Source organism: Zonotrichia leucophrys, chromosome 8 (assembly GCF_028769735.1).
Source record: "Zonotrichia leucophrys gambelii isolate GWCS_2022_RI chromosome 8, RI_Zleu_2.0, whole genome shotgun sequence".
In the NCBI taxonomy this organism is placed as follows: Eukaryota; Metazoa; Chordata; class Aves; order Passeriformes; family Passerellidae; genus Zonotrichia; species Zonotrichia leucophrys.
In genome coordinates this window covers 28,754,754-28,876,649 of record NC_088178.1, presented here as the reverse complement: position 1 = coordinate 28,876,649, position 121,896 = coordinate 28,754,754, and the positions used below count along the sequence as shown (strand labels likewise).

The 121,896-nt window shown below is 47.0% G+C and overlaps 6 protein-coding genes across 8 annotated transcripts; 2 read left to right on the top strand and 4 right to left on the bottom strand.

Moving 5' to 3' along the window:
• Positions 1–1,566: 1,566 nt before the first annotated feature.
• On the bottom strand, positions 1,567–26,548 carry PGM1 (phosphoglucomutase 1). The gene is made up of 11 exons (XM_064720423.1): positions 26,252–26,548; positions 13,042–13,204; positions 11,804–11,950; positions 10,721–10,846; positions 10,029–10,219; positions 9,116–9,270; positions 8,440–8,555; positions 5,251–5,386; positions 3,658–3,841; positions 2,623–2,757; positions 1,567–1,794 (listed from the first exon to the last, which is right to left on the bottom strand). Exons 1-11 carry the CDS (start codon positions 26,495–26,497, stop codon positions 1,705–1,707), a joined length of 1,689 nt encoding a protein of 562 aa, XP_064576493.1. The 5' UTR covers positions 26,498–26,548; the 3' UTR covers positions 1,567–1,704.
• A 1,747-nt stretch (positions 26,549–28,295) lies between these two features.
• On the bottom strand, positions 28,296–48,011 carry EFCAB7 (EF-hand calcium binding domain 7). Its single transcript, XM_064720424.1, has 14 exons — positions 47,880–48,011; positions 45,571–45,740; positions 43,257–43,468; positions 42,829–42,915; positions 42,196–42,361; positions 40,950–41,077; positions 37,865–38,006; positions 37,264–37,373; positions 36,507–36,664; positions 36,180–36,313; positions 34,631–34,779; positions 32,709–32,918; positions 29,897–30,004; positions 28,296–28,888 (listed from the first exon to the last, which is right to left on the bottom strand). The coding sequence occupies exons 2-14, from the start codon at positions 45,737–45,739 to the stop codon at positions 28,814–28,816; spliced, it is 1,848 nt and encodes a 615-aa protein (XP_064576494.1). The 5' UTR covers position 45,740; positions 47,880–48,011; the 3' UTR covers positions 28,296–28,813.
• ITGB3BP (integrin subunit beta 3 binding protein) lies at positions 48,010–69,835 on the top strand. 2 transcript variants are annotated; one of them, XM_064720425.1, is made up of 9 exons: positions 48,010–48,097; positions 52,224–52,266; positions 54,928–55,042; positions 59,595–59,664; positions 60,393–60,471; positions 61,197–61,290; positions 62,389–62,448; positions 68,518–68,638; positions 69,002–69,835. In XM_064720425.1, the coding sequence occupies exons 1-8, from the start codon at positions 48,093–48,095 to the stop codon at positions 68,625–68,627; spliced, it is 576 nt and encodes a 191-aa protein (XP_064576495.1). In that variant the 5' UTR covers positions 48,010–48,092; the 3' UTR covers positions 68,628–68,638; positions 69,002–69,835. The 2 variants fall into 2 exon arrangements, with proteins under 2 accessions (XP_064576495.1, XP_064576497.1); XM_064720427.1 differs by having other exon boundaries at positions 48,021–48,097; positions 59,592–59,664; positions 69,002–69,139.
• Positions 69,836–72,103: 2,268 nt separating this feature from the next.
• ALG6 (ALG6 alpha-1,3-glucosyltransferase) lies at positions 72,104–94,577 on the bottom strand. Of its 2 annotated transcripts, none has more exons than XM_064720046.1 (15): positions 94,456–94,577; positions 90,484–90,578; positions 87,574–87,658; positions 85,618–85,707; positions 84,709–84,797; positions 82,017–82,099; positions 81,347–81,411; positions 79,215–79,400; positions 78,394–78,529; positions 75,993–76,078; positions 75,544–75,628; positions 74,486–74,556; positions 74,157–74,225; positions 73,059–73,257; positions 72,104–72,908 (listed from the first exon to the last, which is right to left on the bottom strand). In XM_064720046.1, exons 2-15 carry the CDS (start codon positions 90,563–90,565, stop codon positions 72,714–72,716), a joined length of 1,521 nt encoding a protein of 506 aa, XP_064576116.1. In that variant the 5' UTR covers positions 90,566–90,578; positions 94,456–94,577; the 3' UTR covers positions 72,104–72,713. The 2 variants fall into 2 exon arrangements, with proteins under 2 accessions (XP_064576116.1, XP_064576117.1); XM_064720047.1 differs by having other exon boundaries at positions 94,544–94,573.
• A 7,412-nt stretch (positions 94,578–101,989) lies between these two features.
• FOXD3 (forkhead box D3) lies at positions 101,990–103,702 on the bottom strand. The gene has a single exon (XM_064719855.1). The coding sequence runs from the start codon at positions 103,672–103,674 to the stop codon at positions 102,466–102,468; it is 1,209 nt and encodes a 402-aa protein (XP_064575925.1). The 5' UTR covers positions 103,675–103,702; the 3' UTR covers positions 101,990–102,465.
• A 4,622-nt stretch (positions 103,703–108,324) lies between these two features.
• On the top strand, positions 108,325–109,461 carry LOC135450754 (platelet glycoprotein Ib alpha chain-like). Its single transcript, XM_064719169.1, has 3 exons — positions 108,325–108,868; positions 108,924–109,052; positions 109,430–109,461. Exons 1-3 carry the CDS (start codon positions 108,325–108,327, stop codon positions 109,459–109,461), a joined length of 705 nt encoding a protein of 234 aa, XP_064575239.1.
• Positions 109,462–121,896: the final 12,435 nt, after the last annotated feature.

Below are 121,896 nucleotides of genomic sequence, written 5' to 3'. Positions count from 1 at the left end.
AGTCTGAGTGTTCCCCAGCACTGCAAATCCCACCACTAAACCACCTCCCCAAGTGCCACATCCACCTGGCTTTGGAACCCCTCCAGGGATGGGCACTCACCACAGCCTGGGCAGCTGTGCCAGGGCTGGAGAGCCCTTTTGGCGAGGAAATTTTCCCAAATCTCCCACCTAAACCTCCCACAGTGCAGCTCCCTCTTGCTGAGTGGCAGGAATCAGAGAGGAACCAATCCCCGCCTGGTTCCAGATCCTGGCAGGGAGCTGTAGGAACATTTCCCATGGCACAAAGCTCCAAACCCCATCACCCTGGGACACAAGGGCTGCACAGGCACAAATTGTCACAGGGGAACAGTCTGGGCTCTACTTTGCAGCTCCTGCAGGTGTGGTGGGAAGGAGCAGCTGGAGGAACTGAGCCCAGATAAAGCCATGAGAGCACAAAAGGAAACTTTGCCTCTCATTCTGAAGGTGCTGAAAGAAGCTGGGAGCCCCAGGAGAGGAGAGCTGTGTGTCACCAGCCAGCTGTTAGCACCAGGATGGGCAGAGAGCAGCTTTTAGCACAGTGTGACTGGAAAACACTCCCAGTTCCATTAGGAGGAAGCCAGGACTGACCTGCTTTAACAAGAGGCCAACCATAAACTCTGGGGTCACTTGTTCACACAATGCTTGAAAGGCAAATTAGAGCAGCCAGATTGTTTTCCCCCACTAATCTCAGCTTCCTGCTTTAGTGCTCTGCAGCCAGCCAGGGAAACCTGTGGGACAATCCTGCCAAGGACTGGGCAGCATGGTGTGGAAAGCACAGCTCTCCCAGCCTCAGGCCCTTCCTGGGTCCTGTCTTGGCTTTTGAACTCTTTGCATCTGGTTTTTGAGGGTTTTTATCCACCCCACAGCAGAGCAGCTCCCCCAGAGAAATGTCAGAGACCCCTCACCTGTGCACAGGTGAGATAAGAAGCCTTTTGTCAGCACATCCAGACTCCCTTGGAAGTGGTGCTGGCAGGCTGGGATGAGGGTGGGATGTTCCACATTCCTGGGGAACAGAGCTGCTCCCTTCTGCCCAGGGACCAGCCCAGGTTTCAGCCCCGGGCAGGAGGTGAGATGGGACACAGGGACTGCAGGATTTGGGTGGCAAAGGCAAGCAAACCAAGAGGGGACAGGACCTAAACCCGTCCCACTAATGTGAGTACTGCCAGGAAAAGGGCAGGAAGGTGCAGCTGCACAGCCCCAACATCAAACCAAGCTCCAGCTGTCTCCCAAGTGACCCTCTCTGTGCCCTTGGGTAAGATATTGCACATTAATGCCTGCAAATCTGATTATTCCAAGGCTCTTACTGTCCCCATTCAACAAACAAGCTCATCCAAACTGGGATAAAGTATTTCTGCTCCTTTCCCAGGAAAGTTTCCAAGATAGCAAAAAAAGCCTGTGAATTACTGAAGAATTTGGTGTCTCTGTTATTTCTATTTGTTTAAGGAAAAGCCAGGAGCCCACGTGCTGCCCCAAAAGTTGTGTAAGGAGCAGCACACCCAACGTCCAGCAGCGCTGGGGACAAAGAGAGGCAGCAAAGGGGACAAGGGGTGCTGAGGGCTGGGGTTTATTGGCTATCCTTAGCAGCAAAACAGTGTTCTTAAATACAGGGATGAAATCAATATTCCTCTTTTAGTGCCAATCTGCCGGGGAGGGGCTGGGCTGCCTCCCCCAGTGCTCGCTGCAGCTCTAGGTGATGACGGTGGGCCCCGAGCGGCCGGTCCTCTCGTGGAGCTGGGAAAGTTTCAGTGCAATGGAAATGAGGGGTGCCAGCATCACCTGCAGGGAGCAAAGAGAGGCCTCAGAACTGCAGAGCTGCACACACAACGGTGCAGCCTTCCCACAGTGCATCCCTCAGCACCCAGGCCAGGCTGGGACACCCCAAAGCTCAGCTCTCCCGACCAGAGGCTGCTTTGGGCATGGGGGATTTTCAGTCTTTCTGTCAATTATGGCACAGTGAGTTAGGCACAAAGAACCCACAGAGTGTTCACTGGGGAGTACAGAATCAGAGACTATCCTGAGTTGGAAGGATCTCCAAGGATCATGGAGTCCAGCTGCTGGCCCTGCACAGACACCCCAACAATCCCACCCTGTCCCTGGGAGCGTTGTCCAAACACTCCTGGAGCTCTGGGGCTGTGCCCATTCCCTGGGAGCCTGGGCAGTGCCCAGCCATCTTCTGGGTGAAAATCCCTTCCCTGATATCCAGGCTAAACCTAAATACGAGAGGAGGATTCTTTTCCTGCAGTGCCCACAAGAGCTCATCAGCATTTGTAAATGATGTTGCAAAACATTTACTGAACTCAGTGCAGAACAGGGCATCTCACCTTAGGCACAGCTGCATCCTGTGACCCACTGTTTTTTTTTAAAGCAGCACAGGGGTAGCACAGACAGGAAAACTGTGCTGTGGCAGAGGCAGCTGTGAGGGATTCTCAGGAATACTTGCTCCACACTGAGCTTTTTAAAATAATCCTATTGATACTGGCACAAAAGATACAAACCTCTGACTCTCAAAATTCCTGTCATCTCCACAGATCTCCAAGCAAAGCAGGGCTAAGAAAGGGCTGACTCAGGCAGGCAGCAGTGGCAGGAGTGAGGTGCAGCACCCACCTGTGGGTCTTGGTTGATTTTCTGAGCATCCTTCTCGTAGCTGTCGATGTAGAGGCGCACGGTGGCCCCCGCGCTGCCGGTGCCGCTCAGCCGGAAGATGATGCGGGAGCCGTCGGAGAAGATGAGCCTCAGACCCTGCCCGGGACACAGAGGGAGGGAAGCTCTCAGCCCTGGGACCATGGGTGGCCAAGGGGTGTTCCATGATCCCCACGGTGCCTCAGGTTTGGCTTTTATATGTTTCAGATTCTGAGCTGCTTCAGTGTGCAATTCTGAGATTTGTGTTAGGGGGTGCTGAGCTCTGTGCACAGAGCAGGGAGACAAAACAATTCCTGCTCCAGCTGGGCACCAAGGACAAATGATCCAAATCTCAGCCCAGAGCACAAACAACAACAGAACCAAGAGAGAAAAACAAAGATGGGACTTAATAACCTAAAGCTGGAATTGGACAATGAACTGCAAGGTGCAAATGGAGCAGAACTGATCCCAGGGACAGAGCCCGTGCCCACTTGTGCATTTTGAGACCATTTTGGTTCATCTTGAGTGCAGCCCTGGCTGGGCTCTTGGGGTTTATTGGCTATCCTTAGCAGCAAAACAGTGTTCTTAAATACAGGGATAAAATCAATATTCCTCTTTTAGTGAATATTTGCCAGGGGAAGGGGCTGGGCTGCCCCAGTGCTCACTGCAGCACGGGCTGGCTCTATGTGATGATGGTGGGCCCGGAGCAGCTGGTGTATCCATTTGTCCTTTTAACAAATCCCTGCTTTATTCTTTAACTCTGCCTAGCCTCTGTTCTAGGTCAGCCTTCACAAGCATCACCCAGCATGGCTGTGCCACACCTGCACCATCCCTCCTCCTCAGGGAGCCACAGAAAGCTCCTGTGCTCCCCTCTCCCCACTCCCAGAGGGATTAATGCCCATCCTAACCCACACTGCAGAACCTGACACAAGAGCCAGGTGCCAGGCACAGCATTCCCAGGCACTGCTCTGGCAAAGGACATGGAGAAAACAGTCCCAGTTCAGGCCAGGCTGTGCCCACCTGGTTCCTGGAGACGCTGCCATCCACGGGGTCGTTGTACTCGAAGTTGTCAGCTTTCTCCACCGTGTACACCTTGTCCCCACTCGACAGCTGCTTCCCCACGAAGGAGCGCTCGAACATCACCGCCTCCAAATCCTTCATCATTTTGTTGGCAGCATCTGCATCCACCTCCTCGTAGTCGTACCTGCACCAGCACCACACGCAGGGATTAGGGAGGGAGGATGCAATGAGTTGGGATGGTGTGGGATGCCCTTCTCGAGCTCTGGGGGTGTTCTCTGCTCCCATCCAAGCACCAGAACACATTGCCCAGAGAAGCTGTCCCTGGATCCCTGGCAGTGTCCAAGGCAAGGTTGGACTGGGCTTGGAGCAACATGGGATAGTGGAAAGTGTCCCTGGCCATGGCACTGGATGGGCTTTAAGGTCCCTCCCCACCCAGCCCAGTGTGGGATTCTATGGAAAGAGAGGAGGATCCATGTGCAGCACTACACCATAACCACACAGATCCTTGGGATGCAGCACAGCATTTCACAGGCATTTGGTGCCAGGAGATGAAAGCACAAAGTGCTGTCTCACACTGAGTATCACAGACCGAGGGCCAGGGCCAAGATCCAACTGCCTGCCAAGAATTTCCTGCAGTTGTGCCCCCAGCACCCCACCAGCTCCCTCGTGGTTACTGTGAACACCCTCAGTGCATCCCCCCAGCAAACTGCAGCTGTGACTGCAGCAGGAAATCATCCAGTGCCAGCTTTGATGTCCCTGCCCGGGCAGAGAGGCAGCAGAGAGTGCCTGGAGCCCACTCCAGGATCCCAGAGTCTGTGTTCCCACTGGCAGTGGGATTTGTGCTGCTCTGTTTGCTACCTGCCCTGCACTCAGCCTGCACTGCACACATACCTCAGTGCTAAAAGGCTGTCTCTTTATCCTAGACTTTGGCATTTTCCCCCAGGTTTCCATGCCTCAGATGTGTGCTGGCTTTTTGGTGAGTTGGGGGAAAAAAGAAAATAAAAAAGGAGAGACAAGTTCTTTCACTTGGCAATTTGAGACGGAATTTTCATGTAGATCTTCCAAGCTGAAAGATTTCTGCCTAATGCTTTCACAGTGTTCCCACCTCTGCTTGTGTGCAGGCTGGTTCTCATTCCTTCCCTTGCCATCTCCCATGTCTACTGCAGCTTTAATTTGAGTATCTGGGGGCTGGAGAGGAACTCAACCAGGTAAATAACAGCCATGGGGCAGGTAAATAAATGGGGCTGGGCATGCATTCTGTGAGACACTGCTGTCACTGAAGATATCACAAATTAACTTGTGACGTGGGGTCTCAAGAATATTGATACCATGGCAAAAATGACTCTTGGAGGAAAAATCTCAATTAAAAGAAAAAAAAAAGTGCTTTGCATTTATGAAATGTCCAGACTTTGGTAGCAGGTTTACATCTGGAGTAACAATCCAAAGCTGGACACCACAAAGGGTTATGGTGAATGCCAAGTGTTTGGGGAGTGGAACGACACAGGAACAGCCTGATGGTGACACAGCTGTGCCACCAGGGCTCTGCTCTGCCACAGGGCAGGGAATGGGAGGTGTCAGGAGCACGCTGCCCACCTGGTGAAGAAGTTCCTGCCATACTTCTGCCAGTGGTCCTTCATGATGTCCTCCACGCTCTGCTTGCGGGCGGCCAGGATGGAGAGCCAGGCCAGCACTGCCCACAGCCCGTCCTTCTCTCGGATGTGGTCGGAGCCTGGGGGAGCCACAGCACAGACACAACTCCCAATTCCCACTCCTCACACCACAGCCCCACCTCGTCTCCTCTCCCCATCCCTCTGCACAGCTCACAAATGGGAATATTTCCAGAGCTCCAGCCCTGCTGGGTCATTTAAATGGGTCTGAATCTCATCTGCTCCAGCTCTGGCCCAAGTAAAACACTCAGCATCTTTTAACACACACACTCATTGTTCACACATCCTTAACTCTGTTCCAAGGAAGTAACAGGGAATGCACAGTAAAAAAAAGGCATCAAATAAAAAACAAAAGGCAAATGCAAAGGAGCAGCTTGGGAGGGAGAGCATCAACAAGAACATCAACTCCTCAGCAGCTGTTGTGTCCTGCCTGCCAAGGAGCACCCTGGGGTCATCTCCTGGCCCAGCACCAAGGGAACATCAGCCCTCCTGAGGAACCAAACCCCAACAACCCCAGAATCAGCCCAGAACAGGGTGAGGAGCAGCAGCAGGGCAAGGACAGGCTCCATCCACCTGCAGAGAGCAGGAGAGCCTCCAGCCTGCTCTCACTGGGGGCTGCAAAAGCCCCTCTCTTGGCTAAAGGAGGATTCACAGAGTGGATCAGGTTGGAAGGGACCTGTGGGGCACCTGGTCCAACCTCCCTGCTCCAGCAGGGCCATCCCTGAGCCCAGGTTGCAGCCAGATTTTTGATGTCTCCAGTGAGGGAGGCTCCACACCTCTCTGGGTGATCTGTCCCACACAGTGAGGAAGTTCCTCCTCGTGTTCAGGTGTAATTTGCTGCCTCAGTTTGTCTCTGTGGATTCCCCCAAAGCTGGCACTGCAAGGAGAGCAGGAAGCAGCCAGAGGCAGCCCAGCCTTGCCCTGGGAGCGCAGTGGGATCACACAGCACTGATCCCTTGGGAAACCTGAGAGGGGCTGGACCTTACACAGCCCCCAGATGAAATGGGATCAGATGGCCCAGAGCACACCCAGCCCACACTCGGTGCCTCTGGCAAGCCAGCTCCACCCTGTGCCCCACAGATGCAAAGTTTCCTCCTTCCCACACTGGAAAACCTCCAAACAGGTATTAAAGAAATGCCAGGAGCACTGCAGAGCTGCCATGGCACCCTCTGAAGGAGTGCCAGAGTGGGAATGCTCTGGGAAAGGGCTGGGGCAGGGCAGGGGTTACGTGGTGCACAAATCCCACTGTTGTGGCCATAAATTATCCCCACGGTCCCTCAGGGTGGAGAGAGCTGGGCAGAGGTGATGCAGAGGAATGCTAAATAAACACCAGTCCCATGTGATGTATCAACTTATAGCTGGAATAAAATACCCAGGGAAGCAAGCAGGAATTCTGTCATGTTGCATTACTCTAATTGCTGCTGCACTCCAGTCCCACTGCCCCACAGTTTGTTTCAATTTTTACTGGGTCTTTGGGCTGCTCTTTCACCTCTCTCCCTTTCAGCACTCCCATTCAGTCCAGCTCCAAACAACTCCTCATTAACTTCCTATCAACCAACCCTCCTCACCCCTTTCCCCTCCTTTCTCCTTCCTGACTGCATTTGCCACATGGGCAAACCCTTTTGCATTTTAGGGGAGTCCAACTCTCCTGGGCCCTTTCCCAATCTGTTCCCCCAAACTCCTTCAGCTCCCACCACCTGGATGTGCTGCTGCCTGGCCAAAATCCCAAACCTCTCTCAGACTGGAATCCCTTTGATTTGGGAGGCAGTCCCTTAGGGATGGACAGAAACTGAGCTTGTTGCTCTTACAAAGGTGGAAACAGTTTTGGGGAGCTGCTCATTTGAGATCATCTCCTATCAGCAGCTCCAGGAATTTGGTTTCATTTACCTCCTGAAGCACCAGTGCCCTCTCATTAGCCAAGGTCCAGGATATAAACTCAGCACATGCTGAAATCACTCAGGGCAAAGCTCCAGAATCTTTCTTTACTCATTAGTTACTTCAAGATTTCCTTACAGAGATACCAGGTTCTCTGAAATTCACCTTTTCTTCCAACCCACAGCCAAATCCCAGCCCCACATATCAGAGTAAGATCTGACTGTAAAAATATTGTCCCTGGAGACTGCTCAGCCCCCCAGAGCTGTGATTCCATTCCCTCAGCCCCAGGAAAGCTGGGCTAATCCTCTCCTGTCAAGCTGTGCATCCCAGCCCACAAAACACTGCACTCCAGGAATTTGGGGGTTTAAGGCACCCACACACAAGCTAGAAGGTTTTTCTGGGGTGATGGTATGGAAACACACAAGGTTTGAGTTGAGAAATTCCCTCAGGACCTTGTGCCCTGCATATCCCACCAGAGAACAGGAGAAACAACATCTCAGGGAGAGTTCAGAGCAGATAAAACACACTCAGCCTTTGTGCAGATTCAGGGAAGGTCCCATTTCCACAGGCAGGACACAAAAGCACAGGGGAGATGCCAGGGAGGGCTCAGGGCATGCAGAGACCTCCTGGGAATATCCAGAGCAGCACCCTGCTCTGACCTGGAGCAAATCCTGCCCCCATCCACCCCCCTGCACACCCCCAGGAAACTCCCTGTGATGTTCACTTGGTTTCTCAGTGACTCAATAACTCACTTCGACTGTTCAAAGGCGAGTGTTAATTTAAACTTTATAAATCATACCTTGTTTTCAGAACAGGAAAATGAGGGCCCTATTAAGCTCAGAGATTTAATAGTGACCTGAAACCTTCCCTAATAAAACTCCGTGCTCCAAACCGTATTTCTTTCCAGAAATGAAAACATTGAGAAGGTTTTCCTGGCCACCAAGAGTTGAAAAATACATTTAGCATTGCATTGAGTCCCCACAGACTCAGTGACCAGGCTGCTAAAGAGGCCCCCAAACCTCCACCTCCATGTGCCTTCCTGGAGGAGAAGGAGCTCCAACCTCACAAATCCTTTAGCATTGTGTTCATCTCCACACCAATTCCTCCAAGCCTTTTTTATATTTTAATATTTCACAGGTATGAACAACTGCAGATGAAAGATAAATCCCAAGCTCTAAAGAATAAACAATTAAGAGGAGGAACACCACCATCATGGGTGATACTGGGAATGCTGACTTACCAGTCCCAAAGCTTTCCTCTCCACACAGAGACAGTTTGTTGGCATCCATCAAGTTCCCAAAGAACTTCCAGCCCGTTGGAGTCTCATACAAAGCAATCTTTGTGGCCTGGGCCACCCTGCCAAGGTAAGAAGGCCAAGTCACATCCCTGGAGTCTCAGAGCTCCCAGGGGAAATGGGATCAGCAGCTCTGCTGGGGTGCCACTGAGGGCAGGGGATGCCACAGCTTTGGAACAATCCCTGTATTTAGAACAATCCCAGTGTGATATCTGGGAGATGGGTGGGATGTGCATTTACAGAACAGACACAAACACACAGCTCTTCACAGCGATTTTAGGTTGCAGATCTCAAAGCATTTCACCAAGAAAGCATCACTATCAAATTTAAGGAACAGAAGGGTTGGCAGAGTCATTTATTTGGGCTCAGCCCAGAGCTCAGCCCAGCTCTGCCACGTCCCCAGGTAGGGCTTAACCCATCAAACCTCACTGCTGCCCTGGCACTGCTGCACTCCTGACCAGAGCAAAAACACAGGACAGGTCAGGGTGGAACCCCAGGAAAGGGGCACACCATGCCCTGGCAGGGCTCCCTGCCCACAGAGGGGTTTTACCTGTCCAGGGCCCCGCTGGTGGGCACACCATGCCCTGGCAGGGCTCCCTGCCCACAGAGGGGTTGCTGTTACCTGTCCAGGGCCCCGCTGGTGGGCATGCTGCGGGCCAGGCCGCGCACCCCGGTCTGCTGGAAGTAGGGGATGCTGAAGATGTTGGCGGCGATGACGGCCACCGAGTCGGAGGGGTTGACAAAGAAGCCGTGCTTGCCCAAAATCATGTTCCTGTCCTGGGGGAGACAGCACAGGCACAGCTCAGCTCCCTCTGCCCTGCCCATAAACCCAGCTCCCTCTGCCCTGCCCATCAACCCAGCAGTCCCCAGAGATTTTCTGAAATAACCACCGAGCTTTGAAGAAGTTACACAGTGTTGGAGATTTTTTCAGGGATGGCCTAGAAGGCAGCTGTGAGGAGCAGGTTCTCACAGCCTGTTTCTGTGAACAGCAGAGGTTCTCAGGTTATTTTTAATTACAAGTAAAGGTGACAAACATGAAGGCCTTGAGAGCCTTGCACATCAGAGTTCTCAGGCAGCTTTCTCATAACAAGTGGATGTTCTATCTTTGGCTGTTTTGGGAAAGCAAGAATAATTTTGAGAACCCAAATCTTGGTATTGGAAACATAAGGAGGGGTTGGTGTGTTATCTCTGACCTATTGTGAGCTCAGATTTCGCAATATGCATGAAGTGAGTTAACACTGTTATAAAAGGTGATTGATTGATTAATAAAGTGGAGTCGATGGCTGACCAATGCAAGGTGGGTCGTCTCCCTCCATCTTCAATAACACAGCAGCACCTCCACGGTGTTTCACCTTCCTGCTGATTTTTCACAGGTTTAAAGTCATTTAAATGCAGTTTGGGATTATTGATACAGTATCCAGCTATTTCTGTGGTGGTTCACTTCAGTCATGATTAGAAAGAGGCAGAGGAAAGGTGCTCCTCAGCCCCCAGAGGTGGTTAGAGGGAAGGAAGGGGAACTCTGAGCACTCCTTTACCCCATCTCCATCAAAGGCAGCTCCAAAGTCGTACTCCCCTGTCTTCATGGTCTGCACCAGGTCAGCAGCGTAGGTCAGGTTGGGGTCAGGGTGGTGGCCCCCAAAGTCCTCCAGGGGGGTGCAGTTCACAGCTGAATTTGCTGGGGCTCCCAGCTCCTCACACAGGATCTTCTTCACGTAAGGGCCCACAACTGTCTCAGCAAAACAGAGAGGGAAGAGCTGGCTCAGCCCCCAGGCAGCTCTGCACCACCCACCTCAGGCTGCTCAGGTTGGGTCACCTTGGGTGCTTTGTGGTTTTGGAGCTCACATCAAAATCCATCCCAGGCCAGGCTGGACAGGGCCTGGGGCAGCCTGGGACAGTGGAAGGTGTCCCTGCCCATGGCAGGGGTGGAACTGGATGAGCTTTAAGGTCCCCTCCCAGCCCAAACCATTTCAGAATTGCATAAAACATTTCACAGAATGCTAGAATGCTTTGGGTTGGAAAGGACCTTAAAGACCAGCTCATCCCATCCCCAAAACATAACACTTGACAAGAGAAAATAACACAAGACATAAAAAGTTTGCTCCCAAAAAGAAAAATCCAGTGGGCTACAAACCAAACCCCAAACCTGCCATATAAATTCCTGAATGGAGTAGGTGACAAATCCCCAAGGACCCCTGACCCCACAGTGCCCCAATCCCAGCCCTTTTACCCCCGTGCATGGCATCGATGCGAATCTTGAGCTGGTTCTTCCCTGAGAGCAGCTCCTTCAAGGCACTGAAGTCAAAGATGTTCCTCAGCATGCTGGCATAGGCTTCCACAGAGTCCACAATTTCCACTGGGAACGAGAAGCAGACAGGGATCAACCCTCACAGCCTGGAATTGTGACAGCCAAGCTCTGCTGAGGGCTGAGGGCCCAGCCCAGAACAAAGCCCTTGAACATCCCAGAATAGGGACAGCAATAATGGGGCTAAATGAGCAATTTAATTACAGGCTCTCACTGCTAATCAGGTCACAAGTGGACCTACAAAATCAAACTCTGTTCCCATTTAAGATTCCCTGGACTTCTTTCAAGAGGGATCAGTCCCACTTCACTTAAATTTAAAAATATGTATATAAAATGTAAAATATGTATATAAATATGTATATAAAATCAGATCTTTAATTTCCACCAAAGTCAATGGGAAGTGTGAACTGCATCATTCAAAAAGTTGTATCTTTGCAGCCAACATAAAAACAAAATACAGCATAAAAATCCCACTATAAAGAAATGGAGACTGAGAGAAATACCAACTTTTATCATCTTTTAACTTTGTTAATTACAAGCACCAGGAGATGGTAAAAAAATATTTGCAGTATTTTTAAGTCTTTTTAAAATTTATTTTCATATTTTAGTGTTGACTGAGAAAAGTCACATGTGAAATGTAACAGCTTTCCCACTCACAGTGACAACTTTTATATGTGAAACCATGAAAAAAATCAGTTGAAAGATTAAAGTCTGCAATTTTTAATTAGGAAAATGCACTGTAACTGCATTTTTCTGTTTTCAAGTACATGTCTGCCTTGCAGAAAAAACAGCCTTTGATTTTAGGGAAGTTTGATGGATCAAGGTTTTGCTACTGAAGTAGAAAAACTTCTGTAGGACAGAAAATTATATCAATCAAAATCAATCAATAAATAAATGCCAGGAGGAATGTCCTCACATGATTATGCAACAGGTGAGAAGGAGAGGTCAGAATGGCCACAGAAACACCCCAGTTCCTCACCCTTGCCAAGAGCAAGAACATTTGTTTACCTGTAAATGGCTTAAATTTGTTCTCCAAGTCAAACTGCTGCTTCCCAATGGTGCCCAAGTCCACCTGCAGGTCTGGGCAGATTGCATATTCCTCGATTTTCTTGCTGATTTGGAAAATTTTATCTGTGATGGCTTCAGGAGCAGGACCTGCAAAATGAAATGGGCAAAGGGAAGATGTTAAAGAATCCAACTGCAAGAGGAGTGAATTTGAGGAATGCAGCAAGGACCTGGGCTGGGAATGGAGAGGAACACCGGGGAATGAGGGGAGCAGAGCATCACTGGCTCCATTAGGGAAAGCACTGCTCAGGGCACTGATTCCTGGGATGTGAACAGAAATGTGGATTCTCGGGTGGTGTGGGAAATGGATTTGTAGGGAATTCTCAAAGCCTGGCAGAAGGCTCACACAGTGTGCATCTATATGCAAACCTTGAGACAAGAAATGCCATGGAGATGGCAAATGACTTCGAATTGCTGAGAGAGAAATTAAACTGGAAACAAATTTCAAAGGGTGGCCTTGCAAATAAGACTAGGTACTTTAGAGAAATTGAACTATGAAAGATGCATTGTAGTAGGACCCATGAAGAGTAATTTTGGATGATTGGCTTTAAGGCATTTACAGCATGGTGTGACAAAAGCTGATAGGCCAAGAGATACTTATAGAGTATTGTAATTAGGGAATAGTTTGCTTCTGATTGTGATGGTGTGAATTATAACATCTGTATTATCTCACCCTTCCCATGAGACTGAAAATGGAATAAAAGTTTTTAACAGCTCTCAGTTACCCCACGTGTGGGCCAGACAAGGGTTTAATTGTGGAAGGGGCTAGCAGCGGGCCTGTTAGCTAAAGGAGCGAGAAGTAAGAAGAAGAAGAAGCTGATAAGGAGCTTTCTCCAAGGCCGTAACCAAGGAGATCGAGAGAAGGAAGATAAGAGCATTCTGCAGCTGGATGAAGCGTTTTTAGAAAGTTAGGTGGAGTCAGAGTAACTTTTCACCAATGGCATGATATTGAATTATTGTGGCCAATAGCTAAGGTAGAAGAAGGGTAAACAATTGCAAAGTGTATAAAAGATCAGCCATTTTCATTAATAAACTGTTGCCAAGTGTTACCAACTGAGACTGCTTGTGGTCTCTGCTTTATGTCGTGACCGCCTCGACTGCGACATTTAATCACACAGAGGGACACGAGAAATGAGCAATAACAGCAGCAGCGAGCAGCGGGCAGCAGGGACAGGCCTGACCTCCGTTGGCAATGTTGAACTTGATGCCGAAGTCGCCGCTGGGCCCGCCGGGGTTGTGGCTGGCCGTGAGGATGATGCCCCCGATGGCCTTGATCTTGCGGATGAGGCAGGACACGGCCGGCGTGGACAGGATCCCGTGCTGGCCGATCACCAGGCGCCCGATCTGCGGGAGGAGCACACGCAGCTGCAGGGACAGCCCAGCCCACGCTGCTGCTGCTGCTGGGGCTGCAGCTCTGTGGCACTGGGAGACACGGGCACTGCCCCAGGCATCCAGAGCAGCAGGGCAAAGAATGAGGAACAACTCTTATCATCAATAGCAGAATCTCTTTTCTGTTGCTACCTTTGTATACCTCGGTGCAGACATGTGAAAGGACCTTCCCATCTCACCTCTGTCAAATGCTCTGGATAATATCTTTGCCTTCTCACTCCGGGAGCCTCTTTCCTTCTTAGCAATTAACTGCCCATTTGACTTTTTAATATTTATTTCAGAGTTGCTGTCATCAACCAGTGTATAAGTACTTGGATAATTTATTGAGTCAATTTTCTTCTCTGCCTTTCCATTTCTTGGCTTCATTACAGTCGAAGTCTACACATCTCTGAACTCACACCTTTGAACTTCAATGAGCAGACCTGCCATCATTTCCTCCTGCTGCACCTGCTGCTGTGAACACGTGGAATGTGTTCTGGAGATCTGGTTACCAATTAATTAACCAATGGTGATGGTGTTTTAACTAATGGACCAATCAAGTCCATGCGGAATGTGTTCTGGAGATCCGGTTACCAATTAATTAACCAATGGTGATGGTGTTTTAATTAAAGGACCAATCAAGTCCATGAGGAATGTGTTCTGGAGATCCGGTTACCAATTAATTAACCAATGGTGATGGTGTTTTAACTAATGGACCAATCAAGTCCATGAGGAATGTGTTCTGGAGATTTGTTTACCAATTAATTAACCAATGGTGATGGTGTTTTAACTAATGGACCAATCAAGTCCATGAGGAATGTGTTATGGAGATTTGTTTACCAATTAATTAACCAATGGTGATGGTGTTTTAATTAAAGGACCAATCAAGTCCATGAGGAATGTGTTCTGGAGATTTGTTTACCAATTAATTAACCAATGGTGATGGTGTTTTAATTAAAGGACCAATCAAGTCCATGAGGAATGTGTTATGGAGATCCGGTTACCAATTAATTAACCAATGGTGATGGTGTTTTAACTAATGGACCAATCAAGTCCATGTGGAATGTGTTATGGAGATTTGTTTACCAATTAATTAACCAATGGTGATGGTATTTTCATTAAAGGACCAATCAAGTCCACGTGTAGCAAAACAGGGTATAAAGAAGCAGTGGGTTTCATAACAAAGAAAATTAATCAGCCTTCTGCTCATTTACATAACTTATTGCCCAGTTCTGGCCCGTTGCACTAACGGTGTTGGAGGTTTGCACAAACAGGATGGGACTGCTGGGACACATTCCTTGAGCTTTATGAGCATCAGCCTCATTGCATGGTTGAGACAATTGAAAGATGCAGCAGCTCATGTCCTGCCAGCAGTCCTACCAAAGATTTCTTTGGTAATAGAGCATTTTGAAAACTTTCTAGTCAACAGCACGTTGTTAAAGCTTACAGATAATTGTTCTAGCCAATCACTTAAAGCACACATTCACCTGCTTCACACAATGTTTGTTTTTATGTTTTCTATTAACAACCCACAATACTCCAATATTAAGCTTAAAACCTTCTACTGTCTTACTAAGCATATTTTTTTGAAGTCTTAAGGTCTATCTTAACCGAGCCTAAAACTCAAAATATCATTTCATGGCCTTGCTTGCTGTACTATTGTAACTTTTCTACTTTCAGCTAGTTCTCTGCTCTTTCTGTTTCTGAGGCCTGCTTTCACAGCTCTCTGAAAGTCTTCTCACCTTCACTATTTCCCACTCAGCCCAGACTCTGCCAACAGGTAAAGCACAGCCCTGCTCCTGCCCAAGCTCCCCATGGTGCATCCGACCCCGCTCTGTTGGAGCAGTTTCCTCCATGAATGCTGCACGTGGATGCACTGATGGGCTGGCATTAAACACCACAAAAACAGCATTCCCTCTGGCTGTGGTCTTGAAATCTGCCTTCAAAACACACAGTGGGGCAGAGAGAAGCCAAAAGAACACAAAACTTGAACATCCTGGGAGCAGCTGCAGATTATTCCTCCTTCCCATAAATCCAGGGATACCTCTGAGGTTGGATCCAGAGCAATGTGCTGAGCAGTGCAGCACCTTCAGAGTCCAGGCAATGAACCAGGAGGTGCAGAATTCCCTGGAAGAACACGCTCCTTCCCACAGCCCCAGAGGAGGTGACAGGATTTAAAACCACACCAGACCCCTGTGCACCAGCTGAGAGGGTCAGACCCAGAACAGGCTGGGGAAAGAGGAGGGATTTCATTCAATCCCAAGCCGGAGCAGGAATCAAGAGCAGCATTCCCAGGCTGTGGTGGGTGCTGAGCCAAGGGCAGGGATGGCTGTGATTCCTGACCCCTGGCACTGCCAGGTGCTAAGCCCCAGCCTCGCTGCCCATCAGTTATTGCACGGTCCAGCTGTCACAGCCCAGCTGCTGGCAGAGCTGCACCTCCAGAAAATAACAGCAGAAATGGGAAAAAAGCACTTTACAAACCCAAAGTGAGGGCCTTGCCCACAGCAGCTCACACTGGGGCCCTGGCTGTGCCCACACACTGATCACACATTTACTGCACCTCACGTTTCATTTGAAGCAGGGTTTGCTTTGCCCCATTCTCAGACAAGTCCTGTGCTTTATTCCAGCCTCCAAACCTTGCTCCTTCAGTTTCCCTGAGAACTCACAGGACCTCCAGAAGCTCCTCTCCAAAACTTCCCCTCCTGCTCCCCAGTTTTCCTGTGAGGGTCCCATTCTGCAGCACCCTGTGCATCAGTGCCCCAGGAACGCTGCAGAGGAAGGGGAAATAAGGGATTTTCCCTGCCAAAGCAGGCAGCAGCTGCAGGAGAGCTGGGTGAACACATCAAATCCCCTGTCCTTGCCTTCCCTGCACACCTGAAGTGCAGCTTTTCCCCACAGCAAGGAAGGAAGGGAAGAAACAGAAACACTTGTCTCCATGTGAGCTGCTCTGACATTTGGGTCCTCCGTGGCTTCCAGAGGTTTTCAGCTGCCATTCCCCACCCAGCCAATGCTGAATCCTTTGGGGAAGTTTGCTCAGTGTAACAATGTGCTGAACGATTCACACTTCATCCTTTTTGAGTCTGGGGAATTTCTTATGAGGAGAATCTCAGGCTGTAATGATGGACAAACACCTTTCATGGATTTCTCAAAACAGACCCACTTTGTGCAGCAAGTTTGGATTATAGCACTTCCAAACCACCCAGGAAACAACTCCATCCTGGTTTTACTGAGAGCCCCATGAGGATGCACACAGGGACCTCCTGCACACTGGGAACAGCTTTTCCAGGCCATGGAAGCCCCAGAGTGTCCCCAGCCCACCCTTGCAGCCCTTTCTGTGCAGGAGATGCAGCCCAAGGCACCAATCCACACCCTGAGCACAGCACTGACAGCATGAGCCAGACTGAGGAGAAAAATCCATGGAAAACACCCAAATCATGCCCTAAATCCCATTTAGGCAGGCCTGGGCCCAGTGCTGGAGAGCAAAGTCTGAGCTGGTGGAGATGAGCCTGATCTCCCCTCACCAGCAGGTCTGTCCTGGGGTCAGGCACTCCAAGCCTGGCTCTGTGCACATTTCCAGCTCTTCTGCTCTGCCCATGCACTGATTTCAAAGGAAGACATTCATCTGAAATGCCTGAAGATTTTTTTTTTCCCCCACAAGATTTTAAAGATAAATGAATAAAATTCTCTCATCCTATTTTCCCCTTCACTGTTGATTACACTGTCCTTGTCAGGTTTTTTGTCAAACAAACTCCTAAAATCCAGGTCCCTTTGCACAAAGTTTGCTCTGCAGAGCCTTTTCTTCTTAAAAAGCAGAAGGAAACAAAGACAAAAGCTCATTGCATGAACCATGATCTACCACAAACACACAAGCCTCTTGCTCTGCTTCCAAAACACAGAATTCCAGCACAACTGAGCTCCCTATAAAGGCTGTCACTCACTTGCTGACTCTCATATCAACTTTCAAAGGCTCCCTAAGCATTTATCCCACAGCCACAACTTACACCTGGTGAGAAAGGCAGAACATGGCTGTTTCTTCTCCTTTGCCACTCTCATGGCTCTCCCTGTTAGTCCATTTCTGAACAGTATCAGGGGTTCATATTCTTGTGCAAAGACTGAAAAACCCACAGGTGCCAACAGCTTGGGGCACGTCAAAGCACAAAGCAAGGACACACAAACCCCAGCAGAATTTATTTTCCTTTCTCCACATGTATTCTGTGCCCAACTGCAACACTTAGAGTGAAAAACCAGCAATTTCTGTACTCCCCAGCTGATCAGCCATTTTGGGGAAATTCAATCTCCCAGTGCCTAATTTCTGCTGGATTTCTGCATTTCTCAGCCACACCCCACAGGAATTCAGCCGTTTAACATTTACCAACCCCGTTGGCAGCAGCCATTTGGACAATCAGTTCCACTGCAGACTTATTGAGGTACCTCCCATCGCCTCCAACCACCAGAGAGGCTCCTTGGCGATCCCTTAGGTCTATGGAAAAAAAGATACTCTGGATGAAATTCTGCAAATAGTTCAGCTTGGATTCAAAGAAGAAGGTCTTCTTCCTCAGGCCGCTGGTTCCCGGTTTCTGGTCGCCGTAGGGAGAGGTCGGCACCGTCACCACAGGCAGGGGAGCGTCTTCCATGGCCCTTTGTCACACGGGTGGCATTTAAAAAGCCAAATATGGCAAAATTAACCCCCAACCTTGACACAGCAATGGCCCACCTATGAGGCAGGAGTTCGGGGGAGCCGTTGGGCCCCCAAAAATAGCTCCCTGCACCTTCTGTAACCGAAGCCGCGTCCTCGCACTTGCGGCGGGGGATCAATGTCAGGAGGAGGCACAATTCCACACCGCTCTCCCTCACGGTAAAGGATTCTCTCTGTCACCTCCTGGTGGCCACAGGCGTTGCTCCCGGCCATGCCATGGAGCCCAGCAGTGCCGATCCGTGCGGATCTGCCCGGGGCAGGGAGCTGGGAGCAGCCCAGCCCCGCTAGGATGTGTTTGCCCGGTTCCACAGGGCAGGGCTGCACGCTGGGGCTCTGGAGGCAAACTTCCAGCAGGATCCTGCTGCAGCTATTTTGCAAAGTCTGGTGAGTTAAAGGTCACTCTTAAAATGGAAGGGAACAGATCTGTTACCTCCCGTTCGCTCATGCGACTCCTGCCCTGACAAACCTGACTTCCCACGGCTCCAGAAGCACAGGGAGAATTCCCAGCAGGAACAGCTGGGCAGCCTTGGGCTGCAAAGCCTCAGCTGAGCACCCCCAGCGGGTCTCACCCACATTAAAACCACAAAAACTATCAAATGTTTGGGAAAACTGCATCCCATAACGCTGCTCTTTGTGGGACAGCCTCGACACAAACAGAAGAGACTCAGATCCCAAGAAACTGCTGTGAAACCTCATCTTCCCAAGCATGGGGAAGGGAAATGAAGGAAGGGAAGGTGGTGGAATCCCCATCCCTGTCAGTGTCCAAGGCCAGGGCTCGGAGCACCCTGGGATAATGGAAGGTGTCCCTGCCCAGGGCAGGGGGAATAGGATGGGCTTCAGGGTCCCTTCCCACCCAAACCATTCCATGATTCTAAAATCAGCCTTTCCTCCAAGCCTCTTTAACAAAACTCAGAGTCCTCTGCCTGGGCTGCTGGAAACCATTTATAGATATCACTGGGGCAATTAAAGAACTGACACTTGGCAATGATTCTGTTTGTCCCACCATTACAGGCAGCAAAAAGGAGATGTGTACACACAGCTGAATTGTGACAGGTCTGAAGGTGCTCAGGGACTCTCCTGTGGTGCTGATTCTGCCATTGCTGCAATAATTGATCTATTTCCTTCCAAAGAAGGTCACAGAACCATAAAGTTTGGAAAAGCCCTCTGAGATAATCCAGATAATCCCAACCCTGCCAAGGCCACCCTGACCATGTCCCCAATCCTGGTTTATCCATCAGCACATTGAAATGGAGCTGGAGAATTTGTGTGACCACACCTTTTACCCCAGCAGTGAGGCTGCCTGGGATACACAGCACAACTGCTTTGTGTTCCATCCACCCACACCATTCCAGCATCCTGCAGCTCTCCTTATTCCCATGCAAAGGGCCAGGTTTCCCTCTAGTGGCACAGAACCCAAAATCCAGCTCCCAAAATCGCCCCTGGCAGGAAAAGGCCTAAGCAAGCTCTTTGCCTTCTGGCTGCCCTGGGAAATGCCGTGGCATTAAGTGACAGGAAGAGGGCACAGGACACCCAGCAGCTCCTGTGACTGCACACGGGATGTGCTTGGGTTTACTGGCAGGGAAAAGCCCAGGGAGGGTGGGAATTGTGTGAAATTCAGTGCATGTGGAGCAGACAGAGGAATCAAACTAAATTAAGGGCAGGAGTGTCATTCATGGCATGTTTATGTTCATAAAGTGAAGCACATTCTAGTATATGAAATATTAAAATAATATAATAAGTAATATATAATAAGTATATTATATATTATTATAATATAATATAAATATTATATTATTCTATAAACTAATAATAACAAATAATAACAAATAATAACTAATATTAACTATTAATAAAAATATATTATATAAAATTATTATAAATATTATATATTATATATAAAAATTATATATTATATATTATATATTATATATTATATTATTATTATATTATATTATATTATATAAATATAAATATTATATTATTATATAAATATTATATATTATTAATATAGATATAACATTAAATAAAAATTTAAAATAAAAATTTTAAATCATCCATAAAAGGTACAGGCACAAGGACAGCCACACTCCTGGGGTGCTCCCTGGCTCCCAGGGCTTTCCTGTAACATCTGTTTGGGACAAACTCAATCACCAGTCACTGCCTAAGCAGAACTGCTCAGGGCTTGGGGATCACACAGCTGCCAGAGGACTCAGAGGTGCAAAATGTCACCCAAGGTGGGTGCTGAGCACCTTTGCACTGGGCAGGGACTGGGGAAATGTCCTTTGCTCTGTGATTGGGTGAGTGCTCATTGCAAACCCCTCAGGTGATCTGCTCCCTCCCCACAGCTGGACCAAGGACACCCAGGTCTCCTCCTGGAAGCTGACCTGACTGTTCTTGGAATGTTTTTCTCCAGGTAAGCCCTGCCAGTGCTTAATTAGCCTTGCAGCTGGAAGTGCTTCCCTACAATCTGCTGGTACAGCAAACAAAGAGAGCATAATCCATTTCCTGGCAGCTCCTCACTAAAAAATCCTCTGGCTCTGAGTGTCCTCGCTGGTCCAGCAAACAGCCCCAGTGTTTGCCCTAACAGCTTTTCCCTGTGCTCCTGTTTCCTGCATCTCTGATTCCCCATGGAATAAGGGGGGAGGCTGCTGAGGGAATCTCCCTCTCTCCACAGCCAGCCTGGCACAGACAGGGATATTTCCTAACCCAGCTCTCCTTTTACCGTCCTGCACTTCACACACACAACAACAGAGTTAAAACTATTCATTAACTGCTGAATTTAATGATAGAAAGACAAACAAGACTGTTCTGAGAGGGCTTAAATTCATTAAGCTTTGCTTTGCCTTGATTCCATGGTCCCTACCCATCCCCTCTCCCTGAGGGAGCTGTGCCATCTCTTTTGGGAGATGGAGCCTTCTTCACCTGGAGTCTTCCTCAAGCCTGAGACCAGGGCTAGGGTTAGAGCCAGACTCTGCCAGCTCCTCACTCTGACACAAACCCAGCCTTCCTCCAAGCTACAATTTTATATTTAGGCATTCAAGCAAGAAAAATAATTGTGGGGGGAACCCACCATGGAAAGGTCAAACTGAACAGTAATTCCCTGTTTCCAAAACCTGCTACACCCTTGGGTCAGCCCTCTCCAAGGTCCAGGGTGCCCTCTCCTCCTCTTTTCCTTTCCTCTCCCAGGTTTTTGTCCCCATTCAGGGGACAGATAAAGCCAATGTCCCCTCTGTGGGGCTGTGTTTAGCTGCAAGCTCCCTTTTCCAGCTTTGCAGGAATTTTTGACAGCAAGCAGCTGGTGACAGGCATCTCCTTCTGCTCCTTTTCAGTGCTCAGTCAAGACACCCAGCCTGAAATCCCGGGCAGCAAATGGAGTAAAACCACTTTCCACTTCATCTGTGACTCCCCTTCAAGGCAGAATCCCGTTCCCTTTGCTCCTGCCCTCAGGAAAGCTCCAGTGCTGGTGCTGTCCCTGCACATCGGCCATAAGAGGGTGCCAAGAGCCCTGGAAATCCCTCCTGAGCAGCTGCCAAAATCTGGCACTTTCTGCCCAGGATGCCTCTGGTGCAGGCAGCCACTGCTGGGAGTGACATTTGGTAATGCCAGGACAAATGGAGCCCCCAAAAGATTAATATATTGCAAGTGTGTTATTGGTCATACAAGGAGAGCTGCTCCCACTGCAAAATTCTTTGTTTCTATTAGGAATTAATTTAAAATCCGAGTTTGGAAGTTGTTGTAGGGATTCCAGAGGGCAAAAAAGGATATTTGGCACCATCTCAAGAGCACAAGTGTACTCACATATGAATCACTCCAGAAAGAAGAGACTGTTCTGTTCCCACAACAGCTGAAAAGAAAAGGGCTGGGAATGAATCCCCATCTCCAGGTTTGTCCCACTGGCAGGGGCTGAACTTTCCTTTCCAGGGAAGCACTCACCAGGCACCAGGATTGTGAAACTTTCTGTTCAATGGTCACACCACCTCCCAGCACACCCAAATCTGCATTTTATCTCTGCTGTCCTGCCCTGCACCAGGGAAAAGGGGAGGATCCCAGCAGGATTCCCTCAGTCCTGCTGAGACAGAGCCCCTGGCCCTGGGTGCTCTTGGAAATCTGCACCTGAACCCAAAATACATTTTCCACTATCCCAGGTGGCTCCATGCTCGGTCCAGCCTGGCCTTGGACACTTCCAGGGATGCAGGGGCAGCAACAGCTTCCATGGAAATCCTGTTCCAGGGCCTCAGCACCCTCACAGGGAGCAATTTCTTCCCTACAGAATGCCCTCAGCCAGTCCTGATGCAATCTCCCACACCCAGACCAGATCCTCTCTGAGGGCAGGTGCTCCTGGTGAGGCTTTATTTCCTAATTTTCACTTAAACTTATTTTAAAACCAAGAAGTGATTTTTTCTGGATAACTGGATGATTCTGCCAACTGTGTTTGTCCTCTACCCATCACATCTGCTGTTTATTTTGTTACTCTGCACCTTGTACTATGAATATGCACTGTAAGTGTGCATGTTACACTTTTATTACTTCAGAATTCCAGGAACTTCTTACTGATCTATCTCTTTATTTCTAAAATACATTTCAGCTCCTCATCTGAAGCATGAATCAATATTTTTGGCCAGCTCAGGGTCATGACAGGATGCATTTCTCAATGCTGGTGAGCTCAAATTTGGAATAAGCCCTGGACAGCAGCTCTGCAGCCCAGCTCCTGTCCCAGCCTTTGCCCTGACAAGGGGAAGGCATTTCTGCCCTGCCAGCCCAGCCCCAGCTCAGGTGTCTGCTCAAGAACGTTGTCCCAGGAGATTACAGCTAAATCCCTGGTAGGATGAATTGCAGCTCTGCCTGCTGGATTTGCTGAGATTAACTGCAAAGCACCTTAGCTCTTTGCTCTGAGCTGGAGTTCCATGAGTGCAGAGTTTAAAATTCCAAAGGGCCACTGAAACTGGACAACCTGACCACTTAATCACCTTCCACTCTAAACTGACATAAGCCAATTAACTTTACAGGCCAAAGGAGTCTAGGCTGGTGTAAAAAGAGGCTGTGAGGGCTGCTGTCTTCTAAAATCCACATCATCTGCAGCCAGGAAATAGCCACAAGTGGTATTTATTTCCTCACATCTCAATTTCCCCTTCTGCCTCTGAGAAAAACAGAAACATGAGAGAGTCAGAAATTGAGGTTTTTCCTAGAGGCCTGGAGGATCCAGCATCACCACATCTCACCCTGGCTGCTTTTTGGAAGAACTTTCTTTATGAGCACTTTATTTTGATGGTTTGAATCCCAGAAGCTTTTCCTCAAAGGGAAGATCTCAGTGGGAGCTGGTCTGGGAGCTGTGGCAGAACAGCACAAATTAAAAGGGAGCTACCAAAGAGAGAGTGATAAATAAATGCAACAGGTTTGAGCACTTGGTTTCTCTGGGTAACTGAGGGGAGAGCAAGGTTAAAGCAGCCAAGGCAGGAACCCAAACTTCCTGGGGGAGAGAGCAGCATTTCTAATAAAATCCCTGTTTGTCCTGCAGCTATAAAACAAAAGCAGGCACTGTTTAACATGCAAGGCACAGCCTGGCACTCCAAACACCTTTCCAGCAACGTGCCTGAGAGTGGCAGCTTTGAAAAAGTGCTGGAAAAAGTGCTGGTTAGGAAACTCTGGAAAAGTGTTCAGTTAGGAAGGAACCAAGGGCACAGCAAATTCGGGGAGGTGACAATGTCACTGCAGCAGCCTGGTGCTGGTTCTATCATCACACCTGGATTTACAGTTTCTGACATGAAATTATTGCACAGCCACAATTCTGCTGATCAGTGATGCTCCAGCAGGACCTGGAAAGATCTGATTTGTGGAATTTAAGAGTGAGACTCACCATGTGGGAATAATACCAAGGAAAGCTGGCACACAGGCCAAAACAAAACTGGCAGGCTTCACTGGATGCAAGCTGGGAATGGCAAACAATTTCAGTTTGCTCACAGAAATGCAAACTTTAAAATAAGATAAACACCCCTTAATCTCATAACTACAAACTGAGTAGTTGCAACTTAAAAATAAATACTTAGTTCCATATTAACCATTCCAGGTGGAGACAAAATTCAAGCTAATTTTAGCATCCTTTCCTTTTATGCTGTAAAACTAAAGATCACTGGTTGTGGTCCTCATGTCTGTCCTGTGCCTGGAGAGCACCACTCAACCAGATCTTAACACCACAGGATTTTAAAGCATTCATCAACCACCTCTTCATCCTCAGGACCAGAAATGCACTTTTCCAGCAGTTTTCTGAGTATTACTCAGCTTTTCTCAGCATGAGGCTGCTGAGTTTCCCCCCAGACCTGGCTGCTGGAACCAGGAGATGTTTGAGCCCCAGCGCCTGGACAAACCCACAGCTGCAGGAAGAAGTTTCCATGTGCTGGTTCCTGTTCTGCAGGGCACTTTCTTACCATGAATGAAGTTGTCCATCCTTCTCTTTGAAGGGCAGGGAACTTCCAGTCACTTCATATTTACTATGAAGAAAGAGGATTTTAAAAGACTTACTGAACTACACTGTGGTAACCACCAGGGAACTGATATTTGCAATTACAGAGAAACCCCACTAACCAAACATCCCTCAAGCACTCCAAAATACATCAAAGTTTATTTCAAACCAGTGCTTTGCATTTGCTAAAGAAACCCTCTGGTTTTAGTCACATCATTTCTTGGGACCAGAGAGTTTTGCTGCTCTTGAGTTTGGCAATGCAGTTCCTGCACTGCCTTATTTAAGGCCAGAGATGCTAAAATATAGCAAATATCTGTATTCAAGTTTCCAGTGGCTCTGCCCTGTGTACCTCTGGTTACTTATCCAGGCTTTACCTGCAGCTCATTTATCAGCCCACATATTCTTCCACACGTTTCCTTCCCCCACCTCCCATTTTTCCTGCCTTTCCCCAAACATTTTCTGCCTTTAGAGCCAATTCTGTGCCAGCACTCGGATGAAATGCTCCAAGGCAAATTCCTGCCGGCAAGGGCAGCCCTTGGGAGCCGCTGCTGCAGCTCTGGCAGCGAGCTCAGCTCTGCTCCTACGTGAGGGACTGCACGGTCCAGGGGAGGATCCGAGACATTCCCGGCCCTCCAGAACGCCTCATCAGCCCCCAGCACAGCTCCAGCCCCGGCCTCTGCTGCTGGGATGGAGCTGAAGTGTAAATGATGGAGGGGTCGGTGCCTGGAATGCTGCCACAGCCCACCAGGCCCCGGTGAACATCCAAAAACTGCACACACTCAACAGCTCATCCCAGGGAATGAGTTCCCCACTCTGCCTATTCAGTGATCCACAGGGATCCTGTCTGTGTGGGCACTCGGGCAGGAATGCTGAATATTCCAACTCCCACCCCTCCCAGAACAGATAAATAGAGCAGTGCCTGCTGTTTTGCCACCAGGGAAGGCTGCTCTATCCATCACTTCCAGAGGTGCACACAGCATCAAGAGATGCTGGGCTATGGAATCAGAGCTGAGCAGCTGCCACACACCACAAAAGACAAATTTCCACATGGCCCTCAGAAGGCAGCAATCACAAATTATTACTTTTTTTTTTCCTAAGAAGTCAGATATTTAGAGGCATCAGGGCACCGGGGAATTTGAACTAGGTAACTCTGAGGTTCTACCCGAAGCACCAGCCCTGTACCCTCAGCCCCTCTCTGCTTTGTGATCCGTGAGGAAGAATGTTTGCTGCTGGTGCTGGTGTCCCAGGAGAAGGGGATAGTTTTCCTTAGGAAAAGAGTAAATGTGGGGGAAAGCCTCCCTTTGCAACCTTGATTTCAGCACATCTCTCCCCATCAGTACCACACTCCCTGCTGGGGTTCCCTTGGGCTGGATGAACCCAGGGAGGAATCCCCCAGCAGCCAGACGCATTCCAGAGCAGTGGAAGGGAACGCTGCCCCCTCCCAACGCCTCACAGCCGGTTTGCGTTTTAGCTGGAAACCCCAACCACAGAAGAAGGAGGAATTAGAGCAAAGTCGTGTTTGCTCCACACCTCCGCCCTGGCCAATGTCCACTCTCTCCCGCAGGCAGGCAGAGGCTGCCGGGGGAGTTTTCCTGCCCGGACAGCGGGCTGTCCCCGCCAGTCCCCTCAGCCCATCCATCTGTCACTCACCGCGTTACTTCCACGCCGCGGACACGCCGAGCGCCAGCGATTTCCGCCGGCTGCGGGCGGGGAGCGCACCCGGTGCTTACCCCGGTGTGCGGAGGGACCTCACACCGAGAGGTGCCCTACACCGAGAGCTCCCTCCCGCTCCGTGCTTACCCCGGTGTACGGAGGGACCTCACACCGAGAGGTGCCCTACACCGAGAGCTCCCTCCCGCTCCGTGCTTACCCCGTTGGCGGCAGCGATGCGCACGATGAGCTGGATGGCGTCTCTCATGTAGAAGCGGCCGTCGCCTCCCACCACGAGCGTGGCGTCCTGGCGCTCGGCGGGCGGCACGGTGGCCAGAATGCTCTGGATGAAGTTCTCGGTGTAGTTGGCATTGCTCTGGAACACCGTCACCCGCTTGCGCAGCCCGCTGGTGCCCGGCTTCTGGTCGCCGTAGGGCTTGGTCTGCACGGTCACGATCCGCACCATGGCCGGCGCCGGCGGAGTTCCGGGAGCCGCGGGGGAACCGCGGCCGCCCCGGCCCCGCGACCGCCCCTTAAAGGCACCGCCCGCGCTCCCGCCCCGGGTGACAGAGAACGTGCGCTGGCCTGGCACAGCCCCGGTGCTCTGCGCGATCCGAGCCACGGAATCGTGGAATGGTTTAGGTTTAGGAAAGGGCTTTAAGGTTTTCAAGTCCAGCCGTTCCTCAGCAGTCCTCAGACACTTCAAGCCATGTCCCAAGCGCCACATCCACATGGGTTTTAAATCCCTGCAGGGATGGGGAGTCCACCACTGCCCTGCGCAGCTGTGCCAGGATCAGACATTTTCCATCAAGAATTTTTCCTTGAGATCCAATCTAAACCTCCCCTAGAAGCCCTTTTTCCTCATGCGGTCCCCTGGGAGCAGAGCCTGTCCCCTCCTGTCAGGAGCTGTGCAGAACCACAAGGTGCCCCTGAGCCTCCTTTGCTCCAGGTGAGCCCCCAGCTGTCCCAGAGCCTGCCTGTGCCTGTGGCCACCAGCACGATGTCCCCACCGGCCTCACACACAGGCCCTGGCTCAAGTGAGCACCCCAGAGAAGCAGGAGCCCCCCAGAGCTCCAGAAGCACGGAAGGTCACCGTTAACAAAGCCTTGAAGAAGCTCAATTTTGTTATAGCTCTAGTTCTCAAAAGAAATGCAACATTCCAGAAATTGAAATTACCTGATACAAAGATATTTGCTCCTAAATGTCTCCTCTCAAAGAAAATAAGCGGGTACCTGTGTTCAACCTTAAAAAGAGAAGCTGGATTTTTTTTCTGTCTTGGTGGTTGCTGGATTTGAATCAAACTGAAAACACCTCCTGAAAGTCTCCATGGCAGTTTCTAAGTCCTCACTTTAAAAACTGGATAATGAAACCCTTCCTGGCAGCAGGAGGATCAGACAATCAATGAGGTGCCCTGTGCAGTGCTGTGCCATGTTTTTTACCTGCAGCCAACCCAACTCTTTCCACGTGCAGTCATTTCTCAGCTAAGCCCTTCTTTCAGCTTTAACCATTCCTTTCCTAAAATGCAGAGAGAGTTGCATGTGAATTCCTGCCACATCTAAAAAGGCTGATTTTACAAACAAAAGAAATGTAAATCATGGACTGCTCACTTTGTGGTGTCTGTTCCACATAGTATCTCAATTTCCCAGCTCCTTTTTAGACAAGGAAATTTCTGCTTTACCCACATTTTGCCTGAGGCTGCTTTTGCAGAGCTCAGTCAGAGCTAAAAATCACCGAGCATTTTTGGGGCCCTCAACTTCTTTTAGACAGTTCTGCAAATGGAAATGATACCTGTGGTACTTGCTAAGGAAAAACCACAGAAAACTCAGAGCTCACCAGGAATCCTGTCTGTGTACATCAGAGCCCAGCTCTCATTTTGTCACTGACATTTACTTGCCCAGTGTAAGATTACAGCAGAGTAACAGCAGAGAGCAGCACTTGGGGCAGATAAAAATAACTCTGCACCACTGCTTGCTGCCCTCACACATGAGGTCACACACATTTAATGGCTATTTTAAACTCAAACACTTTTTAAGCATCCAGAGGCCAGGGTCATCTTTTTTTTCACATTAAAGATATTTAGAGGAACCAGGAAAATATAATGAAATATAATACTGAATGTTTTTAGTACCTCAAGGATGGCTTTCATTGCTGTTGCAGCCCAAACTTGGTGCACTTCAGTCTTCTTATTTCAGCTGCCCTGGGAATAATTAATTGCTGTTAACAGTCAAGAGCCCAAGACAAACCTTCATTTTTCTCAAATGATGTTATTTCCTTATTGCATATGGAAAGGCAGATTTTATTTTATATAAAAGAGTATAAAACCAGGCAGAAATTACAGAACAAGGGTAAGATAAGGATTATCAGCAAATGACCAAAAAAAAGGGAAAGAAACAAATCCTTTATCAAGTGACAAAATACCATGAGCTTCATCCCTTTATACTTTCACATCAAAATCACAGGAATGTTTAATTAGGAACCCATTCAACAAAGTTTTTTTTTCCCTCAGTGAAGCAGTTCCAGCCTGTGAGGGAATTACAATCCATGGTATGGAAAAGAAGGGCACATTTAGGGAAACAATCTTTCATAAAGCACAATTATATCACAACTGGCAGCTGGATTACTGAACAGCACTAATTTTTATTGTGCCTCAGTGTTTTCATGCCAAAATCATCAAGAAATCTAAATGTATGCCAGCTTTTTGAGAAGGACAGGACCATAAATTGTGTGAAAGCTGCCCAAAGCTAATCCTGGCTGAGTGTGGCTGCTGCCAGCCCTGGCAGGTTTAGCACACAAGGGAGTGCACACAGCTGTAAATCCACTCTTCCTGCTCATTCAGGGCCATCACGTGCTGAGAGACCTGGCACAAGAGAAAGCAGAGGTGAAAGGGAATTCTCTTTATTAAAAAACTGTTACCCAATGTGCTGTGGAAGCAAAATGTCCAGTACTTGTGTCACTAAATAATGAATATTCAGCATCTACACTGACAGATATTCAAAAATTACTCTTGAACTTCACAGCAAAATATCCATAAGGACTGAGCCTACAGTTTATACTGAATGAAGCCTAAATTCAAATTTAAAACCACCTTACAGGATGTGGCAGTGGGTATCCAAAGTGTCAGCAGCAATTTAAATAGGGCCCAGCCTTGCCATGTGATGGGAGTGCTCTGTTTACTACAGGCTTGAATAATCCACCCTGGAAAGCTGGGAAATGTAAAAGAGCTTGGATGCCTCTGCTTTTAAACAAAGAAACTTTCAGAAAAAGAAAACCAGGGGGTTATTCATAAATAATTAAAAAACATCATCTGCATTTGTCATGCATCACATTCCTTCAGGACTCTCATTTGGAATTGTCACTAAAGCCTGCCCAGCTCTGCAGCAGAGTTCAGCAATCTCAAATTGTCTCATGGTTAACATGATCCCTAAATCAAGTTTAACAAAAGTGAACCACCAGCAAAGCACAGTCTGCACAAGGACTGTAATATATTTATTTCTCATTCTGATTAGTGCATGCCTGGTCTGTTCTCACAGGCATCAATACATGGGATTAAAATTGCAAAGTGAAAAAAAAATAAAATACAGCCTTAGAAAAAGAGTATTAAAAATATTAGTGAATGTATAGAATGGACAAGTGAAACATGCCCATGTATGAAAAAGTGGATTATTGATTTTTATATAAAATTGCATAGGAAAACAGAGATACATTAAATACACAATCAGCTTTGAAATAATAAAAAGTGCATCTGATCTGGTCAGAAGATGCCACTGTCCACATGCTCATTATCATGATAAAAGCCCTACAAAAGGAAAATATAAAGATGTCACCTGATTTTCTCTAAAGTTAGCTAAGCAATAAAAAGCCTTACCATCATGGATTTTGGAGCCACTTCCACAGCAAAAACTGTCAGCCCCCTGTTGTTCAGGCAGTTCTTACTCTGCTCATTGTTGACATGAATTATCACTTTATTTTCTGACTGCAGGTGAAAAAACATGAAGGAACCATTAAGACTTTCCTGGTTAAGTGTCTGTTCTTGGGGTAACAACTGCACACTCCTTGGACTTCTGTGACCTTGCTGTTTTAGGCATAGAAATGCTCAATGGATACTCTGAAGAGTAACAGATAAAATCAACAGTAAATAAACACTCTTTGAAGAGTAACAGACTCTCTTTGAGGAGTAACAATTTCAAATGTCCTTTAGCACCACAGTGTCAAAAGCAAGTTAAGATTCATTGAAACAACACAAGGACTTGTAAAGTTACAATCTGGCCTTGTTGTACCTTCCCAGCCTGTCCAGATCCCCCCGTGGAGCCTCCCCAGCTTTCCCACCCAGCTTGGTGAGATCCACAAACCAACCCAAGAGGGATAAACAGAGTGGGCAGAGCTCTGAGAGCATCAAGCTGTCTCAGTGCAGCCCTGATCTCCTTCTCTGACATATCCCCAAACACAAAAATAACTCTGGAATATCCACCCTAAAGGGCGAAGTGCAAAGCCAAATCCAGAGTTCCAGGAGCCTCAGCATCCAGTCCTAATATTAGTCCCTCCAAGCCACCCCCTTTAAATGTCTGGGCATTTAAAAATACACTTCTTGCTGTGATCCTTTAAGATTTAAAGCATCTGAAGTTTAACATCTTGCTGTGCTGTGTTTATTTACTCACAGTTCCTGGTAGAAAGGAAACGGATTCACTGTGATCTATGGAAAAAGGTTTAAAATCTCATCAACTGCTTCTACTTGGATTTGCAGCTTTCAGCTTGAATTACTAATAAAGCAAACCTGGAGGAATAATCAGGTGAGAACTCATCCATAACACACTCCTAAAAATCACTGCTCTTTGACTTTCTTATGGACACTGAGAATAGACAGCAGTGTAAATGCTGTGAGCTTTGCTCTTGCTCTAATTGCATTTCCTGCTGTAGTGTTTGTTTCCTCATGTGAGGATGATACTGTGCCAAAATATTGAAAATTTGGGGTGTGAACACAAAAAATACTCAGTTTCTATATGGTAGTTAGGACATAATCTGCCCCTTGCAGGAGCACTGCCCCAGGCTCTTCTGAAGCCACAAGGAGACATCAGGCAGAGTTTTTTTAATCAAACAGACACCAAAACCTGATTTTAGGAACAGCCACTCTCAACTATGACGCAAGGAAGGAGGAGGAACAACAGCAGGCATGAACACAGGGTACACTGTGGGAGGATGTTGTAGTGTGTTGTTAAGTTTCTTGTGTTATTCCCCCAATTTATGTATTGTTCTCCCCTATTATGTGTAAAATGGTTTCGTTCCCCCAGTTTTTCCCGCCAGTGCTACCCTGTCAGCTAAGTTGCCATAGTAACCGCTATTCATAGTTGCCGATATGTAATTGCTCCTCCCCTGGTTTCCCTTATCAGTGAAAGTTGTTTCCTCCCTGGGTCCAGTCAATCACCCCCTTTCTCCTCCCAGGTTTCGAGAACCTTCTCCTCTCTGGAGATGGTGGCTGGCTGGGGTCCCAGGACACCTCCTTTACCTTTTGATTATTGGTCTCCATGGAGTGTCAGTTCTGTGAAGTTCATCCCCTCACCTTTCCCGATTGGTTCCGCCTGTACCCACCCCCCTCCTTTATAATCCTGTTTCACCCCCTATGGAAAAACTTTTCCCGGTTGGTTTCCCCGCGTTTGGATCCCGCAACACCTTCAATAAACCGATGTTTAACCCCCGGGAAATGGTCAGCTCCGTTCCTCCCCTATACCAGCGGTGTGAGCCAGTCCGCAGCCAGCACAGCCCGAGGCCATCAGACGCCGAAGGGCGCTGGCCAGGAATTGCAGAGGGGTGTGGGATCTCAGGATCTGAGTCCTGAGATGCCGGGCCACGGAGACCACCCTTGGGGGGCCCGGGAGTCCTGGAATGTTCCAGAAGTGTCTGGTGGCAGGACTTTGACCCTACACAGGAGACGACAAGGATGAGGGCTTCACCGGGGTGAATGGTGAAGGGATTAGCTAATTAGAGGGTAAGACACAGGGTTTAGGATTTCTGTACAGGGGGGTTTAGAGAAGTAAGATGGAGGAATTGGGGTGTGTCCTGTCCTTCTTCTTCTTCTTCTTCTCCTCCATCTTCTTTGGTGATGGTGGCACTTTTGGATTGGTTATTACTGAGAGTGCACCCAGCAATGAGAATAAATGGTATTGGGGAAAAATGATAAATATTGTACACGTAACAATGGGTATAAAGATACGTGGCTGCCCTGGAGGGCAGACAGTGTGCTCATGGCTGACTGCTGAGCAGAGCTCTGTCGGGCTGAAAGAAAATCTTTTAGATAAACAATTAATAAACATAAAAACCGAAAGAAGAACTGAAGCCTCTTCTCGTCCTTTGATACACGGCCTGCCCCAAGGCCACCTCGGGCCTTTCCAGGCCCCTCAAACAGCCGAGATAAACCGGACAGATTTCCCCGTGTTTGGATCCCACAACACCTTCAATAAACCGATGTTTAACCCCCGGGAAATGGTCAGCTCCGTTCCTCCCCTATACCAGCGGTGTGAGCCAGTCCGCAGCCAGCACAGCCCGAGGCCCTCAGACGCCGGAAGGGCGCTGGCCAGGAATTGCAGAGGGGCGTCGGCCTTTCACCCTCAGCCAGCCAGACTCTAAACTTCAGGCCACATATGCCCCCCTCCTGTCCCAGCCTTTGCAGGAGTGGCAGGCCATACCTTGTTCTCAATCACAGAGGTGATCCTGCTGCCTGAGCTGCAGGTGTGGATGAAGATGCTCCCAGAGGCACCCAGCCCTTGGGCCTCTCCTGTGGTGAGCACAGAGCTGCAGAGAGCCCTGCTGAGCTGGGCACCCCCTGCCTCCAGGGCAATGGCTCTCATTCTGGGCTTGCACCTCTCTGCACAGACATCAACCACAAAGGGGCAGGCCTGCAGTGAAGAACAGGAGTTTTAGCACCACCCCAGCTGGAGTTTTCCCCTCAGATTTTCACCCACAGCTCCTAAGTATTTTCATATTTGAGCTAGAATGAGCCAGATACAAATATTTCCCTGAGTATTCAGTATTATAAACTGTGAGCTGTGGCAATCTTTTACACCAAAGGAAAGCCCAGGACAAGGGGCCTTTTTCATTTCCAGTTCAAAACAGCAAACCCTTCCTTGGACAGCAAAATGTCCAGGAATTGAGATGAAAGCTGAATGTATTCCAGTGTCTGAAATAAACCCATCACACTGCTGCTGTTTGTGCCACCCCACACAGATTCAACACCTCTGCAGTGTTGCACTGAGCACTCTGGGAGTATCTTGGATTTTACTCCTGGTGTAACAACCAGGGGTTTGTATTTTCTTAGATTCACTCCCAGCACCTCAATTCCCTTCCAAAGGCTGTTGGAATCCACCAGGATTTCTCAAGTTCTGCCTCAGTGCTCCCAAAATATCAACCTGAAATTATTTGAAATCAAGGAATTAAAGAGTTAAGTGAGAGACACGAGTAAACAGCTGGAGATTTTTAGATTAATTACAGAATCATTTGGGAGCTGAGCTGTCCTTTGGCAAGCAAAGGCTGGAGCCACAACCCACAGCTGGAACAAGGCACAAAACACCTTCCTGAAATTCCAACTGGAGAAGAACATCCCCAAAATGCTCTTTTTTGGAGGAGGGCTCTCTCTTGTGGCTGAAATGCAGAAAAACAGCCTTGCACGGGCTCTGCCAACCACAAGTCAGAGGAAAAGGAGCTCATCCTTAAATCCCTCAGCACCATCCCAAAATTTTCACTGAGAGATAACTGATACCTCTCATACTGACTATTTTTAGGTCTTGTTATATTTTATATACTGACTACATTGACCTGTTTAACTTAAATAATATTATCAGACCGTGATCCTAAAAATCTGCTTTTCCTGGGAATTAAATGATTTAATTATCTGTATATTTAATGCTTTAATATTTCATAATTTTTTCTCTTCATAAAAGAGATCCTCTTTCTTTAGAAAGAATTACTGACATCAGGAATATGAAATATGTATTTCAGAATATAAAAACAAATAAATACTTTTTAAAAACAAATAATTTTCTGTAAGAGCACAGAAACATCAGAGAAATAATCCCTGGTCCTGCAAAGTAAACAATGTGTGATCCAAACCCTAAAATTTTAACGAAGCATTAAAATTTTGGGTTGAACCTCTTCAGACATTGTTGTGAAAGGCAAGAATAACAGAAATAGTTATGTCTGGAATCTAGGAGTTCTGAATCATGGGGGGAAAATCTAGCTTTATCCACTTCTATTGTGGTTTGGGCCACAAAATTGACTTTATAAAGGAGAAAAAGTCCTGGTTTTTTCTAAATGTGCTGACAGGTCACAGTTTACCACCTTTATCTTCCTATCACTCCCCATCAACAGAGAGCATGGATTATTTTAACAGATACAATCAAAAATCCCTTCCTCTATAACTTCATAAAATCCTGGCTTTTTCCTAAAGCAAAAGCAAATTTCTTTTTTCAAAAGATGCAAATGCCATTCTCAGAATCAGAACAGTGACAGCCCTGGATGGTGGCAGTGGGTCCCTCCCTCCTGCTGTCAGTTTGTGGCAGGCACAAAGATTGCAGAAATTAAATATCCAGGGATTTTTGCTCTTCTCTCCTACCTCTGTCATTTCTAAGGCTCTGTTGTAACCCAGGGACAACAAAGTGACCCAAAGGTCCCAGGGATCCCCATCCCGGTCGTTGGCTTCCATGAGATTCAAATCCAGAAATCCTTGTCTTGTTAGCTCATTCTTCTTCATCTCAAAATTTTCTGGTTCAAAGGAATAAAAGCAGCACTTAAAAATCTGTTCTGTCTGCAAACAGCTTCAAACACCTTCATCCTTCCAAAGGCAGGATCCCCCTCCTGTTAATGAAGTTGAAAAATGGAGCCAACTCAGAGCCTCAGGTCTCCAAGGTTATTTGGGAAAGAATATCCTTCAGCAGGCATGTGCTGTTTGCAGGGCTCCCCTTGGATTTGGGATAATGCCTACAAACATTGGATAACCCCAAAAAAGGGAGATTTCAAAACAAAAATAATTTATATTGATTTTTTTTCCTGAAAGTTTGAGCTTTGCAGAATGGGGTATTTCAGGAATGGGAAATGAAAGGCAGCTGGAGCCAGCACCTTGAATGCTTCAGGTCCTTGATACAGAAATGATTTACTTAGTTCCTAAAAAGCAATAAAATTCCAGTAATCCTAACACCCCTCTCTGGGGAGAATATCATAGATCCACCACTGTCATGTCAGCAAACACATAATTGAAATGTCCTCATGTCAGGGACTTTTAAAAATGGTTTTCTCATCTCCATAACAATGCTAAATCTTTACTATATATTATTAAAAAGGGATTACAATTTAATAAATCTATCCAAGGGTACAGATGCTGTAATAAATGGCTTGAACTTTGGTGTCAGGATTGATGATATTTGTGTGAACCCTTCCTCTGATTGAAACATCCCCAGCTCCTCCTCCTTCCCCTCTTATTTATTCCCACATTTCCACCCCTCCTACTTGTACCACCCTGACAAAGCCATCGAGGGTGGGAAAGCACATCCAAGCATCAATTCAGCCCTAGAAATGTGTTTTTGTAGGAGTTCTCCATCAGTTAGGAAAAATTCTGATACCTCAGAGTGGTTTGGGAAGACATCATTAATAGGGCTTGCCAGATTTAAAATATTTTGGCCAATGTGCCACAGCTTCCAAAGGAATTATGTTAAACATGACATGGAATTATAAAAGGAGACACTGGCAACCCACAAAAACTCTGGATGCCAATTTGTAGCATCAGATCCACACTAATTAAATGTCCCTAATTAAATGTCCCTCTCCACACTTTGTGAGATAAAAAGAGCAGCACCAGCCCAATCTGCAAAAGGAGATGGATTAAACAAATACCTGTGGCAGTTTCCTTCCCCACAGGATCCAGCATTACAAACCCTGCAGGTTTTGGCAGCTACAAACAATTAGGAAGGGGAAGAAGTTTCTCAGCAGAAGGTCAGTGGCACACAGAGCAGAATGAAGCAAAGCAAAGACAGGAGACTGGAAAAAAAGAAAAAGAAAGGAGGAAGAGAAAAATATCTCCACACGTTCTTGGAATAGGTACAGAATATCCAGTCCTATCCAGCTTGGAAGTTAATTGAGAGCTTTAATTAGCACAGAAATGAACTTACCCTTGCACACAGCCCAGGCTTCCTGGTCACACTTCTCCCCACTTGTCCTGAGCTCAAAGAAGTTGTACTCCTCCAGGCTCAGGAGGCCATTCCCATCCAGATCAATGGTTTCAAACACATCCAACAAAGCAGCTCTGAGGGGTGAGAAAAGGCCAAACTATTTCCAAAGGCTTCCACTTCCCTTTACTGTCTCATAGCACTGCCAAGAACTGTCCAGTCTGTTGGAGATTATTCTGTACAAAAAATACTCCAGGAAAATCCAGATTTAAAAAGCCACATTTTAGCTGCAAGGAGATTTTTATTCCCACGTTTAGGAATAAAACTCACCGGAATTCTTTGGTGAGAGCCAGCTCTCCATCTTCATCCCTCCACACCAGTTTGGCTTCTCCAGAAATTTGGGTTTTTCCTTTCCTCAGCCTGCAGCCAGTTGTGAAAGGGAGCAGCCAATAAACCCCAGCTCCAAGCTCTCCTCTCCAGCCAAACATCTGCTCTTAAAGGAAAACAGAAAAGTTTGTAAGAAATTCTCAAATTATACCTCTGTTGTTGCCAGTAATATTCATACAAAATTCATTACTTGGAAATTTGAAAACCCTGGGAATGCTGGGTTGTCTCCTTAAAAAAATTGGCTGTGTGATACCACTTAAAAGGTTAAAAAATAGTGAATCTCTTAGAATAAAAGTTAGAAAAACACAGAGATGAGGATCAAGGGGAAAATAAATTCATGCTCTCTTATTTCTCCCCCAGGAGAAGAATATTCTGTACACTATGAAGTTCAAATGGCAAGGAGAAAGAAAATTTCCTTGAATTTAAACAAATTTTGCCTTGGAAATGTTGTGTTTGAAGGTGCAGAAATACAACTGAGTTTTTACAGAGTAGCTGTAAATATGGATAAATATGAATATAAAATGATTGGATGGATTTGTTAATTAGGTTTATTCTGCTCCATAAATGTAATGTACATGTAAATGTACCCAGCAACTCAGCAATTCTGGGTACAGCTGGAATTTCCTTCCAAACTTAAGGAATTCACACACACACACACAAAAATAACAATTAAAATAGGAATACACCAAAAATCTCTAACCTCTTTGTTCTGGAGTTCAGTAAAGCTCACAAGCTGTAAATTCTCTTGGGTTTCATTTTCCTTCAGAATAAACAAAGCTGTATCCACTGACAACCAAGGACAAGGTTTTCCTAAAAAGAAAAATATCCCAAAAATGCATAATAATAATAATAATAATGGCCCTAAATTGGTTTTCTTTGCATCTCAAAATAGATATTCCCATGGTATTTATTGATCCCTGTGATGAAAAATGGGAAAAAATTCTATTCTATACTACTGGGATTTTTGTACTATTTAGGCCAAGCAGATAAATTGTTCCAAGCCTTGGCTTACAGATAATTAATAAAAATAAATACAGAATTATTGATAAAATAATTCTATCATTAAGGGTGAACAATATCAAGGAATAGTTACACACCCCACAAATGAATTTTAAAAAAGCCAGCCCAGGTGACTTTAAAACAATTTTGAGGTTTAAAGGCTCCTGTTTTATGGGATTAAAAAGGGAATATTATACTTGGGGGAAAAAATAATTCCAGTGTAGCAACTGGATGGAGCCCTGTGGTAAATCTTAGAGAGAAGTGGTGGCTTGGAGAAGAAAATGAAATCTAAACCCACTGACCTTGTGCCTGGGGAATCCTGAAAGGTTTGATGGTGACACAAAGGGCAGAGCTCTGGGGTAAGTGCAGCCTGTACTTGTGACTGATGATTTCCCCATTCTCCTCCAGGTAGAAGCAGCCTCTGGATTGTGCACATTGCCATTCCTGCAAACCAAGCAAATATTCAGGGTTTTCTTCATTTTGGATGAAGATTAAAGTGCTTTCTCTGAAATGTTAACTGATTGGATTATTGAGTAAACCCTGCATAAAGCATGGCATGAGATACAGCATCAATATACTTTTATTAAAGAAAATAATCCCCAATAGTCCTTTTGTAGAGAAATTTTGCTTCACTTGTGACAATGCCTGAAAAGCACAGAGATTACCCAATGCTCCTATAGCTAAAAAATTCCATTGGAATTGCCATGAGGATTCTGCTGATTATACTTGCAAACAGCTGACACATGGAGCAATTTAAATACCAACATTATACACTTTGCAACTCCCTTTCTGCTGTTCTTTGGAGGTTTAGAATTTTTTTAAAAAAATTAAGGTTTTTTTTTTTTTTCAAGAAGTTCTAAAAGACTTTCAGAGTAAATTGGCTGTGGAAATGACAAAGATTAATTAAAAATAAAGTGGGGTGGCCAAGCCCTGTCCAAGTCCCTTCCCTCTCCTATAATTTCCCAAAATCTTTTCATTGTGGGCACAACCTGCAGGAGAAGTTTTTAGGGATAATCCTTAAGTCAGAGATCAACCCCTGGCCAAACTTATGGAGCAAAATAAATCTAATTAACAAATCCATCCAATAATTTTATACTCCTCTTTATCCATGGAACAGGATTTGTAGTGACAGGACAAGGAAAATGAGGACAAATCATAAAAAATAATTAGGAAAAAAGTGGTCAGAGACAAAATATTCCTGGGATTTAATAGTGAGGGTTGAATATGCAGCAACAGGTGGGGTTGTGTCAGTCAAAAAGTGGAAAATGGGAGCTGGGATCAACATAAATCAGTGACAGAATTCCAGCATGGATTTCAGCCTCTTGGACCATTTCCACTGCTATTCCTAAACTGCTTATTTTAATATATAAATAAATATATTAAATAAAATATAAATAAATAAATAAATAAATTTAAAATCACTTCATGACTCCTGACTTCATCTAAAAGGAAATTTTTTAAATGGATTTTTTGTCTTCAAACTCAACACATCTGAAATAAGTGGTTGTTTGCTCCAAGTTTGATACCTGCCAAAACTGTTGGACAAAACCTTTATACTTTCCTTTTAGGAAATCAAATCCTGTTACTGTGGTGTGGTGCCAGAAATCCTAAATTATCAAATTCCAAACAGGTAAGAGCAGGAAACTAAAAGAGGATTTTCTGTTTGGATTTTCCTCTGTTACTTCAAAGCAGAACAAAAGTTGTTAAATAAAGGCTGAAGTGGGAAATGTTTGTGTTAGAAATGTTAGACAGCACCTGCTGCTGGTCACTGCTACTGACATTTCAATTAATATTGAATATTCACACATTGATGCACAATTTCTAATAAAAAGCAATGATTGAGAAGAATTTTCTAAGGGTTTTTAGTTTTAGGCATTTCACCATGTTCTGACTTTCACTGTTTTCCTCTGTCAGAAATGTAAACTTGGTGTTGCTCCTGTGGGCAATATTTTCTTCTTTATACAGAAAGCCATGTGAACAGCAAAAATATAAAATAAAATTCTTGGATATAAGACAAATAAAAAGAATTTTGGGAGGTGGATTTGCATTCACACCAAAAATAAAACCCCTGGGTATTTATTCATTGATGCTGGCAGAGCTTGCATTGTGCAAAATGAAGTTAAAAAAAATAAGTTATTAATAGGAAATATTTAATTTATACTATATTGACTATATATAATTATATTAATATTATTAAGACATGATTTTATTAATTGGAAATATTTAATTAATAGGAAATAAAACTCTCCATGTTTATTGATTGATTTCAGGTTTTGGGTGATGCCAAGCAATACTAATCAATATCTTTTTTTTAGTCAGTTTTTACTGGCTTGCAGAAAGAAAAATAATTCAATCCTGGGGAAGTGTGTGCTGGTTTTATACACCCCAAATCATGTTTGAACAAGGTGAGATTGCAGGTTAAATTGCATGGAGGTCCAGAGTGCACAGAAGCCCTGGGAGATGATGTTTGGAAATTTGAATACAGAGCAAATGTCAGTGAACAGCAATGGGGAAGATGGAAAGGACTTCAGAGTTCAATAACAAACCCAGAGTTGTGATTTGAAACAAAAATGCAGCTCCTGAGGCCAATCAGTTCAGTTTGCCAGCAGCAGTTACACTCTGTGGCCAGAGCCATTTTTTCCCTTTCATACAGGAATCTCCAGGTGCTCATTTTTAATGGATCCCAGCAGTTCCCAGTTCATGTTTCCTATTTCTACAGCTATTATTTTCTGTTGAAAGAAAACTAGTAAAGGTTCAGTCAAGAAAGGGAAAACAAAGGGAAAGAGATCAATATTAACACTCTACAAATATTGACTTAGCAAAGTGACTTTGTTGTCTCTCTCCCCCAGGAATTTGTATTGAATGAGTGATTTATTGAAAAGAAAATACTGATAGAACATATTAGTCTAACTAAAAATCAATATTTTCAGGTTATAGCATCTATTTACCAAGCAATGCCCAAGAAACTAAATATGCTCACAGATTTGTTATTTATTTCCAATTACCTTTCATGCAAAGGTTTATGATACACAATCTTTCAGACTACTTAAGCATTTAAAGTTCTCACCAACCTAATAAATTATTCAATTTTAAATTTCTCAAGAAGTCATTAACTGTTTTCTCCAACAGTGGTTTCATTTATAAAAACACATTTTGTTCTATTAAACCTTCACACCTGAAAAATTATTTCCAATAACTTGTTGCCAGCAAAACCAACAGTATATAAAAATGTTCATAATAATATCAAGAAATCTCTCAGTAGTTTATAGCTGCCCCTGACAAACTGTTAATAAAACATAAGCCACCATTTTTCTCTGATTTTTTAGCTTCTTTAAAATGCAACAACACAGGTGCCTGGAGGAAAACACCATCATTCCAGTGTGATACCTTCATTGTGTCAGGCTCAATAATCAGCTTTGTGTCCCTGCTGCTGCTGGCAGCCACAGTGACAGTGGTGGAGCTGGAAGCTTTGCTGCTTTGAGCTGATGAAGGTCTTGAAGGAGCTCTGCTGTCACCTAGAAACAAAAATATTTAATTACAGTTACATTATTTCAACCCTCTCCCAGTGCTTTTTATCATAAATTTTGCATTTAAAAGCACAAAGAAAAGTGGATTACAAAGCTTCATCAGAAAACTTCCCCTCATCACTGTTGTGTCATTTTTGCACCTCTTGGATTTGAAGCAGCACAAAATACATCCCAAAATTTCCATACTTGGTGCCTCTGCAGCCCATTCCCTGTGGAGCTTCTCCAGTTTGGGAAGGTTCTGAAGTATTCCAAGGACATTAAACTGTCCACAACTTATTAATTGTGCTTGAAAACAACCTGAATAATTGAAACAAACACGCAGCTTACTGAGAAATGTTTAGGGTTTAATCCTTGTCTAGGAGGGAAATAATTTGCCTCTATTGCAACACCTGAATATTCATTTTCTCTCTTCCCTCTGGATGGTGAAAATCAACAGAATCCACCCTTAGGGATTTGTGAGTTTCACAGATGCAGCCATTTGAGTATATTTTACTGACACATTGATGTGATTGCTGTTGGAGATTTTTTCAGGGATGGCCTAGAAGGCAGCTGTGAGGAGCAGGTTCTCACAGCCTGCTTCTGTGAACAGCAGAGGTTCTCAGGTTATTTTTAATTACAGGTAAAAGTGGCAAACATGAAGGCCTTGAGAGCCTTGCACATCAGAGTTCTCAGGCAGCTTTCTCATAACAAGTGGATGTTCTATCTTTGGCTGTTTTGGGAAAGCAAGAATAATTTTGAGAACCCAAATCTTGGTATTGGAAACATAAGGAGGGTTGGTGTGTTATCTCTTGGACGCATATTGGTGAAGCTAAAAGTATTGATTGCAATATGCATGAAGTGAATTAACACTGCTATAAAAAGTGCCTGATTGATGAATAAATTAATAAATTGGAGTCGATGGCTGACCAATGCAAGGTGGGTCGTCTCCCTTCCAACTTCAATAGATTGCCACAGTAGAAATTATTTTCATCCATAAAATCTTCAGTAATCTGAGAAAAGCTAAACAAAAACTCAACTGCTCAAAATTCAAAACTGCTCAACACTCAACTGAGCCAGAGCTTCACCTCCAACAGAAAGAAAACATAAAATATCAGAACTATAAACACCTTTAGGCAGTTTGTGAGGTTTTTTGGGGGATGGCAGTGTGACCCCCTCAGGGACAGTCCCAGTTTGGTTCCCCAGGTGCTGCTGCCTCAGCAGAGGGTTGGATTCCAGCCTGGCCCTGGCAGCTTTGCAGCACCACTCCCTGGTGCTCAGGTACAGCTCACAGAACTGCAGAGAGGAAAAAGAATATTTCACTCACCAAGCTGCATTTCCCAAAAGGCTTTAAGGAGTAAAATGTAGCATTAGCTAGGAAAGCACAGCTCAGCGGATGGAATGCATTTCCTCTTCAAGCCCAACATAATTTTAATTTTCATTAATCAGGACAACCACTCAGGTATCACAGTAAAATGCAGCTATGCTTCAGGGAGGTCCAAATACTGAACAAAAATTGTGACTTTCAACTCTTCCTTTATACATATTGGAAGACTGAATTTTACACAGGATTCTTACCAGCTTTCCCCCTATGAAACCATATTTTTGTATGGTTTCATTTGTATGGTTTCATTCATTACAATATTTATGTACCAATCTTTGTGGGCTGCTTATTCAGTCCAAAATTTAGAATCCTGGGGTAAGGGCATCACTAACACTCATATTGTCAATAACACAGGAACAAAGATCACTCTTGGCCTTACCTTGTTGTAGTCAAGTTTGCCATTGCAGTTAAAATCAGCTTGTTTAGTGATGCTGGTCACTTCCTCCCAGGTCATTCTGTCACCTCTCTGCAAGGAAAAAACCAGCTCAGTTTGGGTTCCTAATCAAGATCTTGTTCACCTACAGCACAAATTCCATAAACAAAGGAAAAGCCTTTTTATATTCTTTCAGAGAATCTTATCCTGCAATAGATTTCCACAGATTTGGATTTGAATCATGAAAACAGAGGTCAAAATAATTTAAAACTTTGTCCTTACAATGTCAAAGAGATCAACTGTATCAGTTTATGGAATTGGAAACCCACCATGAAAATCTTCCATAAAATGGAGAATCCCAGCTCCCAGTACCATCTAATTTCCAAAATCTCTTCTAATTAAGGATGGATAATTAGGTTTCTAGTGATACTTACTGTTGTAAGAATTTTACAAAGTTCATCATGTGAAATATATCCAGCTTTATCTGTGTCTATTTTACCAAATGCTTCGAGCAGTTCAGTTTTTGTAGCTGGCTTTTCTTTTTTTAAAATAGCACAGAAATCATCAAAATTCAGTGAAGATGTTTGTGAAGTCCAGTATTTGTTAATGGTCTTCTGAGAAGGATTTCTTCCAGCCTGCTGAAGTACTGAACAATAAAACACAATATTACATATATATTCCAGCTGTTAGAAAAGGAGTTTTCTCCAAACATCCTTGAACTTTCCATGTTCAGATTTTTTTTAAAGCCAAATTACTCCAAGAGAAAAGTGGGTCTGTAGGACAAGTTTTGGTTATGATCTTATTTAAAATATCAATATGTCTATGAACTCAGTCTCAAGTGTAAAACTCAGCCTATATCCAGTGTCTCAATATCATTAATATATTATTTTTAAGTCTGCACATTATAGATCCTATTTATACTAAGACCAACATCATCTTTGCACTTTCTTTGCCAAGAACTGAAATCTGGAGTAGAATTGATCTGAGACAACATTTTCTGTCATGCCTGTACATTTGAACCTATCAATTCAAATTATACATGAATTTTAAGGGAAAAATGATACCACCAGTGCCATGGGTGTTACACCTGGCACTCTCCTGGAGTTCAGTGCAGCACAATATTATATTTGACAGATCTCCATCAAATACACAATCTTTAATTTTATATCTCCAGGGAGATCAGCACTTTCCATTCCCTCCATGCCTCCCAGTTTGTATTTGTGAGAGCTCCATCAGACTGCACCTTTTATTATATTTGACAGATCTCCATCAAATACACAATCTTTAATTTTATATCTCCAGGGAGATCAGCACTTTCCATTCCCTCCATGCCTCCCAGTTTGTATTTGTGAGAGCTCCATGAGGCTGCACCTTTTATTTACATTTCTTTATGGTCTGATTCTGCTAAATCACTCCAGTAATATTACAACAGACAGGAAATTAAGCTACTGCTTGGAGATCAGCAAAACTCCTACAAATAAAATTTCCCAAGGCCAATCTCTCAGTGAGCACTTCAGTTTGGAATATCAGCCAAACTTCATGAAGCAAGAGGGGTTTAAACATTGGCACCGCTCGTTTGAGAAATGCCAAAATTGAATTAAGATTAAATAAAAGTCTTTAACTCTCCAAGCTTACAAATTCTAAAATAAATCCTTAAATATCTCTGGAAGGATTGAGAGTCTAAACAATTAACTGCCCTCTCTAAGTTGACCTTGAAAGCAAAATGCCCAAACATTTGCTGTGTAGCCAAGTGGCATATGGATAAGCTGGGAGCCAAAGCATTTATTAGAGAGATGACATTTGTTCACACCACCCCTCTGTTAAAATCCAGATTATCCCAAACTATCATTAGGATGCCATAAAAGCCCTTTTATTGCAGCTGGGAAAGCCTGCAGAGCACCAAGTGTAGGAATATGCTTGGTAATGGGTGGAATTTCACGTTCTGCTGAAGGGAAACAATCAGTTGCACTCAGCTTCTACAGTGGTGGTTTCCATGGAAAACCTTTCTAAAAAGAACAAAAATGCTCTAAGGAAAAAAAAAAAATCATCACCCAAACAGAGCACACAATCCCATAACCCCAAGAAACTGCAAAGCTGGAATTGTATTTGCTTGAGGAATTTTATCTGCCATAATGAAACCTCCCTCAAAACTGAGGTTATTTATTACTCAGTCTTACCTTACTCTTTCCTTATCTTACCTGGTCACTAAGATACATTATTAAGAAACCAACTTCCATTTTTCAGGTAAATTTTTCTCATTTCCCTTTGAAATTCCTGAAGTTTTCAAACCAAAGCCCCACAGCTTTCATTTCCTACCAACAGCCTTATTCAGTGCAGCTGAAGCAGTCAGAGATTTGTTTTTTCTGTTGTGCTGCTGACACCACCACCACTTATACACAAATATAGTGTGGACAAAAAAATGAGAGTTTTAGATTCCAGTCTATGAAAGTAATTCAGTAACTCAGGAGGAGTTGAGATAAGAAGTGAGAATCCTTATGGAATTTGGATTTTCTGTGGTTTTCTGTGCCAGGACAGAGGCACACCCTAAACTGAGCTGAGACCTTTCCTACTGGTGATTTACAAATAAAATCTATAATTAAAAATCTACAATAAAACACCTCTGTCTGGCATTCTCACTTCCAGCATCCAAAACTACTCTCAAATCCTTAAACAAGTCACTGAGTTTATGCACACACTGCAATCATCCCATGTAAGAGTTAAAGGGGAAAAGATTCAATCAATCATTACCTAAACTGAGCTGCTCTTTTGATTTAATATTTTCCAAGCTGCTTTTTAAGACAGCCAGATAAGCTGCTCTGCAGTTCATGTAAAAAATGGCTTCTTCTGCATGCTGGGACTTCTTCCCTTGGGAATTTCCTGAGAGTGTGGATTTCTGATTCCCAGGAGTGCTGGCCATCCTGTGAGGGATGAAATTCCAGTTAGAATTTGCAATTGTCTTAAAAATGCCTCTGTTTGTCCTCTGAAACACAGACTAGCCCAATTACCCAAACATCCAGCTCATATCCTTTCTTTTCTCTAGATCTGGGATGGGAATTTTTATCTACACTTGTAGGGAAGCACCATGAGAGCCACAAGCAGAAGGAGTTTGAGCTCTACTTATTATTCACAGTTTATCCTTCATTGGCAGTAAAAAGTTGAATTTAACTATTTTTTATATAGGTGTAGATATTTGATATTAATCACTGTATTTTATATAGGTGCAGATATTTGATATTATGATATTGAGTATTATAGTATTATATAAATATTATGTAGTTTTGATTTTTGAAAGCACAAAACCATGCTTTCATGTTATCTGTGAAACAAGGCTTTGCCATCTATGTTTTCTCTTTTTAGTCTTATAACTCAACAAAAAATATGGATAATAATAATATTGGTCAAAATTGGAATTCTTAACCTCAAAAAATGCCAGGTAAAGCACAGAATTCTATTTCTTAGAGTTACCTAAATATAAATAATAGAAATAAAGATGCATAAAACTTTGAGCAACACAGGCCTTTTATATCCAAGGCCTATACCGTTATAAATAAATGGGAAAAAACCAAAACCATATTTTTTTCTCAATTATTGAAACAATTCAATGCTGTTTGCTCAGCAATGGTCAGCAAACTCTGACAGCAGCTTTCTGCTTCCACCAGGGGTGATAAAGGTTTTTAGAAGGCCATCACAGAGGGACACTAAATCCTGTTGTGCTGTTGCTTTAACAGCTTCTTGTATTATTTTACCCAATGTTGACTTCAGGAAATATATTCCAGGATAATAAATGGAATATCTCAAGTTCAGCAACAAGACAACACCATCCCAGGGTCCCCTTCAGGACTCATTGGATTTTTACTCAGGAGGCCTCAATCACTGGCACCTTGTTGAGTTATACAGATCTTTCCCACTTGGGAAAGGCAGATAATAATTGCTTATCAAGGATGAAGTACCCAATTTGTAACTCCCTGACACTTTAATATTGCACAGGCACCAGAAGGACCCCACAGGGACCCCCTGGCACAGCCTGGCTCCCGCACACGGGTGTCACTATAATGAAGCACCAGTGCTACACACACTGAGTGGAACTGGGGAGAAAGGCAAGGAGGAGAACAAGAAGAAATGTTAATTTTCCAGCAACCAGTTTTTAGAAAATGTGAACTCTTGTTTGTAGTCCTTGGACTTGCCATTACTGAGATATTTGTTATGGGGCCAGGCAGTGCTGCCAATTCATCACTGGGAAATCCAGTGAGCAATGGCTCGGTGACAGCATTGCCAGCAGCCCCATGGCTTAGGCTGGGACATTTGTATGGGTAAATGGCACTTCAGAAAAACAGACGGAGGGGAGCAATCCAGCCCAGGCTTCCAAACAGGGAGAGAGTAGGTTTAGATTAGAGACTGGGAAGAAACTTCTCCCTGGAAGGTGTGGCTGCCCCTGGATGCCTGGAAGTGCCCAAGGCCAGGCTGGATGGGTGTTTCAGCAGCCTGGGATAGCAGAAGGAGTCCTTGCCCATGGGTGGAACTGGATGAGTTTTAAGGCCCTTCCAACCCAAATCAGTGCAGTATTCTCAGCCCAGAGCACTGTGCCCCATGCCCAGTCCTCCCTTGGAAACCGGCAGGGATGGGGACTCCAGCCCTCCCTGGGCAGCCTTTTCCAATGTCCAATCGCCCTTTCTGGGAAGAAATTCCTCCTGATGCCCAAAGTCAGACCTTCCATGGCACACCTGACCTTCACTCACAGGCTCACCCACACAGAACCCACATTGGCACGGGGAAGCTCTGCCCTGCTCCCGCCCCATCCACCTGAGACAAGGAAACTTCTCCCGTATGGATCCCATCACCTCCCTCCCTAGTGGGTACAGGAGGCTTCAAGGGCTACATTTGCCACCCACCATAAAAAAAAAAAAAGAAAATTATAATCCCCTTCCCCCAGCCCTGAGGGGAACCAGCCCTCCTTCACTCCCTCAGCCCCGCTCAGCGATCCCTGAGGGACTCCTGGGGTGCGTTCGGCCGCCCCGAACCCGCCGCCCGAACACCCCCGGCCCCGGCCCGGCTCCTACCGCGCACAGCGGGACCCGGCGAGCCCACACGGACACCGCTCTCGGTCTCGGCTTCGGTGTCGGTCCCGGGGCTCTCGGTCTCGGCCCCGCAGCCCTGCCGGGCTCCTCGGCCCCGCCCCGGCCCGCCCTGCCCTCGGCGCCGTTTCCAGCCGGCGGCGTTTGGCGGGCACACGGCGGGAGCTGCGAAGGGGAGGCGGCGGGAACGGCTCCGGGATGTCGTAGGTGTCTGGGGAGCGGGGCAGCGCGTTCTCCCTCTCCGTCCGCTCTCTCTCCCCTTCCTCTGTTCTCTCGCCTCTCTCTGTGCTCTCTCCTCTCGCCCCGGCCCCTCACGGCAGCGGGTCGGTTCCCGCGGGCTCCGTGAGGGGAGCGCTTCTCCCGGCGCGCCGCGGCTCCGGAGCGCGTTCCGTAGGGGAGAAGCGCCCTCAGAGCGGGCCCGGGAGGGAGGAGCGGCTGGCGAGGGGCGGGATTTGTTTCCCGATGGAAACAGACCGGGAAATGCTGGCGGCGGGCGGGATTTGTTTCCCTATGGAAACGGACCGGGAAGTACTGGCGGCGGTGGCTCCTGGGGCAGCGCTGCGGGCGGTACTGCCGCTGTGGGGGATCCTCTCTGGATTCTGCATTTCTGAGGGGTCGGGGCTCGCTCTGCTCACAGTTGCCCAGCGAGGAGAAATGGCTGTAAACTAAAATACAACGAGTACCACCTCAACATCAGGAACAGCTGCTGCGCGCTGAGGGTGGCAGAGCTCTGGGGTCTCCATCTCTGGAGACATTCAAAGCCTGGGTGACCCTGCCTTGGCAAGGGGTTTGGACTGGATGAGCTCCAGCAATCCCTTCCAGTCCCAGTTATTCTGATTCTATATCTCTACATAGCATGGATAACACCTGTGGGGCTGTGTGGGAGGGGGGAAGATGAAGGATCACAAGATGGTTCAGTTTGGAAGGGACCCACAGTGGGTCACGCCTTGCCCATGGCACAGGCTGGCATCCAGGCAGGTCTGGAATATCTCCAGTGAGGGAGACTCCACATCTCTGAACAATCTGTTCCTGTTGTCATTATATTGCAAAAGCTCCATTACATTACACTGCAAGAGTTCCATATTGCTAGAGTTGAATACCTCCTTGATGTTTCTTGTAGGCAGCTCCTCTATGCATTGACTCTTCCTTGTCCTTGCAGCAGCCAACTGACTCCAGCTCCCACCACCCCACTCTTTTATAACACTCTTCTTATTGGCTACAGGTATGGCCTGGTAACATGAGGCCTGCTCCTAATCCTTAATAATTTGCTCAGTTGACACTCTTTAGGGGGTAAGATTACATTCTATACTACCTTTATTTACTTATATTCTATCCCCCCTACATGTTCCAGTGCTCAGTCACTGCACAGGAAAGAATTTCTTCCTCACATCCAGGTGGAATCTCATTTTCTGCCCATTTCTGGGCAAAGCCTGGTCCATCCTCTGACCCCTCCCTTGGCCACCACTAAAGGGATTGACAAAAAAAACTAGATTTTGGTATGAATTTGTGAAAGTGTGGCTTCAACAGAGTTTGATGTCAAGGTTCACTCTGTTGCTCCCTACACAGAGGGAGCATACACAGCAAAATGGGATTAGAATAAATTTATAAGGATTTACACAGAGACCAGGGATGCAAAAGGGTCACGGGGACAAGGATATGGATACAAAAGATACAGGTGCAAAAGAGTTTAGCAGCACTTAATCACTGACTGATTTAATATTTATAAAGTGATTCAACAGGATTTACTACAATTACAGCAGTGACTAAATTATAGATTCACACACACTTGGTGTGCAGAGAGGTGGGAAGGAATTGCAGGCCTGTGGAGATCAGGGCATGACACCCCCATGCCCATTTCCCATCAGGCTGTATCTCTTCATTTTGTCTCCAGTGGGAATAAATCCTGCTCATTTTTCTCCTGTATTTTGCAATTTATCAAGCAGTAAGTCATTAATCAAGTCATGTAAGTCTGGTGCTGCTCTTGTGTATCTCTGCTCATCGTGGGCTTCTGGAGATCAATAAAGAAAGTTCTTTAACCTGATAAATATTAAAAATAATCCCTGCAGGTTATACAGCTGGCTGTAAACGTGTGCCATCATACTCTGCATGATTAACAAAATAAATTAAGCCTTGTCAGGCTAATTCAGGGGTAGGAAACTCGGGCTGAATACTCTCACCACAAATGCCCCATCTTTCTGTCTCCTTTTCTTGTTCCACTCTGACATTTGGTTCTGCACCACAGGCAAAGTGAGCTATATCTAAAAAAAAAATAAACCAAACTAAAAATGGTGCTCTTCATGTTGTTTCCTAAAATACTCAAGGAGTTCTGTCTGCATGTATTGGTTTTTCCCCCCACATTCTTCTTCTGGAAGATCTGAGAGAGGACAGTTCAGCCAACAGGGTTTTCATGTGAGGAGTTGGAATGAATTTGGCTTCAGGGGTCTGTGTGTAGAGTTGGAGCAGCAATTTTAAATTATTTTGCTTTAACTTCTCACATTATGGCATGGAAAAGACAATCAGTGAGAACAAGCCCCCAAGCAAGGCGGGCTGTTGGGTGGCACAAGGCAAGGTTGACCTCCTAAAGCTAAAATCCTATTTTCTAATAGAATTCCAATAGAATTCCACAACATTCCAGCTCTTTCCAACGCTGAAGGGCTCGGAATGGGGCTCCCTGTCTGCCCCCACAGTTCAGGGTGCCTGCAGAGGGAAGTGTGGGCTGTGTGCTGCTCTGTTGCTGTACACAATATTTGACAGACTTCAAAGAACGAGGCTTTCATCAGTGCCCAGCTTTCCCCCTAGGAAATGCTCTCAGTGTTTATAACTCAGTGGGATTTTCATGTAGTTTCTCATTTATTTCATCCCACAGCTGTGATCCTGCTCCTGATTTCCTTTGGCTTTCAGCTCCTTTTGACACCTGCCATAAAAACTTCCATCAGAACGTGGAACATGCAAATGCATTGGCCCCCAGAGCAGCCCTGCAGTGTGGGTGCATTAATAAATGGAATTTTTCTCTGCTGCCACGAGCTGGAAGCTGTAATGGAGTCGGGATTCCTTCAGCTATATGGGGTTCTCTTTAAAAAAGAAATACATTGTAAAGAATTCCATCAAACTGTTGCAGCTTTGGCTGCCCTTTGGCCAGGATTTCAGAGGCCTTTTTAATTTAAATGTTACCTGTTTACTTGGCTTTTTAAAGACAGGATATTTCTTTTCCCCTTTTTGTAATAGAGATAGCTGTAAAACAGTTTTCATATAAGAGTTACAGATCAAAAATGTGTTTCATATTCTATTTTCCCAATCCTTTAATTTACAGTTTTGGAATAGCAGCATAAATTTGAAAAGGATATGTTTGGAATGAGGTCATCTAAATTCCTTACAAGGCAAAACATTCTTTTTCCAAGATGAAAACTGAACTAAGTTCTTGAAATATGATGTATATTCCAAACCTTGTTTAATTCAGTATAATATATCTGTTTCTTGGGGACTGTTCTTACAAAGATTTTTTCTTTTCTCATCGTTTTACATCACGCTTTAAACTATTGTTAAGATTTAGGAACGTGCTTAAAAAGTTTCAGTTGTCTCTGGGAAAAATAGTCTTAATTTATGTTGACCTTTCTTTCCTTGGAGCATTTCGCCTGCATTCAATAAAATTTTGATGACTGCTCTTTAGCAGACAGCTGTACCATATAAAGTATTATAAATATTCAGCTTTTCCTCTTCCAGTGTTGCCATTAACAGCTGGGCATCCAGTTCAGAGGAGCAGATTTTGCAGAGAGAGCTTGGCATGTTCCTGAATCAGGAGAGGGAAGAAGGGAAGCAAACACTTTCTGATGGTTTGGGGACCTGTAAAGGCAGAGAGCATCTGTTCCCCTGTTAAGCCATAGCCTGCTGGCACTGAATCATGTTAAGAGCTAAAATGATGGGAAAAACTACTTTTTTCACCTTGCCTGTACCTCTGTCTTAAATGTCTTAAACATTATTTCGGCTAATGGCAAAATAATTCCAAGCCTTGCTCAGAAGGTATGTAAATGGAAATGCTTTTGGAGGGGGGTTTGTTGTTTATAGCCTTGGAGAAAAGATAAATACTCAGCATGATTTCACTTCAGTGCCTGGATTTTATCTCTGGTATAAAATGGAGAATCAGATTTTCTTAGGCAAACACTTAATCCTCCTAAACAAGCAACATTCAGGGAATGGATTTGCTTTGGATGCCATCAGTAAATGTGAAACCAAAAAAGGAAATTGTCTTTAGCATTATCAATTACAGACCTTGCTAACAGAAATCTTTGTGTCTACGTGACCATAAAACCTGTCCTTGTTTTTCTCTTGCAGGGTTAAGAGAGCATTAAATTTGGACACTGTTAAAAAAGATAATGTAAGTATTTTTTGATGTGTGGAGCCATCTGGGCTGTATAAATATATATGTACATATATCTGTGTGCAGAAATAAATGTGGATATAAACAATCTATTTCATTTTAGCTGCCTTTATGCTGTTACAGATTGGATGTTGTCTGGGCAAATCTTAAAGCACAAAATTACTGCTGCAAATATTAGTGTAAAATTGATTGTATTTCATTTGTCACAGAACTGCCTGGCGTTAAGTAATGTACATCTGCATGAATCACTTGAAAAATGTGCACATTGTTATTGCCACCACTATTTACCCAAGAGCTGAATGAGTTAAGATCCTTGGTGAAATCATTTATTAGAAATTAGCTCCATTATCCTGGGAAGCAAACGTTCTGCCATGTAATTGTACATGTGACAATATGGAATTATGATAATGCTGTAATCTGCATATTAGAAACTGCAAAACTGAAATGAAAACATTAAAGGCATTTTCATGTCGGGGCTGTAATTACCTCCCTCAGCTAATCTGGCATAATGAAACAATCAACTCCTAACACTGCCATTGATTTCACTGCACTTAGCACAACCAAAATCAAATTGTGCTGCTGCTGCTGCTGGTTGGGAATGCAGCCCCAGCATGTGGTGACATTTGTCCCTTTGTCACCTCCCACAGTGGCTCCTGCTGCAGCTGGGGCATGGCAGGGTGCAAAGGAAGGGAAATTTTGGAGAAGTGCAGGGAGAAAGAGCTGGTCAGCAAACGAGCTCTCAATAAATCTCCATGCCAAGAGGTTTTTGTATGTGCTATATATATATATATTTGGGGCCCTCAGTGGTATTGAGCAGGGCAGAAATTGGGCTTTTAAAAAAAATTCTGGATACTTATTATTATAGGTGGCAAAATATCACAGTGGCACCAAAAATAAATCATTAACAGTTTAATTAGCAGCTTAGAGTACCATTACCCAACTTGTTCTGTCAGAATGCAGCTGGGACTGTGATTTAGCAGCTGTTTCTTGTATTCTGCAGTAAAATTTCTGTAAAGTGGTCCAGCTGAAATTCCATGGAATGCTTTTCCTGCCCTACAGCCATCCCCTCCCATGAGATAAAAAGATTTACTCCATGCTTACCTGCAGTCAGGTGCTTGTGCAGCAAAGAGCTGAGGAAAACTGAATATAGAAGATATTCAGGACCTGAATACAGAAACTTTTAGTGGAGGCTCTGGGATTTTTAGTTCACACCATGTCTCCAATACATGCATGTCAAAGATTTAAATTAAATAACTTTATAGAAAGAAAAAAAGGAACAGAAAGTAGTAAGCTCATGGTTTGGGTGAAATACATGCTTAATCTTTGCTGTTATTCCTTCCCTGTTTTTATCAACAGTTTCTCATTCCATGGATCAAAACCATGAATTTACCAGATTAGGAATGAGTATTTTTAGATTTTTGGAATCTTAGCGTGGTATCATTAAAAAATTGCATAACTGGAGTAAAATTCTTCCTCCTGGAGGAGAAAATCTTACTGACAAATAAAAATTGTTCTTGTAAGTGCTGCAGGAATTTTGTTTGAAATAACCTTATCCATGTCCAGAAATGGGTGAGGTGACTGCTGTTCAAGCAGGAAAAAAAAAAGTGAAATGTTTGGAGATTCTCCCTGTTGAAAAGGAGATTTGATGACATGTTAATCCCTGAATTGGCATTGATACTTCAATTTAAAGTATATTTCATTTAAGGATTATTGGAAGCATTTCTTTAACCTGCTTGAATGTGGCAAGACAGAGTGAGGATTTCCATCAGGTGAAGTTTAAATGCTGCCAGACTGGAACAAGAGTATAAATGAGAGGTGTGAAAATATTTAAGGTATTTGGGACTAAAACAAGGCAGAAGCAAGTGGGCAGCATTAAAATCTTTTAAAATCTGCTCTAAGTCCCACTAGTGATGACCAACAGCAGCACTTGGGGGTTGTGAAGTAAAGGTTGGGGTTGGATTTTTTTTAATTTCTGTACATGAAATTATCAGAAAACCCCGGTTTCTCATCCTTGCAATTCAGCATCCATGCTGTCCCAGATAATCCCAGTTTGATTCCAGCACTGCAGAATTGTTCTTCTGAAAACTTCTCTGCACAAATCCTTTCACATCATTCAATAATTCCTCTTACATCATTAGACATACTGAAACCCTGAACCACAGACAAAATTTTGAATTTAAGCGACTCACTTTGTATTTTTTCAATTTTAAAAAAAAATTAAATAATTATTAGAAATACCTTTTGATACAATAACATAAATTTGTGTCTTAAATTCTCATTACTGGAAGAAAAAGAATAACTTGGTTTAGATGCTTTAAAAAAACCCCGAACATTGAGGTGATCAGGCCAGAATACCTAAATCCCTGGAAAAAAATATATTTTTAAATATATAAAGAAAAAAATATTTTTTTCTTTATGGAACCTGGCAGACAAAGTGTTTGAAAGGATTTTTTAGTTTTTAGAGCCAAATTAATTTTATTGAGAGGAAGAAGTGATGGAGAATCTTGATGAGCACCAAGTCAGCCCAGCACAACATTTAACAGAGGCTTTCCATAATGGGAATACACAAAGCCAGGAATGACTTAGGGAGGAAAAAAAAGTTCAGAGAGGTTTTGTCAATACTCATCCGGAATTTTTTGGCATTTTTCTCTGTTTCAGGCACCTGAGGAAACCCCCCTGAAGGCCAAAAGGAGCAGCCTGAATTTCTACTCGCCCACCACGGGCACGTGCCAGCTGAGCCCCTGCTCCTCTCCCTGCAGTGCCCCAGCACAGGGTGAGCTGGGCTGTTTGGTTTTTGGCTGTTTGGGTGGCCTGGAAAGGCCCGGGGTGGCCTTGGGGCAAAGGAACAGAAGAGGCTTCAGTTCTTTTCTCGGTCTCTGTGTTTATTAATTGTTTATCTAAAAGATTTTCTCTCGGCCCGACAGAGCTCTGCTCAGCAGCTATTGGAATAGGAATCCCAATATAACCAGTTAGATGGTGCCTGGGCCAGTTCTGACCCTTGCTGCTGGGCTGTCCGGTTATCTCGGCTGTTTGAGGGGCCTGGAAAGGCCCGAGGTGGCCTTGGGGCAGCCGCGTATCGAAGGACGAGAAGAGGCTTCAGTTCTTCTTTCGGTTTTTATGTTTATTAATTGTTTATCTAAAAGATGTTCTTTCAGCCAAACAGAGCTCTGCTCAGCAGCCAGCCATGAGCACACTGTGCTGCCCTCCAGGGCAGCCACCTATCTTTATACCCTTTGTTACGTGTACAATATTTATCATTTTTCCCCAATACCATTTATTCTTATAACTCGGTGTACTCTCAGTAATAACCAATCCAAAGGTGCCACCGTGGCCAAAGAAGATGGAGGAGAAGAGGAAGAAGAAGAAGGACAGGACACACCCCAATTCCTCCATCTTACTCCTTCAAACCCCCCTGTACAGAAATCCTAAACCCTGTGTCTCACCCTCTAATTAACTGATCCCTTCACCATTCACCCCGGTGAAGCCCTCATCCTTGTCGTCTCCTGTGTAGGGTCAAAGTCCAGCCACCAGACACTTCTGGCAACATTCCAGGACTCCCGGGCCCCCCAAGGGTGGTCTCGGAGGCTCAGCATCTCAGGACTGAGATCTTGAGATCCGACACTGGGCCAAAGGCAGCACTGTGGTGCTTTACCCCAGAGATACCTTGGCTGCTGGAGATTGCAGCAGGGCACTGGTGCAAGTCCAGGCTTGTCAGGACTCCGTTTACCTCAGGAGAGAGAGCTTCTGGCGATGGTGGAGAGAAGAAGGAGAGGATTCTGCCAGAGGGTTATATCCAGATGTTTATTCCATGGTTACAGAGGTCTGAGCCGGGGCAACTCCTCCAACAGAATGGAGGCCACATGGTCTCATTAACATTTTAAGCTCAGGGCAGGGGAAGGGGAGGGGACAGGTGGGCCACCAACCAGGTGAAGGGGCAGGGTCTCAAGGGACGAGGGACACCTATACGGGCCAATGTCCCCCAGGCCTGAGGGACCAATCACACGACGCCTTGCTGGTATGTTAGCCTGATTGACAGGGCACACTCAGCGAGGGGCGAGGGGGAAGGGAGAAGGTAAAACAGGACATTGCAACACACCACAACAAGCAGCCAGCCATGAGCACACTCCCTGCCCCCTGGGGCGGTCACCCATCTTTATACCCAAAGTTACGTGTACAATATTTATCATTTTTCCCCAATACCTTTCACCCTTATTGCCCGGTGCACTTTCAGTAATGACCAATCCCAAAGTGCCACCATCACCACAGAAGATGGAGGAGAAGAAGAAGAAGAAGAAGGACAGGACACGCCCCAATTCCTCCATCTTACTTCTCTAAACCCCCCTGTACAGAAATCCTAAACCCTGTGTTTCACTCTCTAATTAACCAATCCCTTCACCATTCACCCCGGTGAAACCCTCCTATCCTCATACAGGTGTCGTCTCCTGTGTGGGATCAAAGTCCAGCCACCAGACACTTCTGGAACATTCCAGGACTCCCGAGCCCCCCAAGGGTGGTCTCGGTGACACCTCAGTCCTGAGGTGCTGAGATCCCACACTGGGCATTCCCTGCCTGCTCCTGCATTCAGGGACTTCTCTCCCTCCTGCTTTTCCCTCTCAAAGAATCTCTGCTGGAAAAGCCCAAGTTGGGACTTGAAGCTTGAATTTTTGCAGTGTGAATCTTGGGGGTGTTTATAACTGAGAGAGATGATTTTTAATTTACATAACACTGAGTGTTATCAGCTGAATGTTATCAGAATGTTCAATTTCTGAATGTAATCAGAAAACACACCTTTGTGAGATTATCATGATATTATTTCCAGTTCACTTTAGGATAAATGTTCACTTAGTTCCACAGTCACAGCTTTTGACTCTGCTCAAGAAGCAGATTTTCAGGAGACTGAGCTGCTTTTATGGCTGTGTAAAAATATTGTGGTTGTGGCCTCTGTAAGTACTGAGGAACCCTCAGGTCACCTGGTGTAACTTTTTATTTTAAAAAGAAGAATACAGAGGGACCTTTTGTCATCTTTCCCTATAGAGCTTTCATTTCCTTGCAGTACAACTCTAGAAAAGATGGTTAAGTAGTAGTAGTAGTAATAAAATAAAAAAATTAATTAAAAAATTATATAAAATATTTATATAAAATATATTATAAATTTTATAATATATAAAATATATTATAAAAATAATAATAATAGTAATAATAATGCATCTCTGCCGTTGTTAGCAAATCCCTTGTCAATTATTTTAGTCATTAAGAAAAAATCTGGTTTTGAATTCATCTGGCTTTCATTTTCAGCCACTGGTTCTTGTGGGGTTGCAGAATTTTTACACCCCAGAGGTTTTGGAGTTTATGTACAGTAATTGAGGCCTCACCAACATTTATGAATTTTATGAGTAAAAATATTCTGAGCAAGGTGGAACAGCCACTGTTGGAAATTTATCTGGGTGCCTGCAGATTTTAGCTGTTGTACCACATCCTCTCCTGATGCATCTGCAAAGTGGAGCTTCCCTCCAGGATTTTAGATTTTATCCTAATTCTTTATCCTGCTGCCATTCTTCTTTTTTTTTCCCTACAAGATGGTGTACAATTATTAAACCCCACGTTCCAGGCTGTCCATTTAAACCCACAATTTCTGCTCTCCTTCTAAAATCCCACAGTACCTAAAGTATGACCTGGGTGATAATTGATGACTGATTTAAGTCCAAATTCTATTGACTACTCAGATCTAAAATGAAATTTTTGAGGGTCTTAACTCTTAGCTACTGTATTAAAGCTTAAACTTTTATAGCACTTTGTCATCCTGAAGTGTTGCTAAATGTTTTACAAAATATTAAAAGTTAATTTATCCTTGAGTGCTGAGGTTTGGCTGTAATAATTTAGATCTAACAAGAAGAAATCAAAGTGTTGAATGCTGAGTGTGGTCTCTTTTTTTCAGTCTGAAAAAGAGATTTATTACAGTGAAATGTGGAAAGCTCCTCATTCCACAGGTCTGTCTGGGATCTGTACATTTGTTAAACCCATGGTAAATTCCAAATCTTTCACTTAAAGGCGAATTTACAAAATCCCCACGTTTTGTGATGCCTTCAATTTAAACCACAATTAAATAATTTCTGATGGTCAGATGTGACTTTTTTACTGCTGGAACAAGTATTGATAGACAAGCTAAATTTTTAATCTGGTTTTGTTCTGATCTGATTCCTGTGGGAATTGGATAAATCATGGAAATTCAGTGTATTTTGTGACCAGAGGTCACATTTATCCTCACATGCCAGGCTGGAATATTGTATTGTCAGTAGAGCACGTTTGGAAGCAATTCCCAGAATCTTTGGGCAGTTTTTATGGAAGGAAATAGGAATTCCATGGCTCAGTCATTCCAGCATTTTCAGGGTAATGCTGGATGTTAATCTGCAGTTCATGGCATAAAAAGCTCCTGGAAGAGCACAGTAAATATCTGCCAGGGTGATTCTAACTTTCAGATGTTAATGCTGTAATCCCAAGGTTTCCACAAACTGAGGAGAGATGAAATTCCAAAAGTGTAAATTATAAATAATTTAGTGTGGTTCATTCCTGTCCGGTTTTCGGCTGTTTGGATGGCCTGGAAAGGCCCGGGGTGGCCTTGGGGCAGCCGCGTTCCAAAGGAACAGAAGAGGCTTCAGTTCTTTTCTCGGTCTCGGTGTTTATTAATTGTTTATCTAAAAGATTTTCTCTCGGCCCGACAGAGCTCTGCTCAGCAGCCAGCCATGAGCACACTCCCTGCCCTCCGGGCGGTCACCTATCTTTATACCCATTGTTACGTGTACAATATTTATCATTTTTCCCCAATACCTTTCACCTTTATTGCCCGGTGCACTTTTAGTAATGACCAATCCCAAAGTGCCACCATCACCACAGAAGATGGAGGAGAAGAAGAAGAAGGACAGGACACGCCCCAATTCCTCCATCTTACTTCTCTAAACCCCCCTGTACAGAAATCCTAAACCCTGTGTTTCACTCTCTAATTAACCAATCCCTTCACCATTCACCCCGGTGAAACCCTCCTATCCTCATACAGGTGTCGTCTCCTGTGTAGGATCAAAGTCCAGCCACCAGACACTTCTGGAACATTCCAGGACTCCCGAGCCCCCCAAGGGTGCTCTCGGTGACACCTCAGTCCTGAGGGGCTGAGATCCCACACATTCCAAGTCCTGCTTTCCAAGTGAGCTTGGAGGTTTTTCCTGTTCTCAGAAGATCACTCAGCCCTCAAGGTTCACACCAGCTCCTTCTTCAGGTGTTCCAAATACCTCACATCTGATTTTTATCCTTATTGTGTCTTTTTTTCCGAGGAGATGGGAGCGAGCAGAGCGAATCCGGGAGCGGCTTGTCCAGGAGAGGGCAGCCTCAAACAGAGCACGATGTGTGAGTGCATTCGGTTTGGGGTTTGTTGTGGCTGCAGGGCTCTGATTGCTTCTCATTTTCATCCATAACTGCGATATTTATTCGCTAAATATTATGTTTGAAGTTGTAGCTCTTTATTTTCGTTATTGAAATAATCGCGATTTGTTTCCTGGGGTTTTTGCCTCTGCTGGATGTTTTCCCACATCCTTAGGCCGAAATTCCTTCAGTGTGGGATAATGTCTTCCAAGTGATGGAGCTGGACAGATTGCTGGGATGACATTTAAACAGTGGAAAATTAAATATTGACATTATACCGCTGTAAAACTGTAAATTGATTAATTGGGGTTTTTTTGTGATTCAGTGAATCCCTTGGTCAACACATCCAGCCTCATCTCTCAGTGCCAGGAACCCGGAATTACAGAACAATTGGGGTAATTAGAGGCCTCATTGATATGGAAATGTTTGCATTCAATAATTCAGAATGTTTTTAAAAGCTTTGCAGGAGACCAGCAGTGACATTCAAACAAAAACTTTTCTAAACCAACACCCACACTTAATATTCATGTGAACTTCCACACACTTAATTTTACAGATGGAAAATACATTGTCCAGTACACTGATATAAATCCTCACAGCTGCACTGATCCATCCCCATTCCAACGAGAAAAACCTCTGGGAAACTTTGCAAACATGGATTTTCAGTGAGTGGGGACGTGGATAATTGGAATTGTTTCACCTTTTTTACACAGGTTCCTGCAACTGCACTCCCAAGTGAGAAATTCCTTGCCCAGAATTCTGAAACTAAGAGCAAATCTGACAAGCCTGAAGGTCTGGTTTACACTGATTTGTCTTTTAAACTACTTCTAATACAGGATTTGAAAGCAAAATTAGGATTTTATGTGCAACATCTGACTTTGAAGGGGTAGGGAAACAAATAAAAGACTTGAAACCAGGCAAGTTGGACTTGGAAATCCAGAAAATGCAAACGAACTCAAAAACTGATTGGATTTTTTTAAACTAGAAGAGTTGCTTTTCCATGTCCTCACTTTTTAATTTGTACAGAAATAGAACCAATATGAAGTAGTTCTCAATTATTATTTATAACTCAAAATATGAATTAACTGCATAGATTTTTATGTCTTTGGGGATTAAAGATCCTTTTGTGTTGAAGTGATTGTACCATTTAATTGAGCACTAAAGTATCATTATTTAATAGTCCAATACATGTTCAAATGCAAATCACTGCTCTCTTTTTTTCCCATTTTGTTTCCTGACTAAATTTAACACAAGGTTCATTGCTGTGCATCAATAGCTGAGAAATAATTCAGTGTATTCAGAGGACTGTGTTGATTTATTTCATGTGAGCAAGGTTTTATTTAAAAAACAAAAACCAAACAACGATACCAATTGAAAATATTTTAATTGCAATGTTTATTTAGAAAATGAGGAATTTCGAGCTTATGAACAATTTCCAAATTGGTTTTGGTAGGTTGTAGATAGGGAGTAGATACTGGGAATGGGATTTAGCAATTATTTTAATTGTTGTTTTCCAGGCTTTGGAGGGCAGTAGAGAGCTGGAAAACATCCTCGGAGTCTCCCACTCCTGCTGTGACCTGAGTGCTGAACTGCAGAAAAACCAAGCGCTGGGTGAGGAGAGTTCAGAACATTTCTTTATCCCCTTGCAGCATTTCCAGGGATCGCTCCAGATGTTCCCTCTGGTGCTGCCCAGCACTCAGGAAAATGCACTTCAGTGTCCCCTGCACCCAGCAGGGACATGAAAGCAAGCCAGGCACGCTGGGGAGGGCAAGGCTGGAAAAGCAACACCTTTTCTGATGGAAATGCTCAGTAAATAGTGAGATACTTAGTGGGTGCTTAGGTGGGGATTAGGCTGAACGTTTGCACTTGGATTGCTTGGCCTTTCTTCTCCCCTTTCCGAGGAAGTTGGTTTGTTTGTTTGTTTGCCTGGCAGCAGGATTAGGCTGAATATAAATTTCCAGGCTTTAAAAATCTCTATTCATGTGTGCTGGGAATGATGGACATTCCAGATGCTTGTTGTGTTGGGATCAGGGCACTCCACAGCTGCCACTTCTGAAATGCTTTTCCAAAGGAGCCCAGAAAGCAAACCAGGAGTGCCTGGATGCTGATTTTGCAGCTGGGAGCAGGTGGGCAGTAAAGCCACAGGTACCAGAGAAAATTTCATCCCAAGCAGTGCAATGGATGCATCCCATGCTGGTGTTTCCATCACCATTTTTTCTCTAACTTATATTCCAAACTCATTCCATTTTCCTCCTGCGTGTGCATGCCCTGCTGTAGTGCCAGATCCTTTCTGAGCCACCTGGGCACAGTCTGGGTTCCATCGGGGTGGGACAGACAGACAGACAGACAGACAGACAGACAGACAGCCCACAGCACAGCTCAGACCTCTCATTGCCACTCCTGTGTCCACTCTTTCCCTCAGCTCCTTGGGAAGGAAGCATCCTTCCCCCATCTCTGAATTGGGAACCATGGCAGCGCTATGAAGAAAAAAAAATTGGAACAAAATGTGGGATAAGGCTCTGAAGCAAAGCTTGTCAGAATTCTCTGAATTTTGAAATTTTTTGTTAATTTTTTTTGAGCACAGTTACATAGGCAAGAGGGTTTTTTTTTCCTTGAAATGCTTTGTAAGTGAAGGAGGCAGCAGAGGTATTATTTTCTTTGAAAGCTCTGGGGCAACATTTGTTGATTTTGGATTTATTTCTTCACTAGTGAGTCAAGCAGAAAAACTGCAGCTGTTGAAAGCAAACCATGGAAAAGTCCCTGCCCGAGGTAAGAAACTCTTCATAACTCTGTGTAACAGATGTTTTGATTCCTTTGCCTTGATTTCTTTGCAGTCCTTTTCACTTGCAATGAGTTGGGGAACCTTTAGGATATGAAAACAATGACAATCAAATGTGTTTCTTCTGAATGGTCTGCAAATGTAAATGGAATATTTGCTGCTATTTTCATTGTGTTGGGTATTTTCCCATGAGACTGTGCAGGAGAAGGAATCATTCATGGCCTTGCACTTGTGGCATGGTCCAGAAGATTTCCCATATCAATTTTCCTTGTTCTTCCTCATCCTCCTCCCTCCCACTGTGCTTTCAGGGTCACAATCTTGCAGCAAAACCTTTTTCACTTTGTGTATTTTGTGGGGTGTTTCACCCACTCCAGGGGCTGTGAAATCCCAGCTCTGGGGTTTGTTCACAGCCAGGGCTGTGGAAATGTTGGAAGCTGGTGGTGTTTCATCCCCAGCTGCTTTGGTGCCCTGCCAGGAGGGAAGGGGACACACAGAGGACACTTCAATTCCCTCACACTCAGGAAAACCAACAACCATCCCAGGGATATTCTGATATTTCTGTTACCTTCCCATTTTCCATCTGAAAGCAGAGCAAACCCAGAACAGGAGCAGTGGTGGCGTCTCTGCAGTGGGGAATTCTCTTAGAGGACAGCAAATTGATCAAGCCTGGATTTGCTGGGCTGCAGATGGGAAGCAGAGGGAGTGGGGCTGATGTGAGCAGGGTGCAGGTGCTGATTTACAGCTCCCTGTGCCCTCCTGCTGCAGCCAGGGCTGGCAGCACTCTCTGCTGCCTTTGTGCTCCTTCCAGAAAGCAGCCCCGAGCCCCAAAGGCTGCTTAGGTGAGACATTTTGTGAAGGTAGGGTGGAAAAGACAATTCTGAGTTTAAGCTGAGCGATTTTGATGAAGTTCCAATGTCAGTTTTGCTTTCACAAAGAATAAATTCAATTTTGCAGTCTTGAAAACGCAGTAGCGGGAGAGGCAGAGAAGTTTGTGATCAAAGAGAAGCTTCTGTAGATGTTTTTCTTTGCCTTTTAGTTTCAGATGTGGGTTTTTCATAATTATTTTTAATTAGTTATGGCAAGGCTTAAAACTTATGACTGTTCTGTGGCTTGGTCCAGATGGAATGTCACATTATCATCACATGGTGAGGCATGAAATTTATTTACTTTACATAAACGACCTCCTCTAAAAACAACTTCATAGAGAACATTCCTGCCTCAATGGGCAGCCTTGTGCAGAGCTCACTTTATCATTTTGGGTGACCAGCATGGAAAAAGGGCAGCATTGTTTGCCCATGACTCGAATTTACAGTAAACAAAATGTTTTTGAATAAAAAGTAAGCAAATTGTGAAACAGCTGCCAAGAGATGAATCGAGTCGGTGTCTGGGAGTCCAGAATGTGCTGAGAGTGGATGTGCAGGTTGGCATGGGCACATTTTGAAGGAAAATTTCTGAGGTTTGGAGATTCCAGGAGTGAAGGTCCAGCTGGCTGTGACAAAGGACAGGAACAACCCTGACACAAACCATGGCTGCTGCCCACGAGATCAAATACTGGCAGTGCTGAGGAAAACTCGGCTGTGATGAAATAAAAACACTTCCTTTGCTGTGGGGCTGCTCCTCCTGCTGAGCCCAGGGGCAAATCTGATCCTCCCTGAGCTCTGAGCATTCCCAGCTTTCATGCTGGGTGAATAAAGGGGCTGAGGTTCCTGGGACAGCAGGGGTGGCTTTCCAGGACACTGGTCAGGGTTAACTGTGTGGAGTTTATTCCTGCCCCTTGAAATCACTGATGGAAGCAAAGCTGAGAAATCAGGCACCAAAACTCCTGAGTTTCCACCTGCCAGTCTAGTTTTGAAAACTGCATTTATTTTAAAACATAAATCCCCTTTCACAACCACTGCAAAATAGAAACACATCCTTAATAATCAGAGCTCCTCCTATATTGAAGTTGGAGGGAGACGACCCACCTTGCATTGGTCAGCATCGACTCCGATTTATTAATCAATCAATCACTTTTTATAACAGTGTTAATCAAGTTCATGCATATTGCAAAATCTGAGCTCACAATAAGTCAGAGATAACATACCAACTCCACCTTATGTTTCCAATACCAAGACTCCTTGAACCAGGTAAAAAGGTAAAAATACAGAATTCCACCGTTTATCCCATTTGGTGTCAGTTTGAGTGCAGAATTTGGGTGTCCTTAGACTAACCCACTTGGCCCTGGTGGTTGCTGGCTGTTTATTTCCACATCATTCTCAAATCAAGTGTAACAGATTTGTTGACCTTTGGATGTACTTGGGTGTCTGTCCCACCTTTCCTTCCTCCTCCTTGGAGATCTTCTGAGGAAAAGGAGCTGGGGGAGCTCCCACTGCTCCTTCCCAGCAGGATCTGGGGCTCTGGGGCTGAATTTTCCAAACTGGGGCAGTTTGGGCTGTGGGCCCAGAGCAGGAGGAGTTTGAGGATGGAAGGAAGGAGGGAGAGGGGGCAGCTCCAGGCCCTGCAGTGATGGAGCACCCTGGGCTATGCAGATGAAATATTAAGCCATTAACTGCAGTGGCAGATCCAGAAATGCACATCAGACATATGACTGGAGGCCCCAGACAAGTACACAGAGAACTGTCAACCTGCATTTTAGATTTAGGTGTCAGCCCCATTTATTCCCAGATTTCACCCTTGTTTTTACACTCTATTTTCCTACGTGCCTTTTTAGAGATGCAACAGCTATGAATTTTTAATTCTGGTGGATCTAGTTTAGAGTATTAAGCTTAATGAAAAATTCAAAAGAATTGTAGTTCTTCCAACATGTAGCAACTCCTACATGAGAATAAATACTGCTTTCTCCCATGAATATAATTATTTTAAATAAAAAAGAAAAGAAACATTAGTTTGGACTCACTTAGTAGCAATTATATGTTTAAGAGGTGTAAATAACTTGCTATCCAGACATTACAAATATCCAGGTGCTCTGTATGTGCTGATGACAACAAAATTGAAAAGAAAGACTGTAATAATTCTGACTGGTTTTCTCTGCAGAAGATATTGATTATTTGTGTGTGGTGAGAGATTTGGAAAATTCAATTAAAGGAGTTGTGCAAAGGTTTCATAAATTTCCCCGGTACAGCGTGTACACAGACATTGCTGCGTATTAAATCAATGCAGCACTTCACAATATATTTTCTTTGAAACATAAAAATAAATAACATTTAAACAGTTCTGCTTACTACAGAAACAAATTTTATTTTCTGTGAAGCATTTAGTCATGTGCTATCACTGACTCATACACATTTGCCAGCTGTAACAAATTTTATAGACGTTTTCTCCAGAGACATAGCTCATATACTATGAATTTTTAAATGAGCAAATGGTGAAGAAGGGATGTCAGCAATATAAAAATTGATCAGTTAAAAGATAAAAGCATAAGTAAAGAGATTTGTATGGTAGTCTTAATAGGTTTTATTAAATAAAAATACTATAAAAAGACAGTAATGAATAGACTGAAGGTTTTAACTGTGGTTGAGGTGGAGAAAAATTATTCTGGCACATTTAGTAGAAGATTGGTTTTATATCACCCGACAGGTGAACATTTTTTTTCTCTCTGCTTTTTAGATCTGTAAATGTTTTAGAGTTGGGAGAGGATGGTGGGGGAACTTGGAGGGGAACGGGAACCTGGGGAGGCTGAGCCCTTTCAGTGCCTGTGTGCTCCAAGGGCAGCGCCAGGCTGGGCTGGGAGCCAGGGCAGGGCTGGAGTCACTGCCTGGATGTGGGAGATGCACGGGGCCACAGCTGGGGAGGGCTGACCCAGGGATGGCTGTGGGAGGTCCAGGAGTGATCCAGGAGTGGCTGTGGGTGACTCTGGGATGGCTGTGGGTGACCCAGGGATGGGTCTGGGTGATCCAGGGTGGCTGTGAATGATCCAGGGGTGGCTGTGAGTGATCCAAGGGTGGCTCTGGGTGATCCAGGGATGGCTGTGAGTGATCCAGGAGTGGCTGTGGGTGACTCTGGGATGGCTGTGGGTGATCCAGGAGTGGCTATGGGTGATCCAGGGATGGCTGTGGGTGATCCAGGGGTGGCTGTGGGTGATCCAGGGGTGGGTCTGGGTGATCCAGGGGTGGGTCTGGGTGATCCAGGGGTGGCTGTGAGTGATCCAGGGATGGCTGTGGGTGACTCTGGGGTGGCTGTGGGTGATCCAGGGATGGCTCTGGGTGATCCAGGGGTGGCTGTGGGTGATCCAGGAATGGCTGTGGGTGATCCAGGAGTGGCTGTGAGTGATCCAGGGATGGCTCTGGGTGATCCAGGGATGGCTGTGGGTGATCCAGGGGTGGCTGTGGGTGATCCAGGGGTGGCTGTGGGTGACCCAGGGGTGGCTGTGAGTGATCCAGGGATGGGTCTGGATGATCCAGAGATGGCTGTGGGTGATCCAGGGGTGGCTGTGAGTGATCCAGGGATGGCTGTGAGTGATCCAGGGATGGCTGTGGGTGATCCAGGGATGGCTGTGGGTGATCCAGGAGTGGCTGTGAGTGATCCAGGGATGGCTGTGGGTGATCCAGGGGTGGCTGTGGGTGATCCAGGAGTGATCCAGGGGTGGCTCTGGGTGATCCAGGGGTGGCTGTGAGTGATCCAGGGGTGGCTGTGGGTGATCCAGGGATGGCTGTGAGTGATCCAGGAGTGGCTGTGGGTGATCCAGGGATGGCTGTGGGTGATCCAGGGATGGCTGTGAGTGATCCAAGAGTGGCTGTGGGTGATCCAGGGATGGCTGTGGGTGACTCTGGGATGGCTGTGGGTGATCCAGGGGTGGCTGTGGGTGACTCTAGGATGGCTGTGGGTGATCCAGGGATGGCTGTGGGTGATCCAGGAATGGCTGTGGGTGATCCAGGAGTGGCTGTGAGTGATCCAGGAATGATCCAGGGATGTCTCTGGGTGATCCAGGGGTGGCTGTGAGTGACTCTGGGATGGCTGTGGGTGATCCAGGGGTGGCTGTGGGTGATCCAGGGATGGCTGTGGGTGATCCAGGGATGGCTGTGAGTGATCCAGGGGTGGCTGTGGGTGATCCAGGAGTGGCTGTGGGTGATCCAGGAGTGGCTGTGGGTGATCCAGGGATGGCTGTGGGTGATCCAGGGGTGGCTGTGGGTGATCCAGGAGTGGCTGTGAGTGATCCAGGAGTGGCTCTGGGTGATCCAGGGGTGGCTGTGAGTGATCCAGGGATGGCTCTGGGTGATCCAGGAGTGGCTGTGGGTGATCCAGGAGTGGCTGTGAGTGATCCAGGGATGGCTGTGAGTGATCCAGGGGTGGCTGTGAGTGACTCTAGGATGGGTCTGGGTGATCCAGGGATGGCTGTGGGTGATCCAGGAGTGGCTCTGGGTGATCCAGGGGTGGCTGTGAGTGATCCAGGGGTGGCTGTGGGTGATCCAGGGGTGGCTCTGGGTGATCCAGGGGTGGCTCTGGGTGATCCAGGGATGGCTGTGGGTGATCCAGGGATGGCTGTGGGTGATCCAGGGGTGGCTGTGGGTGATCCAGGGATGGCTGTGGGTGATCCAGGGGTGGCTGTGGGTGATCCAGGGATGGCTGTGAGTGATCCAGGGGTGGCTGTGGGTGATCCAGGGGTGGCTGTGGGTGATCCAGGGATGGCTGTGGGTGATCCAGGAGTGGCTGTGGGTGATCCAGGGGTGGCTGTGGGTGATCCAGGGGTGGCTCTGGGTGATCCAGGAGTGGGAGTTCTCCTGCTGCAGTCCCTGATTGGGCTCTGCTGGCACAGCCCTTGAGGATTCTGATTTATTCCTTTATTATTGACAGCAAAAGGCAGCACCAGCTTCTCGTCCTGGTAGCACATTCAGTTCTGCTTTGCCATCACTGCCAGTGATGGATCACAGGTGCAGCCACTCAGCAGGACAAGCTCTGAAATCCCTGCTGAGACACCGTGGGTGAAGGAAAAGGGGTGCTGGGTTCTTTAACCACCACAGCAACTCATTTAACTCGTGTGCGAGGCAGGATTTGCACAAATTCTGCCATCACACCACTGTTGTCTATCACACACTACATTTCTGTGTTTTCCTCGTTCACAGAGCACATCCAGGCTGGGAGTGCTGCATTCTTCACCTCATTCCTGGAACGAAGGAAGGAGCCCCTGGGGCTGCTCCCGGCCACACCCAGCCCCAAGGCACAGCCAGAGTGAGCAGGACCAAGGTACTCCTTGTGCAGAGAGCTCTGGGATGTCCTGCAGGCTGCCCTCAGGGGGATCAGGAGTTCTCTGCCATGGCATTTGCTCCTGCTTTGTTGAACACTGCAGCAAGGAGCTTCTCCAGAAGCTCTGCTCCCCCAGTGAAACATCCTGTGCTGCTTCTCCTCAACTTGTTGCTGCTTTGGCTCCTTGTCCTTGTTCCTTAGAACATCCCCAAGAGTCCTGCAGCTCCAGGCTGGTGCCCTGCCTTGCCTGAGGCTCAGTGTGTGTTTTACTGGACACCACATCCATAACTCCAAACAGATCCATGCAGGATGATGCTGCTCTCTAATTGCTATTTATTTTAGTCATTCCTCATCTCCCCACAGGCATTATGTGAAAAATGCATTCCACATCAACCCAAACTTCTCCATCTGCTGGACTGGACTTAAAAGGAGCGAAGAGCTGAGTGTAAACCAATCTCCCCAGCAAATCCCAGCTGGGGAGCGCTCGCTGTGCCGGGCAGGTGCACGTCCAGATAACATTTCTGGCATCTATTTCAACTTAACAATGTGCACAAGCAGATAATCTCAATGTAAATAATCCACCGCGGGTGCTGTGCAGCCCTGTGCCCTGGGGCTGCTGCTGTGTGCTCTGGGCTGGGGGGAGCTCTGCAGCCCCAGCAATTCATTACTCCCACCCTGGATGGGTTTCAGTTGTTTGCAAACATTTCCCTGGTGCTGCTGCCATGGCTGGGGACAGATCTGTCACCCACAGGAGGCTTCCTCTAAAGCCAAGCCCAGCCCCAGCCTCTGACCCAGCATTAACACAGGGCTCTGGTAACGTTTGCTTTTAGGTCAACATTTGAGTTTAGTTTTGACATTTAATGCTGTTTTATATAAGCCAACCTTTTTTATAAACCAGCTGCTTTTCTCTTTCCTTCTCCTCAGCCTCACCCCTCCAGCCAAGCGAATCCCCTGCCTCTCAAATCCTTGCAATTAGGCTGAAAAAGTGCAGAAAAACTATTTATTCTTATTAAAGTCCAGCATAGACACAAACACTTGAATGTCCTTTCTACCACTGCAAAGTCCCATCCTCGAATAAACTGATTTTTACAAGTAAAATTCTGAGCACCAGCATGATAAAGGTGTTCAGGGTGTGGCTGAGCACGCACACACTCAAGTTTGGGAGTTTTCAATTAATAAAAACGATTTTGCACTTTGCCTGTGCAGTGTGACTGGGAAGAAGGTCAGGAAGGGTTTAGGGAATTGTGGCAGCTGTTGTCATTTCCTCTGCTCTGCCAGGCTTTCAGCTGGGGGTGGTTGTGTGTGTGAGGTGCCCCAGCCCTGCCTTTGCAGGCTTTGACCCAGCCAGAGCTTCTAAAACCTCTGGAGTTGAAAATGAAATAATTATTTGTGGGATCTCAGCCCCTCAGGACTGAGGTGTCACCGAGAGCACCCTTGGGGGGCTCGGGAGTCCTGGAATGTTCCAGAAGTGTCTGGTGGCTGGACTTTGATCCCACACAGGAGACGACACCTGTATGAGGACAGGAGGGTTTCACCGGGGTGAATGGTGAAGGGATTGGTTAATTAGAGAGTGAAACACAGGGTTTAGGATTTCTGTACAGGGGGGTTTAGAGAAGTAAGATGGAGGAATTGGGGCGTGTCCTGTCCTTCTTCTTCTTCTTCTTCTCCTCCATCTTCTGTGGTGATGGTGGCACTTTGGGATTGGTCATTACTAAAAGTGCACCGGGCAATAAGGGTAAAAGGTATTGGGGAAAAATGATAAATATTGTACACGTAACTTTGGGTATAAAGATAGGTGACCGTCCGGAGGGGGGGGAGTGTGCTCATGGCTGGCTGCTGAGCAGAGCTCTGTCGGGCCGAGAGAAAATCTTTTAGATAAACAATTAATAAACACCGAGACCGAGAAAAGAACTGAAGCCTCTTCTCGTCCTTTGATACGCGGGCTGCCCCAAGGCCACCCCGGGCCTTTCCAGGCCATCCAAACAGCCAAAAACCGGACAATTATTGATCTGAGAAGAGTCTGGAACCAACTGTGCTGGTGTGAATCGAGCTGTTCTGGGCAGCCCTGCAAGAGCAGCATCAAACTGTTCAGGAGCCAAGAGCAGAGCAGCAGCGGGCACAGCAGAACTGCCCGTGGTGGCAGATTTTACACCGGGCATTTGCAGGGCGATGGGAGCTGCTCAGTGAGGAGCTCAGCCCCTGGGAGCCCTCCGTGCCTCTGAGCTCCTGCTGGACCAGCCTTTGCCTCTGAAGCAGCCTGGATGTGCTCTGTGAACAAGGAAAACACAGAAATGTAGTGTGTGATAGACAACAGTGGTGTGATGGCAGAATTTGTGCAAATCCTGCCTCGCACACGAGTTCAATGAGTTGCTGTGGTGGTTAAAGAACCCAGCACCCCTTTTCCTTCACCCACGGTGTCTCAGCAGGGATTTCAGAGCTTGTCCTGCTGAGTGGCTGCACCTGTGATCCATCACTGGCAGTGATGGCAAAGCAGAACTGAATGTGCTACCAGGATGAGAAGCTGGTGCTGCCTTTTGCTGTCAATAATAAAGGAATAAATAAGAATCCTCAAGGGCTGTGCCAGCAGAGCCCAATCAGGGACTGCAGCAGAGGAACCATTTCCAGTTCCACACAAGGTGGATCGGGTGACTCTCACTTTATCACCCCCCGAGGCCACCTCAAGGACAAAGGAAAGGGATACACCCAAAACTAATGTTTGGCTATGGGAAGGATGGCCTGGGCTGATGGGACCCTGGGCCCCTCTGCTCCCATCCACCCTCGTTCTCCTGTCCCGCGGTCCAGCCCTTCCTTGGGGAAAACACGGTGGGTTTGGGATTTCACAGCCTCTGGAGACAAACATTCCCAGTTTGTGTTCCTTTCTTGTCCCCTCAGCCCACACTTGCAGAAAGGCCGTGCTGTGGGCAGAGCTCTTGCATGCCACAGTGAAGAGTCAGACCTAGAAAATCCTGAATCCTTGTGAAAAGATGGAAGTGTTGTTGTTTTATAAGGAACTGTTAGAGTGTAGGGAAACCGAACCAATATCCTTCTAGTTCCCACTCCAGAGCCCCTTTTCCATTCCCTCTGAGCTGCCAGGGGGGCAGGGTTGCCTGGGGGTATTTTTTCCACAACAAATAAGCCTGGAAAGAAGAGCACAAATACACTGAGCTTGTGTTCCTGCAGTGCCAGGGCTCAGGACTGGCCCAGCTGGAAGTTCCCAGAACAGCTGATTCACACACTGAGGCCGAGGGCAGTGACAGCCTGGAATGTGACAGGGGAAGCCTTTAAACAAGGGGGGGCTTCTTTTATATTTATATATAGATACAGGAAAAAAAGGGTAGACTGACTCCTAATTAAACTATACAACCCTAAATTGCTTTATGATTTATTTTCTTCCTCCATGCTTTGTTATGTTTATAATTACTCAATCAATTTGTATTTTCTGAATTATTGGCTTTGGAGGCTGAGCTGTGCCCGGGGAGAAATTGCAGAGTTGAGTTCAGTTTACATCTGCAAATTGCTGTGCAGTTTAATAAGGGGTTTGGGTATTTTCAAACTGCACTGCAGCACCTCAGCTTTTATTGCAGTGGAACCAAAAGTTTTGGCTTTTCAGTCCTGTTAAAGAGATCTGCAGCAGTTTTAGAGCCCCCAGCAAAGGGGGACAGTGACTGATGCCACAAACCAGGTTTGTGCCATAAAGCAATTCAGCAGCACAACTTCAGTGCTGAATAAACACAAGTTTACACTTTACCTGCACGACTTCCTTGGGCTTTTTATGCTGGGAAAGGAGAAAACTTCATGCTGCTTTTGCTAATACAGTATTTTAGCATTAATTCAAAATTTGGTCCTTTATTAAGCATTTTAGGTTTACAAATGGTAACAAAAGTATAACACTTCCAAAGAAAACAAATCCCATTCCCAATGCTCTTCAAAATATTTCTCCTTTAAAACAGTCTTTGATTGTTTTGTGTTTAAATAAGCAGAAGGTTTTTCCTGGCTTTCCTCGAGTTGTGTCCATCACCCACAGGCTCCTCTGCAGCGCTCACCGAGCCCCCTCAGCCCTGCAGCTCCAGCTCCATTAACTGATTTTCTTCTGCCCTCTGCTCTTGGAGTCCCAGAGCATCACCACATTGAAGTAGAGCAGGAAGAGCAGGAAGTGCAGGCAGGACACCAAGGCCACGGCCAGGGGGAACAGGTCGGGCAGGCGCTGGGGAGGAGGGGCGGCAGCGCTGAGCACCGACAGCGCCCCCATCAGGGCCACCGACAGCAGGAACTGCAACACAACCATGGAGCACCTCAGCTCGGCTGCCACCTCGCTGCTGGTGCTCTGCAGTGGCACTAAAAAGGGACAGCCCCCCCTGCACTGGTGCTTCAGTGCTGGCAAAAGCTGCGAGGAAGAGGCAAAGAAATAAAATTTGCTTACCAAGCTCCTGACAATCCTAGGAAAGGACTTAACCCAGGACACGTAGCCCTTGAGGGAAAGGGAGAAGGCCTTGAGCTGCAGGTCCTCGGCTGAGGTCTTCTCCAGGATGGAGAAGGAGGCGAGGCACACGGCCAGGAAGGCGGGCGTGGTGACGGCGTAGGGCAGCAGCAGCTCGTCCTTCAGCAGCAGGGGCAGCAGGCTGGGGGGTAAATGAGCTTTGCTTGGTCTTATCCTATGCAAGCTGTTCCAGCTCCAGAGCTCAGTCCCCAAGGGGACTGGGTGCCAGAAGCCAGCTCGCTCTCAGACCAAGGCCGCGGGTCAGCCCCTAGCAAGCAGGGAATATTCAGCTCTTAGTGATCAGGCAGCTCTTGTGATTTCAGCTTTGCTTGCTAGGTAGCTTTTCCCTTGGCCTAAGGCTCCAGCAGACGGTAGAGAGAGGAGAAGCAGAAGACGCTGGCTGTTCCACGAGTGTGGCTTTATTGTAGGGTCTGTGAAGGGTCTCAGCTCTTCTTCTTCCGAGTTAGTAGGGGTACAGTGTGCTACTGTTATACCCTTGGCCTGGATCCAATCCTGACCAATGGCAAAGGTGTCAGAGTGACCATAAGTGACCAATGGTAGGGTTTAACACAATATTGCCTTACATGGCTATAGGGATAAGGTACAAGGCGGATGTCCCTGGAGACAGGAAACTTCTTTGCCGCTGTGTCAGCATTCTATTCTCCAAGGGGCCCTGGCTAAACCTGAGGGGTTTACTACAGGGGGGGACAGCAGGGACAGGAGGGAACACCAGGAAATAATTCATCCCTTTAGCCCTAACTGGGGCACAACAGGGTTTGCATGCAATCACAGATGGGTTTGGGTTGGAAGAAACCTTAAAGCTCATCTTGTTTCAACCCTGACACCTCCCACTGTGCCAGGCTGCTCCAGCCTGGCCTTGGGCACTGCCAGGGATCCAGGATGGGCACCTGTGCCAGGGAACAATTCCCAATCTCCCATCCAGCCCTGCCCTCTGGCACTGGGAGCCATTCCCTGTGTGCTGTCCCTCCATCCCTTGTCCCCAGTGCCTCTCCAGCTCTGTTACCAGTTCTCCCAACTCACCTGAAAGTTGACACAAGTAGAAACCACGTGGCCATGAAGGGGATTTCATTTATGATTAAGCAGACTGGGCTAGAATGAGAGGAAGAAAGAGAGAAATGAACCATTCCCATATCCCACAGCACTGCCAGTCCCTGTGGGTGTCCCCAGGGAGCAGCTGCTGACTGTCCCCACACCAGCCTGGCTCTGCTCACACACCCTCATTTACAAGTGATGCAGAAAAGCAAATGTGCAGAGTTGTTAAAATCTGATCCATTTGCAAGTGAAAGCAGCATGCAATACGAAGATGAGGAAAAGATGAAATTTTATCCACAGAAAAATTATTTACTTACACTGACACGAGAAGAATAGATTTTTCATGGACTTGGAAGGAGAACAGGAAAAATGACAAGGCACAGCTGACCTTGGGAGAGAGAGCAGAGGTGTCAGCCTGCTTTGGTGGCTGCAGGTGCAGGCTGAAAGCAGCTGAGTTTTCCAGTTAACTGCTGCATTTCCTGCAGTGCAAACCCCAGAGCAGCTCCTGTGCCACCCTCACAAAGTTCCTTGTTTGGAACTTTATCCAGAATTAGTCACAAAGTCCTTCAGGTAGAGCCTCAGTCTTGCTCAGCTTCCCTGACAAGAATGGAATCACAAAATTCCCACATACAGGCACTGGCAAATCCCACTCCTGGTAAGAATTACCCCCATTTTTGACAGGAAATTTTCTCCTCATCATGACTAACCAACAGAAAAAGTAAACAAATTGTCTTTTTATTTCTCCCACCAAATAAAAACAAGTCAAACCAACCAGTTCTTCGGATAAATGTTAGTTTTAGGTAATGTTGCAATAAAATTAAAAAGAGAAATGATCTTGTAACTCTGAAACTTGGACCCAGCTCCATCTAATTCTGATTTCAAGGAGAACTCAGTTTTTGCACAGGAGTCATGGCAATGTGCTTCAATTCAATGATGTGACTAAGAGAAGGCAAACATTTTGGAAAATGGGATCATTTTATTTTCAAACCACTCATGAGCTCACAATGTCCATTTGGGGAATTTTTAATGGAATTTTGCAGCCAGTGAAGGAAGAAAAACTGGCACTTTGGAAGCCAAACAAAAAGAGGAGAAATCCCAATTCTATGTGAGGTTTAAATGTGTGTGGAATCTTCCAAAGGCTCTTCAGAGGAAGATAATAAAAATACAGAGTTAAATAAAGAAAACTGAGCTTAAGGAACAAGTCTGGGTTTAAGGGCCAGGTCAGAGCCATGGATTTGAGACAGTAAAACACTTTTTTACCAATTCCTTCAGCATTTGATGGCTCCCACCCTCTGTGCCCTGCACAAGCACTGCTGGCTGCCCTCCAGTGCCCGTGGTGGAGTCAGAGCAGGAGCAGAGAACAGCAAACACTCACCAAGGCAAACTTAAACCCTCGCAGGGAAGGCTGGACAGTGAGCTTGATACAGGCAGGGAGCAGGCTCAGGAATGTGACAGCAAAACTAAAGCATTGGGGAAGAAAAACAGTTTTAATACATGAGTGACTACAGCCATTAACACTTCCCTCTGCAGAGCCAGACCTGAATTCTTCACTGTGCAAGGAGAACTGGGAGCTCTGACTTTTAAGAGTGTTGAAAGATATTTGAATTCTTTGAATTTGAAAAACTTAACTCAGTTTTAACCAGGCAGCTTAAATCACTATATAAACAAGCAGGGAATTTTCTAGTCATAAATATTCTCAGTATTTCTCCAACATGACTTGGCAGAAAACTACAGTATAGGAAAGAATACAATTTAAGAAAATTTACTCCTCTTGCAAAAAATATTGCAGATAAATCCACCTAAGGCACTCCAGTTATGTCTTACCTGAGTTTTAGCTGAGTTCGAGGAGATATTACATTCTTTATCTTTATAAGGACACTTAGACTGCACCAAATATTGGCTACTTTATCCTGGAAGGAAATGAAAAGGCAATCAGTGATAATTATATCTAATTACACTCAGGTTTGTGGGAACAATGGGGCTTGGGAAGTGGGGATTGTTGGGTTTCTGCCATGAGAGTGCAAGGAACACTTGCAGGAGTACATCACATTCCCAGATGTACTGGGGATGATTGTGCTCTTCAAAAATGGAATTTTTCAAGAGACCCAATTAAAACAGGCTCTAAAATAAGTGAGAAATAATTCTTCAGCACCAGAGACAACAGCTTAACCCATGGGAGCAGACATTTTGTGGAGTAAGGCTGTGAGACTGTCCCTGGGTAAACCCTGGCCCGTGTGAATCCTCTGTCCCTCCCTACCTGCCCTGCTCGCTGCCCGCTAGCACTGACAGAGTTAACCCCAATAAATCAACAACCCTAAAGACATTAGCACTTGTGCTAGGATCACTTTCAAAATTAGATTTGTAACTGCAGCTCTCCTGCTGGTGAAACTCATCCCCAGACAGCTGCAGGAGGGGCACAGCTGTGTGGACACAACTCCCAGCAGCAACTGAGCCCCTGGGTGCCGCTGGCAGCGCCCGGAATCTGCCCTGGCAGCGCCAGCGCCTCCTCACAGCCACCAGCAAATGTTCCCTGTGCCAGATGGGAGCTGGCACACCCTGGCTGCAAATGGGAGCTGCACACAACCTGTCACACCCCAGGCCAAGTTACTGAGCGCTGCTTACGTGGACAAATTCTCATTTTATCTCCATCAGCATCCAGCAAGTCGCTGCCCTGAGCAGCTCAGAAAATATTTGGGCTAATATTAGATTAAAATCCTCCCGCTCTTTCAGGCTCCTTGCTTATTGTCATTGAAAGATTTTCTTTGGAAACTTAGTACTCAATAAAAGGTGTGCTGAGCAAAATGATTCCTTTATAAATTCCAAATAATTCTCAAGGAAAAGGGTCATTGTGTTTTTTTGGGGTTGTTTTGGAGAGGTTGTTTGGTGTTTTTTAAATAAGCCAGCAGAGAATACACTAAGAACACCTCCACTGCCTTTGGTACGTCAGCACTAACTTTTGGGAGGAAAAAGTGTCAGTTGTGATATTATTTACATCTGAAAAAGTTTAAAAGAATAATTAAGATTAATCAAACTACATGAGAACTTGCTTCAATTCCTTGTGACAACCTGGAAATTCAAAGCTTCATTTTCTAGGTTAAGCCTGAAATTGAGAATCTGCTGTAAAAAGTGTAATATTGACTCATGCCCCAATTAAAACAGCAGCAACTCCCTGTGACCTGGGAATCCTTTCCTTTATCCCAAATTCCTGTGGCATTGCCATTTGGACATGGGAATCCTTTCCTTTATCCCAAATTCCTGTGGCATTGCCATTTGGACGTGGGAATCCTTTCCTTTATCCCAAATTCCTGTGGCATTGCCATTTGGACATGGGAATCCTTTCCTTTATCCCAAATTTCTGTGGCATGGCCATTTGGACATGGGAATCCTTTCCTTTATCCCAAATTCCTGTGGCATGGCCATTTGGACATGGGAATCCTTTCTTTTATCCCAAATTTCTGTGGCATTGCCATTTGGACATGGGAATCCTTTCCTTTATCCCAAATTCCTGTGGCATTGCCATTTGGACATGGGAATCCTTTCCTTTATCCCAAATTTCTGTGGCATTGCCATTTGGACATGGGAATCCTTTCTTTTATCCCAAATTTCTGTGGCATTGCCATTTGGACATGGGAATCCTTTCCTTTATCCCAAATTCCTGTGGCATGGCCATTCCATAAATGAGGAATTGAGTGAGTGGATTAAGGCTCAGCACCTTCAGCATGGCCATGTCCACACCATGAGCAAAACCAAAACCAGAAGTGGCCTAAAACTTTCAGAAAATATGGTGGAAACTGCACAAGGTGAGTCAAAAAGGAAGTTCTAGGCTGTATCTGAAACACCATTAAAAAAGCTATTTTTTAAAAATAATTAATCCCATTGAAAAGAGGGGAGCAGAACCCAAGAGGCCGAAGGCGTTGACTTTCAAGGTTGCATCTTGTGACACTGTCAATTACTATGGAATCTATTTCAATGGAAAAATGTATGGATTGAAGTATGGGTTTGATGATGGGATAAGTGTTGTCTCCTGGTATAATATCCTGGAAGATGCCAGCTGAGCTGGGGTTAAACACTGGATTAAATAACTGGCAAGAAAGGACTGCTGAAGAAGCCGTCTCGAGTTACTCGCCCCGCGCTTGTCTCCCCCATGAAATCCTAAAGGTCAGCCTGAAGGTTTCTCCAGGGATCTAAGAATACAGGACAGGGTGGGAGAAGAAAACATGCATGCCTCAAACAAGCCTCTGTCAATGGGAAAGAGTCTTCTGAGTACTTGCATGATTTGTTCCACGTCGGTGCCGAAGGGGAGCCAGCAGGCAGCGAAGGACACCAGCACTGTCCCTGCCAGTTTGGCCAAGAGCACCAACCTGCAACAGCAGCACAGCACATCAGCACAGCAGGGCTGCCACAAATGCTGCAGGACAGCAGCACCTCACACAGCTCACTCCCACAGAAATGAACCCAGCAATGCCCACAGAAATGAAGCCAGCAATGCCCACAGAAATGAAGCCAGCAATGCCCACAGAAATGAACCCAGCAATGCCCACAGAAATGAACCCAGCAATGCCCACAGAAATGAACCAGCAATGCCACAGAAATGAACCCAGCAATGCCCACGGAAATGAACCCAGCAATGCCCACGGAAATGAACCCAGCAATGCCCACGGAAATGAAGCCAGCAATGCCCACAGAAATGAACCCAGCAATGCCCACAGAAATGAAGCCAGCAATGCCCACAGAAATGAACCCAGCAATGCCCACGGAAATGAACCCAGCAATGCCCACAGAAATGAAGCCAGCAATGCCCACAGAAATGAACCCAGCAATGCCCACAGAAATGAACCCAGCAATGCCCACAGAAATGAACCCAGCAATGCCCACAGAAATGAACCCAGCAATGCCCACAGAAATGAACCCAGCAATGCCCACAGAAATGAACCCAGCAATGCCCACAGAAATGAACCCAGCAATGCCCACCTGCACACAAGGACAACCCCACTCCCCATGCCAGGCTGATTCCTGGGGAGGATAAAACACTTTAAACCCACTTACCCCTTTCCTTTCAGTCCCTTCTTGAAGCACTTGCCAAGTAAATAGCAAAAAAAGGGCAGGGAATGGTAGAGCTCCATTTGCTTATAATTTAAGGCCAAGCAAAATGCCACAGAGCCCAGGAGGTCCCAGTCATGGGACAAACAAAGGACAGCCCACAGGGCCAAGCCAAGGCTCACTGAGTTGTATATGGTTTTTTATGTCAAGGACAAGATACACATCTCACTTCTGGAAGGCAGCAATTAATGCCCTGGGGGAAAGCAGAAATAGGTTGTAAAATGAGTTTTGCCAAGTTAGCTTTAAGAACGTGTTGCCAGTTGTGACTATGTTGCCCCCAAAATTCCATTGGAAGTGTCATTTTTAGATTTCCAAAGTTTGATTCAGAGCTTGCCCAGGCAAATCTGAGGGCAAATTCTGTGTGTGTTAATTACACATGTAATTACACATGCATCCAACCAAGCCAGCTATGGTGACAGTTCTCTGCAACAAGCAACATTTCCTTCTTGGTATTTACATGAGTAATGATAAAGCTCTCACAAGCTTTCCCTCCCAGCTCCCACAAGACACAGGCAGAATATTCAAATCTGTGCTAAATTATGTATAATTTCCTTCAAGGACTTCTGAAAGGTTTGTGATTCTGTTACACACACAAGGCACCCTCACCCATGACCAGTACCCTGACTGCTAATTCTGCTCAAACAAAGAGAAATAGTTGCTAAAAACAATGTTACTGCCTTGTGACTTTGAGAAGAGCTTCCCAGGCTCAGATTTTGAAGAGACCAAGCTACACTTACTGTTAAACTGCAACAAAGTTTTGTCATTTTTGTAAACTGTAACAAAAGCTTTGGTTTTTACTTGTTGGAAAAAACAGTAAAGGCAGAATCCCAGACTGGTTTGAACTGGGAGGGACCTTAAAGCCCATGCAGTGCCACCCCTGCCATGGCAGGGACACTGACACTGTCCCAGAAGTGTTCAACCTGGCCTTGGGCACTGCCAGGGGCAGCCACAGCTCCTCTGGGCACCCTGTGCCAGGGCCTGCCCACCCTCCCAGGGAGGAATTTCTCCCCAATATCCAATCCCAACCCACCCTCTGGCAGTGGGAAGCCATTCCCTCCTGTCCTGTCACTCCATCCCTTGTAAACAGTCCCTTGTATTTCTTGTATTGTCAGAAATGTCACAATATTTTGTTTTCCCTCTGTCAAGCTAAGCAGCTGTGACAACACATCCAGCCTGCCCACGGAGCTCTCAGCCCACTCACATTTCCCACTCCCCATCACCAGGTGCATTTGACACCTCATTGATTTCACATCAGCAAACTCCCACCGAGGCCCTGATGGTGCAGCAGCTCAGGGAAAGCAATCCCTGCCTTGCTGGGGCTGCTCAGAGGGTGGCACTGCCCACAGCACCGTGGCAGGGCTGGCATGAACCTGCAGGGAATCCCTGCAATCCCTGCCTTGCTGGGGCTGCTCAGAGGGTGGCACTGCCCACAGCACCGTGGCAGGGCTGGCATGAACCTGCAGGGAATCCCTGCAATCCCTGCCTTGCTGGGGCTGCTCAGAGGGTGGCACTGCCCACAGCACTGTGGCAGGGCTGGCATGAACCTGCAGGGAATCCCTGCCTCAGCAGCTGCTGCACCTCCAGCACGGGGTGAGCTGACAGCACTGGGCTGTCCTGTACAAAACCAGTGTAAAATCAGGATTATTAACAAGGAGCCCCTGTGGAGGTGGCACCAGGCAGCCAGGGCACAAGGGGAGGTTTCACACAGCTCCACCTGCCAAGCTCTGCCAGCCTGGGAAGATCCAAGGGGACTCCCTGTGCACACACAAATCACAGCACAGCCCATCACTCTCCTCCCTGTCACAGCCCCACTGATGCTGCTGCACTCAATGACTGACAGGGAGATCAGCTGGAGGCATGGCAAGAATGATATTCATGCTGGGATTGATTTGTGCCAATAGCAATCATTTTTATCTCCAATATGTTTCAGACTTGCAGCATCCTTTGATATCTCTGTTTGGGGTGGGCAGAACCCCCCAGATGGCTCTGTACACCACAGCCACCCCCTGCTCAGCTAACAAGTGCTAAGGAGCAGTAATTCCATAATCAGAACTCATTTCCATGCAGAACAAGGATACTGGAAGTGCCCATGGTCAATAAGGATGAGGCCTGGGTAAAGCAGGATGCAGAGAGCACTGGAAACCTGGCAAGAAGGATCAAAAAGGAGAGGGGAAAAAGAATTAGTCCAAAATTAGACATTAGACAGAGGAACTACTTCACCTCCAGTACAAAAATGTGCCCCTCCATGGTGCATCCTATAGGTGGGAATCTTATTCTCTACAAGTCATCATTTGCCATTAATAAATGGATAAAGATTTGCCATAAATTAGAAAATATTGAATATTGCCTGCCCTTTACAACAGCTCAAAGATCACTTACACCTATGTTAAACCACTCCAAAATCAGGAGATTTGTTATTCCAAAATCTACTGTAAGGAGTGTTCAAGACAAAGCACAAATCCCCCCCCTCCCACACCACAAATATTTTTTTGGGTTTTCTTTTACTACTCAAGTAATACATTAATGGAAAATCTTGTAATTAAAAGCATTAAAATAACTGCTGTAAGATTTTAAAAAGACTTTTAAAATGTTTTCAAGTGAAAAGCTTATAATATAAGCTATGGTGGTTGCCATCAGTTTTACAGGGAAGCCATCAGGGTGTTCTAGGTGTTAATTAAGTCTGTGTTACACTTCTACTCTGTTCTAACAGTGTTTTCTTTGGTTAATTTACACACACCAGGTACTTGCCTTTTTTTTAGCAGATGTTTCTTTCAATGAAAAACAATATAAAATAACTGCAGGGATATAAACCAGCAGATCAGCAACAAACACTGAAAAATAAAGATGAACTTTCCATTAGAATCCTCTCACAAGGAGGAGGCAAGGAAAATAAACATCAAAATATCAGAAATAAACTGGGCAGTTCCACTTCAAAGGACAAAAAGAACCAGGTCTACAGAATTTGATCTTGTGAATGTTTCTCAGGCTCATTTCTGATGTCCCCAAGCTGCTGCTGCCACGTGTTCAGCTGTCCTGGCTGCTGGCACAGCCTCAGTCACTCTCTAGTTCCTGGCATGCCACAGGCAGGGCAGGCATTCGGGAATGGCCCCGAGGAACCAGCGCTGCTGGACCCAGCCTGGGGGCAGCACTGAGAGCCTGGGCCAGGGAGAAACCCCAGATTATCCCAGGCTCTGTGGGAATTACCAATGGTGGGGATAAAGGCACTGAGAGCAGGGATTTGGCTTTCAGCACCTGCCTGTGGGAATCCATAAAGTTAGAGGGTTTTTAGGAAATGGTCAAAAAAGAGTATTTAGGCCTCAGGATGTGGCCCGAAATTCTGTTACAGCAGAAAAGTTTCCCAAGCAAGCAGAAAAGTTTCCCAAGCAGTAGACGTGACAAATAACAATAGGACTCTGTAGATGTGGCTTTAGGATGGCAACAAGTTTATTTAATGTATATCTTTAGAAGGTTACTGTGAATAGAGCTCTGTTCTTTGTCTTTTATGAACCAGTCTTTGTTTTAACTACTCTTACGTATGTTTTATAAGATTGGATGGAAAGCTTGTCAATATGTCTTGTTTTGGTGTGATTGGTTGAAATCTAAACTGAGATGGTTTTATGTCATTCCGTTTTACCCCACCTTCGGGGACATTTTCCTTTAGGCCAGCATGCTGTTAACATCTAACAATGTTCTGAGGCTGATGTACTAATAAACAAAAAAGGCTGGTCTGAATTTGTCCAGTGTGGTCCATATTTGGACTTTTTGCCGCGGCAAGTGGGTTCCTCTCTTAAGACGTGGGTTCCTGAAACCATTGGATCTATAGCTACCCTGGTGCTCCGGCACTGCCCACAGCAGGCATTTGTGAGAGGGGACAGAAACAGAGGCAGCAGGGTCCCCTGCCCAGGGTGTGCCCAGCAGGTGAATTCTCCAGCCTGCAGCAGGGTCTGAGCTGGCCCCTGGCAATGCCAGGGGGTATTGGCTGCTCTAACTCCTCATTTTAAGGAGCTGCAGCTCAGTGTAGCTGAGTGGATCAAAGCTGCCAACTCCATTATTATGTAACACCTCTGATCCCAACTCTGGCACACTCAGGGTTTGGATATCCCAGGAAAAAAAGTTCCTATATTCTCATTTTTGTCCAACAGGATGATCTGAAGTCACTACACAGAGCCATCTGCAGAGTTCACATGTATTTACAGAACACAACTGCATTAATTTTCTCTTTTGTCAGATTAGTCTGTTCCCCAACAGCGAGCCAGGAAAAACTACACCACACTGCACATTTGCTGAAAGTGGTTTGTGGAAATCATCTGAGGTTTGAGTTGTCCTAAAAACCTCAGATGATTTCCACAAACCACTTTCAGCAAATGTGCAGTCACTCCAAGGAGATGTTTAAACATTTCAGTTATCCAGGGGTGAATGGTTTTGCCAGCTTAAGCTACAACTAAACAAATATAACCAAGGTGTTAGCAAAACAAACACACTGAAGCTTAAAATAAAGCTGCCATTGACTACCCTGAATTATTTTAATGCACTCCTCTAATGGCCCCTGTTAAAAAGTGTTTATCAGCTCTCCAGATCCATCAGTGCTGTGTCAAGTGAGTTGATTTCAAAATTAATAAAGACCATTTCAAGGGTAATTAAATACTAGTGATTTTTATTTTTTTTCAATTCAATCAATTACCAGAGAGCAGACTGAGAGGTTTGTGAGGTACAGAAAAGCTATTGATGAACAACAAATTCTGCTGTTGCAATCAAAAAGCATTTTGTGTTAGAAAATGCAAAAGACATTTCAAATGAAAGAAAATAGTAACAAGAAACAAGAGTTCACTGGCCACATTGTTTCTGTCCTACTGCTGCAGCTACTAAATTATGGTACAAATCTCCTTCTGCATTTGTTTGCAGTTCAAAATAATCAAATGGTGGAAGACAAATCTAGAATACAAGTAGTAAAATAAAATTGTACTTTTTTGCTCCTAGTAATAATATCAAATATCTCTGCCTTTGAGATCAGCTCCTAATGAAGATCTCTGATACCTCCAGAGATTAAGTCAGGAAAAGCCAGGCTATATGTAAAATAATTTTACAATAAAAATCAAGTTAAGCTAAAAATAAAAGACTATTTATCAGAATAGAAGGGAAAACAAGAATGTTTTCAAAATTAAAAAGTGGGTCTGTGCTACAAAGAGTAGTTGTGTTTTAGAGTTTTTAATTAATTAATTGGGTTGAAAACTTGTTTCTATATTTTATATTAATCTGCTTCACAAATGATGGCAGAAGAGGAAATAATGCAGGAATTTGGCTCAGAAATGGACCTGCAAATGGACCCAATTGAAAACCTGAGAATAAACCAGTAAAGAGAGAGAAGCTGCAAATTAAACATGCTGAATTAGTAAGCAAGACAAATGTGCAGGATGATGCCAAGGAAATATAATCTCCCTACCTGTTGTACGCATAAATAACTTATGGGGCTGGCTCTCATAGCCCCGAGACGTGTGCAGAGCAACCCAATCAGGATTTATGAACTTTGCACTGTAAAACAAAGTACAGACACATCAAAATGCAGACAGTTCTCATTTCCCTTTACACTCCTTGCAGCAATAAAGATGACACAGACAGGAGCAGATTCCAAGAATTAAGATGAATGAGAAGAAATATTTCAGAGAGCAATAGTGATCAATGAAAGCTTTCCTCACCACTAGATCAGTTTACACTATAGACTGTTCCACAATTAAAAAAAATAACCTTTGGAAACAGTAAAAATGGAATACAATATTTATTAGGACAAGATAACCACCTCCAGTCTGGTTCCAGGGACTTTAAAAAAAAACAATTGTAAATACCTTTCATGCTTAAGTATTAAATATAAACCATTTACAGTTCACATAGATGCCCCACATAGCTGTGCCTGTGCACTTTAACCTACATTCTTATTCCATAAGTCTCATTCCAACAGCAGCAAAGCCCTTGTGGAAAAAGTATTCCAATAACAGAATTCTATTTACATGATATGCACTCATCAAATGTCACTTGGGCTCTGCACACACGAGAGCTTTCCCAGGCAATGCCCCCCTGTTCCTGCAGCACTTTCCCCTGGGCATCCCACATCAGCAGTGGCTCGTGGGGAAAGCTGAATATCCAGAGAGAAAAATGGAAAATACAGGATTTCAAACACTGAACTTACATGTAGGCACACACAAAACTGTGGGGAAAGCTGAATATCCAGAGAGAAAAATGTAAAACACAGGATTTCAAACACTGAACTTACATGTAGGCACACACAAAACTGTGGGGAAAGCTGAATATCCAGAGAGAAAAATGTAAAACACAGGATTTCAAACACTGAACTTACATGTAGGCACACACAAAACTGTGATAGGCAGTGAGAGGTGGGTAATCCAGGCCCCAGTACAGCAGGTTGTTGTCACTTGTATTGAAGTACCTAAAATAAATAAAATTCAATTTAAAGACTGCATTTCCAGCTTGGTTTTATCCAAGGAAAAGACTGAGTGCTAAATGCATTCCAGATCCAAAATAGAGGGTGGCAACATCTATACCTGCCTAATTTTACTGCACATTAAGTCTCAAGCAACAAAATAACAGCAAAATTGTGGTTGAAAGAAAAGCTGCTAAAGCTCACTTCAGTGGAGAGAAAAACTCCTGGTTCTACCTCTAAAACAAGGTGGACCATGTGAAAGGAAGGAAAAGGATTTTCCCATCTGGGATTATGTGGTGTGAGGATTTCTGTGGCAGCATCAAAGGGAAATCAGCTCTCCCAAATGGGATCAGAGGGGTTTGTCCAAGGAGTCCCAGCCCCTTCCCACCTGGCACAGAAACACTGCCTGCCTGCTCCCACTGCCACGGGGCAGCCTCCTGGCTCTGCCACTTCCTCTCCTCAAATGCAGCCCATTTTTGACATTTATAATAGTAAATGATATTTCTTGAATTCTTTATGAGCTGCCTGAAGTGTCTTCTGAACAGATGATAAATCACATTTCTTTGAGTTGCATCTCTGCCTCTTATCCTACAGTTCAAGATTGCTCCTGCCAAGGCAGAGCAGATTCTTCATGCACAATGTCACAGTTTGCAACTTTCAGGGCACTTGCCAGTTTTGGGGGCTTCTTTTTTCATTTTACCTTCCATAAAGTTTTCAATTAAAAAAAAAATAAAAACAACCCTTATATATCCAGTGGTATTTAATAAGGAAGCTTTCAGAGTTTTAATTAACAGTAGGAAAAAAAAAAAGGAAAATAACCTTTATGTATCCAGTAATATTTAGTCAGGAAGCTTTCAGAGTTTTAATTAACAGTAGAATTTTAAAAAAAGAAAAACAATCCTTATGTATCCAGTAATATTAAGTAATACTAATTAATACCAGTAATATTAATTAAGAGTAGAATAAAAAAGGATGTTTCTAAAGGACTTCACAAAATAATATAAACCAGAGATATTTAAATCCTAGAATGCAATCCCTTGCACATCAGCCAAGATGTGCTGTTCCAAACACCCACTTTGCTCTATTAGAGATTCAATTCCCACAGCAGACCCAACCCAAAAACCCTTCAATTATCAATATAAAACTACATCAATTACAGAACCAGAGAGCAAACAGAAGCCCAAGGTGCCCACCTGGCAGCCCCTCAGCCACAGCCAGCCTGCAGCAGGGTCTGAGCTGGCCCCTGGCAATGCCAGGGGATTTTGGCTGCTCTAACTCCTCATTTTAAGGAGCTGCAGCTCAGTGTAGCTGAGTGGATCAAAGCTGCCAACTCCATTATTATGTAACACCTCTGATCCCAACTCTGGCATACTCAGGGTTTGGATATCCCAGGGAAAAAAGTTCCTATATTCTCATTTCTGTCCAACAGGATGATCTGAAGTCACTACACAGAGCCATCTGCAGAGTTCACATGTATTTACAGAACACAACTGCATTAATTTGCTATTTTGTCAGATTAGTCTGTTCTCCAACAGACAGCCAGGAAAAACTACACCACACACCCAAAACATCCCTGTCCTTGCTGGAAGATGAGCTGGAATTCCAACATAATCCAATTTGAGTTGTAGCACATACATGGACTAAATTTTTACTCTAAAGAATATTAGGAATAATGCAAAAAATAAATAAAATATTTCGCTTCCTCCTCCTCCTGTTTTACGTGATCTGCACAAACGAAGCTCGCTACACTTAAATCTAGGATCCAGAATTCCCACACTGGAGAATCCCATGGATCATGGAAGCAAACAATGAACTCAGAGATGTCAAACACGAGCAGGATTTCCTCTGTTCTCCTGTGTAAGCAGCACCTACCACTGCCTGATGGGTAGGTTGTAGGTGATCTCCTGCCAGTGCCTCTGAGCCTCGTAGTCTCCATACATGGGTGGTTTTCCTGCCCCTAAAAGGAGAGGACACAGCATTCAGGACATTCTTTGGTTTATAGATTGCTTACCCCCAGTTATGGATTGCATATTAATTACTCATTTTATTCTCCAGCCCTCTGTATTGAGAGCAAATAGAGACCTCATCATGCAGTCGAACAGAGAGAAAAAAAAAGATGTGTGTTCTTTTGGCTTTCTGGAGATTTCTGCAATGAGCATTTATCAAGATACTCTGCTGTGAAGAACTGCTTCCTCATCTGACAAAAAAAATCATTTCCAAGTGCAGATGAAAAATGTGGTACTTTCCCTGAACTAGGAAAATGCACATAATGGACATGTTACAGTGATTCTGTGGGAGCTGCTGCACTCCTTGGTGTGTGATAATTGTCAATATTCTCACTTGTTTCAGCCATGCCACGGTACCTGACTATTCATATCATTATAATACTATTATTTGCTATTTTCATGGAAAAGAAAGATTCATCATTGCAAATACTTCCCATGTCAAATACTCCTCTTGATGGAAGCCTAACTGTGATAATGGCAGCAAAGCATCTTCCCAGAGTTTATTTACTTCTATTAACCTGCTCATTGAGAACAGAAACCAGACTGATTGTGCTCCCACTGAAATATTGACACGAGCCAGACAGAGATTTAAGAGGTTCTTTAAAATATAGGAAAGCCATCTGTGGTTTCACCATGATCTATGTTTGTGGGAATCCCACCAGCTCAGCAATGTGCAATTTATTCCCAGAAAGTGCAAAGGACCTCTTATCTCTGCTAATTCCTTCCTTGGGGTGGAGAGAGCAGATTGTCTCCACTCTCACACATTCAGATTAAAGTTTCCCAAATAACTGAGGTCACTGGAGCTTCATCAGTGTCAATTCTGTAGCTCTAAGTCCAGTGGAACAAAGAATCTGCCACTGGATTACTGAAATACAAAATAAATATTTGAATCACTGAAATACAAAATAGACATCACCCAAATTTTAGAGCGTTTGTGTGTGTATCAATTTCTCAGTCTTGAGGGAAAAAAGGGATGAAAAAAATTAATTGGCTTCAGAATGATCAAAAGATCTTAATCCAAAGGTTGATTATTAAAAGCCAGCTGCTAATCAGTTAGTTTGACAATGCACATTTAGCTTCCATCTACAGAAAGCAGCAAGTACACAGACAAACCTAGTTAAAATTAATAAAACTGGAATATTTTATTTTAAAAGGCTCACAAATACCTTAAAAGTAGTGATCTTATTCAGTTGTATTGTTAACCTGGGAACAGAATTTTAAGTGTTTGAAGCTGTCTCTCAATACCTGTATTTAGCAGGAGTTTGGACATGCATTAAAAAATCAGGCATTAACCTATGAAACCAAATTTTTCCTCAGTAATTCTCCAAGACCAGGCCATCACTAATGGTAATTTTTCAAAACCAGGTATCAGTTTTTGTTTCTTCATTGAATTCCAGAGGCAGATCCAAAAGCAATGATGGCAAGGAACAGGGTGGGAATGAGACAGAGATCCAGGGGTGCACAGTAAATGAGGGTGGAATTAAAAGTTTATCACATCTGCAGGAAGACAAAGAGGAAAAAAATAATCCCAGTGGATTTATGTGCTTGGCAGCTCTAACACTGGGGTTTGCCTTTTTACAGCCAGCCAATGCTCAAAGTCAAGCTTTAATAATTTGTTGGACTGGATCAGATTCAGCTTTTCCTACTCCAAAAGCAGTTATATCAGCACTGGGGAGGAAATAAGATTTAAAAATTGTTATTTTAGCTCAGGCTTTATTTTAGACTCTCTTCCACAATCTTGATTGGGATGAAATTAAATCAACTTACAAAAATCTAGTTAGCAACGGAATTCTAAATAAATCCTCTTGCACTGCAAGAGAAATTCAGTGTGTGCCTGAAGCCAGGGTGTTCCCTGCCTAGAAATGGGTAAAAACCTCAGTCACCCACAGACCTCTCAGAAATGTCACTGTGAGAAAGCAAACTCAAACCAAAACAATTGGAAATGCAGCTCAGCTTCAAGCAAATTCTTCAAATAAATGAAGCTCAGAATTACCAGTTAAAAATCACCAGAATGCTCCTGAGCAGCTCAGGGGATGGGGCTCCCATTGCCTCAAAAATCCAGAGTAGAATCTGACTTGTGATTCTTTGGGCTGATGAGGATTGAAAGTATTGGTTCATTTTTTTAATCTTTTTTTAAACAAGCCTTGTGCAAGTGTGGCAATGGAACTGGGAGGCTTGGAAAGGAACTTGCTAATTCTTTGCAAGCCTTCTGACACGAGGAGGAGAAAAACTCATCCATTACCAGAATGCAGCTCTGGCTCCTGCTGTAAACAAGCTTAAGGAGGTACAGCCACAAGGCAGAGTCATTGCTCACTCCATGTCACCTCTGCACTGTCTTCATTAGCAGCAGCATTAGCTACATGTAAGCTAAAGAAAAATATAAATAATAAGGTCATATCTGCTACAGAATTTAAAAGACAATATGAGGCAAAAAGTGGACTGCAATATTCTGCAAATAAAGGCACAGGGGAAAACAGGCAGATATTGATCCTAAAGCATTAATGATCATTAGCACTATGCAAAAAGAAGTTAAGGTTGGTTTTTCCAGGGTTCTGCTCCAAACGGTGATGTTAATCATGGCACACTTCAAGAAATAAGAAAAAGGAATTCTTGGGGAAATTAAGAATAACAACAGTTGAATTAACACATTGCTTCCTATGTATGATTTTACATAAACACCAGTAAAATAAATAACAATAAAGACCATTCATTTCCATTTGTGCCAAGCCCATGCCCCCTCTCCCTGGGGCTGCTGCAGCCTGGGCAGTGCCCTTACCTGAGTAGGAGCCCAGGGACACGGCCCAGCGCACGGTGAGCGCCAGCAGCACCGTCAGCGTCATCAGGCTCCACTTCTCCATGGCTGCCACGCTCCTGGGGACACAGAGTGTCACTGGCACTGCCAGCTCCTGTGCCAGCCTGCCCTGCATTAACAACTCACTGCATTATAAACCTGGGACACAAAGTGTCACTGGCACTGCACTGCCAGCTCCTGTGCCAGCCTTCCTTACATTAACAACTCACTGCATTATAAACCTGGGACACACAGTGCCACTGGCACTGCACTGCCAGCTCCTGTGCCCAACCTGCCCTGCTGAATATTAACAACTCATTGCATTATAAACCTGGGACACAGAGTGTCACTGGCACTGCACTGCCAGCTCCTGTGCCAGCCTGCCCTGCTGAACATTAACAACTCACTGCATTATAAATCTGGGAACACAGAGTGTCACTGGCACTGCACTGCCAGCTCCTGTGCCCACCTTCCTTACATTAACAACTCACTGCATTATAAACCTGGGACACAGAGTGCCACTGTCACTGCACTGCCAGCTCCTGTGCCAGCCTTCCCTGCTGAACAGCCCCCACATTAACAACTCACTGCATTACAAACCTGGGACACAGAGAGTCACTGTACTGCCAGCTCCTGTGCCCACCTGCCCTGCTGAACAGCCCCCACATTAACAACTCATTGCATTATAAACCTGGGACACAGCAGGGTCACTGTCACTGCACTGCCAGCTCCTGTGCCAGCCTTTCCTGCATTAACAACTCACTGCATTATAAATCTGGGGACACAGAGTGTCACTGGCACTGCACTGCCAGCTCCTGTGCCCAACCTTCCCTGCTGTAACAACTCACTGCATTACAAACCTGGGACACAGCAGGATCACTGGCACTGCACTGCCAGCTCCTGTGCCCACCTGCCCTGCTGAACATTAACAACTCACTGCATTATAAACCTGGGACACAGCAGGGTCACTGTCACTGCACTGCCAGCTCCTGTGCCCAACCTGCCCTGCTGAACATTAACAACTCACTGCATTATAAACCTGGGACACAGAGTGCCACTGGCACTGCCAGCTCCTGTGCCAGCCTTCCCTGCTGAACAGCCCCCACATTAACAACTCACTGCATTACAAACCTGGGGACACAGAGTGTCACTGGCACTGCACTGCCAGCTCCTGTGCCAGCCTGCCCTGCATTAACAACTCACTGCATTATAAACCTGGGACACAGAGTGCCACTGGCACTGCCAGCTCCTGTGCCAGCCTTCCCTGCTGAACATTAACAACTCACTGCATTATAAATCTGGGAACACAGAGTGTCACTGGCACTGCACTGCCAGCTCCTGTGCCAGCCTTTCTTACAATAACAAATCACTGCATTACACACCTAGGACACAGAGTGTCACTGGCACTGCACTGCCAGCTCCTGTGCCAGCCTGCCCTGCATTAACAACTCACTGCATTATAAACCTGGGACACAGAGTGCCACTGGCACTGCCAGCTCCTGTGCCAGCCTTCCTTACATTAACAACTCACTGCATTACAAACCTGGGACACAGAGTGCCACTGGCACTGCACTGCCAGCTTCTGTGCCCAACCTGCCCTGCTGAACAGCCCCCACATTAACAACTCACTGCATTATAAACCTGGGACACAGCAGGGTCACTGTCACTGCACTGCCAGCTCCTGTGCCAGCCTTCCCTGCTGAACAGCCCCCACATTAACAACTCACTGCATTACAAACCTGGGACACAGCAGGATCACTGGCACTGCACTGCCAGCTCCTGTGCCCACCTGCCCTGCTGAACATTAACAACTCACTGCATTATAAACCTGGGACACAGAGTGCCACTGTCACTGCACAGCCAGCTCCTGTGCCCACCTGCCCTGCTGAACATTAACAACTCACTGCATTATAAACCTGGGACACAGAGTGCCACTGTCACTGCACAGCCAGCTCCTGTGCCCACCTTCCTTACATTAACAACTCACTGCATTACAAACCTGGGACACAGATTGTCACAGCCATGGCACAGCCAGCTTCTGTGCCCAGCATTCCCTACATTAACAACTCACTGGATTATTCACAAGCACAGGGGTTGAAAAGTGAGGCAGTGCCCCAGTGTTACGTTAATGTCACTTCTTTCCTCAGCTAAGAGCGCCACAGACAGATTATGCAAAGTGCACACCTGGTTTATTTTAAACACTGCACTGCTGGTTTATTTTAAACAAAACAAAAAGTTATTTAAAAGTTAATTGGTGTCAGGAGACATTACTCTCCATCCTGCCACCCCCAAAAAGCAACAGGGCTGATGTCCCAACAAGCTCATTTCATCACACTAAGGATCCTGTAAAAGTAAGAAATATTGCCAGGTCTGTCACATTGAAGGATGTGTGAAACTCAGAAACCAAAAAACAGGAAAATTATTATGTTGCCCTACACAAAAAAAAATCTAAACTAACTATAAAATATGCAAACTTTGACCCAAAGAATCAGAAAAATTTAGTCTGAACTAGGAAAAAAGTGAAAAAGAAACTACTCCAGTCTTGAAGGGTACAGCTGCCACAGACGTTCCTTGCAGAAAAGGCATCTTTTGATTGAAGTGAGTTTAACACACTTGTTACTGATGAAAACCAAAAATCCCATACAGCAGAAGCACTGAGCTGCTGTTTTAGTTACACACAAGCAACATCTAAGGCATGTTTAGGTTATTCTTCTCCAACTCCACCCATGTTTAACTTCTATTCAAAGAAAGGTGTGACCCAACACCACCACCAAGGGGAAAAAATAAGTTAATTAATAATATAAATCTGTGGCAGCAGATCTCCATCTACAGGTAGGAAGGTGAACATTGATATTTGCATGTTTTCACCTGTGCCTAAGCCACAGGGGAGGCACTTTTATCTAAAGAAAAGATACATCAGTTCTTGGTATCCTGTGGGTAACAATGTTAGGAATCATTTTTAGGGGATGATAAAGCCAGTTTGGTCAATCTCAAACTTTTCACCTTCCCCTGGATGTGCAACACCTGATCAGGTGATCTCAAGATCCCACCTGTACGCATGAGGTGAAAATCACAGCTAAAAAAAACCCAAAAAACAAAAAAAACCTGCTATCCTTCCACACTGCCTGCAATGAAGATTCAGATACTAACACCAGTACAAACACCCAGCCCTGGCCCAGGGAAGCTGACAGAACTCAACTATAGATGCATGGGCCTGAATAGGACTTCTTTTAAAAGAGGTGTTAGCACACATTTCAGCAGCTGAAAAACGCACACACTGAATGAAGGATATAATCTGTTACAGCAATACCTGTCCACAAGCCTGCTGTTTCCCTAATCCCTGTCTGGAGATGCCTTTATTCCTCCTCTCACCCCTCTGCTCTGCCCGGCCTCCTCAGAGCCCCCAGAGGCTCGCACCGGGCCGAGCTGCGAGCCCACCCGAGCTGGCCCGGTCACCAGCGGACCCTGCTGCCTCTCAGCGCCCTCAGAATCCCCGACCCGCTCTCCCTCACCCCCCTCAGCCTTTCAGAATCCTCGACCCTCTCTTCCTCACCCCCTTATGCCCTTCACCCCCCTCAGAATCCTCGACCCGCTCTCCTTCACCCGCCAGAGCCTTGCAGCCCCCTCAGTCTCATCGACCCTCTCTCCCTCAACCCCCTCAGCCTTTCAGCCCCTCAAGAATCCTCGACCCTCTCTCCCTCACCCCCCTCAGCCTTTCAACCCTCTGAGTCTCCTCGACTCGCTCTTCCTAACCCCCCTCAGCCTTTCAGCCCCCTCAGACCAATAAGTCCTCAGCGCCCGTAGCCGGCTCACCCCGCAGCCCCCTCAGCCTCGTCACTCCAAAGCCCCGTCACTCTCTCAGCCCCTCCGACCGCCGTCACCCTCGCTATCCCACAGCCCCCTGACCGCCCACAGCCCCCTGACCGCCCTCAGCCCCGTCAGGCACAGCCCCCTCACCTCCCCTCCCGGCTCAGCCCCCGCTGTCTCTCTCAGCCCCGGCTCCGTCCCGCGCTCCCCTCAGCCGGTGCCGCTCGCGGGCTCTCACCGGGCTCGGGCCGGCGCGCGCGCTTCCGCCTGCGCGGCGCCTTCCGGGGGCGGGCTCTGCGCATGCGCGGGGCGGGAACAGGGAGCGCCTCAGGGGCGCTCCGCCATGGCCGGGGCCGGGCTGGGAGCGCTGCGGGCGGCGCCGGCAGGAGGGAACGCTCCAGGGGCATCTCAGAGCTCGGTCCGGTGCCTGACGGAGCTCCGGGAGAGCTGGAGAGGGACTCTGGACAAGTGGCAATGGAAGGGGGAATGGTTCCCACTGTCGGAGGGCAGGGATGTATGGGATATTGAGGAGGAATTCCTGGCCCTGGCACAGGTGCCCAGAGAAGCTGCGGCTGTCCCTGGAAGTGTCCACGACCAGGCTGGACGGGGTGTGGAACAACCTGGGGTAGAGGAATGTATTGCTAACATTGCCCTGAGGAGAGCCATGGCAGGGCTGGCACTGGATGGACTTTAAAGTCTTTTCAACCTGAACCAGTCTGGGATTCGTGTTTTTCTGGGGAGCAGACCCTCAGCCCTTACAACTTGGAGACGATATCTGGGAGCAAAGCGCAAAATCCCAGGTTGGATCAGGCTGGAATACACAGTGAGATCATCTGGTGCCACCTCTGCTCAGGCAGGGCCATCCCTTGAGGCTGTCTGCACACAGCCTGGAAGATTCTGGAATCTCTCAGTGATGCACCACAGGCCTCACTTTTAAACCTTTCAGTCTTGCCCCTTTTCATTCTTTCAACGAAGTACAGCGCATAACAAAAATCAGAGAATCACAGGATGGCCTGGGTTGAAGGAGACCTCAAAGATCATTCCATTCCATCCTCTGCCATGGGCAGGAGCACCTTCCACTATCCCAGGCTGCTCCAAACTCTGTCCAACCTGGTCTTTTATTCTGGTTCTGTGTCTGACTGAGGTCAGGACATGAAACTGAACAGAAAACTGATTATTCCATTAACCAACAGCAGGTACTGAGGGTTTTATGGCCACACCTGCCAGGTGAGCTGGCAGCAATGCTCTCCTTGGGCTGGAGTCCCAGGGCTGATAATTGTGATGGATTTAAACACAGCTGCTACAAAAAACAAATGTGGTCAAGAAATGTCTGACCACTTACAATAGAAACGTTAAAGTAAACAGAGATTACTGCAAATTAAATTGGTTTGTAATTTTTTTTTCAGATGTGCAGATTATTTTTGAAACATATAAGCACTATAAATATAATATTTTGTAACACCAGAGATACATCAAGGAAGAAAAGCTATTTCCAATGCAGGATGCTGATTTCCACTATCCCAACCGTTTTTGTGTACAAATTCTTTGGACATCCTAGTCCCTCTTACACTGCCATAATTTCAGCCTCTTGTGCTGTTGCCCCATGTGGGATGGTGTGAAGAGACTGAAATCTCTCTTAAACAGATAAAGGTAAAAGTCACACCTGTCTGCTGCCTTGCCAAGATGTTTGGAGCCTTAATCCTGTGGAAAATGGCAGATTATGCCCATCAAATTTTACACAGTTTGCCTAATCTGATACACTTAATAATTTATATTCCTGCTGGGTAAAGTGTGTCCATGTCAGGATTTTGACCGGATGTCTGGAAATGACAAGTCTGTAAAATAAGGATAATCCTACAAATTCATCAGTTACAAACTTAGAGTTACACCTGAACGCACAGCGGGCTGGAGCTGCTCTATGGCACTGAAACAAGTGAATTTCCCAGCCTGAGCAATCACCAGGGCAGATTCCTATTTCAGTGCCTCTCTCCTCTCCTTTTACTCTCCCCTCCAGGATTTTCCATGCCCGGAATTCCCCAAAGAGCAAGGCCGGGGAGCGCTGAGAACTCAGCTGCCCCCGAGTCCGTGCTCATTGCCTATGGACTATTACAAAAAAAATTTAAAAATAAATTTTAAAAAAGAGGAATTTGGGGGTTTTTCCTTGGAAATTATTGCTGATTCCGTGCTGGAGCTGGGACAAGCGAGCAGGAGCCCGCGGCCGCACATTCAAGTGCATTATTTCAATTAGCCGAGCGCTCTTTGTTGCAAGGTGAAATCATTCACTCCCCGCGAACGCTTTTTTATTGAATGCTTTCTAAATACTCGCATCGGGCGCGTCGCCTGGAATTGAGTCTCTGTCACTTGTGTTTCTGCGGTGACTTTGAGCAGATCAATGACTGGAAAAGGCATTCAGGACACATTGATACGGCGGGCTGGGAGACGAGCGCGGTTTGGTGCTCAGGAGTCGGGAGAAGCCGATAATGAGCAGATAAACGGCTTTTCTTAACCCTTGGCGTTCTCGGGAGGCTTCGCAGCTCCGCCGCCTCCTCTCCTCCACCCCGGCTCTCCGGCTTGATGGCAGCCGAGCGGTGGCAAGGCAAAAATCCATAAATTTGGGATGAAATGCGGCCAAAATAACGAGAAAGTCTTTGCTAGGGCGAGCGGGGGTGAAGAGCCTGCGGCCATAAAAAGTTCCAGCTCTTGCAGAATTTCCTTTGTGGTGCCGGAGAGAGCGGGGGAACAAACTCAGGAGGCGTTTGCAATTGCAGATTCCCAATTGCAGATTCCCAGATTATCCCGAGCCCAGGACATCGCCCGGGATGTGGCGGGCACGGAGCATCGTGCCTCAGCAGCCTCGGCTCTTTCGCCTTCTCCTTTGCCGAGCAAAACCGGGATTAAACGCGTCAGAAACCACTACCTGAGCCCTCAGGGGGATGGATTTATTTTTATTTTCCTCCATTAAATATTGGCACTTAATAAAGTAATTACAGATTAGTGAAGGTTTGGGGTTTTTTCTTGAATTCCTGCCATTTTCTAGGCGCTGGGCTACACGGAGTTTCCCTCGTCCGACCTGGTGATCCCAGCCCGGGGGATGCTCCGAGTCCTCGGTAAAGCAGAGCAGGACCTTTCCTTCCATCCTTTCCTGGACAGGAGGGATCGAGCGGTTTTCCTGTGTCCCGGTTTTTCCCTTTTCGCTGAAGTTCAAGAAAACCGGGATTTTATCGCACCTGGAGTTCAAGGACGCTCCGTCTCACATTTTGCCGTCTTAATAAAGTCGCGCGGTTCCCGCTTCCTCGGCTTGCTTACCAAATCCCGGATTAATAAAGTTTACTTAGTTATTTAAATAGATTAAATGTCACATTTTAAATGGAAGGGGAAGGTTCTACCTTCCTGACCTATTTTTCATTTCTGATTTAGAAAAAGGCAAGATTAGCATGGATATTGCATTTTCAAGGACCTCGCCACTATTAAATAGACTGTTAAGTGCATTTTATGGCTGGAGAGTCTGTTCCCAGTTCAGTCTGGAAGACGTGCTAAGTTCATCTCTACCTGCTACATTGAACATTCACTGACTAAAATACTTCCTGTGGATGTAATACCTATGCTCTGTATCTTTTAAGTACATAACGCTTAATGTTTTAGGACTGGTAACACGTAATTCAATGAAAGCCCCCGGAATTGAAGAGTTGCCTCTCGGGAAAGCCGTGTTGGGGGTGTTTGCCCGGGTGCGGCTCGGGGAGGCTGCGGGATGGATGGCACGGACGCTCCCGGCTGCGGAAGGAGGTTGGGGCGCATCAGTCGCCGCCCCGGGGGATGCCCGGGCTGTTCCGCAGCCGCGGGGATGGGCAGCGCAACTTGCGCTCGGAGCTCGCTGTGATCCTTCACTCTCCGCCTTTTAACACCGATTAAATGCCCCCGGGAATGGCCAGGCTGGTTTTCCGCCTCCCCGGAGCAGGCGGGGACAGGCCCCGAGCGCACCTCAGACACGAAGGAGAGAACAGAAACTGCCTGAGGTGCCCCGAGAGGCAAAATCCCATCGAATTCCCCATCCCCCGGGACTGCCCCCTGACCCGCGCCCGCACGGGTGTGGGTAAATCCCCAATTCCCCTAAAGCAATCCTTGCTGTCTCTCTCCCGGAGCGGGACACCCCGCGAAGGATGAGGGGTGCCTCATCCCAAAGCCAAATGCTGGCGCTCCTTCCTCGGTGTCCGGCCCAGAACACGCACCCCGAGCCGGCTCGGGCAGCGCTTGGCGGGGTAAATCCCCCGGTACCGCCGGCTCCGAGCCCAGCCCGTAACCCCTGAGGAAGCCAGAGCCGTCCTCAAACGGTGCCCGTGTCCCAGAGCGGGCTGGTGTCACCGGGGGATGATTCCTGCGGCCACCTCTCGGTGCGACAGCCCGAGAAGGGATGGACATCGCTCCGCGGCCGCCCGGAGCGCTCCCGGCGCTGTCCCCTGCGGTAACCCCGGCCTCAGCTGTGCCCTCCCGCAGCTCCGGAGCGGGGTCTCCGATCGCTGTCCCCCTCCGGGGACACTGCTGCGGCCACGCGGCTCTCGGCTGGGGGCGATACCCCGAACGCTGGGGCTGCTTACTGAGATAAAAACACACGAGCGATAAACACACGCTTATAAATAACCGCAAAAGGTCTTTCCCTGCCTTTTCCAGCGCTCGCCGCCTTTCAACACCCATTAGCCGGAAACTTTCAGCCCCGCTCGGTGCCCGGGAGAGACCAGGGATGTTATAAATAGGCGGCGTTGGGAGCGGGTAGCGCGGAGAGGGGGAAAGGGGGGCGCAACTCCCGCGGCCGCGCAGCCAAAACGAGAGGATTCCCCGGGAGCCCCGCATCAGGCGAGGAAATGGCCCTGATGAGCCCCATCTCGTCCCCTTTTCAACCAGCGCGATGGTTTAGAGGATTAGGGCCAGATCCTGTCGGCAGATCCTATTCTAAATCCCTTCCCCGGGCGGAGGGAGCGGCGGGGCCGTCATTGGAATAAATCAGGAGCGGGGTCGGGGAGGGTGCAGGGGTGGCGGTTCTGGGTAAACTCTCGGGGCTGCGGGAGGGTCATTTCCCCGGTGTTTCGGATCTAGTTACTTCCAACACACCCCGGGGACCGACGTGACACGACTTATACTAATGGGCATCTGTCACCGGCCGTGTCAAGTTTTGCCATATGCGGCGGACAAGTTTGTGGAAGGGAAAACAAGGGAAAGAACAAGGGAAGCAGTTTCTGTTGTCTGGCTGCGGCCCGTGGCTGAGGGAACCCCGCCGGGATTTGCTGCTCCCGCTTCTCCCCGTTCCGGCTGTGGGGGCTGCGCCCGCTCCGCTGGGAGCCGGGAAAGCCGCTCCCGTCCCGGCTGCAAACCCTCCCCTATTCGGGGACCGACTTTTGACACCCCCATCTCCGATCCCCGCCGGTAACTCTGCCGGGACGCCCCGTCGTGCCGCCCGCTGCAAGAGCGCGCCCGGCTCGGTGCCGTCCCGGGGGCTGCAGGCACCGGGGGTGCTCCCGATCCCCCGAATTGCTCCCGGACTCCCCGATGACTCCCGGCCCCGGGGGTGTTCCCGGCCCCGAGGGTGTTCCCGGCCCCGGAGGTGCTCCCGAGCCCGCGGGCCGTGAGGGCGATCCCGGTCCCGCGGATGCTCCGGGGGAGTTCCCGGATCCCGGTGCTGCGGGGATGCTCCCGGCCCCGGGGGTGCTCCCGGCCCCGGGGGGGCGCGCCCGTTCCCCGCGGGTGCAGCGGGAGCTGCCGCGCCCCCCGCAGGCCCCGGTGCGCCACTGCAGCCCCGCCGCCACCGGGAGCCCCCGGCTGCGGGCACGGCCCCGCTGCCGCTCACGGCCCCGCGGCTGCGGGCAGCAGGCGGCCCCGGATGGGGAGCTCATCCCGGGGTTCCTCCCGAGCCCCGCGCCTTCCCCGTGCCGCCCGGCCCCGGAGCCGCCGCCGCCGCTTCCCCGGGAAAGGCTTCTCCTGCGGGCCTCGCTGTCCTCGGCGATGGAGGGGACAGCGGGGGAGAGAAAGAGAGGCCGGAGGTTACGGAGGGAGAAGCCGCTGCCGGAGGGAGGCAGCGGGCAGGAAAGTTGCCGGTGCCGCTGCCGCCGGCGCGCAGATGCCGAGCGGAGGCATTGCTGCTATGTGGGGAAATATGAGCGAGTAATTTTATAAGTAACAAAGGCTGGGGAATGGAATGAGCCCCTGTTATCCGGTGTCCTCTGGAAGCCCTGGATCAGCAGCTTCTTGAGCCTCGCAGCGACTCCGGGCAGAGGCTCCTTTCTTTTTTCCCAGGGGATCGGCTAAATATAGAAAGCCCCTCGATCGCACGAATCACCCACCATTTGCTGTTTGTGTAAAACCGATTAGCCAGACACAACTGTGAAGCAGCTCGTTCCTCTGACACCGCCGCATTCCGCTCCGCGGGGCTCCGCGGGGCCGTGGGTGCCCGCGCAGGGCCCCGCGTGTCCCCGCTCCCTGCAGGTCCTCCCTGTCCCCGGCAGATGATTAGCGAGTCCTTATTTATAAAGTTCAAACGATCTCATCACCGGGGCTGCTCGGTTTATTTTAGTCTATGTATGCGGAGGTATAAATATTTACTTAGGAAGAAATAATATTTACTGCTTACCAGGAAAGCAAGGACACTTTTATTTATATATTTATTTTAAATCCGCGGCTGCCAGAGGGTTGTTGGAGGGGAAATAAGCGCCTGCTTCAGCTCCTCCCGCAGCCGAGCCTGCCGCATCCCGCATCCCGCCTGCATTTTACGCCGCCGATTTTCCTAACAAAGACAACGAATTATTTGAGCGGAAAAGCGAAATCCACGACGCTTTTCCAAGGTGACAAAAATTCAACTTTTTAAGAAGGAGATAATAAAGCACCAAACACTGTCAGTGCACGGGAGACACCGAGATCTCAGCAGGCTCAACCCCCCGACGCTCCGCTTTAAATATTAGAGCGCTACATATTAATTCCTTTTTTATTTTCATTTTAACTGTCTCCTTATTTTAGCCCCGAAAATACACATATATATATACATGTATGTATATATGTATGTATATTATTTTTAATTTTAACAGCTGCTGTTAAAGCTGAGTTATTAGGAATTAACTGGGAAAGGCCGATCCTTTCCCGGGGGAAGAACCGCTGCTTTAGCCCTGATTATTTTCCTGATCTAAACGAAAGATCCGCGCTCGCACACCGCACGGCCACGGCCTGAATATATATATTTTTTTCCCCTCTAAAATAAATAGTAAACATTGATTAAATCAACCCAACGTGTTTTATTTAAAATAATTTCCCTTATAATTAACCCCGATCGCAGACCCAAAGCGTACCTATTCCGGCCGGGAATGCCGCAGCGCCGGGATGTAGTGCTGAAGTCAGGCCGAGAAAAATTAATATATTTAGGGAAACATCACGGCGCGCTGGCGGGGGTCTCGGATCTGCCGGGGAAGGTCGGATTTGGAAGGAACCGGGGTGATGCCGCCAACGAGCAGGGCCGGGCGCTGTCGCTGCGCGGCCGAAGCGGGTGCAGGGACCGCGGGGAACCCGCCCGCGCCGCCGCCCGCGGAACCCAAAGCTCCGCAGCACCGGGGAACCGGAGCTCCGATCGCGCCTCTCCAGCCCCCGCGGCCGCGCAGCCCGTCCTGCGGGCGGGGGTCACAAAGACACCGCTCACACAGAGACGGGCAGAGCATTTTAAAAATTTATTTACAAAGTTGTGTACAACACGAAGGGATAACATTTAGAATACATATATTCATTCATATATAAACAGACTTCTATAATAGAATGACAGCGTTTTTCATCCTTTTTTTTTTCTCTCCAAAATTCTCTTTTCTTTTTTTCTGTTCGTTCGTTTAATATTTAAAATTTCCCCCGCTTATTTCTGTTTTATACAATTATTTTTTTTTTCCTCGTTTGTTCGTTTATTTCGGATAAAACCGCTCGGAGCGCCGGAACCTTCAAAAAAAGTGAAAGTTCGCAGCTCCTAATCGCGACCGTCATTTTCGCCTCTTTAGAAAAATAAAAACCCCGAAAGCAACGTCAGTGATTTTTGATACAAATATGTACAAGCGGCGGCGGCCGCTGCTGCTGCTGCTGCTCCGGCTCCGGGCGGCCGCGGAGCCCCGAGGGGGCGGCCGGAGCTGCCCGGGGCGCTGCCCGGGGCTACTGCGCGGGCCACTTGGCCTGCACGGCGGCGGCGGGGGCGGCGGGCTGCAGGAACTGCCCCGCGATGATGTTGGTAGGCACGCTGAGGATGGGCGCGATGGCCGCCGTGGTCCTGGCCAGCGCCAGCGGCTGGTGGGCCATGAGCGCCGACTGCACGGTGACCGGCGGCCGCAGGAAAGTCTGTGCGCTGGCGGCCGAGCTGGCGGCGGGCACGCCGATGATGTTCTCGATGCTGAAGGACGGGCGGCTGCTGGGCTCCGACTTGACGATGGAGCCGGCGGCGCCCAGGCTGTTGAGCTGCAGCTGCAGGCTGGGGCTGAGCTGGGAGTTGAAGGCTTTGCGGCTGAGCTCGCTGGACGGCAGCAGCGGCACGGCGGGCGGCAGCATGGGCCCCACCGGGGGGATGTAGGGGTACTGCAGCGCGGCCGCGGCCGCCGCGGGGTGCGTGTAGGCGCCGGGGTGCAGCCCGTAGGGGCGGCCGTAGGGTCCGGCCAGGCCGTAGGCGCCGAAGCCCTGCATCATCAGAGCCGTCTGGTCCCGCAGGTGCTCCTGCTGGTGCCGCTTGAAGCGCTTCCTGCGGCGGAGGAAGCTGCCGTTGTCGAACATGTCCTCGGACTGCGGGTCCAGCGTCCAGTAGTTGCCCTTGCCCGGGTTGCCGGGCTCCCGGGGGATCTTGACGAAGCAGTCGTTGAGGGAGAGGTTGTGGCGGATGCTGTTCTGCCAGGCGGGGAACTTCTCCCGGTAGTAGGGGAAGCGGTTGCTGATGAACTCGCAGATGCCGCTGAGCGTCAGCTTCTTCTGCGGGCTCTGCAGGATGGCCATGGTGATGAGGGCGATGTACGAGTAGGGCGGCTTCACCAGGCTGCTCTTGGGCTTGCTCTGCCCCGCTGCCCCGCCGCCGCCGCCGCCGCTCGCCCCCTCCTCGCCGCCCCCCTTGCCGCCCTCGGCCGCGCCGCCGGGGGCCGTCCCGGCCGGGCTCCCGCTGCCGCTGCTGCCGCTCTCCGCGGCCGCCTCCGCGGGCAGCGCCAGCTCCGCCGCCTCGTCCAGCGGCAGGCGCGGCAGGGCGGCGGGGCTGCCGGCCTCGCCCTCGCTGTCCTTGCCCGGCCCGTCGTCGCCCTCGCCCACCACGTCGATATCCACATCCTCGGCCGCCGGGACGGCGGGGCCGGACATGTCGCTGGCGCTGCCGCCGCCCGACAGGGTCATCCCCGCTCGGCGGACGGGGCGCGGCGGCGGCGGCGGCGGGGTCTCCCGCCCGCACCGGGCTCCCCCCGCGCCCCGCTCCCGCCGCTGCTCCGACCGGCCCCGGGGGCTACACCCGAGCGGCCCGGCTGCGCCCCGCGGCGCCGTCCCCGCGGGGCATGGGGCGGCCGCGCCCGCTGCTCTCCCGTCCGCGGGGCTGCCCTGGCCGCCCGGTCACCTCCCGCCGCCGGGCATCGGGGCTCAGGCGGCGCCGCCGGATCCCGCCCGCCGCGATGCGCGCCCGGGGGCGCCGCGCATGGGGCCGCTCCGCGGGCCGCCGCCGCTCCACCGCTCCGCTCCGCGGCCGCGCCGCGCACCGCTCCGCCGCCCTCCGCGCCGCCTGGGCTGTTTGGGGGTTTTTTTCTTTCCTCTTCCCTCTTTGCTCCTCTGGTCTGGCTTTTTTTGGCCGCTGCTTTTTCCCCCCCTCGGCGGAGGGAGGGGACGGAGCTGCCGGCGGCCGGGCCGGGCGGGGCGGGGGCAGGAGGCCGGGGGTCGCGGGGCCTCGCTCGCCACTTTGGCAGCGCGGCGGTCCCGACTGCCTGATAGATTACTTTCCCGTTAAAGATATACTCGGAGGCGGCTCCACGTGACCGCCTGACGTCAGGCGCCCCGCTGTGAAGTCATGCAAAACTCGAGTTGTTTCATGGACTGTCAACAAAGAGCGGCGGCGGCTCCGCTCGGCCCGCCCCGACGGGGCCCGACGGCACCGGCACCGTTCGGCCCCCGCGGAAGCGCCGCCGCTCCGGGGCTCGCCGCTGCCGCTCTCGGTGCGCAGCGCCCGGAGCCGCCGCTCTCGGGGCGCTCGGCAGCGCAGGCTCGGCGGATGCGCCGCCGCAGGAGCGCTTAAAAGCACCAAGTTTGGGCTTTGAAACCACTTTTCTGTGGGTTTCTATTTTTTTTTTAATTTTTTTTTTCCAGCGGCAGCAGCACCAGCTGGGAACGGAAGACCAGAGAATAGCTATTGATTTATCTATTAGGTTAGTTGCAGAGAGAAAAATAAAAAAGACGTAAAATAACAAAGGAAAACTATAAATAAAGAACCTTTTAGCCGGTTACTTTTTTTCCCCTTTTTTTTTCTTCGCTTTTTTTTGGTTTTTTTTTTTTTTTTTTTTTCCTTTCCAGAGGTGTTAACGACTTAATCATTGCGGGCTTTAGCATATGAAAAAGTAGGAAATGAGGGAGTGTGTGTGAATGTGAGGACCGTATTGCCGCGGCCCCAGGTAAGCCCCGGCCCGGGGAAAGGCGCCCGGCGGGGCGGGAGGGGGCCCGGCCGCCCGCCCTGCCCCGGTGCGGAACCCGGGCGGCTCCGGGGTTTGGCTTTTCCATCCGTCCCGCCGAGCCCTTCGCTCTGCTCCTTCCCGCACGTGTTGTCCCCTTTCGGTAAATACAATTAAATTAGGGAAATGCCCCAGGAGTCAACGATTTCCCACGAGCGGCGCTGGTTTAGGGAGAGCCATTCCCGTCCTTGTCCCAAAGCCGTCGGGGCTCGGAGGGGTCGCTGTCCCGGGCCCGTTCCCGGGGGTGGATGGGGGACCCTTCCCGCGGGCGCGGAGCCGCTTTTCCCCGCGTGTCCCGCAGGATCTCCGCGGCCCGTGACCTCCGCGCCCGCGCACCGCCCGCTGTCACACGCGCAGTCACAGAGCCACACATACACACTCGCCTTGTGTGACAATCGGAGAGCAGCAAAGCCTCTCCCAGGGAAAAAAAGAGGAAAAACCCCAACTCCGCAGCCCCCTGCTCCATTTGTTGCGCTTTTCTTCGGCACAATAAAAGTCAAATTAATTGATTCGTGTTATTAATTACGGTGCTTAGCGTGAAAAGAAACGTTTCCCCTCGATTAGGGCTCTATTGTGCTAATCCCGTGTTCAATCACGGCTGCCGGCTGAGCGGGGCCGCCCCGCTCCGCGCCTCTCCGCGCCCCTCCGCGGCTCCCCGGCCTTCACCTGCTGAACTTCAGGGCAGCATTTCCATCCCCATCCCGTTGGAAACTATTCAGGAGCCCACCCGGGCGGAGAAAAGCTTTGCTAAAAATCAGGAAAGTTTCCCCCAAATAAAGCGGGAGCCCCCGAACCCGTGGAAGTTCAAGGGCTGGAGGTGAGCGGAAGCAGGAGCCGCGTCCTGCAAAGCGATAAAACAATTAAAGCAGCGCCCGTGGAGGAGGAAACCCACGATAATGACACGGCCAGAAATAGAAAGTGGGCGCCCATATAGACAGATAGATTTAGCAACAGGAGAAAAACAAACTGTATCGTCCGGATCGATACGGAGTCAAATAGAGACACGGCAGCGCAACGGGAAAAGGGAGGATGGAATAAGTTATGATAGAGAGGGAGAAATTAATTACAACTCAATTTGATTCTAATATGGGAAAGCAAGATCCTGGGCTGCGAAGCGAGTTAAAAATAAATCCGGAGGCTGAGCCTCGGGGGTGGGGGGGATTGTGGAGGAAAGACAGGGTTGGGGCAATTTCTGCTTCTGTAATCGTTTTAAAGGAAGGAGAAACCAAAGGTGTCCCCTTTCAGCTCCTTAAGCCTATTACTTTCACTAATGAGTTATATAAATCGTTGACCTGACCTGGATTAAACCAGCATTGTCGTTCGGTACAAACGTGCGGGGGTAACGGGGCTCGCAGGAAAGGGGCTGCGGGTGAGAAATCCCTGTAAAATAAACACATCCAAGGGAGGGGACACGACAGGGACACGCAGTCATCCCCCGACCGCCAGGACCGGGGTCGGGGCCGAAATGGGGTGAGCGGCGGGGCCTGGAACCCCCTTCAGCAGGGCTTTTCGCTGAAGATGTAGATTATTAAATATATATAATTTCCCCCCCTCTATTCTTAGGCCTCTATTTGCACGTGTTTGATTTTTTTTTTCTTTTAATTTTTTCCTTTTTTCCTTTTTTTTTTTTTTTTTTTTTAATCGTAATAAATCGCTCGTAAACCCGGCAGACCTCAGTGTAAAACGAAATTGGTCATGTTTCCAAAACGGTTTCGGATTTATTTGTATTGGAAATGTACAAACATCCATTCTGTAAAAGGCAACACGTTTAATTAACGATGAGAGAGCAGTTAGGGGCAGAAAGCTAGTAAAATTGTGTGATAAATTTATGGCATTGTTAGCGTGCTTTTAATTATGGCTATTATGTTAATTATTTCACATTAGCATGGAGTTATCAGCAGCATGTCAGATTTAATCAAAACGAGCCTTTCTCTCGAAAACTGTGCTTTTCATTCGCCGCGAGGAGAACGGGGGGTCCCGAGCCGAAACCGCTTCCCCCCTTCTTTATTTATTTAAAAATAAATAAATGAAGGCTTTTAAAAAGAGACTTCCCAATGAAAAGAGTGGCTGGACGTGATCCGGGCTGGTGCAGGCGGCAGATCCCTTTAGGCTACAGCGAGCAGCGCAGGGAGGCTGAGGAGAGAAGCGACGCTCTTGTTTTTTAGGAATTCACCATTTTCACCCCCTCCGGAGAAGGCATTTTATCATTTTGGATCATTCTGTCAAACAATATGATGTTGCTCATTTTTATCTGTCCCGTTTTACAAAGCCCCCGTTCACACTGCTGGCCAGGACAACGCGCCTCAGTACAAAAGAATAAAAGAGACAAGCCGGGAGGATACGGGATCGCTGCGTGGATCAAAAAGGAGGAAAGAGGAGGAGGTGTGTGTGTGTGTCTGTGTGTGTGTGAGTGCGTGTGTGTGTGTGTGTGTGCGCGGTGGGCTCGCAGCGGCCCCGGCCCGGCTCCGTGCCCGGCGCTGCCCCGCAGCTCCGCGCCCGCTGCTCCCGCACCCGCTCCGCACCCCGCGGGGCCGCTGCTGCCGGGGGAGCGACCCACCGCTTCCCCAAAGCCTTGCGGAGCTGCCGTGCAGGAATAAGAAGAATTGAACGTAGAAAAATACAAAGAGAAATTAAACCCCGCAGGTGTGCCGGCAGCGAGGCGGGCGGCGGAGTTTTGGGGCGCTCCGTCCGCGCCCGCGGAGAGCGGCGGCCATCGCTCCGCGCAGCCCCGCGCAGCCCGGCCGGCCCTGCCCGCGCCCCCTGCTCCGGCCGGCCCCGCTCCCCCTTCCCCACGGGAGCGGGGGGCTGCGACCACGGCAGCTGCTGGCTTATTTTTAGAGCATTTCCATTCCTCCGGTTAATTTTAGATCGATCCATTATTTAGCCCCAGTTCGCCTTTAGGGAAACCCAAGCTGGGGGCGGCCGGCGCTCCGCGGCCGCGGGACTTTCCCCCGTGCGAGGTGCGCGGCCGCGCAGCCAAGGCAACTTTGGGGATCCCCCCTCGCCCCCTGTGCGCTGCCGGAGGGACGGGGGGCGAGGGGCGCCTCCCCCGGCTGGCCCCGCGTGTCCCCGCGCTGTTTGCGCGCTGCCTTTCCCGCTGAGCCTGGCTTTCACCAGGCGCTGGTTTTCCACGACCTGCAGCCTTTTCCCCTTTGGGAGACACCCCCAAATCCACATACGGCGCCCCCTCCCTGCCCCTCCGAGCGGGGCCGAGGTGCCGGGGCTGCCCCGCGGGTCCGGCCCCGGGGGACCGCGGGTGGGTGGAGGAGGCACGGACCCCCGTGCGGCCCCTCGGGGGATGCGGGTGTCGGTGCGGTTCACATTGATGGGGCCGCACATGGTCCCCCCGGGCAGTCCCCGCCGTCGGGGCTCAGCCCCGCACCCTGTCCATCCTCCCTCAGCCCCGCACCGTGTCCATCCTCCCTCCGCCCCATCCTGCACTCCTCACCGCACCGTGTCCATCCTCCCTCAGCCCCGCACCGTGTCCATCCTCCCTCAGCCCCGCACCGTGTCCACTCTCCCTCAGCCCCGCACCCTGTCCATCCTCCCTCAGCCCCGCACCGTGTCCACCCTCCCTCAGCCCCGCACCGTGTCCACCCTCCCTCAGTCCCGCACCCTGTCCATCCTCCCTCAGCCCCGCACCGTGTCCACCCTCCCTCAGCCCCGCACCGTGTCCATCCTCCCTCAGCCCCGCACCGTGTCCACCCTCCCTCAGCCCCGCACCCTGTCCACCCTCCCTCAGCCCCGCACCCTGTCCATCCTCCCTCAGCCCCGCACCGTGTCCATCCTCCCTCCGCCCCTGCGGCTGCACCCGGAGCCTCTCCCTGCTCCGGATCCAAACGCCGTGCTGGTGCAGAACCGCGAATCGCCTTCACTTTGGGGCTCGTTTCTCCTTGGCGCTGGTCATTGCTCCTCTGCGCTCCCCTCCCCTGGGAGCTGGCACGGTGCAGGTGGAGGGACACCCGGCCGTGCTGGCTCGGCTCGGCTCGCAGGGAGACATCCCCGACTTGGATACAGGCAGGAAAACATCCCGGGGAGCTGGCAAAACCAGACAGCAGCGCTCAGGTGTGTGCCAAGGTATCCTCTTGGGATCCACAAAATAAAATCAAAAGGGTCAGAAGAGTGCAGCCTGGTACAGGTTAGGGATTTGGGTGCTTTACAAAGCAAGGAGAGAGCAAAATTAATCAAATAAGTTAAAATACAGAATTATTAAGCAAATGAGGCTGTGTGAGCGGAGGAGCTCTGCCGCCTTTTGGGCGAGAGGGCTGCAAAGTTAGCTGAGACCTGATTTGAAAAACAAAAAACAAAAAACACCCAAACATTTGGCAGTCGTTCAATCAAAATTCGTTTGTTCTTCAGATTCTCATTTTGCAAATCCCCACTCTAAACAAATGGATATTTATCCCCGGTTTTGGCTGCGAGCACCTGCACCCACTCCGCAGTCCCACGCAGCCCTGGCATCCAGCAGCGCTGATTCCTGGAAGGGCCCTGCTCACGTCCCCAAACATCCCCAAAAAATGGCTAAAACCCGTCCCCTGCACACGCTGGCACATCCCTGCCCCTGGAGGAGGCTCCTGTACTGTGAGCCGTAATAAATACACAGGAGCAAAATTCACAGGCAAAAAAAAATTCCTTTAAATTTGATGGATTGGAATTCGTGGAGGGAAGGGATGGGTGGGAAGGGGTGACCCTGGCCAGGGCTGTGGGGGAGGCACAGGGCAGCCCCCAGCCCTGCTCCAGGAACAGCAGCAATATTGGGGTGAGACACCCCCAGCTCATCCCCCAGGGAATGGCTGCTCTGGGAAGGGATGTGCTTAGGCCACCCTTGCTCCTCCAAAACCTTGGGATTCCTCCATTTAGGGATGGAAAGGGCACTCTGGATAGGCTCGGGAGAGAAGATTTTGTGTGAAAACGAGGGAATTTTATGTGAAAGTGTCCCTATTTATCTGAATAAACCAACAGGACAGAGTATTTTTTCCTTCATGTCCGTGTGGCCCGAAGGGATGGTGCAAGTTTGGCAGCAAATATGGGGACATGCCTTCAAGCGGGGGGGATGCAGCTCAAAAATAAAGGACACGACTCAAAATGAGGAGGCACGGAGAGGCAGCAGCTCCTTTCACCCCCTTCCCGGTGGGTTTGCTCGGCAGGTAGGCAGAGGTGTGAGGGACACACAGCAGGGCTGCTCGCTCAGTTATCCCCTGGCCAGCCAGATGCAAATGAAGACGCCAAGAGGATTTCCAGGGCTGTGAGGAAATCCCTTGGCTGAAAACTGGGAGCTCTCCATGGGCTGCCCCAGTGCTCCTGGGGCAGATTCCCCACACCGTGAGATCCACCAGCTGATTAATTTAATTTCATTTCATTTCTCAGCACAGCCAGGACACTGGTGGGAGCCAGCTCCCCCTCCCCGTGCTCTGCTGCTTCCCAGGGCTTTGTTTGTTTGTTTTTAGCAGGATAGCTCTGTACAGCACCCTCGATGCCCTTTACCAAGCGCGCCAAGACAAGCGGTGAGTTATGGGTGTTGTTAATAAAATTACTCCGCTAATATTTTTCCCCAACTCGTGGAATATTATTGATGGGTCAGGGATGGGCCCATGCATCACCCCAGCTCCACGTGCACCATCCAAATGGGGCCTTGGTGGAGCGTAAGTGGTGCACAGGCCTTTTATGGGCCTTCTGCAGAACGCTGAATTTTACCCAAAATGCAGGTTAAAACCCATGTTAGGTATTAATGTAATCAGGTCCATAATCTCTCTATCAAAAACTCCCCAAGCACCTCTTCACCTGCTAAACCAGGTAGCTCCTTATCTGGAGAGTGCTGTAACACATTCTAGGGGACTTCTTGGCTGTTTTTGGGAAAGAAAATATGCATTTCTCAGTGCTTGCAAGTCCTGGCTTAGGGCAGGGACACCAAAGGGCCATCCTGACCTGCCAGTCCAACATTTTCCTCCTCCACCTTCAAACACAGAACTAAATTATCACAATTTTTCTATGAAAACTTGATGACCTCCACAAACATCTTGGAAAGAGATGCACCAGCTGTAGAAGGAAAAAAATCCTGCTTTATTTCCCTCCCCACCAAAATCTATTTTTTAAGACCAAAAAAATATACATTTTTAATTTTTCTGGGGCAACACGCTTCCAGGAGAGCTGCAGATTCCTTCCCCCATGAAGCTTTATCAGCTTCATTCATCAGGGCATTTCTGCAAATTCCATTTAGATCCTTCACCTTATTAGAGGTATTTTATTAAACATTTTATTAAAGTCTTTTAATGCCTTCCAGGGCATGTTGTAAAACCCTACTGATTTCAGAAGCTTCTGGATGAGCTTTTCCTGCACTCCCATGTTGAGAGCACATGTTGGTAACTTAGCTCCTGTCCAGGACAGGACAGATAAAACCAGGGAGGGTTTTAACTTTGACCAAAATCATCATAGGGTGGTATTTCCAATTAAAAGTGGAGGATGTGAAGAATAAGTATTTATCCCTTAAAACACATCAATATTATTATTTTTTGTTGGATTTTCTGCTTTTGCTCAGGTAAGAAAAATTTCCAAGAGGAATTCCAGCTGAGGAAGTGATGAAACACATTGAGCTGGGTCAGGCAGTATTTGCAGTCTGTAAATAAAGATTATTTAGGGACTCTTGGTAAAGTATTCTGTGATAGAAGAGTTCAACAGGCATTTTTAAATGGATTCTGAGCAACTGGGCAGAGAGAAAATATGTCTGTGGGACCATGAAACATTTATCTGTCCAGAAGGAGACAGGGAAAAAAAAAAAAAAGCCAGCAATGATCTATCATAAGGGAGGAAATCTGCACCTCAGCATTTGCCAAAATGTCTTAATTGCTTTGTAAACTCATCTAAATAAATAAAACGTGGAGGGCTGTCTGGGCTCTCTGCTAAGGAGCACTGAGTATTGCCTGGGGATAAAAATCTTAATGGTGCCCAGGGCTGGGCTTGTGCCCGGTCAGGGACTGGCTGCTCCTGGTGCAGGAGGTCAGGATGTGGCCACGGGGCTGGGTGTCCGGTTTTCAGCTGTTTGAAGGGCCTGGAAGGGCCCGGAGTGGCCTTGGGGCAGCCCGCGTATCAAAGGACGAGACGAGGCTTCAATTCTTCTTTCGGTCTTTATTAATTGTTTATCTAAAAGATTTTCTTTTGGCCCGACAGAGCTCTGCTCAGCAGCCAGCCATGAGCACACTGTGCTGCCCTCCGGGCGGTCACCTATCTTTATACCCAAAGTTACGTGTACAATATTTATCATTTTTCCCCAATACCTTTCCCCCTTATTGTCCGGTGCACTTTCAGTAATGACCAATCCCAAAGTGCCACCATCACCACAGAAGATGGAGGAGAAGAAGAAGAAGAAGAAGGACAGGACACGCCCCAATTCCTCCATCTTACTTCTCTAAACCCCCCTGTACAGAAATCCTAAACCCTGTGTCTCACCCTCTAATTAACTAATCCCTTCACCATTCACCCCGGTGAAACCCTCCTATCCTCATACAGGTGTCGTCTCCTGTGTAGGATCAAAGTCCAGCCACCAGACACTTCTGGAACATTCCAGGACTCCCGAGCCCCCCAAGGGTGCTCTCGGTGGCACCTCAGTCCTGAGGGGCTGAGATCCCACAGCTGGGAACAGGTCCTGGAGGTGGGGAGTGATCCCTGCCCCAGCCTCGGCCACAGACAGCAAACTCACACCCATTGTGGCTCCTCCTCACTTGGTTTTTACTGCTCCCTGTGTGAAAACGTCTCTGTGACACTCACAGATCATTCAGGGCTTGCACACCATGGTTATAAGAGGGCTCCTTGGCTTTATTTAAAACCTTCCTCTTTTTGTGGCTTTCCTCCTCAAAACCCACATGAGGTCATTGCTCAGGGATGTGTTACACACGCTCCAGATAAGGAGCTACCTGGTTTAGCAGGTGAAGAGGGGCTTGGGGAGATTTTGATGGGGAGATTATGGACCTGATTACACTCTCATGGTGCCTGTGACAAAGGTGATTGTGGCCCTGTGCTCCTCTGTGGTGAGAGCCCACCTCCAGCTCCGGGTCCCATCAGGATGTGGAGCTGCAGGATAAAACCCAGGGATGCTCCAGGATGGAGCTCCTCTGCTCTGGAGCCAGGCTGGGGGTGCTCACCTGGAGAAGGGAAGGCTCCAGGGAGAGCTCAGAGCCCCTTCCACTGCCTAAAGGTGCATAGCATTTAAACCATGTAAATTAATGAGACTTAAATGTGTGCTTCGGGTTAACAATATTCTAAGGCTGAACTAGAGCTTCATTTTCCACATAGGTCTTGTTCAAATTTGTAAGGTAAATTTTCATCCTCATATATATGAAATATCTTCCTTCCTGCCTTTCTCCTGATAGATTTTACCGTTTTATTTTCATTTCTTAGTGAACCTCGACCTGGAGCAATGGTCATTCCTGTACTGAGGCTGCAGCAAAGGCAGCTCCTGAGTGGTTTCAGGCTGGAAATGGGGTGTTTAACAAACACAAACCAGATGAGAGAGCTTCATATTTAGTTTAATAAACTGTAATTTCTGACAAAGGTAATTGTCACCTTCTGTTTCATTCTGTGCATTTATTTTTGCTCATGGAGAGAGGATGACCAGAGGAGGCTCATGGCTGAGACTTGTCACACTATCCTCCTGCTTTGGCTTTTATTAATTAATTAATTAGGCTTCTAATAACTAACAGCCCAGTCCTGCACTCTTTCTGCATGCAAAAAAGGGCATTTTCTCATAAAGCTGTGCTGGATCCAGAACAACTTCACTCATGGCATTGCTTCCATTGCAGTAATTATTTACGGGAGTTTTTCCCTGAGTTGGTAAGGGTTTTTCAGGCTGTCATTCTGGGAAGGACATATGTCCAGCATAGCTATAGCTAGCATGTCCTGCATGATTTACATGTTTCTTACGTGTGTGAAATGTAATATACTTATATGTTTTGGAGCCATGTATTTAGATATGATCTCACATAAGTCTGGCAGATAAATATGTTCATCTCATATAGCACTGACATACTTATTTTCACTTAGGACTGCTTTTATTCAAGGACTTCTTTCTGTCCTTGGTGTTGGCTCATCTAGAGCATTATTAGGTCCAAATTTTCCCTTCAAATTTCAGTAAATGAAATAAAACCATGTAAGAAACGTAACCATTGTGTTTAAGTTAAATATTATTGTTAAATATTAATGTTAGATATGGATCCAGTGGTGTAAAGATTGATGCCTGTCTGTATGGGATTTGATAATGGCTAGGAACAGGAATGATGTTTTATTTTCTATCTACCCATGACATTTCAGTGACCAATCTCCAGGGTTTTATTCCTTCAAAGGATGACATGGAACAGGCTGAGCTGCAGTGAATGGCACCTCCCTTGAAAAACAACTTTGTGCAACTTGCTGCCAGAATTACCTGGACAGAAATCTCCTTAAATTTGTGTTTCTTTCACATTTCTCATCTGATTTCCTGAAGCTGAGGAAGAAGAGGAAGGAAGAAGAGTGTCCTGATTCTGAGGAAGGTAGGAATCTGAAAATGGAGAACTTAAAAAAAAAATCAAGAGGAGAAATTAATTAAATAAATGCTAATATAGAAGTAAAAAACCCCACTGCCTGACAGGAGAGCAGCATTTTAATGGCATAATTTGTGAATAATCTTGCTGAAAGGTCTTTGTGCTCGCTGCCCTTTGGTACCTGACTGTGCTTCTGTGCTGCAATGTTTGCTCCTGGTTTCTCCTGCTAAAGTTTATAAAGCCAACTTTTTAAAAAAAGGGGGAAGTGTTTCCATAATTATCTCCTCACCAATCTACTGCAGTAAATTACCCCCCAGCCCCATGCCTTGGTGCTTAACACAAACCAGATGAGAGAGCCTCATATTTAGTTTAATAAACTGTAATTTCTGACAAAGGTAACTGTCACCTTCTGTTTCATTCTGTGCGTTTATTTTTCAAGCACCACAGCTGACCTCCGAACTCAATCTGCACTTGCCTATTGATGCATAAATATCTGTAATATCACAGTAAATTAAATTCAGTTTTAAAGGGTTTCTATTTAACAATCTGTCAGAACTTTCACAGCGTTTGATTTCTAGTTTCCTCTGTCCACTGACAGGTTTATCTCGATATGGCTTGATTAATGAAACCTTTTATTTGCAGTAAGCACACCTATTATTACCATAATCTCTTAATGCTTGCTTAGGCAACATTGTACTCTGACAGCAGGGCTCCAAAAACTTCCAGCCCCTTCACTCCTCAGCAGAACAGGCAGCAGGATTTGGGGTTGGAGAAGGGATGGCAGGGAATGGAGAAGTGGATGTCCTGCTCTCCCCTTTTGGGGATGTTTGAAAAATCAAGCAGTTTCCCAGTTTAGCAGGTTTGGAAATGTTATTTTCATGGAATAAATATGGCTTATTAGAAAGTATTTTCACTAAGATTAACAAATCCACATTTAGTTTTGATTAGTGTTTCCTAGGGAGGAAAGGGATGTCCTCAAGATGAGTTCTTATGGATGATTTGTTGAATTTTGGGAAATACACCATAGGATAGCCTGGAGAAGTTTGTATAGGTTTGGATATCAGAGTTGTTGACTCCAATTCCTAGTTTTTTTAGGAAAACCCTGAGAAAATCACTTCATCTCTCTGTGCTGTAATCCCATCTCACTGATGGTCGTGGGTAATGGAATAAATAGAATTACACCACGCGAGGGCCAAAGTAAAGCTGCTCCAGATGAGAGACAGTCAGGCCAAAATATTCCAATTTTCTTTCCTTACTGCACAGGAGGAAGTTGAATTCCTGATACCCCCACACTTCCAGCATGCAGAGTGTCTGAGGAGGGCTCTGCAGCAGGGATTTGAATGAAAGATGAGGTGCTTTGGTATCCTGAGCAGGACAGAACGAGGAAGGAACCAGCAAATCACACCCCTGGACTAGGAAAAAATGTGATTTTCACCCCTGAGAGAGCTTCATGTTTAGACAAGTTAAGGAGAACTGCAAATTTCCCTGGATCCATGAGGAGTTTCTCTTTGCAGGTGAGGATGGACTTGCAGCCCCAGGGAGAGCAAAGGGAGCTGTGACACCAAATTCACCACGGCCATGGTTCACTGGGAGTTTGATTCCATTCCTATTCTTGTTTACAGCTGGGGTTTGGGCTTTTTCCAAACTGCTCCTCACTGGGAATCCTTTGTTATATGCTGATTGTCAGACTCCGTTAGATCCTGAAAATAAAGACCCCACCTCCCAACTTGAGCACCTAAAATGACACTGAATAATTTAGGTGGGCTCTGATTTTTGGGTTGTCTCCAACTTTCCAGGGACACCCAGTGCTTTTAGTTCTCCAGGATCTCTCTTCTGTTGAAATCCACATCCCTCTGGAATCAGGCACAAAGTTGCCAGTGAAGATTGGACTGCTTGCATGCCAACATAAGGATCCCATGTGGAAAATGTCACTCCAAACAGTCACAAATCCCTCTCGTGCAGAAATAGAAAGAATTTCCATGTCAACACTACTGAAAGGGAGAATAATTCTGAAGGTGATTTGTGCACTTGTTTCTTCAGGATGAAAACATTTCAAGAGGTTGATTGCATTAAGATGTTAATCAGCATCAGGAAACATTCTGAGCTCTGCAGTAAGACCCAGAGAGACACTGGCTCTCCTCAATAAACAACTCACAAATGAGGGTTACATTTGTCTGTACAAAAGCACATGTGAAATTTGTCTGTACCAGCACTCTGCACATATAGACCTGATTTTCACGGTATAAAAACTTGGAGAGACTCATTAGGAGCAAATTGTATATTTTGAATCAATAAATGCAATATGGTTCGATGGCCCTGCACCCAGTGTGTGTTTCTGCAGCTCCAGGAGAGACACTTGCAATACACAACTGCCTGTCATAAAAGTGTTTATTTGCTCTGAAGTCCACATTCTGCTCCTGCAACCCTGCTGCTGGAATTATTATAATTCTCCAACACGTTTCAGACTTTTTTGGGTTGTTTCACACTCTGCTTTTTAACCTTCAACAACAAATATTGTTGTATCATGAAGACAGCAAATCCAAACAATTACATATGTAGTCCAAAGGCATACACAAGAAAATCAATATTTGACATCTTTGCAACTCCCTCCTTGGAGCAGCGCTCAATAGCTCTTATTCATTATACACTTATATCTCTTTCAGATTCGCCTTTGTCACCAGAAACCCATTTTTTTTTCTCCTTTGACTTCCACATAACTTCTTTGCCCTGTACTTTTACAGATGCCTTCTGGCTATAAATACTAATGAAATCTCTTTGCTTAATTCAATTTTGCTGGTACACTTACAGTTATGACCTAACTTTCCCACGAGAGAGACTGATTGAACATTCCAATACCTTATGGATGGGAGCAAACACTCCACAGAACTGGACTGACAATTTCCATAATTATAGAATTCACAGCCTAATGACCTTAAAAAACAATAAAAAGATCTCTTGTTAATTCCATTTCTGTTACTGACATTCAAGATATTTCATTTTTCACAGGACAACAAATTTACTTTTTATTTTCAAAAGAGCAGTCTATCCTTTTACCCTAGATTAAATTTTCTGAATATTGAAGGATTTCATTGAATATTTAGCATTTCTTTGTCTTTTAAAAGTTAGAATATTTATGATCCTTAGAATGCTCCTGACTGATTTATAGCAATCAATTATAAGAGTGCGTTTTGAAATAGCCCTTTTAAAAATGAAGAATAGAATAATTAAAAAGATCAGAAGTCCTCCCTTGCATATAATTATTTCATTATTTCATTACAGTGCAGAAATTGTTTTTGCTGACTGCGAACAATTTTAATTGAGCAAAAGCTGTATTAATATACGATAGCAAGCAGTTCTTCCTAAGAAATAAGAGCACTAATTGCCTAAATTTTTATTCAGCACAGTGAGCCTTAAAAGCCACATTGTAATATAAACCTAATCACTGCCGACAGTGGATCCTCTTGCCGTGGTGGAGACATTCCCAAAGCACCACCTTGCTGTGCAGTTAATTTATGCCTTCAACAGGTTTATTGCTGCATGAAGCATTTGTTTGGGTGCTGATTTGTGGCAGGTGAGAGCAGAGAGCTCTGTGCCAGCCCGTGCCACCCAGGGCCACCCTGTCCCCATGTTTTGGTGGGGACACCACCAGGGTGGTGCCCACGTTGCTGTGGCTCCTCACTTCCCATCTGCTCCCCTCTCCAGCTGCTCCAGGGCTTCCATCTGAGCAGTGGGGAGGAAGTGAAGCATCATCAGAGAGAAATTAAAAGCAGGAGCTTGGCTTTGGTGTCTTGAATCACCATGGGAGTGAGGTTTCCCCTCACTGTGAGGATTTGGGGAGCTTGAGCTGCTGCTGAAAGCTCTGAGCTGTGCATCCCCCACCCTGGGTAGGTGTCCCTGCTTTTCCCAGGAGAAGGTGGTGGTGTTTGCAGCAGACTGGGGTCTGGGTGGGCTTGCTTTGGCCAGGAGACCTCTTCTCATTCTGCTGTTGATCCCCATGGTGGAAATATTTCACCATCACTGGTGCCACCTCTCTTCAGGGGTCTGGACTCTCTCTCCACCTGCTGAAAACCACCGCTGTGCTGGAACTCCTTTGTCCCCATGTGATGTGACAAATTATTGTTGGCTTTGCAAACACAGTACCTTGGCCACAATGGTGCTTCCCAGAAGGGACTTGCAGAAGGGTGGGACTGGGCTGTCCCAAATTATAGGGGCACCAACAGGGACTCTATAGGGGCATGGCTATAGGGGCAAGGGCACCCACCAGCTGCTCCTTGCTCCCAAAGCCTCCCCACCCTCTGGGATGTGATATTCCAATGTGCCAGGCACAGGCAGCAGTTGTTATGTCCAGCTCCCAAGCAGAGCTCAACCCCCTCACTGATACAGACCAAGAAATGTTGGTGAGGTTGGCTCAGAGTCCTTTAACTCCATCAGAGACAGTTTTTTGGAAGGAAGCAAAGTCTTTTTAATAAATAATAACACCTTAGCTGGCGCTGTGCTGGCAGATGGCTCGTGATAGCTCCTGCCTGAGGTCTCTGAGCTCGACAAGAGGAGTCTGCAAGTCCATGTCATAGGCAGTGCAGTGCTGGAAGTGCAGACATGCAGTTACCAGGGAATAATTGCTGCAGGGGAGATCTGGAGTTTGTCTGATGTCCAAGTTTCTCCTGTCACGGCGTGGCTGCTTCCGGGGTGCTGGGAGAAGTCGCCACTGGGGCTGCTGCTGGTTTGTGAATGAGGCTCTTTGTCAGTGCTCAGCTCTGACCCCCCTCCTCTCAAAGCCTGGCTGAAGCCCATCCAAAGGAGCAAAGTGGAAATGAAAGATAAAATTCTGGTCCAATGCAGCAGCATTAATATAATGTCGGAATGGGAGGGAAAAGATTTATAATTACCTCAAAGTGAGGCTGGAATTTGCCTCCTGAGCTCGCTGCTTTCCAGTCCCACTGTGAAGCCTCAAATGCAGTTTTGGTGCCAAATTAACACCGTAGTGTTCAGGTAAGAGCAGTGGAAGTTCCAGTCCCAACAACAGCCGGCAGCACTCAAACACAGCCACATTAAGGATTGCCTGGCAGCAGATGTGATGTATCCCTCTGCTATTCCATAGTGGCAGCCCTCAGGTACATAGTCATAATTCCTGTGAGAGGCAGGCTCTGAGGATGACAGACTGAATAGTTACAATCTATCATGAAAAATTTTCAAGGATGAGTTAATGATTTTGTGCAATTTCCAGACCAGTTAGCTGAAGCCTGCTAGCTGGAGTTTCCCTGGGCTGCAGCTCACCAGGAACAAGTAACTGTTTTCTCCTTGTGCCTCAGTTTCCACTTCTGTAAAATAAGTGAACATCCTGCCTTTTCCTGTGAAATGATTTAAATCTGTTTCAGAAAAATGATGTACAGGAAATGCTCCAGAGGAGGAAAAGGGGTTATAATCAACCCAACTTTTCTTGGAGTAAAATCAGGGCTAAAATTAGTCCTGGGTTAACACTTTTGTTTTCCCTCAACTGTTACATCCCCTGTTTTCCTGAAGGAGGTGCACAGAATGTGTCTTTCTTTGCCAGGGACCTTAGTGTCTGATATCTGTGCAGAGGGAGGTGGGAGCTACTGGAAACTCCTTTTGTATGTGCCTGTTCCTAGCTGGAACCTGTGTGCATGGATTTTGTGCATGTGAAAAAGTCTTGCACCTTTCCAGGTGAGTTCTGCCCTGCTGTGGTGAAAATCATTTACAAACACCAACCCCACAAATCCCTGCACTGCCTTAACTTCCTTCCCTGTCTCCACTGAGTTGGTTTCAAAGAATTCCAGAATCCCAGAATAGTTTGGGTTGGAAAGCACCTTAAATCCCATTCTTGTTCCACCCCCTGCCATGGTCAGGGACACCTTCCACTGTCCCAGGGTGCTCCAATCCCCATCCAACCTGGCCTTGGGCACCTTCAGGGATGGGGCATCCTCCTCTGCAGAGATCTGAAGCCTAGGATGGTAGGAATATGATAACAGCCTGGTCTTCCAGATGTTGGCTGGAAAGCTAAAAAATTGGGAAAGACCCTCAGTGATTCCACTCCTCCTCCCTGGAGGCTCCAGACAAGGCTGGTCCTCACTGTGCTCTGGGACTCTGGCAAGGAGAGGAGGTTCCAGCTGTGTCCCGACACAATTTTGCAGCACTGGCCCTTGGCTCACAGCTCTGTCCTTTGCAAAGGTTGGCACTTTTACCCTAGTGAGCCCTCTTGGTGCTCCCTCTGTGCCCAGGGTAATCAGCAAGAGGTCGGTTCCCTCGTTGTCCCAGGACAGCTGCGCTGGCAGTGTGGGACACACAGGATTTACGCTGCCATCTGTGTCCTTTGTGCCTGCTCACGGCATTTCCCCCTGTGCCCGGCGAGATGGAGAAGGTTATTTGTCTCAAGAACATTTTCTCCTTCTCTCCCTTTTGTTTGGCGCCAGTGTCAACAAGCAATTTGCACCATAATTCGCTCTTGTTTGGGCCCTAATTGTCCCTCCCGGCCGGAGCTGGCTGCTTGCCCCGCTGTTCCCAGGCTCTCCCCGAGGGTTTCCCAGAGCTCCACCGAGGCAGGGTCAGCCCCGGTGCTGCTCCCAGGCCATCCCGCGGTATTCCATGAGAGCAGGAATAGGGACAGCTCCACTTTGGGGCAGTTTAAGGTGTTGTTCCCTCCAGGAGAGCTGCTACTGCCAATTCCCAGCCCTTCCGAGGAGCCTGGATGAGAAAAGAGCAGCTCTGAAATGATGTGGGATTGGAAGTGGAGAGCATCCTCTGCACTGCTCCAGCCAGGCAGCCATCAGCACCCAAAAAAGCTCACTTAAAAACTTAATTTAGTTATACACAGCCTGTACAATCATTAATAAAACACCCAACACAACCCCCCCCCTCTTTTGCCAGTGTGACACAAGGCTTAATTAATTAGCACTTTCAGGTGCTTGGATAGCCCATTGGTGGGAAATCATAACTTATTCATTTTCCCCTCCAGGTGGTCAGAAAAGAGTTGGCATTTCATTCTCATGGATGCAACAGAGGCATCTCCATCGCACACAAAATTTTGCAAAGGAGAGAAGACTTGGCAGAGGACTCTCATTTCCTGGAAGTGATTCTGATGGCAGGAATTATTGAAAGGGAGAGAAAACCACGCTCTTGGGTAAAGGACTCTATTGAGCAAAACCCAGAGCAGGGTAGGAAGGCTTGATGACAATCCAAAAGTTTCTACAAGGACAGGAGAACTTTTGTCATGGCCTTTTCAACCTGTGTCAATCAGGGAGGTGCAAGAAGATGCTTGGCAAATTCAGAGTGAAAAACGGAGCACACTTTTTAAATCTGGGGAGTAATTCAATTCACCTTCCTCTCTTTGATGCCCAAGAAACTGTAGGAAGGTTTAAACCTCAGGAATTCCCAGGGGGATTTGG

Coding starts and splice junctions, on each gene's coding strand:
- ALG6 (XM_064720046.1), bottom strand. CDS start 90,565: ATGGAGAAGTGGAGCCTGATGACGCTGACGGTGCTGCTGGCGCTCACC. Junction 87,659..90,483: donor GTCCCTGGGCTCCTACTCAG/GTAAGGGCACTG, acceptor CTCTCCTTTTAG/GGGCAGGAAAACCACCCATG. Junction 76,079..78,393: donor TTGACAGAGGCTTGTTTGAG/GCATGCATGTTT, acceptor ATTTCCTTCCAG/GATAAAGTAGCCAATATTTG.
- FOXD3 (XM_064719855.1), bottom strand. CDS start 103,674: ATGACCCTGTCGGGCGGCGGCAGCGCCAGCGACATGTCCGGCCCCGCC.
- ITGB3BP (XM_064720427.1), top strand. Junction 52,267..54,927: donor ACACTGTTAAAAAAGATAAT/GTAAGTATTTTT, acceptor TCTCTGTTTCAG/GCACCTGAGGAAACCCCCCT. Junction 59,665..60,392: donor CCTCAAACAGAGCACGATGT/GTGAGTGCATTC, acceptor TTTTTTACACAG/GTTCCTGCAACTGCACTCCC.
- EFCAB7 (XM_064720424.1), bottom strand. CDS start 45,739: ATGGCCAGCACTCCTGGGAATCAGAAATCCACACTCTCAGGAAATTCC. Junction 38,007..40,949: donor TTGAGCCTGACACAATGAAG/GTATCACACTGG, acceptor CTTGGTTTGCAG/GAATGGCAATGTGCACAATC. Junction 28,889..29,896: donor TGGCTCCAAAATCCATGATG/GTAAGGCTTTTT, acceptor CTCTTGTGCCAG/GTCTCTCAGCACGTGATGGC.
- PGM1 (XM_064720423.1), bottom strand. CDS start 26,497: ATGGTGCGGATCGTGACCGTGCAGACCAAGCCCTACGGCGACCAGAAG. Junction 9,271..10,028: donor CTGCCTTTGATGGAGATGGG/GTAAAGGAGTGC, acceptor TGTCTCCCCCAG/GACAGGAACATGATTTTGGG. Junction 1,795..2,622: donor AAATCAACCAAGACCCACAG/GTGGGTGCTGCA, acceptor TGCTCCCTGCAG/GTGATGCTGGCACCCCTCAT.
- LOC135450754 (XM_064719169.1), top strand. CDS start 108,325: ATGGTCCCCCCGGGCAGTCCCCGCCGTCGGGGCTCAGCCCCGCACCCT. Junction 108,869..108,923: donor CGAATCGCCTTCACTTTGGG/GCTCGTTTCTCC, acceptor CTCCCCTGGGAG/CTGGCACGGTGCAGGTGGAG. Junction 109,053..109,429: donor AACCAGACAGCAGCGCTCAG/GTGTGTGCCAAG, acceptor CCCACTCCGCAG/TCCCACGCAGCCCTGGCATC.